The sequence below is a fragment of the Pan troglodytes genome, chromosome 9 (genome assembly GCF_028858775.2).
Source record: "Pan troglodytes isolate AG18354 chromosome 9, NHGRI_mPanTro3-v2.0_pri, whole genome shotgun sequence".
In the NCBI taxonomy this organism is placed as follows: Eukaryota; Metazoa; Chordata; class Mammalia; order Primates; family Hominidae; genus Pan; species Pan troglodytes.
Window position 1 is genome coordinate 8,620,828 of NC_072407.2, and position 144,179 is coordinate 8,765,006.

The 144,179-nt window shown below is 41.7% G+C and overlaps 6 protein-coding genes, 1 long non-coding RNA gene and 1 pseudogene across 8 annotated transcripts; 6 read left to right on the forward strand and 2 right to left on the reverse strand.

The window, feature by feature from the left end:
- Positions 1-13,994: 13,994 nt before the first annotated feature.
- Positions 13,995-17,187, forward strand: OR52K2 (olfactory receptor family 52 subfamily K member 2). The gene has a single exon (XM_016920242.4). It carries the CDS (start codon positions 15,094-15,096, stop codon positions 16,036-16,038), a length of 945 nt encoding a protein of 314 aa, XP_016775731.4. The 5' UTR covers positions 13,995-15,093; the 3' UTR covers positions 16,039-17,187.
- Positions 17,188-40,364: 23,177 nt separating this feature from the next.
- On the forward strand, positions 40,365-41,528 carry LOC134807229 (olfactory receptor 52K2-like; annotated as a pseudogene).
- Positions 41,529-54,455: 12,927 nt separating this feature from the next.
- On the forward strand, positions 54,456-59,105 carry LOC466336 (olfactory receptor 52K1). The gene is given in 1 exon segment (XM_054661953.2): positions 54,456-59,105. A coding segment is annotated over 1 exon segment (945 nt). The 5' UTR covers positions 54,456-54,524; the 3' UTR covers positions 55,470-59,105.
- Positions 59,106-75,760: 16,655 nt separating this feature from the next.
- On the forward strand, positions 75,761-77,016 carry OR52M1 (olfactory receptor family 52 subfamily M member 1). The gene has a single exon (XM_016920243.4). The coding sequence runs from the start codon at positions 75,915-75,917 to the stop codon at positions 76,866-76,868; it is 954 nt and encodes a 317-aa protein (XP_016775732.2). The 5' UTR covers positions 75,761-75,914; the 3' UTR covers positions 76,869-77,016.
- Positions 77,017-101,953: 24,937 nt separating this feature from the next.
- Positions 101,954-108,410, reverse strand: C11H11orf40 (chromosome 11 C11orf40 homolog). The gene is made up of 4 exons (XR_008537884.2): positions 108,191-108,410; positions 103,841-104,004; positions 102,684-102,822; positions 101,954-102,161 (listed from the first exon to the last, which is right to left on the reverse strand). It is a non-coding gene; the product is annotated as a chromosome 11 C11orf40 homolog (long non-coding RNA).
- An 8,874-nt stretch (positions 108,411-117,284) lies between these two features.
- OR52I2 (olfactory receptor family 52 subfamily I member 2) lies at positions 117,285-123,859 on the forward strand. Its single transcript, XM_054661950.2, has one exon. The coding sequence runs from the start codon at positions 117,328-117,330 to the stop codon at positions 118,378-118,380; it is 1,053 nt and encodes a 350-aa protein (XP_054517925.2). The 5' UTR covers positions 117,285-117,327; the 3' UTR covers positions 118,381-123,859.
- Positions 123,860-124,488: 629 nt separating this feature from the next.
- OR52I1 (olfactory receptor family 52 subfamily I member 1) lies at positions 124,489-125,532 on the forward strand. The gene has a single exon (XM_054661951.2). It carries the CDS (start codon positions 124,558-124,560, stop codon positions 125,530-125,532), a length of 975 nt encoding a protein of 324 aa, XP_054517926.1. The 5' UTR covers positions 124,489-124,557.
- Positions 125,533-129,191: 3,659 nt separating this feature from the next.
- On the reverse strand, positions 129,192-138,812 carry TRIM68 (tripartite motif containing 68). 2 transcript variants are annotated; one of them, XM_521739.7, is made up of 7 exons: positions 138,531-138,812; positions 135,600-136,082; positions 133,770-133,865; positions 132,676-132,936; positions 132,186-132,208; positions 131,549-131,649; positions 129,192-131,348 (listed from the first exon to the last, which is right to left on the reverse strand). In XM_521739.7, the coding sequence occupies exons 2-7, from the start codon at positions 136,023-136,025 to the stop codon at positions 130,798-130,800; spliced, it is 1,458 nt and encodes a 485-aa protein (XP_521739.2). In that variant the 5' UTR covers positions 136,026-136,082; positions 138,531-138,812; the 3' UTR covers positions 129,192-130,797. The 2 variants fall into 2 exon arrangements, with proteins under 2 accessions (XP_521739.2, XP_016775733.1); XM_016920244.4 differs by lacking the exon at positions 133,770-133,865 and having other exon boundaries at positions 138,531-138,706.
- Positions 138,813-144,179: the final 5,367 nt, after the last annotated feature.

Here is a 144,179-nt window from a genome sequence, read left to right on the forward strand (position 1 = left end):
GCTGAATAATCCAGTCATGAATGAGACAGCCCTACTTTCTTTCCCTCCCTTCTTTTCTTCTTCCATCTCAGTCTTTTAATAATTGAATCAGATTTTCTCAGGCCTTAAACTGCTACTCAAAAAACTTTTGCTCCACCCTTGATCTGGAACTACACAGCATAATGATCACAATTTCCCCTTGTCTCACCCACTTTGCACAGATGGGGAAAATGAAGTTGGAAGAGCATATGTTGAGTATAATATTCCTGAATTTTAGGAAAGAGGTCAAGGTTGAGGTGAGAGCCTTGGAGGTCTTCACTTTTTGACTCTCCTACTAATATTTGAGGTTAGACCTCATGAAAAACACTCAGGATGAGATTTTTGGGCACTGGGAAAGTATGCAAGGCAGAAGATGGGTTATCATCACCATGTTCAAAGGAACCTTTGCCACTTTAGTCTGATTCAGTGATGTATAGGCTTGGAGGAGGTGGCATGGCTGCAGAGCCCTCTCCATGGTGAATGTCTAGAGACTCTTAAAGCTTTCTACTCTCTGCCCATGAACCCTTTTATGCCTATACTCTAGTGTTATTTTCCTCTGATTCATCTGCCTACTGAGATCAGGCAAGGAAGACTCCCTGCCTCCTCCAGATAGCTCTCCAGAATAATAGCTCTCCTTCATGCCCCTCATTCCCCTGCTTTGTTCTTATTTATTTTAGCACTTGGTATAAGAAAGGCCTTACCTAAAATATATAAGAATAGGAGTTCAAATGCCAGGAACAAGGCTGTCTCACGAGGAAAGGAGCAAGTTCTTTATCCTGTAGGTGCTCATGAGCATCTGGAAGTGACCAACCTAGAATTTAGCACTCACTCATGCATGTCCAAGGGCAGCCAGATTCAAATCCCAGCTTTACAACTCACCAGCTGTGTGATCTCAGTCAAGCCACCTAAACTCTCCCAAACTGTTTCCCTATCCGTGTAACCTGGAGAGGTTGATTCCTACTTCATAGGCTACTATGGCGATTACTAGGGGAGACATTTATCTGAAGAGCCAATTAAAGTACATGGCCACAAAACAGTGGTCAAAAGTGTGATTCATTTTTAAGTCCTTTTAATCTGAAGTAGAGACAACCTCAGTGAAAAAAATTACCTTAGTGGCAGTCATATCTTTGTTCAACCGTATAATAGGCACACTGAGAAGACCAAACAGACAGAGAGACAAACTTACCAGGTCTGAGGCAGGTTGTGATAGTGGAATCTGGTCCTACAGGGGTTAGAGTGTGGGAAGCAAAAGAGCTGGGGTATTTGTCCTCTTATTAGCATCCTACATGAGGGTAGCAATTCTCTGGAGGATAAAGATGCTAAAAAGACCCCTGGGATGCTGGAAAGAGGCAGCAAATTGAAAGCTGGAAATACAGGCCCTGATGGGAGAGGGAAGGATAGGATAGCAGAGAAGATCTATCCTGTGAGTTCCATGTGGGTAGGTGGGGTAGTTGGAAAGGTCCTTGAGCATAAATAGTCTTAAAGGTTTTTTTTTGGCATAGAAACATATTTTTAGAATGTTTTACCAATTTTGTTTTTTTCTCCTGGCCCCCTCCCTCCATCTAAAACCAGCTTGTCCAACCTGCAGACCAACACGAATTTGTAAGCTTTCTTAAAACATTATGAAATTTTTTTGTGACTTTTTTTTTAGTTCATCAGCTATCATTAGTGTTAGTGTATTTTATGTGTGGCCTAAGACAACTTCCAGTGTGGCCAGCCAAAATATTGGACACTGCTGATAAAATATTTGCTGCTTGGTGTTTATTTAGGAAAAACAATTTTTTTTGAGCACTAATTCTTCATATATAAGGTAGGGAAACAGTGAAGATTAAATTAGATTATACATACAAAACATTTATCATTTTGCCTGGTATCTGCTAAGCCCTCAATAAAAAGTGTTTATCTTATTTTATCAAATGTAACGATCACTTACTGAGCATCTATTATATGTGAAGGATTATGCTAGATTTTAAGGCATAGGGTTGAAGGATCATGCCCCTGTTCTCAAGGAGGTCACAGTCTGGATTGGAGGATGGACAGACATTAAAATCAATTAAAATTCAATGGGACATATGCAGACTTTAAAAAACAGACAGAGGCTCTTTTGGCAGGGGAGGGATTCACTATTAAGAATTAGTCAAGGATTTAGGGTTTAGAAAGATAAAGTGGGTCTGAAGGGAGGAATACACCAGGAAGAGGACACAGCACGTGTAAAACCTGGAAGGCAAGGGACATTGGGCATTTTCTGGGGACCACTGAAGCCTAATTCAAAGCCAATGTTTTCATGATTCTTTTCTGACACCCTGTGTGTGTCCTTTCTCTCTATTGCCCGTGCAGCATCTCATCAAATGCCATTCATGGGATAGAGTTCACTCTAAATACTGTTGGCATGACCTTAGGTAAGTTAAGTAACAACTCTCAGCCTCTTGTTTCCCATTTTCAAAAATGGGGAAGATTGAAATGAGATAGCACATATACAATTTTTAGTAAAGTGCCTAGAACCTGGTAAATCATCAATAGATTCCTACATGCTAGACTTTGTGAAGGCAGAGACCAGGATGAATCTCTCTCTCTGTCGGCATTTAAAAGAAGATTGTGATGATGTTAGGTACTGCGGGAAGGCTGTCAAAAGAACAGATTGGATTCTAATCAAATGTAGTCTGGGCAGATATGAAACTTGATTTCGGACAATAAGTCAACAAACACACATTGACGGCTTATGTTTCTGCTATTGTCCTGGAGATATAAAGGTTTGGAAATATTCCTGCTTTTAAGAAGCTTTAAATGCAGATGGTGAAGGGAAGACCTAGTGGGGAATGACTTGGCCCAGATGATGAAGAGGAAGGTGCAGGCTTTATTCTCCAAACATATAGGTTCCCTGGGAGCTCACAGAGAAATGACACTTCAAATATAAAAAGTTTTGGGGATCCCAAGTTTTGGTAATTCTCCCATTTGGTTCTTCAGGGACTCAACTGATTCTAAAGTGGCAAAACAGATACATGAAATGATTTAAATTTTCTGCCAGCTCCACAATGATCAGAGCCAAGCCTCAGCTCTCCATTATTTTTATGGGTCTCAGGGACAGTCATAGATGTTTAGCATTAACTTAGGATACTAAGGGGGCACATTTTATTCAGCCAACAACAACTATTCTGTACAATATTATTGAGCACCCACTATGTGTCAGTATTTCTCTAAGTACTACTAGGAATGCCATATTGAACAAGGAAGACAAAGTTCTTGTTTCATGGAACGTCTATGCTAATAGGAGACATTTGCATTAAAAAATCAATACATGACAAATAGATATTGAAAAGTTCCATGAAATTAGAATGGCTATTATCAACATGATGAAAGATAAGTGTTGGAGAGAATATGAAGAAAAGAGAATCCTTGCACATGGTTGGTAGGAATGTAAAGCAGTACAGCCTTTATGGGAAATAGTATAAAGGTTCCTCAAAAAGTTAAAAATAGAACTACCTGTATGATCCAGCAACTCCAGAACTGGGTGTCTGGATGTCTAAAACAATGTTAAAGAGATATCCACACTGATGTTCACTACAGCATTAAAGTGCTGTGAAGTTAGAATGGCTATTATTAAAATGTTGTAAGACAACAAGCATTGGAGATGGTATAGAGAAATTGCACATGGTTGGCAGGAATGTAAATTAGTATAGCCATTATGTCACATGGTATGAAGTTTCCTCAAAAAATTAAAAATAGAACTACCAAAACTTAAAAATAGAACTATCATATGATCTAGCAATCCCAGTACTGGATATATATCTGAAGGAATATGTTGAAGAGATATCTATACTCCAATGTTCACTGCAGCAGTACTCGTAATAGCCAAGATATGGAATCAGTCTAAGTGTCCATCGATGGATGAATGGATAAAGAAAATGTGGTGCGCGCACACACACACACACACACAGTGGAATACTATTCTGCATTAAAAAAGGAGGAAATTCTGTCATTTGAGAACACATATAAATCTGGAGTTCATTATGTGAAGTGAAATAAGTCAGGCAGAAAAAGCCAAATATTGCATGATCTTACTTAGATGTGGAATCTAAAAAAGTTGAACACAGAAGTAGAGAAAGTAGAATGGTAGTTCCCAGGGTGTGGGGGTGTCAGGATTGAGGAAATGTTGGTTGGAGGAGACAAAATTTCAGTTAAAAGAAATAAATTTAAGAGACCTATTGTATAAGATGGGAACTACAGTTAATAACAATGTATTATATTCTTGAAACTTATGAAGAGAGTAGATTTTAACTGTTCTCACCACAAAGATGGAAAAGTATGTGAGGTAATATGTTAATTCGCTTGATTTAGCCATTCCACAATGTATACACATTTAAAAACTCCATGTTGTACATGATAAATATATACAATTTGTTAATGAAAAATAAATTTTTTAAGTGCCATGGGTAAAAACAGGATAATAAGACAGAAAAGTGACATGGGACACAATTTTAGATAGGGTGGTCATGATAGGTCTTTCTGAGAAGGTGACATTTGGTAGAAATCTTGATGAAACAAGTGAACAAGGCATGCAGCTGTATGGAAGACAGTGCTCCAGGCAAAAGGGACAGACATACAGGCCTTGATTTCTGGAATGTGTTTGGTGAATTTGAGGGACAGTATAAGGCCACCAGTTGCTGGACTGGAGTGACTAGGAGGAGATGGTAGGAGAGGTAGCAAAGGTCCAGAGACCAAAAAGGTATTTGTAAACCATGGTGAAGACTGAATTTTGTTTGATCTGTGGTGGAAAGCTATTAGAAGCTTTTGAACAGGGTTCTGTTATACTGTGACTTAAACTTTAAAATACCTGCACTGGGTTCGATGTAAGGGACAAGGATAAAAGAGTCGTTATTGTTACAAAAGTTATTGTTATAGCCAACACAGGAAATGATTTCGCCTTAGACCAGAGTGGCAGCAGGGAGGCAATGAGAAGTGATTACACTTGGGATATACTTTGAAGGTCCAGTTGATAGAATTTGTTGGTAGATTGATTCAATGTGGGGTTATGAGAATATGATGGGCCTCAAGGAAGGCTTCAATCTGAGAAGTTGAGTAAAGGGAAGGGCTTCAATGCACAGGAAACACGAAGAGAAAAGTAGGTTTACAGAGGTGGAGGGAGAGAGGAACCAGAGTTCTGTTTTGGTCCTGTAAAGTTGGACATGTATATTAGATAAGAGTAGATGTTAGAAAAGAAAATAATTGCCATTGCTTTTGGTGTTTTAGTCATGAAGTCCTTGCCCCTGCCTATGTCCTGAATGGTATTGCCTAAGTTTTCTTCTAGGGTTTTTATGGTTTTAGGTCTAATATTTAAGTCTTTAATCCATCTTGAATTAATTTTTGTATAAGGTGTAAGGAAGGGATCCAGTTTTGGCTTTTTACATATGGCTAGCCAGTTTTCCCAGCACCATTTATTAAATAGGGATTCCTTTCCCCATTTATTGTTTTTGTCAGGTTTGTCAAAGATCAGATGGTTGTAGATGTGTGGTATTATTTCTGAGGGCTCTGTTCTGTTCCATTGGTCTATATGTCTGTTTTGGTACCAGTACCATGCTGTTTTGTTTACTGTAGCCTTGTAGTATAGTTTGAAGTTAGGTAAGCATGATGCCTCCAGCTTTGTTCTTTTGGCTTAGGATTGTCTGGCAATGTGGGCTCTTTTTTGGTTCCATATGAACTTTAAAGTAGTTTTTTCCAATTCTGTGAAGAAAGTCTTTGGTAGCTTGATAGGGATGGCATTGAATCTATAAATTACCTTGGGCAGTATGGCCATTTTCACGATATTGATTCTTCCTATCCATGAGCATGGAATGTTCTTCCATTTGTTTGTGTCCTCTTATTTCTTTGAGCAGTAGTTTGTAGTTCTCCTTGAAGAGGTCCTTCACATCCCTTGTAAGTTGGATTCCTAGGTATTTTATTCTCTTTGAAGCAATTGTGAATGGGAGTTCACTCATGATTTGGCTGTTATTGGTGTATAGGAATGCTTGTGATTTTTGCACATTGATTTTTGTATCCTGAGACTTTGCTGAGGTTGCTGATCAGCTTGAGATTTTGGGCTGAGATGATGGGGTTTTCTAAATACACAGTCATGTCATCTGCAAACAGGGGCATCTAATTAAACTAAAGAGCTTCTGCACAGCAAAAGAAACTACCATCAGAGTGAACAGGCAACCTACAGAATGGGAGAAAATTTTTACAATCTACCCATCTGACAAAAGGCTAATATCCAGAATCTACAAAGAACTTCAACAAATTTACAAGAAAATATCAAACAACCCCATCAAACAGTGGGCAAAGGATATCAACAGACACTTCTCAAAAGAAGACATTTATGCAGCCAACAGACACATGGAAAAATGCTCATCATCACTGGCCAGCAGAGAAATGCAAATCAAAACCACAATGAGATACCATCTCACACCAGTTAGAATGGTGATCATTAAAAGGCCAGGAAACAACAGGTGCTGGAGAGGATGTGGAGAAATAGAAACACTTTTACACTGTTGGTGAGACTGTAAACTAGTTCAACCATTGTGGAAGACAGTGTGGTGATTCCTCAAGGATCTAGAACTAGAAATACCATTTGACCCAGCCATCCCATTACTGGGTATATCCCCAAAGGATTATAAATCATGCTACTATAAAGACACATGCACACGTATGTTTATTGTGGCACTATTCACAATAGCAAAGACTTGGAACCAACCCAAATGTCCATCAATGATAGACTGGATTAAGAAAATGTGGCACACACACACCATGGAATACTATGCAGCCATAAAAAATGATGAGTTCATGTCCTTTGTGGGGACATGGATGAAGCTGGAAACCATTCTGAGCAAACTATCGCAAGGACAGAAAACCAAACACTGCATGTTCTCACTCATAGGTGGGAATTGAACAATGAGGACACTTGGACACAGGGTGGGGAACATCACACACCGGGGCCTGTTGTGGGGTGGGGGGATGGAAGAGGGATAGTGTTAGGAGATATACCTAATGTAAATGACGAGTTAATGGGTGCAGCACACCAACATGGCACATGTATACATATGTAGCAAACCTGCATGTTGTTCACATGTACCCTAGAACTTAAAGTATAATAATAAAAAGTCTGGAGTGGGCCTGAGAGCCTGTGAATTTTTCCCAGGTAATGCTGCTGATACAGGACCACACTACTTTCAGTGTTTTAAAGAAAAAATTAAATAAAACAGGCATGCCATTCAAAACAAAATAAAAAAGAAAAGAATTTACCAATTTGAAGTTCAAGGGAGATATCTGAGTTGAAGATATAGAGTTGTGAGTTATCAAAGAGTAGATAGTTAAAACCATGAAAAATGATGAAAATGCCTACAAGTTAGTGTACAAAGAGAAGAGATTCAAAGGAGAGGAAAAAAAGAACTAGCCAGCAGAAGACAACACTAATGAGGAAGAAGGAAAACCTGCAAGATAATGTGGTTCAGGAAACCAAGAATTGGGAAATGCTCAACTGCCAAATGCTATTGGGTAAAATGGGGTTGAGTAAAATGAGGATGCAAAGCCATAAGCATGATACAATGGACTTTGGGGACTTAGGGGTAAGAGTGGGAGGGGGCAAGGGATAAAAGACAACAAATATGGTGCAATGTATACTGCTAGGGTGATGGGTGCACCCGGTTCTCACAAATCTCCACTAAAGAACTTACTTATGTAACCAAATACCACCTGTACCCCAATAACTTGTGGAAAAAACAAAAAGAATTCATTATTTGTGTTTTCAAACAAATGGTGCTGGGAAAACTGGATAGCCACATGCAAAAGACTGAAGTTGGACCTTTACCATATAAAAAATTAAATCAAATGGATCAAAGATGGAATATAAGATCTAAAATCATAAAACCCATACAAGAAAACATAAGTGAAAAGCTTCAGGACTTTGGATTTAGCAATGTTTTCTTGGTTATGACACCACAAGTATAGGCCTCAAAAGAAAAATAAATTGGACTTCATCAAAACTAAAAGTTCTGTTCATGGAAGGACTATCAAGAAATTAGAAAGGCAACCTACAGAATAGGAGAGTGTTTGCAAAGCATAAGTCTAATAAGGTATTACTATCCAGAATATATAAAGAACTCCTACAACAATACCACCCCCCCAAATAATCCAATTCAAAAATGGGCAAAGGACTTGAATAAACATTTTTCTGAAGATATACAAGTGGCCAATAAGAAAAGAGGCCTAACATCAGTAATCATTAGGGAAACACAAATGGAAACACATTGAGATACTATTTTCACAGCCAGTAGGATGGCTATGATCAAAATCCAGAAAATAGTGTTAATGAGGAAGTAGTAAGGTTGGAACCATGTATACTGGTGGTAGGAATGCAAAATAGTGTAGCCACTATGGAAAATGGCATATGGTGGTTTCTCAAAATAATTAAATATATAATTACTTCAATCTTTCCCTAACACAGCCTGGTATCTTCCACAATGACGTTCCTAATATAAGCTTGTGAACTTCAAGTCTGGATCACCATCTCTATGTAGCCTGTGTCTGCTAAACTTAATTCAGATTTTCACAATGCAAGCCCTGTGTAGAAGTCCACCTCAACCCAATATGTTCTGGAGACTCCAGGTGTGAGAGGCAAGTCCTTGTCTCTGAGGGACAGGAGTTAGGATAACTGATGGAAGATTTGTGTGTCTCTGTGGGAAGAAAGGGAATGTGACCAGAATACAGTCTCAGTAGGAGCTACTGGGCTCCCATGTAGAGTTATTTCAGGTTAAAGGACTTAGAGGCTACTGCAAAAACCAACTTCCTTTCTCAGGACCACGGCAGAAGAATAGCAAGCTCTAAGACCAGTGATAAGAGGACTTATTGATATGTTGGTATTATTAATGGTTAATAATTGAGCAATAATAACATTGAGAGTTATTCCTCAATGATCCCATTGGATCACCCCACCCAGTGAGGTGGGAAGGACTGGGATTTTTGTCCCCACAACAAGAAACAATCCAAAGAACAGAGAGGTTAAGTGCCTTGTCAAGGTCACAAGCTGAGACAAACCTAGATCTGTCAACTATTACCTTAACTCACAGCTCTGTCTGCAAACAAAAACATCCAAACTCCAAATAAAACAAAGAATAGATAATCTTGACCAAGTTATGCCTGAACTCCACTTTTCTGAGTCACAACTGGAAAGCATACCCATAAGACAGCTGCTTGTGTATTCTTAGGAGGCTCTATTTTGCAGTTTGCACCGCAGGGAAGGAAGGGGAGGGGAGGGTGGAGAAGGAAGGGAAGGGTGGAGAAGGAAGGGGAGGGTGGAGAAGGGTGCACTGATTACTGAAATCATACTCCTTCCTGCCTCGAGGGAGAGGCATGATCGAATACCACAGAATGGTGAGGGAGTAGGGCCTGTAGGAAGCCAGACGCAGGAATCCCAGAAGACTGGAGCCTGAAGCAGAGAAGGCTCCTAGAGTTGGCCACAGAGAAGAGACTAGGCTCATCATGGGGCCCTTTCAGGGTATTCCTCAGAGACAGGGCCTGTTTCCTTTTTCTTTTGGGAAAAGAGTAGCTGATTATGAGGATATAGCCAGACCCTCCCTTTCCAACTCTCTTTCCCAACCCTTCTCTAAGAGAGAAAAACTGCACCAGTTTTCCCTAAAGTGCATGCCAAATGAATTGAGCTTCCTGCTGAGGGGTGAGCACAAATTGGGGCAATGGTGGAAGGGGAAGACCAGGCAGATGGAGGGCACAGTGAGACAGCTAACACAGCTGGGACCAGGGACAAGACGACTAGGGAGGGGTGCCTATGCTGGAATCAACTGGCTCCTGGGGCTGGAGCAAGTCAAGGGCATATGAGCTGGGGGAGCAGTGAAAACAGGAACAACCAGGATAATGGCAGAAATCAGACTGAAAATAATAATCACTAGAGGGAAAATCCAAAGGCAGAGCAGAGACCTGATGGGAGAAGAATGTTTAATATTTGAGGGGAATAGGCTAGGTCAGGAAGCTGAGCCATGGAGTGCACAGAGCAGGATCCAGCTCTTGCAGATCTCTTATGCTCAGACAACCTAACCTATCTTCATCTCAGGCATTACCTTATCTCCCGATTCTCTTCTCTCATTCTCATCCCTGTATATGTCTAACAGGAGAGCTCTCAATCCTGCTCAAAATACTTGCTTCTGCAAGCTCCAGATCCTCCATGTCATCATTATCAGAGGAACAACTTTCCTGCCTCTCAGGCATGCACCCCTTTTTGTGTTGTGCATTAGGGACCTCCTCCAGAAAACCTTAGCATTCAGCTAAGGCCCAGACCATGTTAGCCACTTCCCTCGTACTGCACATTCTGGCCCAACCTAAGTCGTAGCTGCTATAATAGTCCAGGATAAAAAGGAGGAGGCTGAAATAAGGAGGTAGAAAGGACAGGTCAGGTACACTTACTTATTAAAGTTTTCAGCAATAACTAGTTGTATCTTTGCAGCATGGTCTTATAGTAGTCCTATAGACCATGGGTCCCCAACCCCTGTGCCACAGACTGGTACTGGTCCATGGCCTGTTAGGAACTGGGATGCACAGCAGGAGGTGAGCGGTAGGTGAGAGAGCATTACTGCCTGAGCTCTGCCTTCTGTCAGATCAGCCAGGGCATTAGATTCTCACAGGAGCAAAAACCCTGCTGTGAACTACACATGCAAGGGATCTAGGCTGTGCACTCCTTATGAGAATCTAATGCATGGAGTAGGGGTGAGGAGATGTGAAATTTAGTACTAGATATGCTGCTTATTTCCTCCATGACCATTTGGGGACTCAGTTTCCCAAACCCATCATTCTAAGGTCCTCTCAGGATACACGTGTGGCCTGCCACATAGATAACGGCACTGAGTGAATACTCTGTAGGTATGGAGTCCCCATGCACTTTTGGGGGAGACAAAGTCTTCCTTTTGTTGTTTGCTGACATCTTGGCTGTGAAGGCAGGAAACAAACATAAGACGACGACATGTAAGGACCGGACAAAGCACTCATGCCAAACAGGTTCAAGGGTGTTGGGCAGAAGACCAGATAAGCAGAGTCAGATGGTGAATGGAATTAGAGGTACATTTGAATGGACACTGGAAAGAGGGAAAGTTGATGGATTCTCAGGTATTTTAAAACAGAATAGGCAAGCTGTGGGATTGAGTACAAATAAATGGGAGGGCCAGGTGTGGGCAGCAGGAGCACACTGGGAGTAAGGGAGATGAGGCCACTCAGGGAGCGGGGAGCCCTGTTTGGAACTGAAGCATATCCACTTAGGATAAGGGTGACAACATGTATAAGAGGACATTCTTTTGTGTATTCAAGAAATAGTTAGCAAGTGCCTATATGGGATATAGTTGTGGTAAAGACACAAAAGAGTCCTTTCATCATGGAGCTTCCATGCGTCCATCCCAAAGCTAAGTCCTGGAGAAAATGCACAGATATAAGTTAGACTTTGAGGCAGAGTTTCTAACAAGAGGCTTTTAGTCTGACCTAGGTAACAGAAAGTGATGGGAAATTTCATAGGATTTTGCATCTGTGGAGGTAAGTCTCAGTTTGGATCAGAGGGTGGTATATTATGCAGTGGGAAGGAAGGAGTAAGTTTCTCCAGGAAGGGAATCATTCATGCATTCATTTAAAATAGCACTTTTCTTTTCCTAGTGCTGTTCTTTATGGACACAAAAGGGGGAACAACAGACACTGGGGCCTATCTGAAGGTGGAGAGTGGGAGGAGGGAGAGGAGCAGAAAAAATAACTATTGGGTATTAGGTTTAGTACCTGAGTGATGGAATAATCTGTACAACAAACCCCCATGGCACACATTTACCTATATCACAAACATACATATGTACCCTTGAACCTAAAAGTTTAAAAAGGTTAAAAATAAAAAGGCACTTATTGAGTATCAACCATGTTCAGTAAAGTCTGAATATAGAAGTGAATAAAGTCACAGGCTTTGTACTCAAAGAATTCATGGCCTGATGAATTATTAGATACATGCAGAGGTAACACAGATGGTACCCTCATTGTGCTATTTGATTCAATGCGTTAGTGAATCTTCATTGAAATGACTGAGAACATCTTCCTGAAAGAGTCTGAAAAGACTTCACCAAGAAGGTGGCAGGATCTTGATTAGGTATGAAAGGGAACAGAGGAAAGAATTCCAGATAAACAGTATGAGCTACAAACATTACCCTTTTAGGAAATGGCAAATAACCCAGTGCGGTTGAACCTAGGGTGAATATTTAGGGGACTAAAAGGAGTAAGGCCAACAATTTAGGCAGGAATAGGTTTTCAGAAATGTTTAGTGATTTTTATTTTTCTTGTAGCAATGAGATCCTATAAGTGGTTTTCAGCACGGAAGTGTTAGGTTGGTGCAAAAGCAATTGCGGTTTTTGCATAAAAAGTAATGGCAAAAACCACAATTAATTTTGCACCAAACTAATAAAATATGTGGTCTGTCGCACTGTAGTGGATGAGGTGAGCAGGGGTAGAAAACTAAGGAGGTTTTTGTACTGACAGAGGAAAGAGATGATGATATGTCAATTATGGAAGGCACAGGGCATGGAGAGAAGAAGAACAGCATGAGACAATTCAGGGGCAGAATCAAGGGCCACCATCACTGACTGAGAAAGAACTCCATGAGCTCCAGTACCTGTGGAAGGCCATATGCCTGGAGAATAATGAAAGAAGTGGAAGAGATGAGGCTGAAAAGTGAGTAGTGACCAGACCAAGCAGGATCTTGTAAGCCAGAGTTAGAATGTGCATTCCATCCTAAGTACAATGGTAGCCCATGAAGGCTTTAGTGAAGGCCTTGCCTGATAGAACTTGCTTTCTTAAATGGCCTTTTTGGCTGCAGTACAGAGAATGAATTATTATAGAGGGTACAAGATTCCATACCACTGAGAAGAGTTAGAAGACTTTTGTAGTCCAGATGAAAGATGATGGTGACTTAAATAAGAGTGCTTGGCAAGGCACACAAAAAGAGTAGGGACTGGAACACATAGGTCGATCACACTTGCCTTTTGAAATTGGATATAAAGGATGAGGAAGGGGACTGAATCAAGGATTACCCCCTGGGTTTCTGACCTAGCTATAGGATGGATGGTAATAATACATACTGAGATGGGCGAGTCATGGAGAGGAAAGAGTTTGTGGAGACAGATTTCTGTTTTGGCCCTATTTTGTTTGAGACTTCTAAGTGGAGCTATCCAGTGGGAAGTAGGATATGCTAGTTGGGAACTCAGAGTAGAAGCTAGACAGTTGAGCATTCCCTGAATATTGATTTCTCTTGGCATTTTTACCACCTAAGAGAGCACCTAGAGAAGTATGAGAATAAAAGGGGAACAAAAAGAGGAGAGAAAAGAAGAGAGAGAGAGGGGAATACACAAGCAATGATAAGATCATATAAGGGGAATAGAGGAGATGGGAGCTAGATTGGAAGGAATTAAAAATTAAGAGATGAGGAATTAGAGAATGAATTACTCAACTTTTTCAACAAATGTTGTTGTGAAGGAAAACAGTTGCGGGTGTTAGATGGAGGGAGATATAAGGCCAAGGAATGCGGGATTGGGCTGATGTCAAGAAAAACATTTTAAAAAAGGGGGCAGATTTGTGTGGGAGGGGGAATATTGTAATGACAAATAACAGTTTTACAATGCTTTACAGTTTACAGGGACTCTTCTCATGATTTTATCTTTCCTCATCATGATGCAGTAAAATTGTCATGGAAGATATGGTTATGCCTTCATCTATAGGTGAGGAACCTAAATCTTTAAAAATTTCAGTGATTAATACTAGTTTCTATTGGTAGGCTGATGGCTCAATCATTACTTAAACCCAAGTCTTTAGATTCTAATTTTTTTTCCTATATGATGATAATGAGTTTGAGTTATATTTCTGTTAACTTGAATATGCTGGATTTATACCTATCTTAGGAAGGAATGAGGTAGAAGCAGAAGAATGTAGTGATTTAAGACATTGGATTGGGAGGCAGCAAACCAGAGTTCTCAAAGCTCAAGTTTCACCTTTGACGTTTTCCAACTGTTCTGATTGTTAGTGACTTAGTCTTTGGTTTTCTCAATTGCTAAGTGTCCACGTTTACTGAGCACTGTTTCAGATTTGTGCTAAGTGTTTTAAAAGATCTCAAAATCCTCAAAAGAAAGTTTTTAGGCAGGAGCTGAAAAAAAAGGTGGCACAGGTCAAAAATATTGCAAGGAAATGTTTAAACGTTTTCAAGGGAAATGACAACAGAAGGTGGAAAAAGATAGAATGATAAGGATCCCAGATGGAAAAATAGTGTGAAGTGAATAGGTCAGTCTTGCAAAAAGGTAAGTGTGGGGCATCTCTTCTTCTGAATGTCGTGAAGTCCAGGAAGGAAGAAGCATGTAGAGATGAAGGTTAAACTACAGTTAGGCAAAAGAGAACAACAAAAGGGCTTCTCATGTTCTCAAGTTACCTGGAGGTAGGGCTTTAGTTGGAGGGATTTCTGAGTGTCAAACAAGGACCTACGAAACCCCTGCTAGAAAAAAAATCTGAAGAACTTGTAGGGAAGTGAATTATTAGAAAGTGCTAACTACATTTATTTTTCATATGACCAAGATTGACATTTCAGGGCAGAAACTCTTTCATAATTGGGAGTGTAGTTTGAATTGGAAGGCAATAGGAAGACAGTGACGGTAAATGTTTGTTGGTATGATTTGAATTAAGCAGCAATCTATATTATTTACAAAGTTGCTTTTGGCCACATGCAGGCCACAAAAGGCTCTTCCTCCACTTGATTTCTCAATAAGGCTGCTTTGTAATACTAGCTTTATTGGAGTTAAATGTCCTGAGCACCCAGTGTTTTTATAAACACCTTAAGGGCAAGGATCATGCATCATATTTCATGATACATATGATTATTTTCTAATTTCTTTTCATGTCTAAAAATGGGTCTAAGAACTAATCTTTTCACAAGAATGATCAGAGTTTGAATGTGAGCATTTTAATTCTGCTGATATTGAATATTCTCTGGAGGAGCCCTGTGGAAGCAGATAAGGAGGAAGAGAATTCCCAGGAGCCATGTCAGCCTCCAATATCACCTTAACACATCCAACTGCCTTCTTGTTGGTGGGGATTCCAGGCCTGGAACACCTGCACATCTGGATCTCCATCCCTTTCTGCTTAGCATATACACTGGCCCTGCTTGGAAACTGCACCCTCCTTCTCATCATCCAGGCTGATGCAGCCCTCCATGAACCCATGTACCTCTTTCTGGCCATGTTGGCAGCCATCGACCTGGTCCTTTCCTCCTCAGCACTGCCCAAAATGCTTGCCATATTCTGGTTCAGGGATCAGGAGATCAACTTCTTTGCCTGTCTGGCCCAGATGTTCTTTCTTCACTCCTTCTCCATCATGGAGTCAGCAGTGCTGCTGGCCATGGCCTTTGACCGCTATGTGGCCATCTGCAAGCCACTGCACTACACCAAGGTCCTGACTGGGTCCCTCATCACCAAGATTGGCATGGCTGCTGTGGCCCGGGCTGTGACACTAATGACTCCACTCCCCTTCCTGCTGAGATGTTTCCACTACTGCCGAGGCCCAGTGATCGCTCACTGCTACTGTGAACACATGGCTGTGGTGAGGCTGGCGTGTGGGGACACTAGCTTCAACAATATCTATGGCATTGCTGTGGCCATGTTTATTGTGGTGCTGGACCTGCTGTTTGTTATCCTGTCTTATGTCTTCATCCTTCAGGCAGTTCTCCAGCTTGCCTCTCAGGAGGCCCGCTACAAGGCATTTGGGACATGTATCTCTCATATAGGTGCCATCTTAGCCTTCTACACACCTGTGGTCATCTCTTCAGTCATGCACCGTGTAGCCCGCCATGCTGCCCCTCATGTCCACATCCTCCTTGCCAATTTCTATCTGCTCTTCCCACCCATGGTCAATCCCATAATCTATGGTGTCAAGACCAAGCAAATCCGTGAGAGCATCTTGGGAGTATTCCTAAGAAAGGATATGTAGAGGGTGAGGTGGAGAAAGAATGGGTTGGCTTGTCTGCTGGATTTGGAGACAGGCTATGGTAGGATGTGCACGGCTGCCAGGATCTTCATGTTCAGTTTTTTCTCGGAAAAAAAAAAATGATGTCCTGAAACTCAGAGCCACCAGTCTGTTCAGGACTCATGGGTCTGTGTCCTCTGGTAGCCTGTGGATTGAATGTGCTGACTGTGCTGTCTTCTCACAGTGCCCTCACCCCTATCAGTAACTTGACAGAGTCTTGACCCATGGGTCTCCAGGTGACTTCACCGAAAGACACAAAGATGCTTCCAACTTCCTTTGCTGAAGAGAAGACTTTGAAAATCTGAGTTTCTTTTCTTAGTCATTGGGAATTTGGTAAACTATCTACTCAGGACCTGGGTGAGGGCCAACAGCATACCTGACATAGGAATCCTTCATTCATTCTGACTGGTGGTGTCCAGCTTCTGATGAAACACTGTTAGGAAGTTTGAAACATTCCAGGGCTGCAGGTTCTGATTAAGACACCTATGCTTGCTAGAAAATCATTTTTTCACCTAAGCCAGTATGTGTATTCTTTTGCTTATATTTACCAATCCATCCTTATGTCCAATTCCTTTTATTAAGTACTTTGAATAAGACATGTCCTCTGGCTTTATGTTTCATGCAACTCTTTCTTTGCACATAGATGTATCTTATGATTTCAAGAATGAGAATGGCTCATTTATTTACTAATTCCACCAAATCTGTGATAGGGGATGGGGACACATATACTAAATTAGGGGTGTCAGACTTGTGTATTTGTCCTAAGACAGAGAAGGAAATAATTATGATAGATTCTGTTCTCTGAAATTTCCATCCCAAGGCCCAGCATAATAAAAGAAGAGCAAGACCAAGCAGATAGGAGGCAAGAATATTATGTTTCTCTTCTCCTGTCTCATGTGAACTTACCTACTATATAATTCTCTATTAATCCTGACAACACAGCTAAGCTTTTCACACAAGCCCTGTATAAATACATTGTTCTGCTGTTATCTTCTGACCCACTTGTTTCCTCAGATATTATTGCTTAGAAATTATATATCTCTTTTGCTATCACTGTATCTTTCTCTATTTATCTATCTATATTATTTAGCCTTGAAAGATAATTTCCAAGCCTATTTCAGGTGGGGTGTAGAAGGTTGGAAGCTGTCCAGGAGGGAAGAGTATAGCAAGAACCTAGAGTTTTACTTCCCCTTATATTCCACCTCTGCTCTTATAATTCCCTTTGACACAAAAACAAATACCCCAGAGAAATAATGTATTACATAAAAAATTGCTACATGCTAGATGTATATATTTTTGGAGTATATGTGATATTCTGATATATTCATATAACAGATAATGATCAAATCAGGATAATTGGAATATCCATGACCTTAAATGTTTCTTTTATGCTAGGAACATTAAAATTATTCTCTTCTAGCTATTTTGAAATATACAGTAGATTGTTTTCTATAGTCCCTACTGATTTCTTGAACACTACACATCTTGTTATTTTTTATATCTAGCTGTATTTTTATACTCAATTAATCTCTTATCCTCCCTGTTTCCCTTCCCAGCCCCCAATAACCACCAATCTGCTCTCTATTTTCATGAGCTGTACTTTCTTAGCATCCGCATGAGTGAGAAATACAATAATTGTCTTTCTGTACCTGGCTTGTTTCACTTAATGACCTACAGTTTCATCCACGTTGCTGCAAGTGACAGGATTTCATTCTTTCTTATGACTGAATAATATTCCATGTGTATCATATTTTCTTTATCCATTCAGATATTAATAGCACTTACATTGATTCCATGTTTTGGCTATTGTGTCTAGTACTAAATATAGGAATACAGATATCTTTTTGGCATATTGATTCCTTTCTTTTGAATAAATACCTAGTAGTGGGATTACTAAATCTCATGGTAGTTATATTTTTAGTATTTTGAGGAACTTCCATACTGTTTTTCAGAGTGGCTGTATTAATTTGCATTCCCTCCAGAATTGTTGAGGACTAGATATGCTAACGGCAGCACAAGGAAGACTTTGTTTAGCCTTAGATGAAAAGTATTGCTTTTGGGTAAACCAACTGTGAAAAGTACAGGACAACATCACACGACTTCCAAATCAAGCCTCCATTTATTATGGGAACTTGCCTCTCAGGGTTGGTTAGATAGGGAAGGAGCCTGGAAATGGTTCTCCTGGGTTCTTTCCTTTTTAGGACCACTTGTTATTCTCCTAGTTTTGCACCTTTTTGGTTCAGGTCTTCTAAATTCTAAACCCAATTTGTCTCCACTCACCCCCAGGCCATCAAGCTCCAGATGGTCCTCCGTGAGGTATACTGTCCTCTCAATGTTCAAGAGGTACCCTTCTACAGGGAACCGCTAGACTGCTCATCAGTGGACAGAAAGTAGGCAAAATTCTGCCCCTGGACCTGGCTGGATACCACTTTTGCTAACCCACTGAGTCACCCTCCTGCCCTGACAGCAAGAGGCCAAGACCCACAGAACCACCACCACCACCACCACCCCTCTGTCAGCAGAAAGCAGTTACAAAAGACTGACCTTCATCCATTTTCCTCCAAAGATTTGGGGTCTTGGGCTCTTGAGTGGGGGGAAACATTACAGGTAGTTAGACAGGCATGAGTGGGGCAGGAGGGGGCCCTACCACCTACCCACCAGGAATGTTTGACTGTAGTCAAGTGATGGTTGGGCAGTTACCACACTGCCCCTCTAAAAATGATAATTTGGCCATCAGTGCCAGGGAGAGACAATCTCCCGATGGTCCAAGCTGCCCCACTAAAGTGTTAATTGAATTCAGGTACCTAAGAGAGGCAACTTCCCAAACAGATGAAAATACTTGAGATTGGTAATCAGTTTCCAGTAAAATCACAGGAAATGAGCAAGTGAGCCTGGGCATGTTCATTAAAAAACAAAGTGGTGGAGTATGACCTTCCAGAGGCATTCTGTCAGAAAACTGAAGAAAGCCTCAGATGGGCATGTGTACAACTTCTTAAACACACTGCGCATGCTCACTTCCTAAGGGTAAGGAGGGCACTGTGCATTCAGGCAGCCCACCCTAAGGGAAGAATCATGGGAAAGGGGTGCAAGACCCTGGAAGTGGGCCATCTTATAAAGTCCCAGGATCAAGATTAAGTGGGGCACTTGTACTTCAAGTCGCCTGCTTGGGTCTCTTCCAAGTGTACTTTCCTTTCTTTCCTGCTCTAAGGCTTTTTTTTTTTTTTTTTTTTTTTTTTGAGATGGAGTCTCTGTAACCCAGGCTGGAGTGCAATGGCATGACCTCGCTCATTGTAACCACCGCTTCCTGGTTTCAAGCTATTCTTCAGTCGCAGCCTCCCAAGTAGCTGGGACTACAGGTGCCTACCACCATGCCCAGCTAATTTTTCTATTTTTAGTAGAGACGGGGTTTCACTTTGTTGGTCAGGCTCATCTCGAACTTCTGACCTCAGCTGATCCACCCACCTCAGCCTCCCAAAATGCTGGGATTACAGGTGTGAGCCACTGTACCTGGTGCCTGCTCTAAAGCTTTTTAATAAACTTCCACTCCTGTTCTGAGACTTGCCTTGGTCTCTTTTTCTGCCTTATGACCCTCAAATTCTTTTTTCTGAGGAGGCAAGAATTGAGGTTGCTGCAAACCTGTACAGATTCACTGCTGATAACTTGGATACCTTATATACCCATAAGAGAAGCAGATATGGGACTAGATATTGGTGTTAGAACAACTAAGTTCCTCTTCAAAACTTAACTTTCTTGTTATAAGTTGTAAGATTGTAAATTAGCCCTTCTCCCTGCTTTGGCCTTCAAAGTTCTCATCTTACTACCTTATTTGGAAAAAGTTTCAAACTTCCTTTTTCTCTCTGTTCTGTGACCAACCCTTCCCTCCTTGCTGCACCCAGATATGCCTAGACATGCCTTCCCTCCTGCCTAGTTAATAACAGTCTCTCCCTCCCCTCTTCCCTTTGCAAATTGTGCATTTACTCCATTTGGAAAAGTTTAAGTCTTTTACCCTATTTGGAGAAGTTTAAGTCTTAGCCAATCTGGATAGCTTAGATTGTGAGGTCCAACTGCAGCCAATGGGGAAAGGACACAGAAACAGGAATTAGGGATAAAAACCCTTTTTCTCCTTTGTTTGGTGTGCTCTTGCAATCGTGGCTGATGCAGGTAGCACTGTTCTGCAGAAGTAGATTGCCATTCTGAGACACCTTTTTGCCTGAGTGCTGGTTCTTCTTTGTGGTATCAAGCATTTGTTTCTAACAATTTGGGGGCTCATCAGGGATCCCATTCTCCTCTGGGGAAGGGTCTGCAACCCCCTGTCATGAGGAGATGCATCCCGCTGCCTTATTGCAGTGGCCTCAGGAATAAGGAATTGAGCCCCACCCAGTGTGATGAATAAAACCAGGACTCTCAGCAACATGGGAGGAAAAGGCCTACAAATACTGCAGTGACCAGGTAACTGTGCACAGACTATGGTAAGAAAAACCACAGGGGCAGTGAAGTATTTCTTGGTGGTCAGGGCATCCTGGAGGTTGAAAAGGTGTGGGTGAGCTGCACAATTGAGTGCGAAGCCAGCGTGGTCCTGAACTGCAGTTCTGTGGTCACCTCATATGGCTTATGCTGGATTCCTGTCGTGGGGTTTACATCAACATGCCAATGCTAAGAGGGACCTAAATTCACTGTGGAAGCAGCCAGAGGTGGATGAAGCAAACGCAAAGGAGTGCAAGAAACCTCCAGTAAGGGGGTTGAGCCTCTAGAGTAGAGGGTACAAGAAATCTCTAGTAAGAGATGTTGACCCCCCACTTAGGGGTCACACTCAGGAAACACCTAAAACTTCTAGGATGGGAAATAGCCCAAGCAAGACAGGATAAAAAGGAAAAGATGGGCAATAAAATACACTCAGATAGCCCTCTAGGTCTCATGTTAAAATATTGGAAGGATAATGAAAGAACTAAACATAAGAAAAAGCAGCAAATGATAAAATATTGATTTTTTATTTGGACCAAAAAACTTATCCTCAAACCTTCAAGTCTTCTAGCCAAAGTTTGGGTCTAGTGAGGAATGGATTGGTCAACTTTTAATAAGTACGTCAATAACAAAAGTCCTATCTCCCTGGAGGAAATAGACTATGCCCTGTGTTGGTGGCAGAGGCCTGTCATCCTCTAGTCCGTAAAACTACAGGACACAAGCCAGAAACTACTTCCTCTCAAGAAATTAATATCCCTCACCCCAAAAGTCTAACACGTGGGCTGCCTTAGACCAACTTCCCCCACCAAACTTCCTTCCCCCTCCTATAGACCAACTTCCTCCTCCAAACATTACTAACTTCCCTCCCCCTCCAGCAGTTGCAACTGCCTCAAACTCTTCCCCAACTCACATTGTGATTTCCCTCCCTTATAACCCTGACTCTTGGGGCTGTCCCCAGCCCTCCCTTAGGAAGGCTTCAACATGAGATAGAACAATGTAAGAAGGATATCCAAACTTCCCTTTCCCCACTACCTCTAGAGGATTGGCTGCAAACCTTTTTCCCTTAAGGGAAGTTCCTCTAGGAGGAGGGGGCATTGGCTTTGTGAATGTCCCCTTACCCAGTTCAGAAGTCCAAAGCCTAAAAAGGGAACTAAAACCACTCTTAGATGATCCCTATGGAGTAGCAGATCAAATTGATCAATTCTTAGGCCCCCACTTGTATACTTGGGCCGAGTTAATGTACATCCTAGGCATCCTCTTTTCGGAAGAGGAAAGAAGCATTATCTGTAGGGCTGCTATGACCTTTTGGGAGCGTGAGAACCACCCCCGCCCCAGTCAAAACATCCCTGCAGCTGAACAGAAATTCCCTCCTCAAGATCCCCAGTGGAATAACAATATAGCCTATTGAAGAAATATGAGAGACCTAAGGGAAATAATTAAAGGAATTAGAGAATTGGTGCCCTGCACCCAGAATATTACTAAAGCCTTTAATACACAACAGGGAAAAGATGAAGGGCCCATGGAATTCCTTAACAGACTTAAGGAACAGATGAAGAAATATGCAGGTTTAGATGTGGAGGACCCACCTGGACAAGGGATGTTAAAGCTCCACGTTGTCACCAATAGCTGGCCAGGCATCACAAAGGAATTACAGAAGATAGAAAATTGGAAAGACCATTCCATAGAGGAACTTTTAAGAGAGGCCCAAAAGGTATGTGTACGGAGGGATGAAGAAAAGCAAAAGCAAAACGCAAAAATTATGTTGTCCACCTTACAACTCCCTAACAGGCAGCCCAGGGAAATAGAACTTACAAATCTTCTAAGTCCCTGGCTGTCAGACCCTACACAGAAGGAAAAGGGATCAAGCCAGAAAGCCATGAAATAGAGAAAAGAAGCAAAATAAATGTTTCAAATGTGGAAAAATAGATCATATTAAAAGAGAATGCCCTGAATGGGAAAAAGAAAAGGAAGTTATCCCCCTTATGGCTTTTGAGGAAGATTAGGAGGGTCAGGGGCTCTGTCTTTTCTATATTGAGTTCCACCAAGAGCCCTTGATAAATTTAGAGGTGGGACCCAAATTCAAGCTTATTACCTTTTTAATTGACTCAGGGGCAGCTTACTCCTCTGTTTATCATTCCCCATCTGGTGTAATTTGTTCACAAGAAGAACTCCTTATTTCAGGAGTGAAGAGAGAAGGATTTAAAGCAAAAACTTTAGAGGAAACAAAAGTCATATATAAAAATAGATCAGCTAATATAAAATTTTTGTTAATACCAGAGGAAGGAACTAACCTAATAGGAAGAGATTTAATGCTAGAATTAGGCTTAGGCCTCTATGTTAACCAGGGAAAATTTCCCACCTCTCTAAACTTACTCACTACTATAGATGAAGAGTATATCCATCCTAATATCTGGTCAAAAGAAGGAAATCAAGGAAAATTATGAGTTTCCTCAATAAAGGTCAAATTAAAAACTCTTGGGGAAGTAGTAAGAAAACAACACCCTATTCCTTTAAAAGCTAGGATAGGTTTAAAACCTATAATTGAAAGCCTTGTTCATGATAGACATCTTGAACCCTGTATACCCCCTTATAATACACCAATATTACCTGTAAAGAAGCCAGATGGGTCGTACTGGCTAGTGTAAGACCTCTGGGCTATTAATCAAGTAGTTCAAACTACATACCCTGCTGCTCCCAATCCTTACACCATTAACAGCAAAATCCCACCTAACTATGAATGGTTCACTGTAAAACCTGAAAGGTGCCTTCTGGACTTGCCCTTTAGTGGAGGACAGCTGGGACTTCTTTGCCTTTGAGTGGGAAGACCCCCGATCTGGTTTAAAACAACAGTACCCATGGACAGTTTTACCCCAAGTGTTTACAGACTCTCCAAATCCTTTTGGTCAAAATTTAAAACAAGTCATAGAAAAATTTTCCTTGCCCTCATGCATATGCCTACTCCAGTACATGGATGGCCTGCTTATTTCAGGGGAAAACAAAGAATGGGTAACAGCATTTTCAATCAACTTCCTTAATTTTCTAAAAGTAGAAGAATTAAGAGTCTCAAAAAGTAAACTTCAGTTTGTAGAGCCTGAAGTAAAGTACTTAGGAATTTTAATCAGCAAAGGCAAATGGAGGATTGGGTTTGAACGAATTGAAGGTATTATATCCCTACTTCTGCCAGAAACAAAAGAGGAACTTAGAACGTTCTTAGGCTTAGTTGGATACTGTTGCCTATGGGTTGACTCTTATGCCCTAGAAAGAAAACTGCTATACCAAAAACTCAATTCAGAGGGAGTCGCCCCCACTTATCTGGACCCAACCAGAAATGCGACAGATAGAAAAATTAAAACATTTACTAGTAACTGCCCCTGTTCTCATTCTACCCTCCCTAGAGCAGCCATTTCATCTTTTCATCAGTGTAAACAAGGGAGTGGCTTTAGGGGTACTCACCCAAGATCATGGGGGCCACCAGCAGCCCATAGCCTTTTTGTCAAAAATTCTAGACCCAGTAACCCATGGGTGGCCTGCATGTGTCCAATCTGTAGCAGCAACTGCCTTGCTAACAGAAGAAAGCGGAAAATTAACCTTTGGGGGAAACCTCATTGTTAGCACACCTCACCAAGTCAGAACTATTCTCAACCAAAAGGCAGGAAGATGGCTTACTCAAGAATTTTAAAATATGAAGCTATCCCACCATTAGAAAGGATGACCTAGCACTAACCACTAAGAATTCCCTAAATCCCATTGCTTTCCTAATAGGAAATCCAAACCCAGAAGTAACAGGGAACTCACACCCAAAGAAACCATAGCATAAATGTTTAGACCTAATTAGTTGCCAAACCAAAGTTAGACAAGACCTATGTGAAACTCCTTTTCAAACAGGGAAACATCTTTTCATAGATGATTCCTTCCAGGTAATTGAGGGGAAAAGGCATAATGGATACTTCATAGTTGATGAAGATACCCTCACAAAAATAGAATCAGGAAGATTACCAAATGACTGGTCCACACAAAGGTGTGAGCTATTTGCCCTAAATCAAGCCTTAAAATTTGTACAAAATCAGGAGGGAACAATTTATACTGACTCTAAATATGCTTTTGGAGTAGTACATAGTTTTGGAAAAATCTGGACTGAACAAGGCCTTATCAACAGTAGAGGTCAAAACCTAGCCCACAAAGAGTTAATAATACAAGCATTAGATAATCTCCAGCTGCCTAAGGAAATATGTTGTTCATGTCCCAGGACACCAAAAGAACCTCTCCTTTGAAAGTGGGGGAAATAATCTAGCCGATCAAATGGCCAAGCAAGCTGCCTCTTCCCAAGCTGCACCCATTTTTCTTTTAACCCCTCACCTTCCCCCTACAACTGCACTCCCCATCTTCTCCCATGCAGACTAGGAAAACCTAAAAAAATCAGGAGCTAAAGAAAACCCAGAAGGAAAGTGGGTATTACCAGATGGAAGGGAAATGTTATCTAAGCCTCTTATGAGGGAAATATTGTCACAACTTCATCAAGGATCTTATTGGGGTCCTCAAGCTATGTGTGATACAGTCCTTAGAGTCTATGGGTGCATAGGAATATACACCCTCACCAGACAAATAGTGGAGGGTTGCATCGTGTGCAGAAAAACTAATTAAAGGGGGCCAGCCCCTCCACACCTGTGGGTATTTCTCATCAAGTGGGAGGAGAGACTGAGAAAAGAAATAAGACACAGATGAAGTACAGAGAAAGAACACTCGGCCCAGGGGACTGGCGCTCAGCATACAGAGGAACTGCGCCGGCACCGGTCTCTGAGTTCCCTCAGTATTTATTGATTACTATTTTCACTACCTCAGCAAGAGGAAGTGACCCAGACAGGATGCTGCAAGGCGAGTCTGAATTGCTCCTTCACTGTAGTGAACTGCAGGTTGGGCAATAATGGGTGCTGCTGGCCAAGTCGCAGTGAGCCTAGTTTCAGGCTCCCTCCTCCAGCACTCACTTGGCTGAGGAGGAGGTGGCCATCATGGTTTTAGCCCTGATGGCCCTGAAGTTTCTGGACCTTTTCCTTTTAATTTTAATGTTTCAGGATATATTACCTCCTGTAATTGCTTGTAGTCAACATTTTGTGTTGACCGAGCCATTACAGACTTACATTTTTACAATGTGAACTTTCCATTCCTTTCTTGAACTCTGTCTCTGCCTCTTCTTTACAATCTATTACACAGCTTTCAGGGGCATGAGAAACTGAAACACTATCTTCTTCTATTTGAAACGGTTTTAAAGTTGCTTTAATAATGGCCCAATTATTCCATACTATAAGTGGGATGATTTTACCTTCCCTACTTGCTTGTTTTAATTCTTTGCCAATTTTTTTTCCAATCTTTTAGATCTAAAGTTCTCTCTTCTGGAAACCATGGGCAGAATTATTCTATTGTTTGAAGTAGCATAATTAGATTTTCTGTAGAAGCTTTAAGGCCCCCTCTTCTTAAAAGAATTTTAATGAAGCTGAGATAAGAGACATTTTTACTTTCAGTTTTTCCCATTGTTACCCTGGGTTCCTCCCAGCACACAAGCTTCCTGCAAGGCTGACCATGGATGTACTTGGGAATCTGTCATCGACTGTCCTCAATGCTCATGTTCTTAATGTATCTTCACCCTAGAGAAAGGCATCTATGCTGGGCGGCAGATGAAGGAGGCCAGCCCCTCCACACCTGTGGGTATTTCTCGTCAGGTGGGATGAGATACTGAGGAAAGAAATAAGAGACAGAGATGAAGTATAGAGAAAGAACAGTAGGACCTAGACCGGCACTGGTCTCTGAGTCCCCTCAGTATTTATTGATTACTATTTTTACTATCTCAGCAAGAGGAATGTGGCAGGAGAGCAGGGTGATAGTGGGGAGAAGGTCAGCAAGGAAACATGTGAGCAAAGGAATCTGTGTCACAAATCAGTTCAAGGGAAGGTACTATGCCTGGATGTGCACGTAGGCCAGATTTATGTTTACTCCACTGAGATGTTTGGGTGGAGAGAAACAATAATAAAGCAGCGTTGCTGCCAACATGTCTCGCCTCCCACCACAGGGCAGTTTCTCTCCTAACTCAGAATTGAACAAATGTACAATGGGGTTTTATACGGAGACATTCAGTTCCCAGGGGCAGGCAGGAGACAGTGGTCTTCCTCTATCTCAACTGCAAGAGGCTTTCTTCTTTTACTAATCCTCCTCAGCACAGACCCTTCACGGGTGCTGGGCTGGGGGACAGTCAGGTCTTTCCCATCCCATGAGGCCATATTTCAGACTATCACCTGGGGAGAAACCTTGGACAATACCCAGCTTTCCAGGGCAGAGGTCCCTGCAGCTTTCCGCAGTGCATTGTGTCCCTAGTTTATCAAGACTGGAGAATGGCGATGATTTTACCAAGCATACTGCTTGTAAACATTTTGTTAACAAGGCACATCCTGTAAAGCCCTAGATCCCTTAAACCTTGATACCATACAACACATGTTTTTGTGAGCTCAAGGTTGGGGCAAAGAAGTTGGGGCAAAGTTACAGATTAACAGCATCTCAGGGCAAAGCAATTGTTCAGGGTACAGGTCAACATGGAGTTTCTTATATCTTCCCTTTCTACATAGATAGAGTAACCGTCTGATCTTCATTTCTTTTTCCTGAAACTAAATAAGCAAACCTCAAAAAGGCAACCTCCCAGGGACGAAATCCAGGGTTAAGGCCATTCCAAAGTGTCCAAGTTGACTATACTGAAATGCCCCCAATAGGCTGCCTCAAGTATTTACTAGTTAATAGTAGACCATCTCACCCACTGAGTAGAAGCCATTCCCTTCACAAGCACAACAGCCAGTAATATAGTCAAAGCTCTGTTGGAATGTATCACACCCAGGTTTGGACTAATAGAAAACATTGATTTGGATAATGGGACCCACTTCACTGCTTACATCATTAAGGGGCTAGCCCAAGTATTAGGGATAAAATGGGAATATCATACTCCCTGGCACCTGCCCTCATCAGGGAGGTTAGAGAGAATGAATCAAACTCTAAAAAACATCATTTAACCAAACTAATCTTTGAAACTCAGTTACCATGGACAAAATGTCTTCCCATTGCCTTACTAAGAATCTGAACTGCCCCTAGGAAAGATCTTGGCCTGTCCGCTTATGAAATGCTCTACGGGCTGCCCTACCTAAATTCTACTACTGACCTTCCTAAATTTGAAACAAAAGATCAGTCCTTGAAAACTATACATTTGGTCTGTCTTCTACCCTTTCCTCCCTCAGGACTCAAGGCCTCCTAGTGCAGACTCCACCCCTCAAATTCCCAGTTCACCAACACCAACCCAGAGATCACGTCCTTGTCAAAAGCTGGAAAGAGGGAAAGCTTGAGCCCACCTGGAAAGGACCTTACCTGATGCTCCTCACAACTGAGACAGCAGTCTGAACTGCTGAAAATGGGTGGACCCATCATAGCCGAGTCACGGTGTCACCCTCTCCAAAGCCATGGACCATCATTCCAGGGCCAACTCCCACCATAGTAACATTAAAATGAAAAGTCTAATCTGTCCCTATTTCCTCTTCTTTTTCCTTTAGTTGCCAAGGACACCTTATCATCAATGTAACCCGATCACTTTTCCCCCAAACAATTACATTTGATGCTTGCCTTGCCATATCTTGTGTGGACCTAAAAAGTCAAAGACAGCTCAGTTCTTCAGAAAAGTATCTTTGTCCATCCGGGAGGACAGTATGGGCCCTCACTTGTTATATTTGGGGAGAGGTTATATGGACCACCAAGTATCAGGGCTGGACTGCAAATTCTGCCCTAAAGCCCTACCTCCACCTCACCAAAGGAAAGACCTTCCCCACCCCAATTGCCAAACACATCAGTGCAACCCATTACTTATCTCCATTACTACCCCTACCCTCCAGTAATTCTAACCCCACCTTAGAGCACTTCTACGGTTTAGGAGCAGATATAACTGGAAAGGACCCTGTGGGTTTCTTTGAAATGTGCTTTGTTTCTCCTCCTCCACCCTCTCACCAAACCCACAAAATCAAACTATTTCTCGCTTCATATCAAATGACAAAACTAAGGTAGCTATAGTAGAAGTCAATGACCTAAAGCAAACTTTAGCTATTGAAACAGGGTATCAAGATGCAAATACCTGGCTAGAATGGATTAAATATTCCATCTGTACACTAAATAAAAGTGATTGTTACGCTTGTGCAACAGGCAGACCAGAAACCCAGATTGTCCCCTTTCTACTTGGATGGTCCTCCAACCACCCAGGCATGGACTGTATGGTAGCTCTCTTCCAAAACCCCACAGCCTGGGGCAATAAGCCATGTCAAACCCTCTCACTGCTATTCCCAGAAGCTAAACGTCCTGCAGGTCAGCCCCCGAGGGCCATCCATCCAACCTCCAGCTATAAATGCCAATTTCACCTCCTGTCTCTCACAGCAGGGGGGAAATTTGGCATTCCTTGGAAGCTTAACTGGATCCAGTGAGTCTAAACCTTTCCAAGAACTAACCCATCAGTCTGCCCTTGTTCATCCCTGAGCAGATGTATGGTGGTATTGTGGTAGACAACTATTGGGTACTCTGCCAAGTAACTGGAGCAGCACTTGTGTTCTAATACAATTGGCCATCCCTTTTACCCTGGCATTTCATCAACCCAGCAAAAAGAACCACCACTGCAGTAAAAGAAGTGTCCCTCATGGGTCTTTTGATCCTCATGTTTATATAGATGTTATTGGAGTGCCCCAGGGGGTACCAGATGAGTTTAAAGCCTGAAATCAAATAGCCACAGGATTTGAATCTGTATTATTCTGGTGGTCAACTATAAACAAAAACATAGATTGGGTAAATTACATTTACTATAACCAACAACATTTTGTCAATTACAAAAGAGATGCCATTAGAGAAATATTTGAACAACTAGGTGCCACCAGCCAGATGGCTGGGGAAAACAGAATAGCTCTTGATATAGCAGCTGAAAAAGGTGGAGCCTGTGTCACGATTGGAGTTCAATGTTGTATTTTTATTCCTAATAACACGGCCCTTGATGGAACAATTACAAAACCATTCCAAGGCCTTATCAATTTAGAAAACGAATTAGCTAAAAATTCTGGAATAAATAACCCTTTTACAAGTCTCATGGGAAATGGTTTGGGAAGTGGAAAGGACTCTTGACTTCAATATTTACTTCTTTTGCAATTGTTATAGGTGTACTCATTCTTGTAAGTTGCTGTATCATACCCTGTATTCGTGGGTTAATGCAAAGGCTTCTAGAACCACTCTCACAAAAGCCTTCCTCCACTCTCCCCTACCCTATTCAGATAAATTCCTACTTCTAAACTACCAAGAGGAACAACCAAGCCGAATTATGTTAAGACATTTTGAAGAGAAAGAATTATAAAATGAAAAAGGGAAAATTTGTTAGAACAATTTCCTCTTCAAAACTTAACTCTCTTGTTATAAGTTGTAAGACTGTAAATTAGCCCTTCTCCCTGCTTCAGTCTTCAAAGTCCTCATCCCACTACCTTATTTGGAAAAAGTTTCAAATTTCCTTGTTGTCTCTGTTCTGTGACCAACCCTTCCTGCCTTGCCACACCCAGACATGCCCAGACATACCTAGACATGCCTTCCCCCCTGCCTAGTTAGTAATGGACATCTCTTCCTCCCCTCCTTTCGCAAAGTGCTTGTTTACCCTATCTGGAAAAGTTTAAGTCTTTTTCCCTATTTGGAGAAGTTTAAGTCTCAGCCAACCTGGATAGATTAGATTGTAAGGTCCAACTCCAGCCAATGGGGAAAGGACACAAACAGGAATTGCGTTAGGGATAAAAACCCCTTTTCTCCTTTGTTTGGTGTGCTCTTGCAATTGTGGCTGATGCAGGTTTCACCATTCTACAGAAGTAAATTGCCTTGCTGAGAAAACTTTTTGCCTGAGTGCTGGTTCTTCTTTGCAGTATCAAGCATTTGTTTCTAACATTGGGAAGAGGCTGGACAAATTTGGAGGAGCATCTTAAAAGCCTAGACTCTGATGAGGGCTTAGAGGAAATAAAGATTAGGGAACATTTGAAATTCTTTAGAGATTAAGTGGTTGTGGCCGGAATGCTGGTAAAAATATGAAGCATAAGGGCCATTCTGATAAGGTTTCAGATAGAATTGAGGGACAAATTATTGAAAACAGGAGTAAAGATCATCGCTGTCATAAATTGGCCAAGAACTTAGCTAAACTGTGTTCATGCCCAAGGGCTTCGTGAAGGGCCAGACTTGACAGTGATAAACTAGGGTACTTGGCTGAAGAAGTTTCTAAGCAAAATATAGAAGGTGATTCATGGGGGTTAATTTTGGCCCCTTACACTGAGATTCAGGAGCAAAGGCATAATTTAAAAACAGGATTTATGATTAAAAGGAAAGTAAAGTGGAAAGATTTGGAAAACTCTCAGCCTCTTGATGTAAAGAATGAAAAAGTGTGCTCAGGAGAGGAAACCAAGAGTGTAGCCCAGACGTGGTTTGCTACGGAGATTAACATGGATTGAAAAGAACCAGGTCCTCAAGACAATGGAAGTATAATTTGAGAGACCAAAATAGATGCCCCTTTATCAACTGATATGGACCCTAAGATTAAGGAAACAAAAGTTACCTACTGGTTGAGGATTCACGCTTGACTGGCATGGCAACTTCCTAAATTCCTTATGGCTACAAGAAGAACCACACTCTTGCTAATCTCCCTAACAACAGGAGCTATTAGGTAGATTGTCAAACCTTTCCTAAGTGATTTACAACCCAGGCCACTACAATTCTGATTAGACAGAGGACTTGCCTTACATTCTTTCCTGATAAACAATTGCAGACCTCAAGCCAGTTTCAGCACGCTCATAACTGTCTTTGTGTCCTATGGTTTGTCTTTTGATAAAAGGCAAAAATAAAGAGCCAAGTTCTGCCTCATTTTAATGCTAAAACCTCACTCCAAAATGAACATGAGATGTATATTACATATATCTTTACCCATTATGCATATGCTCAACTCCCCTCATAAATATGTATTAGCTTTTTCTCCAAACCTGCTGAGTATGTATGACTATCATGTAATACACACCTTGTGAAGCATAAAAACCAGTCTGCCCTTTCCCTCTTCAGAGAGAGAACCTTTGGTACAAGTTAGAGACTATCTTTTCCTGGTTTGCAACTAATATTGCCAATAAAATTCCTCTATTATTTAGCCATTGTGGTGGTCTTTTGCATGACAGAAGAAAGACCCTGAAGGCATTATCAAAGATAGTTGAGGCTGTCACTCCTATCATAGATCCAGAAGCCTAGAAGGAAAAAATAGTTTCCAGAGAGAGGCCCGAGGCACCCTCCAAAGGTTTGCTACCCAGGGCTGTCTTGGGATTCTGCTCCCTAATTTACTCTGGCTCAGTGCTTCTCAGCTGATCCAGCTATGGCCCAAGCAGCCCCAGGTGCAGGTCGACTTGCCCTTTAAGAGGATACAAGCCCTAAGCCTTGGCAGTGTCCATGTGGTGCTAATCCTGCAGGCTTGCAGAAAGCAAGAGCTGTGAAGACTTGGCAGTCTCCATGCAGATTTCACAGGAAGTTGATTACAACGTGGGAGCTGGGGCAGAGACTTGTGGGGCAGAGCCACTGCACCCCTGCTAAGAGCCCCCACTAGAGCTGTGCTGAGTAAAAATGTGGGGTTGGAGCTGCTGCAGAGAGTTCTTACCAGGATGATGCCTAGTGTCATGAAAGCAGGACCCCAGAACTGTAGCGTTACCAGCAGCAGGCAATGCCTACCTGGGAAACCCTCAGAAACCTATAGAGGCAGTGTTGTGTGGAGTACACAGCAAAGCCATAGGGTGGGGCTGCCTGGGGCTGCCAGGAGGCTTTACATAAAATGAAAAGCAATTATTGTCTAGCTTTAAGATGTAATGTCTGCCCTGCTGGGTTTTGGCCTTGCCTGTGGCACGTTATTCCTTTCTTTGCCTACTTCTCCCTTTTGGAATAAGAATGTTTTATGTCTGTAGCATCAATGTATCTTGGAAGTAGGTAACCTGTTCTGATTTCACAGACTCATAGATGAGAGTCTGCACTTTGGACTTTTGAGTTGGTGCTGGAATGAGTTAAAACATTGGGGCTATAGAGATAGCATGAACGTATTTGTATGTCAGAACATGAGTTTTAGGGGGTGGGGCAGGGCAGAATACTATGGTTTGAATATTTGTCCCTGCCATACAAATCTCCAATGTGGCAGTACTGAGAACTGGGGCCTTTAAAAGCAGTGACTGGGTCACATGGGCTCTGCCCTCATGTATGGACTAATCTATTCATGAATAGATTAATGGATTAACAAACCAGCTTGTTAACATTGTGGTGGGAATGGTGGCTTTACGAGAAGAGGAAGAGAGACCTGAGGTAGCACATTAGCATGTTCAGCTCCTTGCTGTGGGATGTCCTGTGGCCCCTTGAGACTGTAGGGAGGCCCCACCAGCAAGAATGACCTAGGCCCCATGATCTTGGGCTTCTCAGCCTCCATGACTGCAGGAAATCAATTCCTTTCCTTTATAAGTCACCCAATTTAATGGTATTGTGTTATAAGCAAAAGAAAATAGACTAAGACAGGAACCCTGGTAAAAAGCAGCTTTCTTCTCAGGTCTTTGAAAAATAGACATTCAAGTCAGTTGTAGGCAGAAAGGTCACCCTTTATCATTTATAGAGGAATGGTCATTATTCATACACATTCACATTTATACTGTCATCTCAATTATGTACATAAATTTCCCATCCATTCTGTAAGTTATGAAAAATTGTGAATATTATCTCTACTTTAGAGATGAGAAAGCAGATTAAGCATCAGAAAATGCCAAACCAAGGTCACAAGTGGGATATTAATGTAGCGTTCAGGTTAATATAGAATATGCATGCAAAATAGAACACCTAATGGATGACCTTGGCCTGGTCAGACTGGAATCATTACCCTTTCACGTCACATTGGGATAGGAGTTGCCTGCAGTGTACACATTCTAGTGAGTTGGTCTTTCTTTTGAGATACTGCAAGTATGATAGTAAAGGTAAGGAGAGGCACAGCAAAGTCCAAGGTGCAAGCCAGCTCCACTGAAAATGCTCACAGCTTCTGGGAAGTAGGGCATGATCCCTGGGAGGCATGACTCAGTGCTATTAAATGGGGCAGGAAACCTTCAGGGTTTGAGTCCTGGGTCAGGGGAGTCCCCTTATAAAGGCCCTGAGAGATGAGGCCAGAGCCGTCTGTGATCCCTGAGGATTCTCCTCAAGTGCAGCAGTTTCTGCTTCCACAGCCTTATGGGAGGAGGGCAGAGGTTGGTGAGGATAAAGCCAGCTGCTATTTGCCCAGGTTCTTCCTTCCCAAACTCTTTAGACTAGAAAAGGAAGGTGGCACTGGGGCTGCATGAAGCTAAGGGAAAGAGCCCAGAATTTTAAGTCAGACTGAGAAGTGTGAACAGAGCTGCAACTGGGGAGAAAGAGGAAAGAGGTAACATAGTTGGGGTGAGCAGGAAGGTGGGTGGGGGCACTCTCAGTTACTTCCCGCACCTTACCCTCTGCCCAAATCCCATATTTCCTCATCTTTGCCCTCCAATAGAGGGAAGAGAAGTCTTGATAGTCCCACCTAACTGGTTTGTGTATAAACCCCAGACACTTGCCCCACGACAGAGGATGCCTGCTTCCTTTCTGTGCCAAACACTGTGGGCCATCTCCAAGAGCTCTTAGCTGATTATTCCAGTTTGGATCCAGTCACTGCTTTTCCTAAATCCCACCAGTGTCCCCATCCCAGTTAAAGGGCTTCTGCATTAGTCAAGAGGAAGAAAATGGGGCCTGAACTAGACAAATGTCAGAGAAAGGTAAATACATGTTTTTGAGGTTCTTCTACCAGAAGCAGTCTTGAAGCACCTTGTATATGTGACTATCCTTCCTTGTCTGGTTCTTAATTTTTCAAATCTGTCATTCTGATATCCTTTTAAGATAAAGCTGTAGGCAACCAAATAGATATCAGTATTAACTGAGTCCATTCAGCATATGGAGGCCTCTTTTAAGGAGTTTTGGGAGACATAAACAGACAAGTCCTTTGAGCATGGATATCTTAGTTCTGAAAACAATGAACAGTCTGGACAAAATTTTCACTACAGAGCAGGTCTTAGATTCTGGATATTAGGGGAAGACGACTGGCTCCATTCACGCTCCTACTCTGAGTCCTTCATTCTGAGAGGAGTTGATTTTAGGTGACTTTCAAAGGAAATAAGATTTATGGACTTGGACATCTTGTCTTTTCCAGAAAAATTTAAGAGATGCCATCAATTTTCTATGTGTGAGGATGGGTGAGCAGGTCTCAAGATGATCAGTGATGTTCAGAAGTTGCACAGAGGAATTCAAGGGGGATATGAAGACAAAGTAAAACATGCTTGGATTGAGGAAAATGCATGTTTACAAGGGGAGATGTACAATAGCTGTGTTTTTTTTTATCCCACAGGTTTGTTATGTACCAGCCAATGTTCGTGGTACTGAAGATATACCAGTTGAAGAGAAAGAATGTTCTTATTGTCATAGTACCTATTTGCCACGAGGTCAAATCTAGTTCCTGGAAGAAATGTACAAATATTAATACTTAAAACAGTATTTTCCATTAAGAAGAGAATTTTATTCTGATGTAGGTAACAGAGGTTATTGTTGGGATTCTTAGAACTTCCATCCCAGATGCATTTTAAATTACAAGATAATCAAACATTCTGAGCTTGCATCATATGAGGGGAGGGGAGTAGTAATCTGAAAACGTCAGAGAGATGTCTTTCAGCAGTCTAGAAGTCATGCTTCATTTGGTGAAATGTTCCACGCTTACCATGTATGTTAGAGCCTGAGTTTACAGAAGGGAATAGGCACAGTCCTTTAACTTCAGTCCCTTCACTTTGTGATTTGGTGAATATTTATGAAAGGACAGATATTAGAGAATAAAAGAGGAACTTTGTATACTTGTTAAGATTCTTTTGCAGCAGTAGTTGGTGATAGATGCTGGTGGTTTGCACAAGGGTGATGATGATGGAAATATAACAGACAACTTGGAGATTTAGTCCGTAGGATGATCCAGTGGTACCTGCTGATGGTTAAATATGGTGCAGGAAGAATAGGGAAGAATCCAGGATGACTTGATTCTAGGTTGAGCAACTGCTTGGACAGGATGTTGCATTCTGAGATATGGGTGGCACAAGCAGAGAAGTGGTTATAATTTCTGCCTCAGGCATGACAGGTTTGACATATCTGTGAAGCTGATATGTGGGGATAGTCTAGTCTGGAGTTTACAGGGAAGGTAAAGTATTTAAATTATATTTGACATTTCAGGATATGTTTACGTCTCAATGGTCAACCAGAAGAAAGATGCAGTGTTCAAGTTCTTTTCAGGAACAGTATTCCCTTTTTTAATTTTCAAGTTTTCTCCTACTACTGGATAATTTTTCAACAGAAAAAACATGTTATTTCTCCCTTCTTAAAAACAAATTTACATATAAACACACAGACATGCAAACACACAAACTCTTGACTCTACTGTTCACTTTTAGCCAGCGTTCTATTTACTTACTGGCCTTTACATCCAAACTCTTCAAAGGAGTGAACCATGTTAAAAGACTTCAATTCCTCTTTCAGCTATTCTAAGTCAAGTAACACTTTGCCTTCCTCTATTCTAGCAAAATAGTTTTTATCAAGGCATTTGATCCTCTGTGATTCCAAAAGCAGGCTAATTTGGTTTTCAAATTCTTTGACTCATCAATAGCATTTAGTATAATCTTACTAAATCAGTGATAATGTCCTCATTAACAAATTATATTCAATAGACTATTAATATAGCACATCACCTTAAAAACCTTTCTATATTAATACTTGTCCACTATCAGAGTTCCTTTCCAACTTCTCCATGGGCCCCAACTCCTCTCCTACCCCATTCTTAACATTGAGATTCAGTCCTAGGTTCTTTTCTCTCTGTGAAAACTTATTATCTGGGTGCTGTTTATCTCTTTTCCACATATATTTCACCATCTTCACTTGAATTTCTGATAGATATCTCAAACTTACTCTGTTCAAAATTGAAGTCTTGACCTCCACCCTCCATACCTTCCCCATCACAGTTGGGAGCAACTCCTTTCTATTAGATGTTTATGCGAAAAATTGGGTCTCATCTTTGACTCTCTGTTGTCTCACATCCTATATCCAACCTGTCAAGAATATCACTGACATTATTTTTGAAATATATCCCCAATCCCATTACTTCCCACTACATACACTGCTACCTTGATCCTGAGCCAATGTTCTCTCCCTTCCCTGGATTCCTGCAACAGTCTCCAGGCACTTTTCCCCGGTTCTACCCTTCCCTATTTGTGCTATTATCCATCATGGATGCCACAGAAAACTTTAAAAGTGTAAGTCTCCTCCCTCTCTGCTGAAAACAATGTCTTTGATTCTGAGAGAAATGAGGAACCTTTGCAAAGTTCCACAAAGGCCTATGAGGTCCTGTGTGATCTGGCCCCAGCACCCTAACTTGATTCTCCTGCTCATTCACTTCATCCTAGCAGACTGCCTGCTGATCTTCGAATACCAGGTGTTTTTATGTCTTAGGGCATTTTCTCTGGCTGTTCCATTTTCTTAGACTGTTCCTCTCCTGTGGGAGACTCCTACATCCTACATTATCTTATGGCTGTCTCACGTCCTATCATCTCCCCTTTTTGTTGTAGCCATTGCTGTGGGAACCATTTGAGTGCTGGTGTAGGTTGACAGCACCTTGCTCAGCTGCATCCCACTCCAGAGTTTCTCTCCTTTTTTGCATGGCACCTCAGGGATCTCATTCAGTTATTCTGGTGCATGTATAGACCTAAAAGTGCAAGGAAATTCACCCTCCTTGGGTTGTCCCAAGGATGTGTGTGGAAGCCAGGGTGTGGAAGCCAGTGGATAAGAGTTCCCCTCTTCTGTGTCTAGAGTGGACAATTATTTGGTTCCTTGTTAATGGTTCTTCATGTGGAACTGGATACAGTGATGACTGCATTATCCAGCTCAATAATGCACCTTTGGATCCATATTCTCTTTCCTGTTCCACTCCTTCATCCTACTCTTGTTCATTGTATAATTTTTCTATATATACCACTTGTCTGGAATTACAGGTTTGGCTTTTTAAAGAAACAAAGCTAGTATTTCCTCACCTCATTTAATATTTGCTAGAATTCCCTTTGCAATGAGGCCTGCAATGATCTCTTTATTTCAGATTTCAACCTCCCCTGCTCCCTGCCATGGAATTCCTATCCTCAATATCCTTGATCCTTTTTTTGGTTTGTTTTTTAAAATCACGACAGTGAACCTTTGTATATTATGATGTAATTTACTTACTATGTCCTTTTGTGATCCTTCTCCAACCTTTAGCAAAATTACTCCAAGGGATCTGTTTTGTTCATGAATTTTTTCTTAATCGAATCAGCAAAAATATTTACATTTTTATTGTACTAAATTTGCCAAATATATTTACTGAATTTTATGTGGACATAGCATTGAACAGAATTAAAGCTTGAGACATGCAATAATTCAATATTTTGAGGTAGGGCTGAAGCAGGAGACTGAAAGAAGCAGCTCCTTTGATGGGTAATGTAAGTATTAAGGGGAGCCAAGAGGAGAAAAGGAGTTTCAGAAGAGTGGTCAATTCAGAAAAAAGCTGCTGAAAGATCAACATGAATGAAGGCAAGTATGTGACCATGGCATCATATGGAGGTCATTTCTGGCCCAAATGAGCGCTTTTTCAGGTAGATTAGAATGTGCTAATACTACAGGAAATTTGTGGGAGTTGAATCTGAATATGTAGACATTCCTAGGTATTTTTATGCAAAGAAGAGCTAAACTTTGAAAAAATAGAGAGGATATAAGATCATGGAAGAGAAGATTATAAAGTGTTAATCGACATAGAAACCTTTTTTTTTTTCTTTTCAAGCATAAGTTTTCTGTGGAGGGAGAGACAGATGACAAATAAGGCTCTAAATAATAAACGTTAGGCTGGGCGCGGTGACTCACGCCTGTAGTCCCAGCACTTTGGGAGGCCGAGGCGGGCAGATCACGAGGTCAGGAGATGGAGACCATCCGGGCTAACACGGTGAAACCCCGTATCTACTAAAAATACAAAAAATTAGCCGGGCGTGGTAGCGGGCACCTGTGGTCCCAGCTGCTCGGGAGGCTGAGGCAGGACAGTCACGTGAGCCAGGGAGGCAGAGCTTACAGTGAGCCGAGATAGCGCCACTGCACTCCGGCCTGGGCGAAGGAGCGAGACTCCGCCTCAAAAAATAATAATAAACACTAAATAATTATACAAAAAGACATTTTGTGTGTAATTCTAGTATTCTCCCTACAACCCTGAGATAAAGGTAGGGCAGTTTTATTACCCATTTCCAGAGAAGAAACAGGGGCTTAGAAATAAGCTATTTGCCACATCTTCTAGCTACGTGACCTTGGACAATCATGATTTTGGCTGAGGCTTCAGATTCTAAACTTTTCCCATACTTTATGGAAAAAAAGAAACTTGTTTTAAATTTGGATATACAAAACATGAGTTGCCTTTGGGCATTTAGGTAGAAGCAAAAGGAGATGATTATTTAGAACATTAAATTTGGAAAACGCTAGAACTCAAACTTGGCTGACACTATTAACTATGGTGTCTTAGAGATATTATTTTCCCAACACTCAATTTTCTCATATTGAAAAAAGACCAATAACTAAGCAGTTACTTTGCTTACTGACTGTGCTGTCTCGATGCATTATCTCATTTAATTGTCAAAAGAACTTCATTAAATAAATTCTAAGAAGAAGAATGCCCGGGTAAAAACTGGGCAACTTCAGTGTTTAAGGCTTTTGACAGAAGAAAGAAAACTGAGCAAGAGAGGAGAGAAATATTAAAAATTGTTAAGCATAAAGTTTGTGTGTAGGGGAGCCAGATGTTAGTCTTTCTAAAGATGGAAGAGTTCTGTGATGAAAATTAAGGAAATGGAAGATGGACGGAGGGAGACCCACATGAACAGCAAAGTTAATGTGAGTTTAGATGAAGGAAAACCAAAAGAGAAGGCTCTTCATCTTCTCGTAAGCTGGAGGCATAGCTGTATTTTTAAAGTTTTTGTTAAAAGAACCTGGAAGATGTATTATAAAGCAGTGCCCTTTAATGGAGCTTTCTGCAAGGATAGAAATAGTCTTGACCTAAATTGTCCAGTATAGTAGCCACTAGTCACATGGGGTTATTGAGCACTTAAATTTAGATGCTACTGAACACTTAATTTTTTCTGATTGAGGTATGAATTTTTAATTTTATTTTTGATGACTAGAAATAGCCACATTTGGGCAAGTGGCAATGCCATTAGATAGTATACTTCCAGATAAGTTAAACAGATTGTATGATTAATTGAGGCACTGGAATTGCAGGGTTCATTTGACTTATATAGGCACTTAAGCCAGAAAGTTCAACAGAAAATTTACTCATATGATTGGGAGTTTTGTTTGATTGGTAGGTTGAATGGTAACAATGTATGACCTAAATGAATTGATTTAAACATATTTTACTTGTTTGATCAAGATAATCCTGTCACCAAGAACACAAAACAATACCACTTCTGCATTCCTTTATGAGAACTGTTTAGTGGTATCAGGTCTATTGATATCTAAATATTTAGATGTCAGTAAAAATGAGAGTTTCTTGTGGGCAGGAACCATAGATTATGCTTCTCCATGTCTATGAGAACTTCTAGTGGATTTTGTTTAAGGAGTAGGAATGGTAACAAGGGCTCATCATAGAAGGTGATTGAACTCTCTAATCCTATGTACTCTGGATACTCTTCCTAGAAGGTGAAGGAGCCTGTGAAGATCAACAAGGAGAATTTCCAAGAGTCATGTCAGCCTCCAATATCACCTCAACACATCCAACTTCCTTCTTGTTGATGGGGATTCCAGGCCTGGAGCACCTGCACATCTGGATCTCCATCCCCTTCTCAGCATATACACTGGCCCTGCTTGGAAACTGCACCCTCCTTCTCATCACCCAGGCTGATGCAGCCCTCCATGAGCCCACATACCTCTTTCTGGCCATGTTGGCAGCCATCGACCTGGTCCTTTCCTCCTCAGCATTGCCCAAAATGCTTGCCATATTCTGGTTCAGGGATCGGGAGATCAACTTTTTTGCCTGTCTGGTCCAGATGTTCTTCCTTCACTCCTTCTCCATCATGGAGTCAGCAGTGCTGCTGGCCATGGCCTTTGACCACTATGTGGCCATCTGCAAGCCACTGCACTACACCACGGTCCTGACTGGGTCCCTCATCACCAAGATTGGCATGGCTGCTGTGGCCCGGGCTGTGACACTAATGACTCCACTCCCCTTCCTGCTGAGATGTTTCCACTACTGCCGAGGCCCAGTGATTGCCCACTGCTACTGTGAACACATGGCTGTGGTCAGGCTGGCTGTGGGAACACTAGCTTCAACAATATCTATGGCATTGCTGTGGCCATGTTTATTGGAGTGTTGGATCTATTCTTTATCATCCTATCTTATATCTTTATCCTTCAGGCAGTTCTAGAACTCTCCTCTCAGAAGGCCCGCTACAAAGCATTTGGGACATGTGTCTCTCACATAGGTGCCATCTTAGCCTTCTACACACCTTCAGTCATCTCTTCAGTCATGCACCGTGTGGCCCGCTGTGCTGCCCCACACGTCCACATTCTCCTCGCCAATTTCTATTTGCTCTTCCCACCCATGGTCAATCCCATCATCTATGGCGTTAAGACCAAGCAGATCCGTGACAGTCTTGGGAGTATTCCTGAGAAAGGATGTGTGAATAGAGAGTGAGGAATAAGTGGAAAAAGAGTGGGGCACAATGAATGCTGTAGTGGGCCAGGGCTGTGCTGAGAGTAGATGGGTGCTAGACTCCATGTTTAGTTCTTTTCTTGTATTATGAAAAGAATAAATGATGTCCTGAAGCTCAGTGCCAAGAGTCTGTTTAGAATTTGTGGGTCTTTGCCGTCTGGTAGCCTCTGGATTGAACCTGGTGACTGTGCTGTCTCCTCACAGAGCCCTGACTCCTGTCAGTAAACTTGACAGTGTCTTGACCCTCCGGCCTCATGGTGACTTTGCTGAAGGACACAAAGATGCTTCCAAGTTCATTTGCCTAAGAGAAGACTGTGAAAATCTGAATTTCCATCTCTGACTTGTTGGAAATTTGGTGAATTATCCACTCAGATTCCCGAGTTAGGACCCCTACTCCATCCAGTGCAGGAGTTCTGCTATATTCTAACAGTTGATCCCTAGACTCTACCTAAACACTGTCAGTGCTGGTGCACATGCATCCTTTAGGCCTATTTATTCCAAGTGAGACAGCTCTGCTTGTTAGAAGGTTATTTCTTCAACTAAGCCAGTCTGTATTCTTTGATTTCTTTTTACCTCCTCATCCTCATGGCTATTCCATCTCATTAAATACTTTGAAGAAAAACCATATCCTCTGACATTTTATTATATATCACATAACTCTTTCTTTGTGCATAGATGTATCTTATGTTTTCAACAAGAATGTGAATTGTTTATTTATTTAATAATCTAGCCAAGTCTATGCTATCGGCTAGGGATACAGACTGTTAAGAAAGGGATGCCGGACTTATGTTTATGTCCTCAGACAGAGGATGGAATAATTCCAATGGTTTGTGTTCTCTAAACTCACCATTCCAAGGCCCAGCATAGAAGAAATATGAGAAGTCAAAGAAGATGAGATGTGGGCATATTGACTTAGGTTTTGTTCTATTTCATTCAAACTTAGGTACTCAAGAATTCCCTCAATATTAATCCTGAGAACTGCACCTCTGATGCTCCCTCATACCGTGTCTTATGAGTTGAATTTTGTTCCCCTTTCCAATTTATATGTTAAAATCCTAACACCCAGCACTTCAGAATGTGACTGTATTTGGGGATAAAGTCTTTAAAGTAATACTTAAGTTAAAATGAGGTGATTAGGATGGGCCTTAATCCAATATGACAGGTGTCTATATAAGAAGAGAAAATTTGTACACAGACACAGGCAGAGTGAAGACCACGTAAAGATACAGAAAGATGGCCATGTACAAGCAAAGAAGAGTGGCCTCGGTAGCAACCAATTCTGCTTGGATCTTGGACTTCTATCTTCTAGAATTGTGAAGAAATAAATTTCTGTTTATTAGGCCACCCAGTTTGTATTACCTTTTATAGAAGCCCTAGAAAACTACTTTTGGCACCAGAAAGTAAGGTGCTACTGTAACTAATACCTAAAAATGTGGAAGTTGCTTGGAAACTGAGTAATGGGTTGAAGCTGAAAAAGTTTTGAGGTGCGTGTTAAAAAAGGCTAAGATTTCTTCGAAGAGATTGTAGGTAGAAATATGAATATTAAAGATGCTTTTAGTGAGGTCTCAGGAAGGAGGAACTGGAAGAAAGATGATCTATGTTATCAAAGGAAAAATAACTTGGACAAATTGTGTTCTAGTACTTTGTGGAAAGTAGAACTTGTAAGTAATGAACTTGGATATTTAGCTGAGGAGATTTCTAAGCAAAGTGCTGAAGTTGTGACCCGGTTTGTTCTTGTTGCTTATGAGTGAGGAGAGAGATAAGTTGGAGAAGAATTTAAGCAAAAAGGAATCGGGAATTAAAGACTGAAAAATTCTCAGCATATCCATATTACAATAAATAAGTGTAATTTGGAAAGAACATCAAGGGTGTGGCTGGACAACCATTTTCTAAAAAGATTAGGTATATTAAATGAAATAAACCAGCACAGAATGACAAATACTTCATGGTCCCACTCATATTTGGGAGGTAAAGAAAGTCGGTGTTACAGAAGTGGAGACTAGAATAGTCGTTACCAGAGGCTTGGAAGAGTAGGGGGGAAGAGGGTATAGGGAGGAGTTGGTTAATGGGTAGAAAATTGCCCTTTAGGTAGAAGGAATAAGTTTTAGTATTCCATAGCACACTAGAATGACAATAGTTAATAATTTAGTATAGATTTCAAAACAGCCAGAGGAGTGGATTTTGAATGTTCAACACAATGAAATGATGAATATTTGAGGTGATAGATTATCTCAAATTGATTACCCTGATTTGATCATTACCAGTTGTATACATGTATGGAAATATTGCGTGCACCCTCTAAATATGTACAATTAATATGTGCCAATTTTTAAAAAAAGGATTAGGCATGTGTTTATGAATACAATCAGCCATCTCAGCAGAAGCCAGGAATAGAGATGGGGCTATGCAGGAAAGACTCACAGGAATCCCTTTTAGCTGAGAGTTTGGACCCCATGAATTGCATCAGAGACCAACATGCTTTTTGAGAATTTTATTAGCATCAGAAATGAACAGAGTTAGGATGACATGAAAGAAGGTAGTTGGACTTCCGGGATTCCAGAGGATGGCCCAATACAGCTATTTAGCTGCAAACATGCATTATCCTTAAAGAAAAGGGAAAACATACCCTAAGGTTGTTCAGAGGTTGGCAGGGATACCACTGCCACCACAAGCCCAAAAGACACAGATCCAGGAGGTTAGGCTGCCTCTTCCTTGGTTCCAGAGGGCAGAGCCAGCCCATTGGTTTCAGAAGGCCAGGGTGCCGCTAACCCAGGACTGAGGGGTTAGGGGCTGCTGTCCATTGAGTCAAAAAGGATTATTCTGAGCCTTAAATCAAGTGTAATTTGCCCTGCTAGGTTTTAGACTTATTTGTGACTCATAACACTTTTATTCTGATTTCTCCCTTTTTGAGTGGGAATGCCTACCCTGTGCCTGTTCTACCATTATATTTTGGTCACAGGTAGCTTGTCTGGTTTCACAGGTTTACAGCTGGAGGGAAATTTTGCCTCAGGATGGATTCATGCCGGAGTGTCACATAAGTGATTTAGATATTACATTTAGATGAGATTTTGTATTTACAGTTAACTCCTGGAATTGGGGATGCTTGTATTTTGCATGTGGGAAGGACTAGACTTTAGGGAGCCGGAAGGCAGGGTGTTATGAGCTGAATTGTGTCCCCCTTCAGTAAACTCATATGTTGAAGTCCTAAACCCTAGTATCTCAGAGTAATATGACCGTATTTGGAGATAAGGTCTTCAAAGAGGTTAATTAAGTTAAAATGAAGTTATTAGGATGGCACTCAATCTAATACAACAGGTGTCCATATAAGAAAAGACACAAGGAGAAGACAATGTCCAAGCCAAGGAGAGAGGCCTCAAAAGGAATCAACCATGCCACACCTTAACTTGAACATCTAGCTTCCAGAATTGAGAAAATAGGTTTCTGTATTGAAACCATCCAGTCTGTGGTATTTTGTTATTACAGCCTAGAAAATGAGTATATTTTCATACAGGATCTTCCACAAATGCATTCTTGTACTTCATTTTTTGTGACCCCTTTCATTGTTTCCTCAGAGACTACTGTTTAGGAAGTATCTCTATCTCTCTCTATATTAGTTATCTTTGAAACAATCTCCAAGCATTTGTCAGGTGTGGTGTAGAAGGTTGGAAGCTGTGCAGGAGACAAGAGTATTGCAAGAACCTACACTCTTGCTTCTCCTTATATTCCATCACTGCTCCCATGAATCCCTCAGACACAAAGACAAATGCCTCATGTAGTCAACACCTCTTGATTATTTTGTCTGAGAATAGTTGGGGCAGGTGGGCAGCTAAAAAATAAATACTAAGTTGTAACCACATATAAACAAACATAGAAAAGAGCATGAATTTTAAAAGCTATTTCCAACAAGAGAAATCTTATTTTCCCATTGACTTATACGGGGAATAACATCATCCTTAAGGTCATATCTATCCCCAGTGAAGAAATAATTTTGTTCCCAGAACAAGTCCAGTAGTACAAGGATCCCATAGACAGGTAATGTATCAACATAACATTAGCACAGCCAGGATTAGTCACAAATAGTAAAAGGAAAATTACCTTCTCTATGAGCTCATTTGAGTTTAGCACACAATCAAAACATGAATAAGATATATGAGTAGCCTACAGGCACATATAATTTTATACCCATATAGATGGGTATATAGATTAGGATAAAGGAAACTTGATGCAGTTATCTAGGCCTAGATGCAATACTTCTAATCACTCAAAAACTAGGTCATCCCAACATTCCAAGCTAGGACACAGAGGTGCACATCATCCTTAAAGTAGGATCAATGCTTGAGTATAGGATCCTGTTCTGCCTAGCAACCCTCACAACACCTTCCCACCTACGTGTTCCTCAAGCAAGGAGTCTTGGTGTTATCTTTGATTTCTTTTTCTCTCACAGCCTAGAGCTAATTTTTCAGGAATTCTCACTGGCACTTAAAAAATAGATATAAAATCTGATATATCTGATTTCGCTCCATATATATGATTAACACATTGAACTGGAAACACCATCTTCTCTCTGGATGCCTACAATAGCATCTGTAATCCTTTCTCTGCTTTCATCCTCATCATCTTGTGCTGTTCCCATTAAGTCAGAAGCAATATCTAAAAAACATATGTCAAATAATGTCAATTCACTGCTCAACCTTGGCTTTTATTCTGAGAGAAATTATGAACCTTTGCAAAGTGAAATCCTTACATGGCTGATATGGTTTGGCTCTGTGTCCACACCCAAATCTCCTCTCGAATTGTAATCCCCACATGTCAGAAGAGGGGACCTGGTGAGAGGTGATAGGATCATGGGGGCAGATTTCCCCCTTGATGTTCTGTTTAAAAGCGTATGGCCCCGCTCCCATTCCCTTTTTCCTGCTCCGCTGTGGTAAGACCTGCTTGCTTCCCCTTCATCTTCTGCCATGACTAAGTTTCCTGAGGCCTCCCAGCCATGCTTCTGTACAGCCTGCAGGAACTGTGAGTCAATCAAACCTCTTTTCTCCATAAAAGTACCCAGTCTCAGGTAGTTCTTCATAGCAGTGTGAGAACAGACTGATACAAAGGCCTACAATGTTCTGTGTGATCACAGCTAACTGGAAAAAAAAAGAAGGCAGCACCCAGGTATGGGTAGGGCACATTATATTCACAGGATCAACAATAAGACTGATATTAATAGATACTTGACTTCAAAAAAAGCAAGTGAAGGCAGAATACAATTAATATACTAAAGTGGATGAAAGAAGAATTGCCCATTTAAAAACCTATTCAAATTGAAATAGAATTTTAGACAGAGGCCCAGGAGGTGAGTCATCTTTCACAAACAAAGATGACTAAGATAATTTTACAAATGAGCAAAAGCTGATGGAATGTGTCACTATATGGCCTGTAATAAAAGCAAAAATAAAAGTAGTTTTTCATGCAGAAAAAAAATGATCCAGATGGAAACATGAAAAAACTGGAGGGAATGAAGAACACCAAAACAAAGATGCATATGAATGTAAAAGAATCTAGATTTTACAAAAGAAAAGATAGGGTGGGGAGGATGTCAATGAATTAAACAGTCGAAGTGTTCCAATATTCCAGCAGTTATCTCCAGCATGGTTTGAGCCAATGGCCCCACTGCCCACTCCCCCACTCCATGTGCTTCTTATCCTGCTCCTATGATGTCAGGATTACCCATTCAGAATGGAGTTGGGGGCAAATTAAGGTGCTTTGTTCACAAAAACCCTGTCTATTCTATCTGGCTCTTGTCTGGCTTTTATCTGGCTTTTGCCATATTAGGTTTTGGTGAGGTGCTTTTCATACAGGCTGTATCCCCTTGGCCTAGCTGTACATTGTTAATTTAGGCTGCAACTTTAAATGTACTATGTAGGAATTCCACTTTATCCCAGCATCCCAAAAGATCAGACTTATCATGGAGGAGGGCTGAGTCCACACCCTTGAGGGCCAACTATTACAGAAGGGGAAGTTAGTTGCAGGGTACCTGTGTGGGAAGGGAGTGAGTATGACTGAGTTACAGCGTTCTGAGATTGCTTTTAAAAATTATGGGCAATTAGGGTAGACAAAATCCAAGGAGAACTCTAGTGAAAAGCATCTTCTCAGGTCCTTGAAAAACAGCACACATTAAGTCAGCTGTAGGTAGAAAGATCACCCTTTATCATTTATAGATGATTGGTAATTTCCTAATTATTCATAAGGAATCCCATTCATAGTGGCCTCTTGTTTATCTACTTAGATCCTCCTATCCTTGTGAGTTAGAAAATATTGTAAAAGTTATCTCTACCTTAGAGATAAGGAAAATAGATCAGGGATCAGACAGGTGCCAGATCAAGGTCACAAGCTGGTTATTAATGCATATCTCAGGCCAATATGAAATATGAATGCAAAATAAAATGCCTAATGGATGACGTTGGCCTGGTCAGGCTGGACTCCCTGCCCTTTCAAGTCACTTCTGACAGGAGTTGCTTGCAGTGTATATTTTCTGAAGGGGCTGGCTTTCTTTGAAGACACTGTGAGGATAAAGAGTAAGGAGAGGCACAGCAAACACCAAGACACAAGCCAGCTCCACCTGAAAGTCTCACAGCCTCTGGCAAGTAGGGCATGACCCCTGGTAGGCACAACTCAGTGCCACTAGCTGGGGAGGAGGCATGGGTTGTAGGAAACAAGGATACAGTCCTTGGGTCAGGGGAAGTCCCCTTGCATCAACCCAGAGAGAGGAGGCCAGAGATGTCTCTGAGGACTCTGCTCAAGTGCAGCAGTTTCTGCTTCCACAGCCTTCTGGGAGAAGGGCAGAGGTTGGTGAGGATTAAAGCCAGCTACTCGCTTCCCAGCTTCCTCCTTCTAAGACTCCTTAGACTGAAAGAGGAAGGCGGCACCGGTGCTGCATGAAGCTAATGAAAAGGGCCCAGGATTGTAAGTCAGACTGAGGACTGTGGATAGAGCTGCAACTTAGGGAAACAGAAAACAAGTGATGTTATTGGGGTGAGCAGGAAGGTAGGAGTGAGCAGGAAGGTGGGAGTGAGCTGGAAGGTGGGGGCACTGTCAATTTCTTCCCATAGCCAGTCCTGATCTTAGGCATCAGCTCTCCAACCCTGTTATTGCTTCTACTCTGGTCCTTCAATAGAGGGAACAGAAGTCTCGATAGTCCCACCCAACTGTTTGGTACACAAACTCCAGATGCTCTCCCCACCACAGAGGATGCCTGCTTCCGTCCTATGCCAAACACTGTGGGCCATCTCCAAGAAGTCTTAGTTGATTATTCCAGTTTGGATCTGTCACTTCTCACCTCCTGTCATTGCTTTTTCTAACCCCTCGCAAATGCCCCCATCCCAGTTAAAGGTCATCTGCATTAGTCAAGAGGAAGAAAATGAGGCCTGAACTAGAAAGATGGCAGGGAAAGGTAAGAAATACGTTATCTTTGAGGTTCTTCTACCAGAAGCAGTCTTGAAGTATCTTGATTATGTGATTATCCTTCCTTGTCTGGTTCTAAGTTTTTCAGATATGTCATTCTGATATCCTTTTAAGATAAAGGTATAGGCAACCAAATAGATTCAGTATTAATTGAGTCCATTCTGGGTACAGAGGCCTTTTTTAAGGAGAAATAGAAGATAAATCCTTTGAGCATGGACATCTTAGTTCTGAAAACAATGAACAGTCTGGACAAAACTTGCACTCCAGAGGAGGTCTTAGTTTCTGGATATTAGGGGAAGAAGACTGGCTCCATTCACACTCCTACTCACAGCACTTCATTCTGAGGAGCTGATTTTAGATGAACTTCAAAGGAAGTAAGATTTATGAACTGTTAGACACCCTGTCTTCTGATAGAAGAGATGCCTTTTTTTTCTTGTATGAAGATGGGTAGATAGCTCACAGGGTGGTTAGTGATGTTTAAAAGTTGAATGGAGGAATCTAGGGGGACATGGAGACTCAAAGTAAAACATGTGGGTTTTGTGGAAAATACATATTGAGATAAGGTAAAGGTGCAGCAGGTTTGTGGGATTATTTCATAGTATTTTAGAAGAGTTTCTTAGATGCCAGGCGTGTTTCTAGGTACTGATATGGTACTTGAAAATAAAAATGTCTGTTGTCATAAGGGCTTGTTCCTGACAAAAATGCACAAACATTATGAATATTTAAAATAGTATTTTCCATTAAGAAGAGAATTTTATTCTGATGCAGGTAACAAAGTATTGTAATTGGGATGCTTACAACCTCCATTCTGGATGCATTTTAAATGAGAAGATAACCCAAATTCTGAGCTTAAATCACATGAGGGGAGTAGTATTCTGAGAAATATGTCTTCCAGTAATCTAGTAGTCTGTTTTATTTAGTGAAATGTTCCACACCTATGTATGTTAGAGGCTGGGTTTACAGAAGGAAAATAGGTAGAGTTTCTTAACTCCAGTCCCTTCACTTCATGATATGGTGGGTAATTGTTGAAGGATAAATATTGGAGAACAAAGTGCAACTTTGTGTACTTGTTAGGATTCTTTTGTAGCAGTAGTTGCTGGGAGATGCTGTGGCTTGAACAAGGGTGATGGTGTTGGAAGGGTGGAAGTGTTGGAAACGCAATGGGCAACGTGGAGATTTACTATGTAGGATGATCCAGTGTGCTTGCTGATGGTTAAATATGATGCAGGAAGAAAAGAGAAGAATCCAGGATGACTTGATTCTAGGTTGAGCAACTGGTTGGGCAGGATGTTACGTTCTGAGATATGGGCAGCACAAGAAGAGAAGTAGTCATGATTTCTGCCTCAGGCATGGCAGGTTTGACATATCTGTGAGGAAGATATGTGGGGATATCGAGTATGGAGTTGGATATCCTAGTCTGGAGCTTACAAGGAATGTAAGGTATGTAAATTTGTGTTTGTTTCAGGATATGTTTATATTCTCAATGGTCAACAAGCAGACCACCTAGAAAGATGCAATATTCAAGGTCTTTTCAGGAGCAGTATTCTCTTTCTTCGTCTAAGTTTCAAGTTTTCCCCTACTACTGGATAATTTGCTTCAGCTAAAGACATGATACTTCTGTTCTAAAACACACACACACACACACACACACACACACACAGTTGACTTCGCTTTCCATTTTAGCCAGTGCCCTATTTACTTGCTGTCCTTTGCTTCCAAATTCCTCAAAAAAGTTAGCCATGTTAACAAACTTCAATTCCCCTCTTATCTATTCTAACTCAGTCAAGTCAGGCTTTGCCTGTCTCTATTCTAGCAAAATTGCTTTTATCAAGGTATCCAATCCTCTTGTGCAATTCTATACACAAGGCCAATTGTGTTTTCAAGTTCTTTGACTCATCAGTAGCATTTTACATGGTAATAATCCACTTGTTAGTAAACTATATTCTATATACTAAGATAGTACATTATTTGGGAATGTTTCTGTCTTAATAGTTTCCACTGTCAGTTTCCCTTGCGAATATCTCAGTGTGCTCCAACTCCTCTCCCATCCATTCTTAACGTTGGGATTCAGTTCTGGGTTCTCTAGTTCTCTTTTCTGTGAACATTTACTATCTGGGTGATCTCAAACAGTTTCGTGGCTTTAAATATGATTTATTTTCTATACGTATTACCATATTCACTTGAATTTCTGATATCTCAAACTCACCATGTTCAAAAATTGAAGTCTTGAGCTCCTCCTTTCATGCTTTCCCCGTCTCAGTTGGGAGCAGCTCCTATCAGTGGTTTATGCCAAAAATCAGGGCGTCATCTTCGGCTCCCTGTTGTCTCACTTCCTATATCTAACCTGTCAAAAATGTCACTGACACATTTTAAAAATATATCCCCAATCCTATTACTTCCCACTACATACACTGCTACCTTGGTTCTGAGCCAATGTTCTCCCTTCCTTGGATTCCTGCAATAGTCTCCAGGTACTTTCCCCCAATTCTACCCTTCCCTCTTTGTGCTATTCTCCATCATAAATGCCAGGGAAAACTTTAAAAGTATAAGTCAGATACATCTCCTCTCTGCTGAAAACAATGTCCTTGATTCTGAGAGAAATGGGGAACTTTTGCAAAGTCCACAAAGGCCTATGGGGCCCTGTGTGATTTGGCCCCACTGTTCTGACCTGATTCTCCTGCTCATTTGCTTCATCCTACCTGTGCTGGCTGCCTGCTGATATTTGAATAACAGGTGTTTTTATGTCTTGGGGCATTTTCTCTGGCTGTTCCATTTTCTTAGACTGTTCCTTTCCCCTGGGTGACTCCTATATTCCAAATCTATTATGGTCTTCTCATGTCCTGTCATCTCCCCTTTTTGTTGTAGGAACCATTCGAGTGCAGGTGTAGGTTGATAGCACCTTACTCAGCTGTATCCCACCCCCACAGTTTCTCTGCTTTATTGCATGGGCACCTCAGGGATCTCATTGTGTTATTCTGGTACATGTATGGACCTGAAAATGCAAGGAAATCTACACTCCTTGGGTCATCCTTGACCTATGGGGTGTGGAAGCCAGTGGATAAAAGTTCCCCTCTTCTGTGTCTAGAGTGGACAATTCTTTGGTTCCTTCTCTATGGTTCTTCATGTGGAATTGGATTATCCATCTCAGTAAGGCAACTTTGGATCCATATTCTCTTTCCTGTTCCACTCCTTCATCCTATTCTTGTTCACTGTGTAATTGTTCTGTATATACCACTGGCATGAAACTTTAGTTTGGCATTTAAGGAAGTGAAGCTAAGTATTTCCTCACCTCATTCAATTTTTCTCAAATTTTCTAATAAGGTGTATAATGAGCTTTTTATTTCAAATTTCAACTTCTCCTGCTCCCTATCATGAAATGCCTATCATAACTGCCCTAATTCCTTGGTTTTTAAATCACAACAATGAAACTTTATATAATATGTAATTTAATCATGATGTCCTTTTATTATCCTTTTCCAACCTTTAGCAAACTTATTCTACTAAGGGATCCATCTGTTTTGTTCATAAATTTTTCCTTAACCTCTTCAGTAAAAATGTTTAAATAGTTGTCATTAAATTTAGTTAATATGTTTTCTGAATGACATGGATATAAAATTTGAAAAGATGCTTGAGAACTGTAGAAATGTAATACTTACAGTTAGGGCAGAAGCAGGAGAAGGAAGTGAGACACTCTGGAGCTGGGAAACGGGAATATGGTGGTACACGAGAAAAGTGAGTTTTAAGCAGGAGAGTGGTCAATTCAGATAAAAGTTGCTCAGAGGTCCAGTTGCATGAAGCCAGGTAAGTGATAAGGGCACCATCATCATGGAGGTCATTGATTGTCACAGTAAAAGGAATTTTTGGTTTGTGATGGGAATAAAATCCAGATTGATATGTTTCAAAACCAATTATCCTTGAGAGAGTTGAGATTGTAGACCTTTCTACATGTTTCGCTGTAAAGAAAAGCAGAGGTTTGAATAAAGGGAGGAGGATTTAATGTCATGGTAGATTAATCAACAAATAATTTTTAAAAAAGTAACAGTTCTACAGAAGAGAAATATAAATGACAAAGCTCTGCACACTAAGGAATTATACAAAATGATTTTATACATAATCACACTTAACCTCCCTATACCCCTCAGATAAAGGTAGTTCAGTGCTATTTCCCATTAACAGAGAAGGAAACAAACTAGTACATAAGTGATTTGTGCAAGGTCTACCACTAGAATATGTGGCAGTCATGATTTCAGCCAATAACTTTAGATTCTAAACATTTTCCAAATCTTATGGAAGGAAGTTAGTTTTCAGTTTGGTTATGCTGGATGCAGGTTGCATATAGGGCATCTAGATGGAAACAATAAGCCTAGTTACTTAGGACATGGGAATCGGTAGAAAGAAGGACTCAGATATGGCTGTCTGACACTATTAGCTATAATATCTTAGAGCAATTATTATATTTCCCAACAGTTTCTTTTTGAAAAAGAGACCCAGTTTTTGTTTTCAATATTTACTTTGTTCTGTGACTATTAAGTGTTTGAAGTACATTATCTCATTTAATCCTCAAAAGAATCTCATTAAGTGGATCCTATATTTTATATTTTGTATAAATATATGTTTTATACAAACATATATTTTATAATTTTATAACAGTCTTGGTAAAAACTGGGTAACTCTAGTGTTTAAGGATCTGAAAAAACAACAATGACCAGAACAAGATAAAAAGGTGAAAAATTGTTAACAAGAAGGATATTTGGAAGTCATAAGTCAGTCTTGCTAAAGATGAGAGCAAATTCTCCTGTGACAAAAAGAAGGAACTGGAAGACAGGTGGAGGGAGAGTCACATGCACAGGGAGTTTAACATGAGTTTCAGTGGAGAACCAAAAAAGGACCTTTCATTTTCTCAGTATGCTTGCAGCATGGCTGTATTTACAGAGACCTGTGAATACTGAGAAGATGTGAAGAGCAGTGGTCTTAAACAGAAATTTCTGCAATGATGGAAATATTCTTGGTAGTCACTAGTCACATGTGGCTATTGAGCACGTGAAAAGTATTTTGTATAAATGTGAAATTTATTAAGTATAAATTTAGGTTTACATAGTGACATGGCTAGTAGCAACCATATCAGATAAAGTAGTTTTAGGGAAAATATGCAGATTGTGTGATTAATTTGGGCATTAGAAACCAATGGGTTTGACTTATACATGGACTCAACTCAGATTTCAGGAGAGAAAATTGGCTCTTGCAATTGGGAATTTAGCTTAACTGAAAGGTAGAATGGTACCAATGTATGTGCTAAAGAAATGAATTGATTTAAACATATTTTCACTTCTTTTTTCAAGGCATTCATGACATCACCAACAACACAGAAAACACTACATATACTCCATTCCTTTATGAAAGTTGTCTTGGGATATCAATTCTATGGATATTTAATATTCTATCTACTCAATGAGATTCAAATTTCTTTGAGGGTAGAAAATATGGATTATGCTTCTCCATGTCTATGAAGGCTGCTAGGTTATTTTGTTTAATGTCTAGCAATGGAAACAAGAGATAATCTTTGCAGGTGGGATAGCACAGGTTGAACTCTAATCATATATACTGTAGAAGGTATATATAGAAGGTGAAGAAGCCCTGTAAAAATTGACAAGGAGATTTTCCAGGAGCCATGCTTCCCTCTAATATCACCTCAACACATCCAGCTGTCTTTTTGTAGGTAGGAATTCCTGGTTTGGAACACCTGCATGCCTGGATCTCCATCCCCTTCTGCTTTGCTTATACTCTGGCCCTGCTAGGCAACTGTACCCTTCTCTTCATTATCCGGGCTGATGCAGCCCTCCATGAACCCATGCACCTCTTTCTGGCCATGTTGGCAACCATTGACTTGGTTCTTTCTTCTACAACGCTGCCCAAAATGCTTGCCATATTCTGGTTCAGGGATCAGGAGATCAACTTCTTTGCCTGTCTGGTCCAGATGTTCTTCCTTCACTGCTTCTCCATCATGGAGTCAGCAGTGCTGCTGGCCATGGCCTTTGACCGCTATGTGGCCATCTGCAAGCCATTGCACTACACCACGGTCCTGACTGGGTCCCTCATCACCAAGATTGGCATGGCTGCTGTGGCCCGGGCTGTGACATTAATGACTCCACTCCCCTTCCTGCTGAGATGCTTCCACTACTGCCGAGGCCCAGTGATTGCCCATTGCTACTGTGAACACATGGCTGTGGTGAGGCTGGCGTGTGGGGACACTAGCTTCAACAATATCTATGGCATTGCTGTGGCCATGTTTATTGTTGTGTTGGACCTGCTCTTTGTTATCCTGTCTTATGTCTTCATCCTTCAGGCAGTTCTCCAGCTTGCCTCTCAGGAGGCCCGCTACAAGGCATTTGGGACATGTGTGTCTCACATAGGTGCCATCCTGTCCACCTACACTCCAGTAGTCATCTCTTCAGTCATGCACCGTGTAGCCCGCCGTGCTGCCCCTCATGTTCACATACTCCTTGCTATTTTCTATCTCCTTTTCCCACCCATGGTCAATCCTATCGTATATGGAGTCAAGACCAAGCAGATTCGTGATTATGTGCTCAGTCTATTCCAGAGAAAGAACATGTAGATGGATAGTTCTCTTTTTTTATCCCACTTGCCAAGTAATGAGAATGCTGGATTGGGGTTGAGAGGAAAAATCTAAATAGGAAAATTGCAGAGTGTCTTTGGCAATTCTCTAGTGTGACAAGGAAAATGAGGTTTCATTCCTCACAGATCTACGAGTCAGGTCAAACCAGGAGTGCACCTATAGTCTGGTCTGATAGTAGAGGTTTGACCTTCCCATTGTCATAGACTCATCACATGGCTAAGGAAGACAAACCTCTCAAAGTGGCATTGTAATCTAGGTGAAAGACAGTAGGAATATTGGCTGAGATTGGCCCAAACAGCTGAGTCACCCAAACAGGTGACTTCTTTATCCAGGTATGAGTGAGGAAATGTACCACAAATTTTGTGACCCCAAAACCATTATTCCTTTTAGTACTGAAATTACCCCCATGTCTTTTCTGACAAGTACCCTCCACCCTTTGCCACTCTTTATAGGCTACTATCTCCCAATTTTATTTCTACAGTTAGACAGCTCCATTTATAAGTAGATCTATTTCTTCCATTAAGTCAATTCCTCTTTTACTTTCTTCCTGATAGACATGGCCAATTCCTTTAGTGAACATTTATCAAAAGAGTCCTCCGATGTTCCTTTTTATCAATTTATATCATGTATCTATTTTTTCACTACATGTCTTTTGCCTCCAAAATACTTAGTAATATTTATTAAATGAACAGATAGAAGAGCTGAATACCATCTTTGAACTATGAACCATGAAAACAGAAATAACACCCTTCCCTCTTGAAGCTGAGATTTCTGAAAATAAGAAAATACAATACTGTCACACACTGCATAATGAAGTTTTGGTCAGTGATGGATCACCTATATGATGGTGATTGCGTAACATTATAGTACCATATATTTACTGTATGTTTTTTAACTTTTAAGTTACATGTACAGGTTTGTTATCTAGGTAAAGCCATGTTATGGGGGTTTTGTTGTACAGATTATTTCATCACCCAAGTATTAAGCCTAGTATTCATTAGCTACTTTTCTGTTTAAATACACAAATACTTATTGTGTTACAATAGCCTACAATATTGGGTTTGTAGCCTAGGAGCAACAGGCTATACCATATAGCTTAGGTGTATAGCAAGCGATACCATCTAGGTTTGTGTAAATACACTCTATGATGTTCGCAGGTTGATAAAATCACCTGAGGACACATTTCTCAGAATGTATCCCCATCATTAAGCAATGCATGACTAGTTAGACATGATTGTAGTTGTGGTAGACTGTATTACTGTCCACCAATATTTAGTCTCCTGTCCTTCTATCATGGGTAGGGTATTTCCTTCACTCCACGAATTTTAAACTTTGCTGTATGACTTGATTTGGCCAATGAAATTTGAGTAGCCCTGAAATGTACTTCGAGAATCAGAAAGTTTATTAAAAAAAAAAAACAGATGCTAGTGAGGAGAAAAGGAAACACTTATATACTGCTGGTAGGAGTGTAAATTATTTCACCCATTATGGAAAGCAGTGGGTGATTCCTCAAAGACCTAAAAACAGAAATACCATTTGACTGAGTGATCCTTTAGCGGGTATGTACCCAAAGGAACCTAAGTTGTTCTACCATAAAGATAACATGTATGTGTACATTCACTGCAGCACTATTCACAATAGCAAAGACACGGAATCAACCTAAATGCCTATCAACAGTTGACTGGATAAAGAAAATGTGATACATATGCACCATGGAATACTATGCAGCCATCAAAAAGAATAAGATCATGTCCTTTGCAGGAACATGGATGGAGCTAGAGGCCATTATTCTTTGCAAACTAAAAGGGGAATAGAAAAATAAAATACCACATGTTCTCACTTATAAGTGGGAACTAAACAATGAGAACACATGGACACGAAGAGGAGCAAGAGACACTGGGGCCTATTTAAGGTAGCAGGGAGACAATCAGGAAAAATAACTATCAGGTACTATGCCTAGTACCTAGGTGATTAAAGAACTTGTACAACAAACTCCCGTGACAAGTTTATTTATATAACACACCTGCACATGTATCTCTAACCTAAAATAAAAGTTAAAAAGGACACTATGATATTGGTGCAAAGATCGAATGGAAAGGAACAGAAAGACAAGAAGTTGCCTGGTCCATATAGACACATGTTATTGCAGAGGTGTGTGATACATAGGCACCATGGAATACTATACAGCCATCAAAAAGAATAAGATCATGTCCTTTGTGGGAACATGGATGGAGCTAGAGGCCATTATTCTTTGGAAATTAAAGTGTGCATTAACTTTCCTCCTTTCTTTCCCCTCTGCTGCAAAACCCAGCAAAGTTCCAGTTAGAGGTTGTGACAAAGCCAAAGTCCACCCACAATGAGTAAGAAGTGTAAATGCGCAATTGTGTTTGAGCTGCTAAAAAAATATTAAACTTTAAAATATGGCTGGAAGGCTTATCTTTCATTCTTTCCCTCTACCAGAAGAATAAGCATATCACAGCCTAGACTCATGATGAAGATCCATGGAGCAGATGTGAATCTGACTCAGTGCCTGTAGCATAGTCATAACTGACCCACAGTGTTCATATAACATGAACAAGGATGATTTTGTTGTTTTTGTAGTGAACCACTGAAATTTGGGAGTTGTTTGTTTCACAGCCTTACCCAAGGAGCACCAATTGCTGGAGTTGTGAGTTCTATCTTGCATTTCAACTCATGACAGCTCAAGACTGAATATTTAAAGAAAATACAGTCTTCTTACAGCATATCATAAAATTATTTCACTTATCTCTGCTTTTGTCTTTCAAACTCTCATAATGAACACTTCTTCAGTCAGTTCTACAAAAAGAAGCTCCCATACATACTTTTACATGATCTACTTATACTGTAGGGACCAGCCCTACAGGGTCTGTGAGTTTTTCTCCTTGTGTGCAGAGATGAGAGATCATAGAAATAAAGACAAAAGATAAAGAGAAGAAGACAGCTGGGCCTGGGGGACCACTACCACCAAGATGCAGAGAACGGTAGTGGCCCCGAATGCCTGGCTACACTGTAATTTATTGGATACAAGGCAAAAGGGGCAGGGTAAAGAGTGTGAGTCATCTCCAATGGTTGATAAGGTCACATAAGTCACGTGTCCACCGGACAGGGGGCCCTTCCCTGTTTGGCAGCCAAGGAGGAGAGAGAGAGAGGACAGCTTACACCATTATTTCTTCTATGCATTTCAAAGACTTTTAGTACTTTCAATTATTCTGCTACTGCTATCTAGAAGGCAGAGCCAGGTGTACAGGGTGGAACGTGAAAGTGAAACAGGAGCGTGACTGCTGAAGCACAGCATCACAGGGATGCTGGATGCTGTGGCCTCCAGATGGCTGTGGGCGGGCCTGACTAATGTCAGGCCTTCCACAAGAGGTGGTGAAACAGTCTTCTCTAACTCCCCCAGGGAAAGGGAGACTCCCTTTCCGGGTCTGTTAGTAACGGGTGTCTTCCCTAGGAACTGACTACTACTAGACCACAGTCCACTAGGTAATGTGTGCCTTCCCAGGCACTGGCATTACCGCTAGACCAAGGAGCCCTCTAGTGGCCCTGTCCGGGCATGACAGAGGGCTCACCCTTGTCTTCTGGTCACTTCTCACCATGCCCCTTTAGCTCTTATCTCTGTATGGCCTGGTTTTTCCTAGGTTATAATTGTAGAGCAAGGATTATTATAATATTGGAATAGAGAGTAATGCTACAAGCTGATGATTAATATTCATATATCATCATACCTATAATCTATTTCTAGTATAACTATTCTTATTTTATATGTTTTCTTTATTACACTGGAACAACTTGTGCCCTCAGTCTCTTGTCTTGGCACCTGGGTGGCTTGCCACCCACATCTCCCCCCTTTTTATTAACTAGGATCACCATCACCATCATTGCTTGTCATTGACTTCGGACTTTCCTTCAGACTCTTTGGAGGCATCTGCAGGCTAAAAGTAGACAACACAAGCATGCCAATATTAATAATGCCAGGGACAACAATGATCCTCCAAGGGGTTTGATCCGTTTAAAGGGATTAAGATCAGATAATCCTTTAGTTATTGTTTCAAAAATGTCTGAGCCAGGAACAGTGGTTAAATGAGCCTGTGAGGCCTCAAAAATTTGTTCCTAAGTTTTGAAATATCTAAGGTTAAGTTATCATCCCAGGCTTTTAAATGTCTTGAGACCTTTTCCCAGCTATGTTGATCTTTATTATAAGCATAAGGCGTTATGCAGTAATCAGAAGTATTCTAATCATGCTGTAATTGCATACAGCATTCCAAATTCATAACTATCTCCCAGCCATATTACACTTTGGCAGAGATCATTAATTTGATTAGCTAATTTCTGATCAACTTGAGTCAGAATCCTAGAGTCTGGAGGAGTTTTCCTGCCATGCTTCAACATATTGAGCGGTTTGAACAGAATTGTGGGTCGCAACTCCAGTGGTTGCCGCTGTTGCAGTAACCAAAATTAGACCTGCAATGACTGCAATAAGAGTAAAAATGAATCTCTTAGTTCTTTTGAGGATACCTTTAAGAACTTCATTGACTATGTGTATAGAGGGGGAAGACTCCCATGGATGATGTAAAGAAACTGGTATCCATATCCCCTCCCTCCTCAGCCCTTACCAAGAGAATACTTGTTCTGGGATTAAAAGTAGCATCAATGCACGTGAACAGCTTACAGTTATCACATTCTATAGTTTGTGTATTGGGAATGATAATTGTATTTCCAACCAACAGCATATGAGGGGGTTTGACACATCTCATGATAGGTATCACCCGTTTAGACATCAAGGTGATGTTGAATATGGGTGTCTTGGTATTAGTAGGAAAGAGTTGATAGGTAGTGTTCCATATCCTTATTCCTGTCATGGCTGCAGCTAATTTCCATAATTCAGGATGTTCTGGGGTAACAATTGGATGAATCATTTTTGGTCTAGGAGGAATGATGCCTGTGTACATCAATTTAAATGGGTAAGGAGCTACCCATTCCCTCAACCTGTAGGACTGCCATCCGTCCTCTACATATTCTAACAAATAAACTCTGAGCATGTCATATTTTGGCTGGAGCAATTCCGCCAATAATAAATACCCTCTTGGAGCCCAGTCAATAACAACCGTAGGTAGAGTTTGGAACACTACGGGCTTTGAAGCATTACAATCATTCCATACAATTGAATTTACTAAGAAAGGTCCCTTTGTAGGTTTATTGGAGCAGTCTGGCAGTCCTTTTGTTATTTTTTGTAGTAACAGGAACCCTCCATTCCTCATGTGGATTAAGTTTAACAATCGTAAGTTGAAAAGAGTTGGTACTGAACACATTATGTACCTGAGAAGAATCATTACTGAAGGATGGTATGGTCCACATCCAATTCTGATGAGAATAAGCTAAACAGCCAGGTGACATTCCAAGGCACAGTGGTGGATATTTATAGCCAATTGACAAATTAAAGTGCATATCTCCTTCTGGTTGAGCTGGAAAGCTGTCATCATTAGGGACTGGCACGAAGGCACTATTATTAGTGTAAACTTCTACTGAGGAGTCCATCCAGGAGACAGACTGAATTAGAGGGGGAAAAGGAACATATGTCCAACAAACATAATTTTGAGTTGCCCCAACTGCTGGTATACTCACCACTACACTGACTACCATAAAGGCAGCCAGAATTATATTACCTGTTGTTTTTGGAATTCCTTTTTCTTGCAGTAATTTTTCCGTTTGATGTGATAAGACCTTTATTTGACCCCATGTTGGTGGAGTAGAATGACTGGTATTGTAGGTCACACGGTGAGATTGTGTCATAATGTCGAGGTCATGGAATTTATGTGTCAGGCGGCAAAGCTTGCCTTTCAATTTCTGACGGTTCTTCGCCTTTTGTTTCTGAGAGCTTTTTATCTTTGAAGTTATAGTGCAATTTCAGTTGCCGGGAGGGAATCCACACGGGTTGTTGTCCTTCTTTTGGGCAAACACAGCAAAACCCCTACCCCATGTTACCACAGTGCCTAATTCCTATTTGTCAGTTTTGCATCTTTCCACCATACCCGCTTTCCTTTTTGTGGATCAAATTTATTTCCAGTGATATGTTCTGCTGCTGTAAAAGGTTGATTTCTTACTAAATTTAAGAAATTTAGTGTAAAAAAGCAGCACTAGTGTAGCCAGGACCGTCACTAGTTTTTAGTTTCTCGGGACAGCCCATAACTGAGAAAGATGAAAGCATGTGTCGTTTAACATGAACCATATACTTTCCCTTGTTTGGCAAGTGGCCCAGATAAAATGAGAAAAGGTGTCAATAGTTACATGTATAAAAGAGAGTTTGCCGAAAGCAGGATAATGAGTCACATCCATTTGCCAGACAGCATTTTGTGAAAGCCCTCCAGGATTAACTCTTGAAGAAAGTGGCTGTAACATTAACACTTGACAAGTAGGACAGTGATGTACAATGGTTTTAGCTTGTTTCCCTGTAAAGGGGAACTTTTTCCAGAGTCCTGCAGTATTGACATGAGTTAAAGCATGAAAATTTTCTGCATCTGTAAAAACGGGAGCAACTAATGTATCAGCTTTGGCATTTGCTGCCGAGAGGGGTCCGTGAGGGGTGTGTGAGCCCGAATGAGTAATGTAGAAAGAAGACCTTGCTGTGAGTACGGATTGAAACTTTTGGAAAAGAAAAATTAGGTTATCATCAGGCAGAAATTTGATTAAGGCAGTTTCAATGTTGCGAGCAACATGTACTACATAGGCCGAATCAGAAACAATGTTAACTGGTTCAGGGAAATCTTCAAGAACAGCCATGACAGCGATCAGCTCAGCTCATTGTGCTGAAATAGCTCCTGCGTTAAGAACACATTCTCTTGGCCCGGTACATGCTGCTTGGCCATTATTACAGGAAGCATCAGTAAAAACAGTGACAGCTTCAGCTAATGGTGTGTTTCTAGTAATGTTAAGGTAAGATCCAAGAAGTGAGTTTAAGGAACCGGAATAGTTTTACATTAGGATAATGATAATCAGTTATACCCGGGAAACCTGCCAAATGTACTTGCCAAGAAATGCAGGTTGCAAAAGCCTGTTGGACTTGTAATCAGGTGAGGGGAACAATGATTTTTTGGGGCTTAATAACCTTGTCTTCTAGCTGCATTCCTAAATAGTGATAAGGAGAAGTCTGGATTTTTTCTGGGGCAATAACCAAACTGGCTGTTGCAACTGCAGTTGTGCTGCAGAAAAACAAGATATTAACACGGAGCGTGAAGGTGCCGCAAGATCAGCCGCCTGCTGAGCAAGATCAGTGGGTTGTGGCTGATTTTTTGCCACAGGGAAGGCAGGTATTGGAGGTTGTAAAATTAGAGGAAATTGCCAGGCTTCGGGATCCCCATATTCTCTTGCCTGTGCTATAGCCCTCATAAGAGGAGTGTCATTTTTAGGAATGTATGTGACTTGTCACAGTAGCGACCGGACCAGAAGCAGAAAAAAGTTGGAATTTTGAATGGAGGAAGAGTTGAGATCCTGTAAACCAGGAAGAGACGAGATTACCTGCCGAGCAGATCTTTCATGGGCCTGAAATCCAGGCTGCCCCGGTAATTGCAGACCAGGCTACAAGGGAGCCTGAGGTTTCTTAAAGGGAACCCGATTTTCCAAGAGAGATCCGGGCTTCAAGGGAACCTGATTTTCCAAGAGAGACCCAGGCTTCAGGGGAACCTGATTTTCCGAGAGAGACCCAGGCTTCAGGGGAACCTGATTTTCCGAGAGAGACCCAGGCTTCAGGGGAACCTGATTTTCCGAGAGAGACCCAGGCTTCAAGGGAACCTGATTTTCCAAGAGAGACCCAGGCTTCAAGGGAGCCTGAGGCTTCAAGAGAGCCTGATTTGTGGAAAGAGAATCAGGCTTCAGAAATGGAAAACTAAAGCTAAAGCTAAAACTAAAACTAAAGCTAAAGGAGGATGTTCAAACCCATCGCAAGGAAGCTAAGACCTTGAAAAAAGATTAGACGAATGGCTAACTAGAATAAACAGTGTAGAGAAGACCTTAAATGACCTGATGGAGCTGAAAACCATGGCAAGAGAACTACGTGATACAGTCACAATTTCAGTAGCCAATTTGATCAAGTAGAAGAAAGGGTATCAGTGATTGAAGATCAAATGAATGAAATGATGCAAGAGAAGTTTAGAGAGAAAAAAGAGTAAAAAGAAAGGAACAAAGCCTCCAAGAAATATGGGACTATGTGAAAAGACCAAATCTACGTTTGATTGGTGTACCTGAAAGTGATGGGGAGAATGGAACCAAGCTGGAAAACACTCTTCAGGATATTATCCAGGAGAACTTCCCCAACCTGGCAAGGCAGGCCAACATTCAAATTCAGGAAATACAGAGACCACCACAAAAGATACTCCTCGAGAAGAACAGCCCCCAAGACACATAATTGTCAGATTCACCAAGGTTGAAATGAAGGAAAAAATGCTAGAGGCAGCCAGAAAGAAAGGTCAGGTTACTCACAAAGGGGAACCCATCAGACTAACAGCTGATCTCTCAGCAGAAACCCTAGAAGCCAGAAGAGAGTGGGGGCCAATATTCAACATTCTTAAAATAATTTTCAACCCAGAATTTCATATCCAGCCAAACTAAGCTTCATAAGTGAAGGAGAAATACAATCCTTTACAAACAAGCAAATGCTGAGGGATTTTGACACCACCAGGCCTGCCTTACAAGAGCTCCTGAAGGAAGCAATGAACATGGAAAGGAACAACCGGTACCAGCCACTGCAAAAACATGACAAATTGTAAAGATCATCGACGCTAGGAAGATACTGAGTCAAATAACAGGCAAAATAAACAGCTAACATCATAATGACAGGATCAGATTCACACATAACAGTATTAACCTTAAATGTAAACAGGCTAAATGCCCCAATTAAAACACAGAGTGGCAAATTGGATAAAGAGTCAAGACCCATCAGTGTACTGTATTCAGGAGACCCATCTTATGTGCAAAGACACACAAAGACTCAAAATAAAGGGATAGAGGAAGATCTACCAAGCAAATGGAAAACAAAAAAAAAGCAGGGGTTGCAATCCTAGTCTCTGATACAGCTGACTTTAAACCAACAAAGATCAAAAGAGACAAAGAAGGCCATTACATAATGGTAAAGGGATCAATTCAACAAGAGCTAACTATCCTAAATATATATGCACCCAATACAGAAGCACCCATATTCATAAAGCAAGTCCTGAGAGACCTACAAAGACACTTAGACTCCCACACAATAATAATGGGAGACTTTAACACCCCACTGTCAATATTAGACAGATCAATGAGACAGAAGTTTAACAAGGATACCCAGGAATTGAACTCAGCTCTGCACCAAGCAGACCTCATAGACATCTACAGAACTCTCCACCCCAAATCAACAGACTATACATTCTTCTCAGCACCATACCGCACTTATTCCAAAATTGACCACATAGTTGGAAGTAAAGCACTCCTCAGCAAATGTAAAAACAGAAATCACAACAAACTGGCTCTCAGACCACAGTGCAATCAAATTAGAACTCAGCATTAAAAAACTCACTCAAAACTGCTCAACTACATGGAAACTGAACAACCTGCTCCTGAATGACTACTGGGTACATAACAAAATGAAGGCAGAAATAAAGATGTTCTTTGAAACCAATGAGAACGAAGACACAATGAACCAGAATCTCTGGGATACATTTAAAGCCATGTGTAGAGGGTAATTTATAGCACTAAATGCCCACAAGAGAAAGCAAGAAAGATCTAAAATCGACACCCTAACATCACAATTAAAAACTAGAGAAGAAAGAGCAAACAAATTCAAAAGCTAGCAGAAGACGAGAAATAGCTAAGATCAGAGCAGAACTGAAGGAGATAGAGACACAAAAAACCCTTAAAAAAAAAAGTCAATGAATCCAGGAGCTGTTTTTTCTTTAAAAGATCAACAAAATTGATAGACCGCTAGCAAGACTAATAAAGAAAAATAAAAAGAGGCTGGGCGCGGTAGCTCAGGCTTGTAATCCCAGCACTTTGGGAGGCTGAGGCGGGCGGATCACCAGGTCAGGAGATCAAGACCATCCTGGCTAACAGTGAAACCATGTCTCTATCAAAAATATGAAAAAATTAGGCAGGCATGGTGGCGGGCGCCTGTAGTCCCAGTTACTTGGGAGGCTGAGGCAGGAAAATGGCATGAACCTGGGAGGTGAAGGTTGCAGTGAGCCAAGATAGTGCCACTGCACTCCAGCCTGGGCGACAGAGCGAGACTCTCAAAAAAAAAAAAAAAAAAAAAACCAGAAGAATCAAATAGACACAATAAAAAATGGTAAAGGACATATCACCACCAATCCCACAGAAATATAAACTACCATCACAGAATACTATAAATGCCTCTATGCAAATAAACTAGAAAATCTAGAAGAAATGAATAAATTCCAGGACACATACTCCCTCCCAAGACTAAACCAGGAAGAAGTTGAATCCCTGAATAGAACAGTAATGGGCTCTGAAATTGAGGCAATAATTAATAGCCTACCAACCAAAAGAAGTCCAGGACTAGATGGATTCACAGCCAAATTCTACCAGAGGTACATAGAGGAGCTGGTTCCATTCCTTCTGAAACTATTCCAATCGATAGAAAAAGAGGGAATACTCATTTTATGAGGCTAGCATCATCCTGATACCAAAGACTGGCAGAGACACAACAAAAGAAAGAATTTTAGACCAATATCCCTGATGAACATCGATGTGAAAATCCTCAATAAAATACTGGCAAACCGAATCCAGCAGCACATCAAAAAGCTTATCCACCATAATCAGGTGGGCTTCATCCCTGGGATGCAAGGTTGGTTCAACACATGCAAATCAATAAATGTAATCCATCACATAAACGGAACCAAAGACAAAAACCACATGATTATCTCAATAGATGAATTTTGTCAAAGGCCTTTTCTGCAACAGTTCTTCATGCTAAAAACTCTCAATAAACTAGGTATTGATGGAATGTGTCTCAAAATAAGCTGTTTATGACAAACCCACAGCCAGTATCATACTGAGTGGGCAAAAACTGGAAGCATTCCCTTTGAAAACTGGCACAAGACAGGGATACCTTCTCTCACCACTCCTATTTCAACATAGTGTTGGAAGTTCTGGCCAGGGCAATCAGGCAGGAGAAGGAAATAAAGGGTATTCAAGTAGGAAAAGAGGAAGTCAAATTGTCCCAGTTTGCAGATGACATGATTGTATATTGAGAAAACCCCATCATCTCAGCCCAAAATCTCCTTAAGCTTATAGGCAACTTCAGCAAAGTCTCAGGATACAAAATCAATGTGCAAAAACGCAAGCATTCCTATTCACCAATATGAGACAAACAGAGCCAAATCACGAGTGAACTCCCATTCACAATTGCTTCAAAGAGAATAAAATACCTGGGAATCCAACTTACAAGGGATGTGAAGGACCTCTTCAAGGAGAACTACAACCTACTGCTCAATGAAATAAAAGAGGACAGAAACAAATGGAAGAACATTCCATGCTCCTAGGTAGGAAGAATATCGTGAAAGTGGCCATACTGCCCAAGGTAATTTATAGATTCAATGCCATCCCCATCAAGCTACCACTGACTTTCTTTGCAGAATTGGAAAAAACTACTTTAAAAGTTCATATGGAACCAAAAAATAGCCTGCATTGCCAAGAAAATCCTAAGCAAAAATAAAGTTGGAGGCATCAGGCTACCTGACTTCAAGCTATACTACAAGGCTACAGTAACCAAAACAGCATGCTACTGGTACCAAAACAGAGATCTAGACTAATGGAACAGAACAGAGCCCTCAGAAATAACACCACATATCTACAACCATCTGATCTTTGACAAACCTGACACAAACAAGCAATGGGGAAAGGATTCCCTATTTAATAAATGGTGCCAGGAAAATGGGCTAGCCATTTGTAGAAAGCTGAAACTGGATCCTTTCCTTACAACTTACACAACAATTCAAGATGGATTAAAGACTTAAATGTTAGACCTAAGACCATAAAAACCCCTAGAAGAAAACCTAGGCAATACCATTCAGGACATAGGCGTGGGCAAAGACTTCATAACTAAAACACCAAAAGCAATGGCAACAAAAGCCAAAATGGACAAATGGGATCTAATTAAACTAAAGTGCTTCTGCACAGCAAAAGAAACTACCATCTGAGTGAACAGGCAACCTACAGAATGGGAGGAAACTTTTGCCATCTACCCATCTGACAAAGGGCTAATATCCAGAATCTACAAACAATTTAAATTTACAAGAAAAAAATCAAACAACCTCATCAAAAAGTGGGCAAAGGATATGAACAGACTTCTCAAAAGACAACATATATGTAGCCGACACATGAAAACAATTGGTCATCAGATAAATGCAAATCAAAATCACAGTGAGATATCATCTCACACCAGTTACAATGGTGATCATTAAAAAGTTAGGAAACAACAGGTGATAGAGAGGATGTGGAGAAATAGGAACACTTTTACACTGTCGGTGGGAGTGTAAACTAGTTCAGCCATTATGGAAGACAGTGTGGTGATTCCTCAGGGATCTAAAACTAGAAATATCATCTGACCCAGCAATCCCATGACTGGGTATATGCCCAAAGGATTATAAATCATGCTACTATAAAGACACATGCACATGTATGTTTATTGTGGCACTATTCACAATAGCGAAGACTTGGAACCAACCTAGATGTCCATCAATGATAGACTGGATTAAGAAAATGTGGCATATATACACCATGGAATACTATGCAGTCATAAAAAAGGATGAGTTCATGTCCTTTGTAGGGACATGGATAAAGCTGGAAACCATCATTCTGAGCAAACTATTGCAAGGACAGAAAATCAAACACTGCATGTTCTCACTCATGGGTGGGAATTGAACAATGAGAACACTTGGACACAGTGTGGGGAACATCACACACCAGGGCCTGTTGGGTGGGGGGATGGGGGAGGGATAGCATTAGGAGAAATACCTAATGTAAATGACGAGTTAACGGGTGCAGCAAACGAACACAGCACATGTATACATATGTAACAAACCTACATGTTGTGCACATGTACCCTAGAACTTAAAGTATAATTTAAAAAAACGAAAGTGGGACTGAGGAGGTTCGGAAGTCAGTTATGGAGTTGAACGGTTTGTCTGCAGAGTCTAAGTCTTCTCCATGGATACCAGAAACTGGGATGAAGTAGAAAGCTTATCCAGGTAGAAAAATCCTCAATGATGTTCTTCCGTAAGTTTCAACATGTCTTTAAGTAAGGAGGAACAATAAAAGGGTGACATTTGCAGCTAATGCCATATGGTCATGAGCTTTTGACAAAAGATGGAAGAACTCTGGAAACAGTAATAAGTAACCCCAAACTTATCTGTTTTGTATTGAGGTGCATGAGACAGAGATTGACCACCACTGAGGGCTAAGGGTAAGTACTGTTCTTGATTAAAAAGCTCCCCCTTCCCCCACTGTTGTAGTTTTGGAATGTTTGACATTTTAGAAGTATTTATGGAAGAGTTCCAGAAAGTTGAGAACACAGTACACTCAATGTAAGGAAGATGTAGAATTTGAACCTAGGGCACACAAACCCAAAACTTTTGCTTTTAACCACTGTGGAAATCTTAGGCAAATTGCTTAGATTGTACTTCACATCTCTGATCTGAGAAGTGGAGATTAAAGAAGTTCACATCTCATTAAAAATTAGCTGGGTGTGGTGGCATGTTCCTTTGGTCCCAGCTGCTTAGGAGGATCGGCTTCAGCCCAGGAGGTTGGGGCTGTGGTGAGCTATGTTCGTGCTGCTGCACTCCAGCCTGGGCAGCAAAGTGAGGCCCTGTTTCAAAAAAGGTTGTTCCTGCAGAAGGTAAACTCACAAAAGAAATCAGACAACATTACATAAAGAAGACATTTGTATATACGTTTATAGCAGCCCAATTCACAATTGCAAAAATGTGGGACCAGCCTACACGTCCATCAGCCAACAAGTAGAGAAAATTGGTGCGTATACATACATAATATGGGATACAACTCAGCCAGAAAAAGGAGTGAAATAATGGCATTTGCAGCAACCTGAATAAAGTTGGAGACCCTTGTTCTCAGTGAAAGTAATTCAGGAATGAAAAACCAAATATTGTATGTCCTCACTTATAAGTGGGAGCTAAGCTATGAGGATGCAAAGGCATAAGGATGATATAATGGACTTTGGGGACTCCGTGAGGAAGGATGGGAGGGGGTGAGGAATAAAAGGCTACACACTGAGTCCAGCATTTACTGCTTGGGTGACAGGTGCACCAAGTCTCAGAAATCACCACTAACCCATGTAACCAAAACCCCCCGTTTTCCAAAAATTATTGAAATAAAAGAAATGAGACTTAGGAATGGAGATCGGGGTGAAAAAGGAAGTCTAAAGATTTAGGCATAACTTGGTCAAAGACAAATCTTGTAAGTGTCAGAACTGGCACTGGGGCTGTGGTCTATACTCAACCATGGCAGTATACCACTTCTGTCATGGGCAAGAATGAGCTCAAGTTTGATCTCAGAGCCCGAATCCTGGATGTACTTCTTGTGAGGTTGGGAAGGTGGCTTTAAGAAAAATGCTTTCCCTATTATAGCATCAGTATTCCCATTTGAGGGAAATTCTCAGGCTTCAGAGATGTATGTAAGTCCCTCAGTTGGTATTTATATCTCCATGTACTCCAATTAAGCATCTGGGCTAACAAGTTTAGAATTTTATTCTAGAATTGAACATGAACAATGTTTATTTCAGAGAAATTATAACACTGAACTGATAAAGTTATAGACTGAGAGTCCAATATTCAACTTGTTGTTGGTATTGTGTTGGTCTGACTTTTCATCTTTGATTGACCTACATATGGGAGACCTAGCTATAAAATAGGATTGAATGGGAAAATCTGAGTAGTTGCATTCAAATGAAGGTTTAAGATATTTAACGACACCAAGCTCTATGTTTGTGTTGCAGAGCCCCGTCAGCCAGTGGCATAATCTCATTTGGGGGCCAGGGCGCCCTCTCCTGGACAGTGTTAGAATGGGGACAGTGTTAGAATGTCAATGTTTGCTTCTGATTCAGATCTGTTTCCAAGACTGAATATGTATCTCTTCTGTTTATTTTCCTATAGTGAAAGGTAACACTTTTTCCTGCACATCTGAGGCATATCTCCCTTAAGTTGGAACAATGAGGTTTTGAAAGTTTGTGCATCAAATTAAGGGATGAGGACTTACTGTAACCTTAAGGATAATTCAACAAGTACGTTGGTTTATTGGATACTTTTAGTTTTCAAATGTTGTACAAGGCATCCAGATACAGAATAGACTGAAATACTAAGTTTGTCAAAGCAGAGTTTATCCACTGGAGGTGGTAAATGCTGGATATGAATCTGGATATGAATTTCAAAATCTAGATATGAATCTGTATAGACTGACAGCCAAATAAAAAAGTAGGACTAAGGGTACAGCATACATGCAGGATAGAAGGATCCTGTATATTTTGGCCACTACCAGCAATTTCACACAGAATGTAAAATGTAAGCTTGGGGAGCAGGTTGCAAGCTTCTGGAAGTTCCCAGCTTCTCCCGAGGTTCTATAGAGTTAGAATCCTCTGAAAGGGGAGTAGAAGTGAAAATGAGATCCTTCCCATAATGATTCTACTGCATTAGCCCCTTCCCTGACTATATTAGCTCCTAGCCTGAAAGAGAAGGTCAGGTTGTATCTCCCAGGCTTAGAGCTAGCCCTTCCTGAAGACACAGGGACAGCAGTAATGTTGATAATGCTGTTTAAGCATTTGTTATGTTTGTCTTACTAGGCCCTTCATATGCAGTATCCAAGTTATAACTACTATCGAAAGAGATTATTCAATTTATGCTTAAAGAACTGGAAATGATGTAACTTGCTTGAGGTCACATAGTGAGTATGTAACTGGGCTGGCTTTGCAAACTCAAGCCTTTGAGGCTTCAGAGGCCATGCCTTGTCACACATCCTGAAGTGTGACGCTCCAACACATGAACATCCTATTGGAACACTTGAAGAAAAAAACTGCTTCTTCAGTTTTTCACTGAGAAAAGGGATGTTAGAGAAGGTTTCATTCAAAAAGATGTGAAGGAGATCTACCATTCCACCCACAAGGAGAGTCCTTTCCACAATATAAACTGGAGTGGGGGAAAAATCTCTTCAGTATCTAATTTTGAAGAGTTGCTATTCAGTTGTCTTAAATAATTTAGGACCCTACCATCACCCCCTAATACTGTGAAGAGATTAGACTTTAGACAGATAGGGGACTGGAGTTCAGCCTGAGTCCCAGGAAACTCATCCCCACCCTGGGAAAGTCTTTGATTTCTACTTGGTGTCCCTAGAATAGCTGCCGATACTAGGAAGGCCAGATGCAAGAAACAAGGGGACTTGGATGCAAGGGATTATGACTCAGTTAATGGGTCTGTTCCTTCCTTCTGGACCAACCCTGGCATGCCAGGAACAGCTGTATCTTAAGTTTAGATTCTGTGCTCATCCTTCTAGGACAAAGCCTGCTATTAACTTTCTATATTGAGGAAAGTGGGGAGGGCTCAGATCCCAGATGGAATTCCCTAGACACCTGAGCAGAATGCTTATAAGTGCAAGGTCTCTGAGGCATATGTAGAGCCCCAGGCTCTTACTGACATGACCCAGCCCAGGTAAGAACATCTTACAAAGAATGATATAGAAAAAGAATAGCGGTCATAGGGAGGAGTTCCCAGCTTAAGGATGAATAGACCTTGGGCAATCAACTTAGCTCATACTCCTGTAAGTCTAAGGCAAGACTCAGGAAAGGCATTCTCTGGGAAGGGGATTTAGAATGGGTAGAGTTCCCACAGAGCCACAGACAAGGAGATTGATGAAGCCTCTAGTTCACTAATGACAATACAAGACCTTTTAAATACATCACCATGTTCTTTAAATAAACACAATATTTTATTCTTATTCAACAGAGCCAGGTACTGTGCTAGCACATGACTTCTAGTAAGACAGGCAAGATCACCACTCTTTTAGAACTTATTCTGTTTGGGGAAAGATACATCAGAAGACAATTCAGAGAACTATTCAGACAGTACAGAAATAGGGCTTGGAACTAAGAATCAAGGCAAGGTTCATTAAAGTGGATATCTAAGCTATGGCAAAGTGAACATGTAAGGATTCACTAGGCGAGGGAGGAAGGAAGAACGTCATTTCAGTATCAGGAAAGAACATGTATTCTTCTCAAGCAAAAGGACATGTTGCAGTTGGGAAACAAATGCAGTCTCATTGGAAGGTAGTAAGCAGGATGAGGAATGGTAAAAGCCATGGCAGGTTATGGTGGATGTGTTTGGATGGATCACTCAGATGAGAGGTTGCTTTGCAGAATGCTTATGCTCATACCATCCCTGCACAGAAGCTGCAGTAGACTACTGTATTTAAGGTATGAGAACTGCTCCTGACAAATGAGGTATGAATTAAAGAGCTACTCTCAGTGTTAGGATCTTAGGGGAAAAGACGGGGGTCAAAAACTTATCCCAAGAGTCGGTCCTCCCCATGTAGCAGCTGAAGTGCATCTCTCTAGTCAAGGATATGCTCTTCAGTTTCACAACATGTTCCCAGAAATGAATAGGAAGAGATGAAATGGAGGTATCCATCAAGAAACAGCCCTGTATGTTGTCAGGTATGAGGAAGGAAAGCGAGAGAAGATAAATTCTACCTTCTCCAGAGTTTCAGGTCAGTCCAGAGGGGACATCTGACATGGCTGGAACAAGGTCTGTGATACCAGAGACCTATTGGATTTCATGAAAAGTCACTTCCTCTTGTGTCCACAATTCACCAAGCAATTCAGATCACAGATGAGACCAGTTCACACTTGGTCTCATCTGTCATTTGTGCCTGTAAGTTCCTCTTATAACATGATCTCTGCACAAGTCTAGAAGGGAGCCATTTGCCAGGGAAAAAGTGAAGGGATTCAAATTGCATTAGAAGGAAAGATGGACCCTGAAACAGCTTTCTCACTAATATAGGAGGGGTAATAGCTGTACTTAGGAATCATGGCAACAGAAAAATCCACTTGGTTGAGTCCTGTTAATTTTTACATTCAAGAACTCTACATTTCTGGAGTAGAACAAAACTTTTCCACATTACAGCTTTGTTTAGTAGGACATATTCAAGCTATAAAAGCCATTTGATTAGACATACGAGTAAAATAGAAAAGTCTCCCTTTATTGTAAATCTAAATATCAGAGGAAAGATTATCTAGCCCCTGATTGTCATGAATTTATAGCTCTTTTGCCTTTAGGATTAGTTCTGTGACTTGTCAACTTTCAGATTCTGTGTCCTACTGAGGAAGCAATCTTCTTGTCAAGAGATAATACTGGGTAAAGATTATATACTGTTGGGATCTGGTCTGATATATTCATGAAATAACAAGTGGCATAGTCAAAGGGGCAGTTGAAGGGATTATCTGCAGAGGCTTGAGAAGAGTTAAGGAACTTGACAAGGGATGGGGAGGCACTGGGACTAACAGTAAGCAGCACAACTTAGCCTAGAACTGACCGGGTAAAGCAGGGCATGGTTACCAGAAAACACAAAGGGTCACTTCAGGAGCTGGGGCCTTTGGTAGAAGACCAAGACACTGCCAAACATAGCTGGTAGGAAGGGAACTAGAGAGTAGGTCTCTAATCTCTGGTTTTACCCTTATCTCTCCTGTTAGTGCCTCACATTGACTGAGCCTACCTGGAAAATAGAGGACAAGGGAATCTGGGTGATACAGCCCATGAGTAAAATATAGCATCTGAGACATAGAACAGGGATCTATGCAAACGGAGAGTGCAAATGAAGAATAACCAGAATATCGGTTAAGGAAGCCAAGCCACCTCCTTCCAACTAAATCCATCACTCCATTCTACCTGATGACTTCACAGGCCAGTTCCTGTGTACTCCTTTCCTTCCCAGCCCCAATGACTCAGCCTTTTTATTTTCCCTATTTTGCAGTTATTGCCAACATTATGTCTACTTGTCATAATCTTTGAGAATCTGAAGGTGAGCCCAGCTTATGGAGAGGTTTTATGGGATAATGTCAGACTTACAGCAGTCACCCTCCCAAGCACCACAGCTTCCTGGAGATAGACATTCCAGAGTCTTTTGAAGTTTGAACATTTTTGGCTTTGCATGTTAGTCTCAACAGAATAAAGAACTAATGCTTAGTGTTACTGCCAGACCCTGTATTTTCATTTAATCATGACAACTTCTCTAGGCCATAGCTTTAAGTTTGTTGCAAAGTGTGGTTAGTTGTATTTCACTAATGGGATAAAGCAGTTTGCCTAAGCTTTCACTGCCAAGATCTGAAGACAGATCTAGAAAAGTCCTAAGCCCAGATTGCTGACTATTCTGTAGTCAACCTAACTAGGCTTAAGATGTAGAGCATGAAACTTCTTACACACTCCTCACCTTCTTTCACATTCCTCTGATATATAAGGAACACATTCTGGTATAATCTTTTAGACAAAGATTAAAAAAAAATCAGACAACACATTGTTTTCATGTATTTGCTTTAAATTGACATCTTTTTAGTGAGTTGCTCTGGACTTCAAGTAAGGGTGTTTCATGGCCAAACATTTGTCTTAGGCTTCATGCCACTCTGCACTGAATGTCTTCTTCCTCCCTGCTGATAACCCTCTGTTTCTGGAGCCTTCTCTTCATATTCAGTCTTCATGAAGGGAGGAGGCCCTTGCCAGGCTTTGCCTTTGGGTATCAAATACGCATAAACTGAGCTTTGGTCAGCTTTCATCTTTCAGAAATCACTTTGTTTCTACTCTCTGGAAGGTCTCATCTTTACCACCCCAAGTCTCTGCCTTGTGACTTTGGCCTGCAAATTAGACATTTCAGCTCATCCAGTAGTCAATTCTGGTCCCAGGCTTAAGCTTTGGTTTACCATAGAGCCTAGATAGTCCCAGGTGTCTCTGACCCTCTGACACTTCAGTGCATGTCCTTTTCTTTCAAGTAGCTGTACACTCTAAAACCTTCCAACATAATCTCAAGCACCACCTCATAGCCTACCTGCAGTGGTAAATGACCAGATAGTTATTTGCTTTAGGTCAGTTCATTCACTGATGCAAGAATATCACTCCTCGAAGGTCATACTACAAAAAGATACATTTCATTCAAATGAGTGTTTTGGCTTGTGCTTTGTAAGATTTTGCGAACATTTTAGTGTAATATGACACTGACATTCTAGAAGTTCTTCTAAAGATGACTTATCTAACATCTAGTCAGTGACCCTATTATTATAGGAACTTAGAGTAAAATATTGTCTTTTATTTCCAGGAAAAACATCCTGCTGCGTTTAGTGGTACAAGTGAGAAGGTTCACATATAAATAGCCATGCTCACTTTTCATAATGTCTGCTCAGTACCCAGCTCCTTCTGGCTCACTGGCATCCCAGGGCTGGAGTCCCTACACGTCTGGCTCTCCATCCCCTTTGGCTCCATGTACCTGATGGCTGTCGTGGGGAATGTGACCATCCTGGCTGTGGTAAAGATAGAACGCAGCCTGCACCAGCCCATGTACTTTTTCTTGTGCATGTTGGCTACCATTGACCTGGTTCTGTCTACTTCCACTATACCCAAACTTCTGGGAATCTTCTGGTTTGGTGCTGGTGACATTGACCTGGATGCCTGCTTGGGCCAAATGTTCCTTATCCACTGCTTTGCCACTGTTGAGTCAGGCATCTTCCTTGCCATGGCTTTTGATCGCTACGTGGCCATCTGCAACCCACTACGTCATAGCATGGTGCTCACTCATACAGTGGTGGGTCGTTTGGGGCTTGTTTCTCTCCTCCGGGGTGTTCTCTACATTGGACCTCTGCCTCTGATGATCCGCCTGCGGCTGCCCCTTTATAAAACCCATGTTATCTCCCACTCCTACTGTGAGCACATGGCTGTAGTTGCCTTGACATGTGGTGACAGCAGGGTCAATAATGTCTATGGGCTGAGCATCGGCTTTCTGGTGTTGATCCTGGACTCAGTGGCTATTGCTGCATCCTATGTGATGATTTTCAGGGCCGTGATGGGGTTAGCCACTCGTGAGGCTAGGCTTAAAACCCTGGGGACATGCGCTTCTCACATCTGTGCCATCCTGATCTTTTATGTTCCCATTGCTGTTTCTTCCCTGATTCACCGATTTGGTCAGTGTGTGCCTCCTCCAGTCCACACTCTGCTGGCCAACTTCTATCTCCTCATTCCTCCAATCCTCAATCCCATTGTCTATGCTGTTCGCACCAAGCAGATCCGAGAGAGGCTTCTCCAAATCCCAAGGATAGAAATGAAGATTAGATGATTACTATTTTCTTCTCTCTCAAATAAGCTCATGGAGAAGGTGTTTAAATATGGTAGGCTGCTTCCCATTAGGAACTTTACAAGCAGTTTGAGGTATTAGGCACTGTGCTCTCCAACTTTTGTAGTTCCAAAGGAATTCTAAGAAAGTATACAACTCTAAGTCCTAAAAGGTGGAAAATACAAAACTTACAACTAAAGGATATTTGAGCTGCAAAGAAGGTAAACCAACCATGATAACGACAAGCTGCTAATATTTAGCATTGTTCATGTAATTCTTGAAAATATCCTGACATGAGGTATTATTTATATTATATGAGGAAATAGGACAGAACACCCTTGCTTTATGAACTACATACAGTTACTTAAGCTGCCTAGCTCCACGTTTGGTTGGAATTTGTAATACATTGTAAAGTTATGTATTAATACTTTCTATTCTTTGTTTTCTGTATATCCTTTAAAAGGTAAATTAAAAAAACTAAGTCATTTAATTGAAGTTTCCTTAGCTGCAAGGTGACACCTTCCTGAGTTAAGCCTCTCTTAATTGAGATGCTGTTCAAACTGCCTGTAAAAATGTGTTCTAGAAGACTCACTTTTATGTGCCCAGAAGACTTGGGGATACTTATGAAAGGGAATGTGGCCTGAAAAAAAATTGTCAGGTCAATGAAGGAAAATGAGACAAGGTTACCATGTCTCAACATTGCCTTTGTTGTATTCTCTGCAGGCTTGACGCATATGAGGACTCTGTGGAAATAAGTCTTCCCTTTCCCACAGAAACACTCCCCAAACCCTAATCCATCTGTAGGATTCCTGCCGATAGTGTGCTACATCCTTAAAATGAATCAGCATCAAGTTGCGAGTTATATAGTTTATAGAGACACTGACTTTGTCCTCCAGATTAAATGTTAGCTCAGTGACTAGAACATAGTTAATATGGATAAAGCATTTAGTTACTATTGACAGGATTACTGACATAGTCCTCCCAACCACACTAAGCTAAGAATTACTCTATTTTGCAAATGAAGAAATTGAGGTTCCCAGAAGTGATAGAATTGCCCAAGGTCACTCAGAGAGCAATAGTAAAACCAGGAATTCAGCCAAGTTTGTTTTTAAAGCTCAAAGGCTTCCAAGCCTCTCTGTTCCACATTTTCCTTAACTGAGGAAGGGTGCTGAAAGGCCTTTCCTGGAGGTCTGAGTTGTCATGCACTTAGACATTAGCTACACCCATTATTTCTAAAGTCAGAAGTGTACAGATCAAAAAGCAGTTTCTTTTACAGTGCTGTTTCCAGAGGAAGGACAAAACGTAAATCTAGGTCTGCTCACTAATTCTACAACTCCATAAAGTCAGGAAAATGTTGAATACACTAGGCTTTAGGTAGAAACCAAACTGACCAAAGGAGTAGTCAAGTGCAAAGGAAAGAGCACCGCATGAAACCAGAGAAACTTTTCTAGTTTCTCTTTGGCTAGTCCAGAGAATGGAAACCACTCCGCTAATGGGACATCTGGAATGTGTGATCATTTAGGGATCCAATTACATGCATCTCTAACTTCCATCCTATCACACCGTAATGAGTAGCTTTCCCTAAACTTTCATCCGAGTTTAGAGAAATTGAGTGTTCTTCCTATGAATGGAAAAGCAATCATAAGATAAGTCTTCTGCTTTACCTATCCCACCATGGTTGGGAACCAGAGGAAGATTTTTGGAATCAGTGCAAAGTTGTGCTCACCAGCTCTCTATGGAGCAGGGGTGAAAGGGCAAATCACAATGACCCAGAATTACCTCTGGTGTGATTTTAAAATGTCATCTAATAAGGTTAACCTCAGGAGAGGTACAGAAACCTTGCTGAAAGTATACTAGAAGAAATTAGATATGAGTTGGGACCCAATTTATGGAATTTCTTGGAATTCAGCCTATCATGTGAATGAATCTTGTCTTCATTTTCCTAAAGTTGTGCAGTCTGTGTCAGATTATAGAATAGCATGTTCGTATAATTCTAGCTTTCATTTATTGTAATATTGAAGTTGTGAAATCTAAATGTAGCCAAGGGACATTAAGTTGGCCACCTAAGCATAAAAAGGTGAAACAACTTATGAAACATACAAGAAGCCATGAAAATTATTGTGGCAACCTTTAAGTGTACCTTCCAGATCTTCTAACAGTGAATGCAGTTGACTGACAGCATTAACTGCTGCCATCTACTATCCCCATGCTCCCACCGAGGCCACATTTCCCAGAAGCTGTTCCCAGTGATCCAGCATAATAGGGACATAGAATAGGCCCATTTGGAACTGCACACTTCTGACAGGGAACTATGACTCCAGGACTCTCACATGGAACTTTCTAAAAGTTTCAGCAAGGCCAAAGTTTATAGATCTTTCCTTAGCATCCTCTCTCAATCCTTTACAGATGTCAGGCTGGCATTTTCCATTAGTTCTCTCAACTTCCTCCAGCTCCCTCCCGCATTCTCCTTCACAAGCATATCCTTCAGTAAGATACTAAGATGGGATTGGACCTAAGATAGTAGAGGATTTTTTTATTATTATACTTCAACTTTTAGGGTACATGTGCACAACGTGCAGGTTAGTTACATATGTATACATGTGCCATGTTGGTGTGCTGCACCCATCAACGCGTCATTTAACATTAGGTATATCTCCTAAAGCTATCCCTCAAAGGACATGAACTCATCATTTTTTATGGCTGCATAGTATTCCATGGTGTATATGTGCCACATTTTCTTAATCCAGTCTATCACTGTTGGACATTTGGCTTGGTTCCAAGTCTTTGCTATCGTGGATAGTGCCGCAATAAACATACGTGTGCATGTGTCTTCATAGCAGTATGATTTATAATCCTTTGGGTATATACCCAGCAATGGGATTGCTGGGTCCAATGGTATTTCTAGTTCTAGATCCCTGAGGAATCGCCACACTGTCTTCCACAATGGTTGAACTAGTTTACAGTCCCACCAACAGTGTAAAAGTGTTCCTATTTCTCCACATCCTCTCCAGCACCTGTTGTTTCCTGACTTTTTAATGATTGCCATTCTAACTGGTGTGAGATGGTATCTCATTGTGGTTTTGATTTGCATTCCTCTGATGGCCAGTGATGATGAGCATTTTTTCATATGTGTATTTTGGCTGCATAATTGTCTTCTTTTGAGAAGACGCTTCTTTTGAGAAGTGTCTATTCATATCCTTCGCCCACTTTTTGATGGGACTGTTTTTCTTGTAGATTTGTTTAAGTTCATTGTAGATTCTGGATATTAGCCCTTTGTCAGATGAGTAGATTGCAAAAATTTTCTCCCATTCTGTAGGTTACCTGTTCACTCTGATGGTAGTTTCTTTAGCTGTGCAGAATCTCTTTAGTTTCATTAGATCCCGTTTGTCAATTTTGGCTTTTGTTGCCATTGCTTTTGGTGGTTTAGACATGAAGTCCTTGTCCATGCCTATGTCCTGGGTGGTATTGCCTAGGTTTTCTTCTAGGGTTTTTATGGTTTTAGGTCTAACGTGTAAGTCTTTAATCCATCTTGAATTTTTGTGTAAGGAAGGGATCCAGTTTCAGCTTTCTACATATGGCTAGCCAGTTTTCCCAGCACCATTAAATAGGGAATCCTTTCCCCATTTCTTGTTTTTGTCAGGTTTGTCAAAGATCAGATGGTTGTAGATATGTGGCATTATTTCTGAGGGCTCTGTTCTGTTCCATTGGTCTATATCTCTTCTAAGTTACATTGATGCCCCTGCAGAATAATGCAATTGAGGGCTATTAAACAGCTAATGGCTAGGCGTGAGAACTTAAGGGTCTCTTTGTAAGCAACCAGAGAAAGCCCCCTGCAATGATACACAGTTGAGAAGCCGACTAAAGACAACTGTTACAAGTACAGAGCTCCAGAAATGTTTGAGAGCTCAGCAAAGAGTGTTATTCTAAAGTCAGGGCCATATTTAGGAAAACATGAGATACTGAAACATGGCATGGGAAGGGATGTCCTTGAGGATGTTGAAGCTGCAAATACCCTGAATGCTTTGGGCTTTCAGAGGTGACCCACTTTTCTGCAGTAAAAGGTAACACTTTGGTGCAGCAACAGGTATTCCCCTCAGGAGCTGCTCTCACCTCTTCTGGCTGCCAGGATGGTATGTGGGGTAAAGACAGCATGTTTCTTGCTGAGAATAGGCAGGGCCTGATAGAGGAGGAAGTAAGTATACAACAGAATGGTTTTTAGAGTTAACTAACATATGTTCCCTGGCAAAGGCCCCATCCTCAAAGCCTGGAAACCCACAGCCCTAAATGGGAACACACATTCCTATTTTTGTACCCAAAAGTTGCCTTTTGGCCTGCCATACCTCCCCCTATCCTGTACCCTTATAATCCCCAGACCCCACAATCAGATGAGGAGATGAACAGAAGAATGGCAGAACAGCAGAGAGGAGAGAAGCAGCATCTGAACGCTGAAAGCAGTTTGGCTGGGGGTGGTCAGAGAGGAGATTGACCACTGAATGGTCAAACTCCAGGAGAAGATCATCTTCCCATTCCATCCCCTTTCCAGCTCCCCACCCATCCCACTGAGCACACCATAACACATGCTTACTTGGGGTTCAGGAGTCACAGGCTCCCATCTCAGACACTGCTGTAGGGCTGGAGCCCACAGTGCTTGCCCTGGCTCCTACACCTGCCCGTCTGTGTGTTCTCCTTCTCATAAGGGGTTTAAGCACACACAGCCAAACAGATGAGCCACACCCTTGTCACATGTCCTGCGATGGGGATCAGGTAACTCATCTGGGGGCTTGTCTGGGATACAAAAAAAGCAAGTTAAAATGCAGAACTGTCAGATCTGTCTCTTTTCCAAGACTCTGCCAACTGTTTCCTGGAGGTAAAGGGAATATTGGCTCTATTTCCCTTCATAGAGGTCTAGCCATCACATGAGACTGGAGTAAAGCCCTGAGGCAACTGAAGGCATCTTTTGCTGGAAGATTCCAACACTGAACTCCATTGGCCAAGACCCCCAGACTTTGTTATGGTGTCTCTTCTTCCACGGTTTGAAATGGCTCCTATCTCTTTTATAATGTTAACGGTTTTGCTACAGACTGTGGCAATGACATTAAATGATGGCATTTGGCTTAGCCATCAAAAGGTGCAGCTCAGAACCATGTGGTCTGTTCATAGAGGTGCCATCCCCACCCCTACCCCAACAGCCGCAGGTACAGGTACACGTGGTGCATGGCGCCTTCCCTTCCAGCTCAGGTGCCTCGGTGCGTCTGCAGTACACACAAGCCATGCCTAATGCCGACAAAGGGCGGGAGAAAACTGCAGCTGCCGCTGGGGCCCTGCATGGAGGTTCTTCCCCCAGGACCTCCCCCCCTTTTGTCCCTTAAGCTGTGGCTTTTTTCCTTTCCCCATTTTTTTTTTCGCCCTTCTCTAAGTGAGAGGGTGCCTTTTCCCAGCACTCTGCTTATGATAGAAAAAATGAAGGAGTGACCCCTGCTGGCTAATAGCTGCAAATCTGGCAGGGCCCATTTGAGACTTAGATACATGCAGCCCCTGAAATATTTTGTCCCAGACTCAATTCCAGGCTTCAGGACCTAGAAAGGAAAACCAGATCTGAGGAATCCAAAGCTAGGTGACAGGCACAATGTAAATAGACAGAACATTCCTGCTGACTAAACCCCTGCTTCATGGAAGGAGGCCATGCTCTATGGCATAGATAAGACTCAGGAAACTCAAAGGTTGCTGACAGGGAAAATAAAGGCATAGGCAATGGTGGATAATCCCTATTCTCTAAGTGCCCCCCGCTTCACAGGTGCAGGTCACAATGGCACCCATGGGTGGCATCTGTCTAGGGTCACTGGGACTTGGGGACAAAAAAATAAAAAGGGAATGTCTGTCTTCCTCACACCCCAAGTTTTTGCTGAAATAAGGGAAATGAATGCCTCTATTTCCCTTTCTTTCATAATGGGCAACCAGCTCTCTTTACCACCCCCAGCTTATACTCCTCTGGAGTGTATCCTGAACCATTGGGACTGCTTTAATCCTCAATTTCTGGAGGAAAAATGCCTCATAGCCCTCTGCACAAAGGTTTGGCCAAATTATAAAGGCCTGCCTTGGCCTCAGGAAGGAGTCATTTATTTCAATACCATTGGGAAGTTGGACCTTTTACATAGGCGTGAAGACACATGGTCTGAGGCCCTGTATGTACAGGTTTTCTATTCCTTACAGGGCAACCCAGAGCTTTGCCAGTAGTGTAGGATTAATCCAGCCTTCTTGTTTGCCATCTCAGGAAAGGCTGTAAGGGGTAATCCCAGGGAACTAAAAAAATAAATTCCAGAGGCACCCCCAGCAGAAAAGCCAACTCCCTCCAGCCCCGCTCCTCCAGTTCCACGTCAACCTCCTTTTCCAGCATCATTCTCTCCTGCCCCCTCCTAGAAATTCTCAACTTAGACAAGCCCCAGTCTCACTCTTGCCCTTTCAACAGATGCCTGGTGAATTTGGCCCTATTAAGGTCCAGGTCCTCTTCTCTCTACAGAACTCAAAGCAAATTAAGGGGATCTTGGTAAGTTTTCAGATAACCCTGATATAAATCATATACATTATATATATATCTCCTATCTCTCATATCTTCTCTTATATATGATACATATATCTCATATATGATATATATATGTATAATATATATATGGAGGCTTTTTAGAATTTAACCCAAGTATTTAGGCTCTTCTGAAAAAAAATGTTACTTTGAAATCAAACCTTGATGAACACTGAGAAGCAAGCTGCTCTGCAAGTGGCAGAAAAATTTGGGGATAAGCTTTGTATCACATATAGCATCAGGGAGGGAGGAAAACTCTATCCAACTGGAAGAAAGGCAGTATCAGCAAATGACCCTGGATGGGATTCCAATGACAAGATGGGAGTCTGGAAGAGGAGACACTTTCAGGTGCATATAATGAGGAGCTTATGTAGAATTAGGACCAAACCTCAATTATAGGAAGCTATCCATGATAGACCAGGGATTTAATAGAAGTCTCAACTGCCTTCTTGGAAAGGCTAAGAGGGCCCTTGGTAAAGCACACCTCTCTATCTCCTCATCCTGTCAAGGAACAACTAGTTATGAAGGATAAGTTTATTACTCAGGCAGCCCCTGATATGAGGAGGACATTGCAGAAATGGGCCCTGGGACCAGACGGTACTTTAGAGAACCTCTGGAAAGCGGCTACCTCAGTCTTTTACAATAAAGATGGGGAGACACAAAAGCAGAAGCAGCTTCTGTGGCCACCAAGCAAGCCCACAAACCCCAGAATTCCCAAGGTGCACCTATTAACTGCTACAGATGTGGCAACAACAGTTACTTCTTCTAAAGTTTAGCCACTCCTGTATGAGGTTTAATTTCTTTCACCAGGGTGAAACAGCTCAGGGCACAATGTTAGTATATTTCACTTTTTATTTCCATAATCTTTGGCACTAGATTCTTTCCTTGTATAATACACATTTAACCTATGCATACTTAACCTTATACACACTTCTCTTGCCTGGTGGCCAAATTCCAAATGGTCAGGCAACTGGAGCCTCAGACGATGGCTTCCTTTTGCTGAGGACCCTTAAATAAAACTCTGGGAGAAATCTGAGTGCTGTTTTGCCTTAACCACCACCCTGTCAGCAGGAAGTAGTTAAGATTGGTCGTCATCCATATTCTAATAGCAGTTAGATGTGCCTCTTCAGAGGGGGAAATGATACCGACAAGTGACAGGGAAATACTGGGTGGAAGAGGGCAGATCCTCAGCAAAGGCCCCACTCTCAAGCCTGGAAAGCTGTGGCCCTAAATGGGAACAGGCATTCCCATTTCCATGCCCCAAAGTTGCCTTTCGGCCTGCCACGCCCCCCTATCCTGTACCCATATAAGCCCCAGACCCCAGGCTCCAGAAACAGATGAGCAGACAAGGAAATGAACAGAAGAGCAGAAGAACAGAACAGCATGGCAAGGAGAAAAGGAACATATGAACTCAGTTTGGCTGGGGGTGGTCAGAGAGGAGATTGGCCACTGGATGGCCAAACCCCAGGGGAAGATTATCTTCCCACTCCATCCCCTTTCCAGCTCCCCACCCACCTGGCTGAGAGCCACATCCACCATTCAAAACCCCCACATTTGTCCTTCAAGTTCACGTGTAACCTGATTTTTCCTGGACCCCAGACAAGAGCTCAGGATACAGAAAGCTGTCACACTGGCCCTCTGCCCTTGCAAAAAGGCAGAGGGTCCACTGAGCTGTTTAATGCTTCAGCCATCTGCAGATGGCAAGGATAAAATAACATACTGTTACACATCCACTTGAGCTTCAGGAGTCACAGGTTCCTGCCCCTGCATGCTGCTGTGGGGCTGGAGCACCAGGTCCTGCACCTGCCCAACTGCATGCTCCCCCTCCTGTAAGGTGTTAAGTGGGCATGACTGTCGAACAGATGAGCCACGCCCCTGTCACATGTTCTGCAATGGGGGCCGGGGAACTCTTTCTCTAGGGTGGCTCTTGTAAGCCTGAGAAGTAGTGACGACCAGGGCTCAGCAAAGCAAAAATACTTAGATTGCCCTGGAAGAAGGTAGAGGAAGAAGAGGGATGGGAATACATTATAATAGATATATAAGGGCAGAAGATCCAGGGGATTATATCCAATGAGACAATCCAGAGGACAATATTCACCAAGGCCATCGTAAATGATCTGATGACAAGGACACCAACACTATTTAGTGCAGTGATGGCTTTCTTCAGGCCAGAACACATGGGAACAGAGGTAGTCAGACATAGCCTTATCAATACCTACGGGGATAAGGGGGCTATAGTGAGGCCAGGTAGTAACATCTAACCCTGAGAAGTCAGAAGGCTGCAGTTCTACAAGAGCTGGCAAGGTCAGAGGAGACACTAAGCGGGCTTGACCCAGAGAGTTGGAGATTGCTAAGCATTGCCCCCCAAGGACCAAATTAGATATGCAACCAGCAAGGCTCTGCTCACCACTTATGAACAAGGCAAAAGTGGAGGATCAGATGGTCACTAATGAAGTCACAATTTCTTGCCTAGTTCCCAAACTTGTGTCAGTTTCTAGATCTAGAACTCATTGAAGAGGTACCTGAATCCTTGTAGAAAAGTCCTGATTATATACCATGATTATCATAGTTCCTTCTCAAAGTTACCTGTGATAATTTACTCAGGCAATTGTACTTTGGGGAAAGAACTAGACATTAAGGATTACTGAACAGTTTGAGTCGACATTGATATCTAGAAATTGGAAGTATAGTCATTGTTCCTTTATTTACTGCATAGACTAATACCTAGAATAGAGTCCCTACTTTAAACAGTCTCCATGTATCCTGGTTCCACAGACCCAACTCACTGGTTATTTTTCTAGTCACTTAAAGTTAAATTACTATGCCAGGTTTTTTGAATAACTACCATATAGATTTTGTTCTGAAAATGCCCTCCCCACCAAAATAGAAGACTTTTTAAATGCATGATAGAAAACTTGGCAGTTGTATTGTTTTCTATTCCAGTTATAAAAGGATCAGAAAGTTCATATTCATATGGGATAGAAAATAGGACTCATACAGTTTGCCTCAGGGGCACATTAACTCTACTGTCATGTGTCATAATATAGTCCTAAAAGACAGGGACTGCCTGAACATCCCAGAGAACATCACAGTGATCCAATGGTATCACGTTGATTGTGCCAAACACACACGAGGTGCTTTGTACAGTAAAGGCCTTAGTAAGACACATGCTCCAGAAGGTGGAGATAAATCCAAAGAGTTTTTAGGACCCATGATGTCAATAGTATTTCATTAGGTCCAATGATCAGAGTTACATTGAATGTCTCCAGAGTAAAGAAGCAGACTTCATCTTGCATTCTCTATCCCAAAGAGGAGGGCACAATGAATGGTAGGCCTCTTTGGATTCTGGAGATAACAGTTGTCACCTAGGAATCCTGCCCTGGCCCATACATAAAAAGTCATGAAAAGCTTCCAACTTTAAGAGGGCCCAAAGCAGGAATGAGTGCTACAGCAGGTCCAGGCTTTGGTGAAAGCATCACTGCCACTTAAGCCTTAGGAACTGAGACTAGTGTTGGAGGTACCAGTGCTATGAAGAGATGCAGGATGAAGCTTATGGAATTATCACTATAAAGATCCCTGGTATTTTGAAATTAGTCTTATCTAGAGCAAAACAACTGTAGATCTTTTGAGAAATAGCTCCTGGTATTTTACCGGGCTGTGGTCATGGGGTACCAAATGATCATGTATTCAAAACAGCCTCTTGCGAACTGGGTTTGTCTGACCTGCTATACCACAGACTTCCACTATACCTGTCCAGGTCTATGAGATGGAAGTGGTTCATCTGGGACCAAGCCTGACAGAACCAGAGAGCATTAGTAAGTTGCATGAGCAGGCAGCCCAGACTCAAGGTACCCACAATATTTGCACTAGTCCTCCTTCCTCACATCCCATCTGTGGCCCTATGGAGTAGTGCCATATGACCAACTAAAGGAAAAAAGCTAGAGTCTGTTTACAAATGAGTTGGCAAGCCACGGTCTAAGATGCATGGCACGTGCATTACAGGCATATCCAGGGGCAGTTTCAAGAGAGTGGAGAAGTAGTCTTCAATTAGTGAAACTTGTTATACCTGGTTATCCACTTCCTGTGGAAGAAAAATTGGCCCAAGATGAGAATTTCTCTAAATCCCTGGGCAGTGGTCAATGGCCTTCTGTCTGGTCAGGGGCTTAGGGACCAGATGATTAGAAGCAAGAAGGACTGGGAGAGGGGCATAAATATAAGTATATGGGAGTTAGGCCCAAATTGTGAAGATTCTTGTATCTGTAAAAGACATCTACCAGAAGAGACACTAATCAAGTGGATGAACTGATTCTGCCAGTTGAAATCATCTACCTTTCATTGTTCAGTTTAGAACTGGAATTATGGGTTACAGAAGTGGCATCAGTGGCAGCAGAAGATCCTATGTATGGTTCCAACCATGCAGGCTCCCATTGGCCAACTTTGACTAGCTGCTGCCACCACCTCTGGATATTCAATCTGTCATATCAACACTGAAGCCCAGATGTATTGCTCCTCAAGGAGGCCACTCAGTGGCAGTTCAGAACTACATTGAGCCTCTTTATTCTGGAAGGGCCAGTGGTTTCTACTTCCAGTTATGTTTGTTTTGGACATGGGTTTTTGCCTTTCTTGTCCAGAGCCTTGGCTATTAGTACTACTTTGAAGGCTTCCAAAATCCCTTGTCTATAGGCAAGGGACCCCACATGGCACAAGATCAAAGGAGTAGACATGTTTCACAGCAAAGGATATGCAGAATAGAATAGGGCTGCTGACGATGGGATTTTATTAGTATGACATTATCTCGACTACCAGAAGCAGCTGGCCTCAGAATATTGAGGCTACCTTCTAAGAACCCAACTAAAGCAGCATCTCAGAAAACACTTCATGGAAGCAGAATGTTAGCCTTCAGAATACATTATGTGTGTTTAATTAGATCAATATGGTGCTGAGTCTCCAATAGGAGAAGTACCATATACCAGAAGCCAAGGGGGTAAAAACAGGAATATCCTTATGTAGTCATTTCTAATAGTCCACTAGAGGAGACTTACTTCCCATCTCTGGAAGTCTTGGCTCTGCAGGGTTGGAGATTCTGATTCCCAAAACGGGTTCACTATGGGCAAGGTCCCATTAAGCTACAACTTACAGCTGCCATCAGGATACCTTGGACTACTATGACCTGGGACCAACAGGTGAGGATAAGTTGCCATACTGGCAAAAGTAATTCATCTTGATGAGCGGGAAGAGAGGGTTGCCTTTATACAATGTATGAAGGAAGAGATATGTAAAATATGTGAAGCCAGGTGATCCATTTGGACATTTTCTGGTGCTTCCTTGACCCATTGTGACTATGGGCATACATGTGGATCATTCCCCAGATAAGGGTATGATTAACACATCAGTCCCCTCAAGAATAAAGGATTGGGGTCACCCTACTAGGTAAGCCACCAAGATTTGCAATGGCAATAGTGGAAAGTGAGAAGAATTGAGCAGCGAAGGAATGGCAGGGAAGAGTAGTGGCCTAAAACTTCAGAGACAAGGGCTGTAGTTTGTTCTACTAATCTTCTAAGTTTCCCCTTCAGCAAGGGAGGCCCACTGGAGCTATGAAGATGCTCCCCACATCTGTTTGAAGGAGATCCATGCAGTACAAGAACAGACTGTGGTGGCCATGAAAACATGCCTTTCAGATTTGAATGCAGAGAGCATATTTGATGGCCTCAGTCACTGTGCTCTAGAAATACATGGCATTGTCTAGACTTCACTTCCCTTTGGTTGTTTCTGACCAATGAATGAGCACAGAGCTATTAAGACAGTTCTAATCCTGTGAGATGCTAGACTCCTTATAGGTGCCTTTGGTTCAAGGTCTCCATTAACCTTGCCAAGACTTAGAGATGCACAGAAACCTAAGACCCTCCTTATTTTCCTTCCGTCCTCCCAAAGATGATACTTGGATTGTGACCTCATGGCTCTTCTAAGCCTCTTGAGATCCCTCTCTCCATCTTCCTTTATGGCCATTTTCCCCTCCAGCCTCCTTCAATAAACCTCTGAGATACCTAATTCTATCTTTTTTTGGAAAGATCCATTGTAACACAATTATGGCAAGTCCCACAGGAAAGTCTTCAACTTTATGCCCACAGCAGTCTGTTGTTGGGAAGAATACCTGTTATGAGTAGAGTCCCTTGAAATCTCTTTTCAAAGACTTCTTTCAAAGCCATTTAGGAAGGAATGAAGGAGGGAGGGGCCAAGATGGCCAAATAGGAACAGCTCTGGTCTGCAGCTCCCAGCAAGACCAATGCAGAAGGCAAGTGATTTCTGCATTTCCAACTGAGTTACCCAGTTTATCTCGTTGAGACTGGTTTGATAGTGGGTACAACCCACTGAGAGTGGGAAGCAGCAGCATGAGGCATTGCTTCACCTGGGAAGTGCAAGGAGTTGGGGGACCTCCCTCCCCCAGCCAAGGGAAGCTATGAGGGACTGTGCTACCTGGCCTGGGTACTACATTTTTTCCACTTTTTGCAATGCACAGATCAGGAGATTCCCTTGTGTGCCTATACCACCAGGGCCCTGGGTTTTAAGCACAAAACTGGGTGACTGTTTGGACAGATGTCGAGCTAGCTCTGCAGGAGTTTTTTTTCGAACCCCAGTGGTGTCTGGAACCCCAGTGAGACAATCGTTCATTCTCCTGGAAAGGGGGCTGAAGCCAGGGAGCCAAGCGGTCTCGTTTAGCAGGTCCCAACTCCCATGTAGCCCAGCAAGCTAAGAACCACTGGCTTGAAATTCTCACTGCCAGCACAGCAGTGTGGAGTCAGCCTGGGATGATAGAGCTTGGTAGGGGGAGGGGCATCCGCTATTACTGAGGCCTTAGTAGGCAGTTTTCCCCTGAGTGCTAAGGAGACTGGGAGGTTTGGGTTGGGCAGAATTCATCACAGCATGGCAAAGCTGCTGTGGCCAGAATGCTTCTCTAGATTCCCCCTCAATGGGCAGGGCATCTCTGAAGGAAAACAGCCCCAGTCAGGGGCTTATACACAAAACTCTCATCTCCCTGGGACAGCACCTGGAGGGAGGGGCGGCTGTGGGTGCAGATCAGTGGACCTAATCTTTCCTGCCTGCCAGCTCTGAAGAGAGCAGCCGAATCTGACAAGGGATTGTCCCAGCACAGCGCACCAGATCTGTTAAGGGACAGACTGCCTTCTCAAGTGGGTCCCTGACCCCCATGCCTCCTGACTAGGAGAGGCCTCCCAACAAGGGTTGACAGACACCTCATACAGTAGAGCTCTGACTGGCATTAGGCCAGTGCCCCTCTGGGATGAAGCTTCCAGAGAAAGGAGCAGACAGCAATGTTTGCTGTTCTGTAGACTCTACTGGTAATACCCAGGCAAACAGGGTCTGGAGTGGACCTCCAGCAAACTGCAGCAGACCTGCAGAAGAAGGGCCTGTTAGAAGAAAAACTAACAGAAAGCAATAACGTCATCAAGAAAGACCCCCATGCAAAAACCCCATCCAAGTCATCAGCCTCAAAGATCAAAGGTAGATAAATTCATGAAGGTGAGGAAAAGTCAGCACAAAAGTGTTGAAAATTCCAAAAACCAGAGTGCTTCTTCTCCAAATGATCACAACTCCTCTCCAGCAAGGGCACAAAACTGGACTGAGAATGAGTGACAAATTGACAGAAGCAGGCTTCAGAAGGTGGGTAATAAACTCTTCTGAGCTAAAGGAGCATGTTTTAACCCAGTGCAATGAGGCCAAGAATCTTGATAAAAGGTTACAGGAATTGCTAACTAGAAGAACCAGTTTAGGGAAGAACATAAATGACCTGGGGGAGCTGAAAAAACAGCATGAGAACTTTGTGAAGCATACACAAACATCAGTAGCCAAATCAAATTAAGCCGAAGAAAGGATGAGACTGAAGATCACCTTACTGAAATAAGGTGTGAAGACAAGATTAGGGAAAAAAGAATGAAAAGGAATGAACAAAGCCTCCAAGAAATATGGGACTATGTGACAAGACCAAACCTATGTTTGATTGGGGTACATGAAAGTGACAGGGAGAATGGAACCAAGTTGGGAAACACACTTCAGGATATTATCCAGGAGAATTTACCCAACCTAGCAAGACAGGCCAACATTGAAATTCAGAAAATACAGAGGCCACCACTAAAATACTCGAGAAGAACAACCTCAAGATACATAAGCATCAGATTCTCCAAGGTTAAAATGAAGGAAAAACTATTAAGGGCAGCCAGAGAGAAAGGTCAGGTTACCTACAAAGGGAAGCCGATCAGACTAACAGCAGATCTCTCTGCAGAAACTCTGCAAGCTGGAAGAGTGGGGCCCAATATTCAACACTCTTAAAAGAATTTGACCCAGAATTTCATATCCAGCCAAACTAAGCTTCATAAGCTGAGAAATAAAATCATTTACAGACAAGCAAATGCTGAAGGATTTTGTCACCACCAGGCCTGCCTTACAAGAGCTCCTGAAGGAAGCACTAAATATGGAAAAGAAAAACCAGCATCAGCCACTGCAAAAGTACACCAAAATATAAAGACCAATGACACTATGAAGAAACTGCAACTAACATGCAAAATAACCAGCTAGCATTATGATAACACAATCAAATTCACACAGAACAATATTAACCTTAAATTTAAATGGGCTAAATGCCCCAATTAAAAGATACAGACTGGCAAATTGGATAGTCAAGACCTATCGGTGTGCTGTATTCAGGAGACCTAGGTCATATGCAAAGACACACATTCGTTCAAGAGAAAGGGATGGAGGAATATTTACCAAGCAAATGGAAAACAAAAAAGCAGGGGTTGCAATCCTAGTCTCTGATAAAACAGACTTTAAACCAACAAAGATCAAAAGAGATAAGGGCATTACATAAAGTTTACCTTTATATCATCAGTCCAACAAGACCAGCTAACTCTCCTAAATATATATGCACCCAATTCAAGAGCACCTAGATTCATAAAACAAGTTCTTAGAGACCTACCAAAGAGACTTAGACTCCCACACAATAATGGGAGACTTCAATACCCCACTGTCAATATTAGACTGATCAACCAAACAGAAAATGAAGATATTCAGGACCTGAACTCAGCTTTGGACCAAGTGGACCTAACAGACATCTACAGAATCCTCTGCCACAAATCAACAATATACATTATTCTCAGCAACACACAGCACTTATTCTAACATCGACCACATAATTGGAAGTAAAGCACTCCTCAGCAAATGCAAAAGAATGGAAATCATAAGTCTCTCAGACCACAGTGGAATCAAAGTAGAACTCAGGATTAAAAAACTCACTCAAAACCACACAACTGCATGGAAATTGAACAACCTGTTCCTGAATGACTACTGGGTAAATAACGAAATTAAGGCAGAAATAAAGTTTTTTGAAACCAATGAGAACAAAGACAACATACCAGGATCTGTGGGACACAGCTAAAGCAGTGTTAAGAGGGACATTTATAGCACTAAATACCCACATCAGAAAGCTGGAAAGATCTGAAATTGAGATCCTAACATCAAAATTAAAAGAACTTCAGAAGCAAGAACAAACAAACTCAAATGCTAGCAGACGAGAAATAACTAAGGTCAGAGCAGAACTGAAGTAGAGACACTAAAAACACTTCAAAAAAACCAAAAAACAAAAAAAACAAACCAGCTCCTGATTTACTAAAGAGATTAACAAAATAGAACACTAGCTAGACTTTAATAAAGAAAAAATCAAATAGACAATACACGATAAAGGGAATATCACCACTGATCCCACAGGAATACAAACTACCATCAGAGAATACTATAAACACCTCTATGCAAACTAGAAAATCTAGAGAAGTGGATAAATTCCTGGACACTTACACCCTCCCAAGACTAAAACAGCAAGAAGTCAAATCCCTGAGTAGACCAATTAACAAGTTCTGAAATTGAGACATTAATTAGTAGTCTACCAACCAATAAAAGCCCAGGACCAGATGGATTCACAGCCGAATTCTTCCAGAGGTACAAAGAGAAGCTGGTACCATTCCTTCTGAAACTACTCCAAGTAGAAAAAAAAGGACTCCTCCCTAACTCATTTTATGAGGCCAGCATCATCCTGATGCCAAAACCTGGCAGAAACATAACAAAAAGAAAATTTCGGGCCAGTATCCCTGATGAAACATTGATGCAAAAATCCTCAATAAAATATTGGCAAACTGAATCCAGCAGCACATCAAAAAAGCTTATCCACCACGATCAAGTTGGCTTCATCCCTGGGATGCAAGGCTGATTCAACATATGCAAATCAATAAATATAATTCATCAAATAAACAGAACCAATGACAAAAACCAGATGATTATCTCAATAGATGTGGAAAAGGCCCTTGATAAAATTCAACATCCTTCATGCTAAAATCTCTCGAACTAGGTATTGATGAAACATATCTCAAAATAAGAGCTATGACAACCCATAGCCAATATAATACTGAATGAGCAAAAGCTGGAAGCATCCCCCTTTGAAAACTGGCACAAAACAAGGATGCTGTCTCTCATCACTCCTATTCAACATAGTATTGGAAGTTCTGGCTAGGGCAATCAGGCAAGAGGAAGAAAAACGGTATTCAAATAGAAAAGTCAAATTGTCTGTTTGCAGATGACATGATTGTGTATTTAGAAAACCCCATCGTCTCAGCCTCAAAACTCCTTAAGCTGGTAAGCAACTTCAGCAAAGTCTCAATACAAAATCAACGTGCAAAAATCACAAGCATTCCTATACACCAATAATAGACAAACAGAGAGCCAAATCATGAGTGAACTCCCATTCACAATTGCTACAAAGAGAATAAAATACCTAGGAATACAACTTATAAGGGATGTGAAGGACCTCTTCAAGGAGATCTACAAACCAATGCTCAATGAAATGAGAGGGTACAAATAAATGGAAAAACATTCCATGCTCATGGATAAGAAGAATCAATATCACAAAAATGGCTATACTGCCCAAAGTAATTTATAGATTCAATGCTATTCCCATCAAGCTACCATTGACTTTCTTCACAGGATTAGAGAAAACTTTAAATTTCATATGGAACCAAAAAAGAGCCCATATCGCCATGACAATCCTAAGAAACACCCAACACAGCTGGAGGCATGCTACCTGACTTCAAACTATACTGCAAAGCTACAATAACCAAAACAGCATGGTACTGGTACCGAAACAGATGTATAGGCCAATGGAACAGAACAGAGGACTCAAATACCACCACACATCTACAACCATCTGACCTTCAAACAAACCTGACAAAAACAAGCAATGGGGAAAGGATTCCCTATTTAATAAGTGGTGCTGGGAAAACTGGCTAGCCATATACAGAAAACTGAAACTGTACCCCCTTCCTTACACCTTATACAAAAATTAACTCAAGATGGATTAAAAACTTAAATGCAAAACCCCAAATCATAAGAACTCTAGAAGAAAACCTAGGCAATACCATTCAGGACATAAGCATAGGCAAAGACTTCATGACAAAAACACCAAAAGCAATGGCAACAAAAGCCAAAATTGACAAATGGGATTAAACTAGAAGGGCTTCTGCACAGCAAAAGAAACTATCAGAGTGAACAGGCAAACTACAGAATGGGAGAAAATTTTTGCAATCTACCATCTGACAAAGGACTAATATCCAGAATCTACAGGGAACTTAAATTTACAAGAAAAAAACCCAACCCCATGAAGAAGTGGGCAAAGGATATAAACAGATACTTCTGAGAAGACATTTATGAGGCCAAACATGAAAAATAGCTCATTACTGGTCATTAGAGAAATGCAAATCAAAACCACAATGAGATACAATCGCACACCAGTTAGACTGGCGATTTTTAAAAAGTCAGGAAACAACAGATGCTGGAGAGGATGTGGAGAAGTAGGAACGCTTTTACACTGTGAGAGTGTAGATTAGTTCAACCATCATGGAAGACAGTGTGGCAATTCCTCAAGCATCTAGAACCAGAAATACCATTTGACCCAGCAATCCCATTACTGGGTGTATACCCAAAGGATGATAAATCTTTCTACTAGAAAGACACATGCATATGTATGTTTATTGCGGACCTGTTCACAATAGCAAAGACTTGGAAACCACCCAAATGCCCATCAATGATGGACTGGATAAAGAAAATTTGGCACATGTACACCATGGAATACTATGCAGCCATAAAAAATGAGTTCATGTCCTTTGCAGGGACATGGATGAAGCTGGAAGCCATAATTCTCAGCAAACTAACAGGAACAGAAAACCAAACACCTCATGTTTTCATGCATGGGAGTTGAACAATGAGAACACATGGACACAGGGAGAGGAATATCACATACTGGGGCCTGTCGAGGGGTGGGGGGCAAGGGGAGGGAGAGCATTAGGATGAATACCCAACGCATGGAAGGCATAAAACCTAGATGGGTTGATAGGTGCAGCAAGCCACCATGGCATATGTATACCTACATAACATTCTGTACATGTATCCCAGAATTAAAAAAAGAAAAAAAAAGAAAGAGGCCATGCAACCATCACAACACTCAATATGCAATTTCTCAATGCTTTCCCTTTTTCACTCTAGGGAGGTCAGCTCTTGTGCAGATATAAATCTGAATGACTTGGTGTTAGTCATCTCCTATAGCATTTTGAGTTCAAGGTACAGCCTAAATGCAGAGCAGGTCCCTTGAAGTTTATAGGCATTACATGCAGTTAATACACTTAAAGGGCATGAAAGCACAGCTATAGGAATAAGCTGTTAACTTCTCTGGACTAGATTGACAATTACAATCCAGCTTGATTTTCTCCATTAGGAGCTTATTTTTATGTTAATCTTAGTTATGGATACAGAACTCAATACTTCTGGCTTTAAGGCTTTTGTTCGGAACTGCTCCTTTCTCCCCTTCCCAATTCCTGGACTCAGAACAAGTGGGAGGATTTAAGAAATGTGACTAAGTGCTTGACCTTTGCTGGGACAAAACTGGATAGTTCTGGGTTCTTTGAGAAATACTCAAGTTTTCACATTTATCTTAACTCAGGAAATTCAGTCTTTCGGTCACACTCAGCTGAATTTCTAGTTGTGTGGATACTTTCTATGTGGAGGCCCCACTGTGTTCCCTAAGGCTACTCTACCCTCTACTCCACAGCCACTCTTGGCAGATGTTATTTTATGGCTCTTACCTAAAAGGAAAATGTCAGCCCAAAACTAAAGCTTTGAGATTAGGACAGTTATAGCTAACGGTCTTTTCCCATCCTTAGTGACAGTGCTGAACTTTTAATTCATACATGAGATTGAAGGAAACCAGAATATGTTACCCCAAAATATGCCTCAACATAGAAGTTTGAACTAAAGCAATTAAGCAGCAAACAGGAGAGCGCTTTCCTCCCCACTTCCTGCCTAAAAATAGGCTATCAGTCTACAAACCTTACTCCATTATAGTTTCTTCTCAGGTATTTACCATTCCAGTTTCCTGCCTTTGGAAGCCTAAATGTCACTTTGTTTCGTTGTTTCTGTACAAGTTTTATTTTTTTGCGGTGGGGGGCGGGGGAGGGGGGAGTAGGGGGGGCGTGCTGGAGATGGTACATAAGCCTAAAGGTCTAAGCCTAGGGTTATCTTTTCAAGTTTTGGCCTTGTGATATGCACGACAGGACACATTAATAAACTTGTTTTCTTGATAAATCTGTTCACTGTTACAGGAGTCTGTCCCATCCACGACCCTTACCAGGGTTGAGAAATTAAGTTTCTTCTCCAGTGAAACATAGCTTCCTACTCAGACTGCAACCTCTATGGCTTGAATGCTATTGAATAACTTTGGCTAGAAGCTTAGGGTTTTACAAGTAGATTCATTTACCTCAAAAAAAAAAAAAAAGAAAAAAGTCAGTATTCTTCTGTAATACAGAATCCATTACACAAATGCCACAGACATGGACGAATCTTAGAAGGGCCTATTAGAATCACAAAGTTGAACATACAGGGTTAAGAGCAGCTTTTAAAGACTGAGTTCTAAGCATCCCCAAAACTTTCTAGGTGTGAGGTTTGTGGCAAACTAGCATAACTGCTAGCTCCTTTTTACCAAGGTCAGTCTGAGAAGTACCACATGTACAAAAACACAAATTAGACTTCGAAGAAGGCTGGGCTGAAGAGTAATGGTAAGTTTTTGAGGTGTAGAGCCTTGGCCAGAGACAGGAGATATTCAAGCACAGCTATGGGAAGATGCAATAGAAAGCAAACAGTTTGGGCCTTGTTAGTCGCCTGCATTGCCTTGGAACAAACAGTGCCTAGTTAACACTTGCATGAACTCAGAGCCCTGGTTCATATGTCCCCAGAAATACATTCAGGGCAGCAGGGAAGCCCTGTGCTCATGAAAGCCATGAAAAGCAGGTAGAGAGTGACTTTAGGCAACAGTGCTCCCACCATTTTTTCATATTCTCAGCACTGGTTGCTTCTCCCTAGGGGCCATAGGTTTCATTTTGTGGGGAGGGAAGGTTTGCTATTCATTTTTATTTTATTTTTTTAAAGACAGTTTTGCTCTTGTTGCCTAGGCTGGAGTGCAATGGCACAATCTCAGCTCACTGCAGCCTCTGCCTCCTAGACTCAAGTGATTCTCCCGCTTCAGCCTCCTGAGTAGCTGGGATTACAGGCATGTGCCACAATACCCAGCTAATTTTGTATTTTTAATAGAGATGGGGTTTCTCTATGTTGGTTAGGGTGGTCTCGAACTCTCGACCTCCTAAAGTGCTGGGATTACAGGCGTGAGCCACCGTGCCCGGCCAGGTTTGCTATTCATTTTTGGTGTCTTGGTCTTTTCATCGTAGCACTCATTTTACCCTCTTCGTTGGTGCTGGGAAGTCTGTGGTGCCCGTGCATTACCTGATACCACCTGACTATGTGTTCTATCCTAAATGCAACGGGACAAAACAGACATTTGAGAAACAAGTACTTCAGAAGCAGCTGAATTAGGTCCATCAGAAAAATCATTAGAACAGCTAAGCCATAATCAGCAGTGTTCACAAGTTTGAATTAGTATGTCCATAAGACTCAGTAAGGCCTTAACCTGGCATGAAGTTTACTCAGTTTTATAGAGAGGACAGGAAGTTGAGCAGTCCACTATCCTCGATCTCAATGAGAAGCCCCACAACTGTCTGTTGAGAAGAGTCAAACTCTAAAAGATATTTATTCTGAGCCAAAAAATGAGTGACGGTGGCCCATGACACATCCCTCAGGAGGTCCTGAGAACATGTTCCAAGGTGGTTAGGGCACAGCCTGATTTTATACATTTGTGAGACATGAGACATCAAATACATTTAAGAAGTACATGGGGTGGGGGGGGCTTCCAAGCTGTAGGTAAACTTACATTTTCCTGTTGACGAAAAATTTTCTGGTTTATCTAAAAGACCTGGAATCAATAAAGGAAATGTTCAGGTTAAAAGATTGTGGAGACCAAGGTTATTTTGAAGTCTCATAGTGGCTGCCCTTAGACAATAGATGACAAGTGTTTCTTATTCAGACCTTTATTAAAAGGTGCTAGACTCAGTTAATCTCTTCAGGATTGGGAGGGCCTGGAAGAAAAAGGATCTAGCTTTATTAGATTCTTTACAGATGCAGATTTACCTCCCCAGATGTTGGCTTTGCAAGGCCATTTCAAAGTATGCCAAAGTAACTTTTTGGGGTGAAGTATTTTGATTTTCTTTGTCATGTAACGTTATGCCAGAGAGACAGATTGGAAAACCACAATATGTAACAGTTAAGTAAAACCCATCTGATGAGAATTTATGGTTTATAGAGCATGAGTCCCCAGACCCCTTAGATAGGAACTTTGGCAAGATTAAACAAAGTCAGTTTACTCCTCAGATCCTTCACCCCTGCAGGGATGTGAATGGTTGACAAGGATGAGACAAAAATGTGTATGTTACACCTTGACGAAGATCACTGCAATGGTATTCCAGTTTATTTCAGTTATATAGGTCCAATATGTGTGTCATAGGCTCCTGAGTCCAGATATGATCGATCTCAGACCAGTTTTGATACGGACAAGAGACAGGGAAATACTGGGTAGAAGAGGGCAGTTCCCTGGCAAAGCCCCACCACCCTCAAGCCTGGAAACCCACAGCCCTAAAAGGGAACAGGCAATTCCTGTTTTTGTGCCCAAAAGTTGCCATTTGGTCCACCATACCTAACTATCCTGTACTCTTGTAAACCCTAAACCGAGGGCGGTGGGAAGAGGGCAGGACTCTGTACCCTTGTAAACCCCAAACCAAGGGCGGCAGGAGGACGGCAGGACCCTGTACCCTTGTAAACCCTAAACTGAGAGCGACGGGAGGAGGGCAGGACGCTGTACCCTAGTAAACCCTAAACCCAAGGCGGGGAGGGTGGCGGCGGAAGGAGGGCAGGACCCTGTACCCTTGTAAACCCTAAACCGAGGGCGGCAGGAGGAGGGCAGGACCCCATACCCTTGTAAACCCTAAACCGAGGGCGGCGGGAGGAGGGTAGGACCCTGTACCCTTGTAAACCCTAAACCGAGAGCGTCGGGAGGGCAGCAACGTCTAAGAGGAGTTCAACTGGGGACAGTTTGGAGAGGATGGCCAAACTCCAGGGAAAGATCATCTTCCCACTCTATGTACTTCGCAGCTCCCCATCCATCCCACTGAGAGCCACCCTCCACCACTCAGTAAAACCCCTGAGTTCGTCCTTTGAGTGCGTGTGACCCGATTTTTCCTGGATACCAGACAAGAGCTTGGAATACAGAAAGCTGTCACATGGGCCTGTGAAAAGGCAGAGGGTCAACTGAGCTGTTTAACACTTAAGCTGTCTGGGGATGGCAAAGCTAAAAGAGCACACTAACACATGCCCACTTGGGCTTTGGGAGTCACAGGCACCCACACCCCTGGATGCTACCATGGGGCTAGAGCCCAGGGGCACTCACACTGGCTCCTGCATCTGCCCATCTGCATGCTTCCCCTCCTGTAAGGGTCTTAGTGTGCACATCCCTCAGTGTGTAAGGGGTCTCAGCCAAACATTAGCCACACCCCTGTCAGACATCCTGTGAGAGGGGGCTTCGGGAACTCTCCCATTTGTTTCAAGTAAGTCAGCCAGCTCCTTTGTACATTTCGTGTGTGTCTTAACTTAGTAATGTGAGTTATTGGAGGGCCTTAACTCAATAGTCTAGTTGGAAAACATCTATAAGCATGTTATAAGGGTGTTGGGGGAGGTACGTAACATGGAGGCTTGGAGTTCATACAGACTTTCGTTATGTTAGGAATTAATTTGGTTTCTCTCTTATTGCATCATCAACTGCTAACCTTGGTTGTCAGGTAAAATTGTTTCCTTATGAGCAGTAAACTTAATCTTACTAGAAAATGTAGAAACAGATCACATGGCTGAAAAGTACTTAGGCTTTGAAAGAAAGCATTTGCTAGTAGACTTTGAAAATAGTAATCCTAGGTCAGGCAGTTCCAATGATGCAATTCTCAAACATCTTATTAAATACAAAGATGCTTAGATAGCAGCACTTCTCTGGTAGGAATACAGACCTTTGAAATTCTCAGGCATTGAGCTTTTTGGATTTCTAGGGGTGGTGGGGGGGAGTTGGATATATAAGGGGAATATTAACCACTAGATTCCTGGGCTTTCTAGACTTTGTGGAAGGTAACTACTGACAAACTTAAGACCTGAGTATAAAAAAAAAAAAAGCTAGGCCATGACCATTTTATAGTCTATTACATTACGATATTTATAACCCTTTCCCTTGTGTTTAGGCTTAGGACACATTGATTGCACGTGTCTTCCTTTGAGGAAGGTGTCAACAGCTTGCTACGAGTTTGACAGTGATTCCTCTACTCCTTCCCCTAGGGGGATCTATGGCTATTCGTTCAGGTAGTTTTACACTGGAAAAAAGAATAACCAACCATTTGGAGAATGTTTGACATAAGCTTTAGAGAACACTGATACCCAGCTACCCAAAATTCATTATGACTCCCTAGTCAGTGGGGGAATAGGAGGCCAGGTAATAGATTTTAGTTCACAGTGGAGTATAATGAGTAGTCAGCTCATAGCTGATCCCGATTCTGGAATGCACCTGGTGATCGTTTTCCCCAAATGTATGCTCAGAACAGGTATGTCTACTTATAACTTTGGCCTATGAGGCAAGTGGTATCAGTGGGAAAAGCTAGATAGAAGCCTTTGAAACTACCCTTTCTCTGGACAAGACAGTAAACAGTGTTATGTAACAAAAGGGATACAGAAAGTGACACTTAAAATGATTTCAAGGTTGCAGTTAATGACTCTCATGCCTCTCATATCCCCATATAGTTCACCAGTATAGCACTCAAAACACAAAGATCCTAGAGAAAGAGTACCTCAAATTCAACCAAATGTTAGCCCCAAATTAAGCTGCTCTGCCAGATATGGTATCTCTGCCACAGCACAGTAACACCTGAATCAGCATCTGATTTAATAATCACCATACTGCACTCATTGATTTGGCAAATGTTTTTCTACATCAGGACAGGGACTTCAAGTAGTTCACATCTACATGAAGTAGAACATGATCCATATACAGTTTTTCCCTACAAAGACCTGGAGCAGTGCTAGGATGGAATATTCTGATGGAAGTGTTTTGTAATCAGTGTGGTCCAATTCAATGGCCAGTCACTTGTGGCTATTGAACACTTGCAGTGTTGCATGTTGGTAGCTTTAAGGCTCATACACTACAGAGCATGAAGAATAAACACTAAGAAAATGACAGTTTCACAGATGGATCAGAGTACGAGCAAAAAAAAAAAAAGGATGGCTGCTACATACATATACAATGGTCAGTGGCAAACTGCTTTACTTCTGGTCAATGGCAGGAAAGGAGAAAATAACTGAAGGCCTGTAACAAGTTGGAATGCAATAGAGGCATATGGATTGGAGTAGTGCATGAGCGCATCTATAGAAGAGAAGCACCAAAATCGAGTAGATACTGTAAAGATCCCAGAAATTTAGAAATTTTGAAGTAGCCACTTCATTTCACACCACAAGAGACCAAAAAATCAATGTGGCCAGAAGGGGAAAGATAATTACTGTTACCAAAGTAGCTCTAAAGCCATTCATATTCCATGGTATTGTTATGCTCATTAGTGGCTGGGGCACCAAAAAGTCTCTAGGAGATCCAGCTAGGAACCACAGGGTAAGACATTCCCCATAGATATGAAAAAGACATGACCTAATAGTTATGTCTCAACACAAACCTGACCTGCTAACCAGAAAGAAAGCGTGATAAGATCCATTAAGTCACATAGAAGCTGGTGTTTCATTGCTCCCACAGGTAGAGGGGCTGAGATCCAGGAAATACAGATTCCACTGGAAACACGTTCCAGATAGCAAGGTCTTTGAAGGGCAAGTGAAGCTATGATGAAATGAAAGAGCTCTAGAAGGCGGCACATAAAGGAAGATAACTATGTGCTACAGAAATTCAATTTACCATTCACCAAAAACATCTTGGCTTCTTCCATTTCTGCCCATCCTGGCAGTTTTGAAGTTTTCAGGACACCTAACCCCGATATGTTTTTGGATTAAGACTTGCTTTATGGCTGAGCATGTGGTTGATCTTAGATTATGTTCTCCCTTTGCTGATGAGATGAATGTATGTTTTGTGGTTGATGAGTGGAGTATTCTGTAAATGTCTATTAGGTCAAATTGGTTAAGTGTCAAATATAAGTCCAGGATTTGTTAGTTTTCTGACTTGATCTGTCTAACACTGCCAGTGGGGTGTTAAAGTCCCTCACTATTGGGTGGCAAAGTTTTCCCATAGGTCTGGAAGTACTCGTTTTATGGATCTGGGTGCTGCAATGTTGGGTGCATATGTACTTATGATAGTTAAGTCTTGTGGAATGGAACCCTTTATCATTATGTAATTCCCTGGATTGTTGGTTTAGTGTCTGCTTTATCTGATTTAATAGTGACTCCTTTCCCCCACTCGTATTTTTTTTCCAACTTTTTGAGTTTATAGACGTCATTATGTGTGAGTCTTGTTTAATCCAACTTGGAACTTTGATTTTTAAGTGGGGTGAAAAAACAGACATTAACAATTCTTGTGATTTATTAGGTAGTGTTTGTTAAGCTTATGCTTTTTATATACTGCTATGGTTTGAATGTGTGTATACCCTCAAAATTCCTAAGTTGAGACCAGGTAAGTGTTAGGTGAGGCCTTCAGGAGGTAATTGGTAGAATTCTTGTAAATGGAATTACTGCCTTTATAAAAGGGTACCAGAGAGACCCCTGGTCGCTCTTATACTTGGACAGCAGCTGCTGAAAGTGCATATTAAGGTTGGGTAGTACTTCCTTACTCCCAAGGGCACTGCTGCATTCTTTGAAGGTCATCCTTGAAGCCAAACACTTACAGTACCCCCTAAAGCAAGGTCTTTTGTCATCTTCTGCCAAGGTGTGGCCGTTATCACCCATCACCACACTAGACAGCACTGTTAGTGGGTGGTTGGCCTGGTGTATGAACACATCCTTATCTAAGTTAAAGGCTCTGTAGAAGTTTATAAGGATATTTTTGGATGTTTCCTATCAATGAGCCATCATAATCTGAAGCACAGGAGTCTTTATTTTGCCCTGAATCAAGATAAGCTCTTCAAAACAAAGGCAGCCACAGGTGAGGGTGGCTAGCTTTGCTGGTTTGACAGTCTCAGTATGTGATGAAAGGCATCTGTGAGCTCCTGAATTAAAGGCGTAACTCTGCCCTCAGTCAGGCAGAAGTAGCTAATTCATGAAACCCCTAGGAAAATGCTTTGAAAGCCCTTTAAGCAATAGGCAACTAGGAGTCCTTACAGGAAGGGCACTTAGATTTTTTTTGTATATGTTTAAGGGTTATACAGTTTTGTTACATGGATAGTGGTGAGGTCTGGGCCTTTAGTGGTCATCACCTGAATGACGTACATTGTTCCCATTAATTTCTCATCCATCCTATCCCCACCCTTCTGAGTCTCTAGGTGTCTGTCATTCTACCCTATATAGTTGTGTACACTTAGGTTTTACCTATCAACAAGGGTCTCAGGGTACTTCATGACTTCTGCCTCTATCAGGGTTCTTCCATTCTGAGGGCAGAAATGTCTTGGAGGATGAGGGAAGGAAGATAACTTCTAGGGTCAGTATCACAATCCCATTTACTGGTCCAATTCCATCCCCTAACCATGTACATTTCAGAGGTATTGTTGCTCAGAGCAGAGAACATTGAAGTTAAGTGGAGACCCCTCAACTGTAGGCTGAGGAACATCAGAGATCCCTATTAGAAAACGAGGTCGAGAAATCCGTAGGTTCTACATTAAGTATGGAAAAGAACTTGTGGATCTATGGTCACATGAGAAAAGCAAAATAACAATGTGAGGATCAATTCTTGTCTAGAATTGAGGTCATAAGGGATCCTGAACAAACTACTAAGAGTAATCTCAAGAACTAGAACATCTAGGAACCCAAGAAAACACCTAGAAACTTAAAGTATGTAGTAAGAGGGACCATGTATACCTTTAAGGACAAAAGAATCGAGTTGTAAGCTTTGTTTTGAGATGGAGTTTTGCTCTTGTCACCCAAGCTGGAGCGCAACGGCACCATCTCAGCTCACTGCAACCTCTGCCTTCTAGATTCAAGTGATTTTCCTTCCTCAGCATTCTGAGTAGCTGGGATAACAAGCGCCCACTACACCTGGCTTTTTTTTTTTTTTTTTAAGACAGTATTGCTCTGTTGCCAGACTGGAGTGCAGTAGTCTAATCTTGGCTTGGTGCAACCTCTGCCTCCCAGGTTCAAGGGATTCTCCTGCCTCAGCCTCCCGAGTAGCTGGGACTACAAGGCATGCACCACCATGCCCAGCTAGTTCATGTTTTTAGTAGAGACGGGGTTTCACCATGTTGGCCAGGATGGTCTCGATCTCTTGACCTTGTGATCCACCCACCTGGGCCTCCCAAAGTGCTGGGACTACAGGTGTGAGCCACCATGCCTGGCCTGGATTTGTAAGCTTGAACAGCAAAGGAAGAGGAAGCAATGCACAGTGGCTATGAACACACTAGTGATATGTCCGTTTCCCAGTAAAAGTCACTCCCTAGTCTTGTGGTCTCCCAATTTCCATCAAGACAAGTAGAATCAGAACCTAAATGAACACTAAAAGGTCTTCCAAGGCTTAAGCCACCAAAAAGGTCAATTGAGAAAGAAAGGAGAGAAGAAAACTTAAGTCAGAATAATGGAACTCTGATGTTCTGAAAAAAGACTTTGTTAGGGGAAAAAAAGCCTCAGCCAAGGCAAGCATCCTAGAAAGTGAAGTAACATTGAGTCCTTCCTGAGAGAATGTTTGGATGGCTTCAGAAAAGAAAGCTATAAAGTAAAGGCATCAAGAGAATGGGGTATGTATGTATAAGCAGCTTCCCTCTGATGGGGAATATTTTGAGTTGGCAGGAAAGTAGCCCACAACCTTCCTTATCAATAATGGTAAGACCAGTTCTTAAGAGGAGACTGTACCCGACTTATAAGTTGAAGCTTGCGCCAACCAGAGGGTTTCCCCTCCCCCCCCCCAAGAAAAAGACAACAAAAAAACCACACACAAAGAAAAAAAAAAGACGGAGTTTCACCCTTGTTGCCCAGGCTGGAGGGCAACGGCACAATCTCTGCTCACCGCAGCCTCCTCCCCCAAGGTTCAGGTGATTTTCCTGCCTCAGCCTCCCAAGTAGCTGGGATTACAAGGCATGCACCACCGTGCTCGACTAACTTTGTATTTTTAGCCGAGATGGGTTTTCTCCATGTTGGATCAGGCTGGCACTCGAGCTCCCAACCTCAGGTGACCTGCTTGCCTTAGGCCTCTCATAGTGCTGGGATTACAGGCATGAGCCACCGCGTCCGGCCAAGAGGTCCTTTTTCTAAGCCTTCTACTGTAAGGGACTGTAAGCCCACGAATTAGAAACAGCCTTCCTAGTGAAAGCAGGGTTAATGCTCCCATCCCAGCCTCTTAGGGAGGCCCTTCTTTAGGAACTGTTCCTAGTCTGGGGTTATTTCAATGGCCCCACAATAACCACAGAAAGAAAGTGGTGAGAGAAAAGATGAGCTTTACCGGAACTAAGAAGTATTTTCTAGTATTCCACTAGCCCAAAGCATCTCAGTTCAGTGCTGATTTTCACTGTTTCATTAGTGAAAGCGAGGAATGTTGAGCTTGCTGTTCGAGTCTTCACTTCCTGGGCAAGTCGTGAGATTATGAGAAAGACGGAAGGAAACACAACTAAACCTAGGTGCCTTATTTTGTTTTTTCTCACAGCAAATCAGTAGGAAATTTCTTATCTCTTAAAGTAAGCAGAAACAGAAAAAGCTGAGAGAAAGACACATAGAGAAAAGAGAAACTAACTTCGAAGTCTCCCAGTTTCCACCCAAACTACCCAGACCCCACCCACCTCATTTCGGTCAGGGGCTTATAAAGCCTAAGAGGAGCTGAAGTTTAACTTAAATAGAAGGTGAGAGAACGCCATTGGTCAGAATTCTTGAAGCCTGGATTGGCTGGAGCCACGGAGGCTCCTGAACCCACTAAACCAGAAGCAAAGTGGCAGCTGAGAGCTGGTGCTGATTTTTTAAATTGGGAGACTCCTGAGTGTGTTCACCTGTGACTACAGTATCATAATTCACCTTCCAAAATTTAACATCAGGATTCACAAGAAAAAAAAAGTTGCAATTGCCAGACATGGGCTAGAATCTTAAACGTGACAGTAAAGAAAATGAACTCTACATTGTGAAATATACATCACTCCCTAGATTCTATGATCAGATCTAGAACCAACTCAGAATAAAGTCACATAACCAATATTAGTTAACTTTCAGTGAATTTTTCCTATCAAAAAGTATCTTTTAAACTAGCAAAAGAAGAAGAAAAAGGAAGCATATGGTTTAGCATGGTAAGGATTCTCTTGTCCTAATTGTGTTCAGGACAACTTAGAAAACAGTTTTCTGGGTCCTCATTTCCAGCCTGCCAGCTTATAATCACACTTGAGAGTCTACTTTCTGGGGCCATTCCTGCTATCAACTGTCTTAAGTTGGGTTCCTTAGAAACTGACTTTGAGACCTTTCCATGCTGAAAGTTTATCAGAAAGTAAGCTCAGAAACAATGTCTCAACAGGTGCAAAGGAAGCAGAATTTTGCAGAGGGAGAAGGTGAATTACAACGGAGTTTCATCAGACTTCCCAGCTGATTTACGAGAAACTCTGGAGTAGAGATGGCCCTACACACTTGTCCTGAGTTAGGCAAGGGAGTCAGTCCTTTAAACTCACCATCAACTAGTCATTAAATACAATCATTGCAAACGGAGGGTGGCTAATTTAGGGTAATAGAGTTCCCTTTGGCTGAAGGTAATTCCTGAAAGAAATGTAGGTGTGAACTATCAGCAGCTGATAGCTCCCAGCTTATGAGGTAATGAGTGCTTCACGGGGGATCTGTGTGGAGCTACACAGTTTACAGCTGGGGAAAGTTTATATCTGATTAGTCTTCTGAGAGGACTTGAGATGGGTGTCAGATCCTAGGGTTCAGGTCCAGCCCATGCTGAAGTCTGAGGGGACTGGGTGGATGAACAGAAAGAACACTCGGGGGTCCATAGGCAGGTGAAAGATGACTTCATTCAGCAGCAGTTCTTATTAACAACTTTCTCACACTGTCCACATTTATCTCAACTGTCTGCTCTGGCTCTGTGGCTCCTGCCGCCCCCATGCCTGCAGCTGCATAGCCGGCTCACCCTTGGCTTCAGGGTCAGCAGCTTAACTCTTTCTCTCTCTGGGCACCAGTGTGAGCTGTGTTGTGGGTCCCCTCTGTCCATCTGCAAAATGGACAGCTTTGGCTCTCTTTCTCTGGGCACCAGCGCCTGCACTAGAGCCATGTCGAGTTGAGCCAAGCCCCAAAAGTCCCTGTATAGTGTTAGCAGGGCAATTATACCTTTTACAGACAATAGTGGCTCAGAGCCAAGTATGAACTTACACAAACGATCTATATAACAAGTAGAAGTGTGCACCTGTGCAACAAACTTGCTGAATCATGCAGGCCTGGATATCTGCCTTGGCTTATTCCTTGACCAAAACACATCCATATACGTTACAATGGGTGAAGGGAATAAATGGTCAGACTTTTCCTGATGATAGAATGGACTCTCCCATTGTTGCTCCCATGCTTCTTATCATAGTTCCTGTTTGTTAAGACATTATGAAACAGGTAGAATAAAATTAAACATAATTTTAAAATGAGGACCAAAAATAAATAAAAGTCTGTAAGAAGCAATATAAACAGACAAAAAATATATTCACCTTCTCAATTTTGGTTTTTAAAAGATTCAGGCGTAACAGAAACAAAACTATTAGAACGAAAATATCAGAGACAAATTTGGAAAATACATTTAAAGCTCACTTAAAATGTGCTTGTATTTATTGGTTAACTTTTTAGCAATGGAAATTGTAGAGAAGGACACACATAGAGAGCTGGAAGTGACAAATTCTCCTGGCAGGAGGCCAAAGACCTTAAGTAATTGATGTGTCTTGACCTGAACCTCAATCTCAAGAGACTCATTAAGCTGATCCATCTCTAAGGATATTCTGCTGTTTGAACAATTCTGTTGCATTCTCTGTAATAAAAAAAGAGATACTTTTGTGAAGAAATAACTAGAATCTTGTAGATTTTTTCATTAGGTGGTATTATGGCTGGCTCTTGATGGCCCAAAATGAATTTATTCCCTTGGAAAATATGGCAGGGTTCTTCCTAGTGAAAATTAGCTTGAGCAAAAAGGACTGTGTGATTGACATGGGACTTGTGTATCAATACTTGCACGCATGCGTATATGCACACACAAACACACATACACACACAAGCCTGACATTTGCCTTTATGCTGAGGTGGCAAATAGGAACAAAGCTTTGGCCTAATGAATTTCAGACTTAATCCCTAGTTCCCCTCAACGTAACTTCTGAGGTTATAACGTCTGCAGGCAAAGATTTCCACTATACCCTAAAATCTAGCCACTTGTCGACTATATCATCTCTTCCTTTTATGGTATACTTTCTTCAGCTGCCTAATGTGTGTCCTAGTCCATTTTAAGTGCAAATTTCCATTATAAAAAAGACTACAAAATGGATCCAAATAGGTTGGAGTCATTAGAGTTACCGAATATAGACCTATATGTCACTTTATCAGCTAGAACTTCAGCATCTAAATTCTCTTTCTTGGCTTCAGTCTGGAGCTTAACATACCCCTGATGCCTACAACACTGATGTAAAAAGTGTACATATTAACATTTGAGAAGTCCCTATTCTAAACCACTCCAATATTTGCTAATATTTTATTTAGTATTTTTGGGTCAGTTCTTATAAGAAGATTAGTCTTTTTTCTTTTTTGCACACTCTTTGCCAAGTTCAGCCATCGACATTAATCATCAATACTGTGTTACCTTTTAAAGGGTGAGAAAGACAGTAAGACAGGGTAAGATGGAAAGCACTGTGTGTTTATAACTAATTTGGACAGTGAAATCTCATCGCTTTTGCAGAATTCTATTCAGTAGAAGTGAACCATTAGGTCCAGCACCACTCAGGAATAGGGGCTTACACTGGGGCACGAATGCTAGAAATGGAACACGGGGTTTCATTTGTGATAACTACTACAGGTACCTCCTGGGGAATCTTAGTAATATTTGGGGCGGGGGACTTTCAGGACCTCAAGATTCTGCATCAACTAATGTAAATAGCCAACTCAACAGACTGAGATGACATGTGTGTTCCTGAGGATAGATCTTTATGTATTTCTAAATGCCTCTTTTGTGTTGGAGTACAGTGTGGAGATTTGAAAAGGGAGAGATGAAGGAATTGAACTGTTTTCTGAAGTTTGAAGACCTTGTCAATATTTCTTGGGTTTCTTTAGCCATATTATCTTGAACACAAGAAGGCAATTTTAGCTGGACACAAAATCAAACATTTCTGCTCAATTTTTGAGATATACAACTCTTACCTATTTTTCTCTGCTTTTTCTGTTCTCTTACAGGCTATGGCAGCTTTGTTCAATGATTGGTTTTATGTCATCCTAGGCATTCTTCTATATGATGCAGGTTGTAAAGGTTGAATGGCAAGGACTATGAGCAAATAATGACAAAGGAGGGACAATCAAAGATGTTGAAAGCTCTTGCTTCCACATAGAATACCTTCTCTTGTATCATTATTCTGTTACCTTAGGTCTTTGTCCTTTTTGGAGTATTTCTATTTGGAAGTCTTCTGCCATGGGACTGGGAATGAAAAAGTGAGTTTAAGGCCACCATCTGTTTGTGAGGATCCACTACTGCTCTGAATGCTTCAGTAGGAACAGGTTGAATCTTAGCAGAGAGTATCACAGTTTAGCTGACTCATCTCATGCTGGGGCTACTTAAATCATATCTTAATTGTCTTCTGCATTTGATTGTTCACTTATCAATGTTCAATATGCTAGTTGATGTTTATGTTATGGCCTGCTCTCTGAATGACCCTACAGGAAACAGGATGCACAGGTTTTGGAGTTCAAAATACTAAGGTGTTGGTAGGACTAGTCATTTTGCAGGCTTGAAGAATGGGTCTTCTATCAGATGTGAAGTTAAACTGAAGTCCACCTGGTCTTTAAGAATGTGCTAGTTTAGGCTGAAGAAGGCACAAAGCCTCTTCCCACTCCTTGCTCATCACCCCTCAAAATAAGACAACAAATGGCCTCTCACCATTATCTTCATAAATACCTATGTCTCCATTGAGGATTGGGGGAACTGGGAATATGCAGCATTGTCTCCCGATTTTTTATATTTCCAAATATTTATATATTCTTTGCCATTAAAAATACAATAAACTTTATATCTTCTGCCTGTTGACTTCTTTCTCTCAACTTTATTTCTTCCCAAAGATGATGCCCAGGCAGAAGTCATGACCTTTAAAACATGGCCCCATACACCCCTCTAGCCTCTTGTATTTTCATTCCTTTTGAAGGCCCCTGACTCTACCACCTCTGGTTTATTATCTATTTGGAGAACATTTCCCTTATCATACCTTTGTGCTCAGGCACATTTCTTATCTCCAATTTGAAAAGCTCATCTTCTTTGCTCTCCCCAACATCCTATTTCCCTTCTCCATTCAATAGGACATTATAGTAGTGTCATGGGAAACATTTAACTAGCAAAGCCTACCTTGAGTCCCCAGGCAGAACGAGGAAGAGTGAACTGGACTTTGAAATATTAAGTACACTGTTAGTGTGAATAGTTCTACAATAAAATAAAGTGACTTATGGTTGTCAGAATTTAGATCTTAAACTCACTTGCTTACTAACTTTGTGACCTTTATGAACCTCGGCTTCATCTATAAGATGTCAATGCAATGATGACAGTTACTTCAGGAGATTCTGAAAACTGACTGAGATAATTTTTGAAAAGCATTTATTAGGATGCCTGGCACATAGTGGCCTTTCACAAATCCTGCCAATATTGGATCTTCTTTTTTCCTTCAGTTTCTACTCTATACTCTTGGTCTAACTTTTAGGTATCCTCTGAGGACTTGAAGAAACAAGGACTCTCCAGCCACTAAGCATCTGCCTCCTCCTGCAATCTGGAAAGCCCCAGGGGCCAGAGCACAAAAAAAAAAAAAAAAAAAGCAGTCTCTGGAGGAGTTGCAGTGTTTGGCTGCTGGGCAGAGGCCAAGGTAAGGTGGGTGTCCAGGGACAAGGCAGGATGATAGAGTATCCAGAGGGAAAAGAGAGCTCCCAGTGGGAATTCTTTGGAAAAGAAAATACTTCTCCCCATGACTATCCATTGTTCATTGATTTTGTGTCATTTTTTCCTGCTCCTCTTGAAGAGTCCTGTACAAATCCCTCTTCTTTTGAGTAAAAGAAATGTAGACTACCGGGCATCAACCCATCAGGGAAAGTTGAATAGAGAAAATTCCAAGGATGTAGGTAACTGACCTGGGAATCAGGTGTTGGGCTGATAGAGATCGAATGTTGGGCTGATGACCTGACATCAAGGCTGGGTCACCCCAGAATGAAAGTTATAAGCCCTCATGCCTCCCATATAGGGCTGTCTAGGTCTGGTGGTATATCTGCTATCAAGACCTTATGGAAATGATGTTTGGATGAGGGAGGTGGAGAGGGAACGGAATTATGGTTACTTTGCTTCAAAGCAGAGAGAGGAAAGGATAAGTCCAATTTTGAGCTGGTGGAGTAACAGTTTTCAGGGACCAAGAGAAGTTATAAGAAAATAATCCAAGCAATAGGGGTGACTGGGAGTATGCTTGGTTGGACCGTGGAGGTACTCAGGAAAAGGCACAGGGTTGTCATAAAGGGAAAGGCTCTACTCAAATGAGTTATGCATTAGTTCTTTTACCTTTAAGACAATTTCAAGTTGAATTATGTACTTCCCACTCTTTTAATAGAAATGAAAAATCCTCACAGGTCTTGTGCTTTGTGAATCATGAGTTATTGACATTAAGAAACTTTTTATTTTTATATTTATTTATTTTTCCTTTTTTTTTTTTTTTTGAGATGGTGTCTCCATTCTGTCGTCCAGGCTGGAGTGCAGTGGCATGATCTTGGCTCACTGCAGCCTCCACCTTCCAGATTCAAGCAATTTTCATGCCTCAGCCTCCTGAGTAGCTGGGACTACAGGTGCTCGCCACCATGCCCAGCTAATTTTTTGTATTTTTAGTAGAGACGGGGTTTTGCCATGTTGTCCAGGCTGAACTCCTGAGCTCAGACAATCCCACCACCTCGGCCTCCCAAAGTGCTAGGATTACAGGCTGAGCCACCATGTCCGGTCGAACTTTTTAAAGCTACTTTTCGGTGATTGGCCCTCCAGATCTTCACGTGAATGTTTCCACAGGATTAAAAACAAAGGCAGGTGCAGTGCTAGAAATATGTCTTAGGAGAGCTTGGACAGAGCATTCTGAAAACAGTATGCCTTACCAGCCTGAGAGCAATAGTATGTATATCTTGATTTGTTCCTACATAGGTGTGTTCATGTGTTCACATTGTAATTATTCATCTAACTGAACATTTGAGATTTGTGCATTTTCCAGCATGTCCATAATGGCTCAAAAACAAAACCAGAAAGTGAAGGAACAGGAAGTTGTGTGAGATGTTTTGGTAAAACAGGAAGAAAAAGAGTCACTGGCAACAGATCCTTGATGGAGATGACATTTGATCTTAGCCAAGAAATTTTCAGTAGCAATACATTGAGTAAAATAAATATTTTAAAAAGAAACAGCCAACAAAATCAAATATCCTGTTCTTTGAAAAGATTACTAACAATTAAATCTCTAGCAGTGCTAATTAAGAAGAAAAGTAAATGAAGAATTAAAAAAAAACACCACTCTCGAAGGCATGAAAGGTATGACCAGTTAGTTTCCAGGGCTGGTGAGAGGAGGGATGAGGCAAACATCAGCTGAGTCTGCCTCCTGAAGAAAGGTGAATTTACACAGGGCAGCCAGGGTAGGAATATTCTGGATCAGAGGTGAGTGGGGAAGAGGCTGTTTGGATCCTCAAGCTTTCTGCAGCCCTTTATGCAATAATGCACAAGCCTAAGTTTGTGGCATTCAGAACACATGCGGCAGTTTCAAGCATATCCTGAATTTTCTTTCACTCTTTACTACCATTCTACTTCAAAAGCTTTCCCTAATCTTCTTGTGATCCATGACTTAAGATGTCTCGCCCAGTGTCCCAGCAGTTTACAGTAAGCTCCTATAAACTGACTGTGAGGTGGAGCTCACTACTCTATTCAATCTGTTCCATGATATAGCATTTCTTAAACTCAGGGATTTTCTTCTTGGTGTAGGTTTATTTCTTTTATACAGACCACAGTTTGTAATCATGTCCCAGAAATTTGGCTTTTTAGAAAACAACTGAGGACTCCTATCACAGCTGTTGTTGGCACCTGGGTGTGGAGTCAATCAGTGCTAGGCTTTCTAGGAGGTTAATTGAAGGGGCAAACATATGTCTTTTGGTTAGGATTAAGAACCTGGTAAATGTTCCTCTAGTGCTTGGCTAACAGAGAAAATGTCTACTGCAGTAGATGGGATTCTGAGCATAGAATTCCATTAATCTGATCTATTTCATCACTCAGGTAGAAGTGATGCCCCGATGAGAACTTAAAAAGGGGAAACTAGAGACAGTGTACAAGGGTAGGGATATGGCAGCTTCTTACTATGGAAACCCTTTATTCAGGAGAGGCACAGGAAGAAATAGATAAAGCAAGCTAGTCTTGAGGCTTGGCAAATAAGTACACATCATTTAAGAGTGCCTGAACACCTAAGACAGTTCTTGGGTTATATATGACTATTGTTATGTCAACACAAATCACACAATTGATGTGGTGAACTACTAGGCTGAGGCCTTGAGAGATACAAATTAGAACCATGAGGGTTTGAGAAAAGAGATCACGTGTCCTTAACATATTCTAGTCCATTCTTGGCATCTGGAGTTCAGGTCTGTGACCAACCTACATGTCCATTTCTCTGGAAGCGAAATGATCTAATGGCAATAGGAAAAAGAGTTGAAGTAGCAATTTAGCCTGAAAAAGAAATATTTGTCATACTTGCCTCCACTCCTTAATCTGAATTCAGTTTGGCAAGAGTTGTTATATGACAGCAGAAGTGGAACCATTCTTAGGCTTTCTTATTAAAGATGGGTTGTAGGCAAAAGTAAGGGAGATGGTTGTCACGGGTATGATAAAGAAACAAAAAAAAATAGCAAGCTAGCAGACAACAAAAATTCTAAACTTGAGAACTGATCTATAATGGGACAGATAGTGGGCTCCTCATCATAGTCCAATTAGAAGAATCTTGCTGCGTATAGCCTGTGGTTGAGACATCTTCAGTGGTAGATTATGGGAGGACAGGAGAAAAGCTCAGGCAATGTGGGTTGAGTGGCTTTTTACTTTTTAATAGTGGTCTTCAAGTCACACACACCCATTTAAGGATGCTACTTGCAGCAATCTAAAAGTATGGGATTTATGCAGGGAAAACAGTTTCATTTTATATTAGCTACATTTTATTGAGCACCTAAGCACCAAGCATCATGCTAAGCATTTTTACAAAGCTTATCACTTAAGTCTCAAAATATCTCTATGATGTATGTACTATTATCTCCTTTTTATGGATGAAGAAACTGGGGCTTGGTGCGTTTACATAGTTTGACTAAGGCAAAGTGGCTAGCAAGTGATAGAGTGGATTTTTAAGTCTATGGGTATGAATCTAGAACCAATACTTTTTGACTCTTTGCTATCCTGCCTCTTGATGATGTAGGAACAGTACCACATTTTGAGTGTGGTACATGAAAGTATGCAGGATTTGTAGGCTGTATTCTGAAGAAAAAAACCTAGGGGTTCCATGAAGAAGATCAGCCAATGTCTCCCAAAGCTGAATGTTACCACCAGAAAAGGCAGTGCCCCTTGCAAGGAGTATTCTCACATGGCTGGGAAAATGTGTCCATGACCAAACATCATATGAAATCATTGAAACCAATCATCCTAAGGAGAAAGTAACTAAAGGGCTACCACGCAGGACTGTAATGGCAGTTTAGGCTGAATACTTCTATTTTGGGTTCTCCAGCCAGATTATTCACATTATATGATATGGTAACACCTGAAAGAGGCAATGGATGGTGAATGCAGCAATAAACAGAGATCAACAAGTGGTAGAGCTCAGCTGCTGGCTGTGCACAGCAGTAGCTATCTTTGTCTCATCAAACCTGGCCAAGTGAAACCCCTAATCTTGTTTTATCCACAGTTGTCTTCTTGACTATCCATTTTGGGCTGGATGGACACCTGGGAGTCATAGCTTAAACCCAAAACTTACCACACACTTACTACATGATCTTGGCTAGAATATTTAATCTCATTTAAGTTATACAAACTGTGTTGTATGGAATGGATGTTTGATCTATTTTACAAATGAAGGAATACACTCAGACTATGAATACTACACTTTTTAACATAGTACTAGCACATACTATGTTCATAATAAAGTGCTTAACTTTCTAAAGGATAAAGCTTCCTTGTTGCCTGGAATGTCTTGGTAGTTTATCATGAAAAAATAGCTGCATTGAAAAATCATAAAAGCTTACTGGGTGAAGTTCATCTATAAGGTAGTCCCAAGGTTTTCTTTGTAGTATTTTAATCTATTAATTGAACCTAAGTAAATAGGATATTCAGGGCAAAGTTTAGAGAAGGTAAGGATTATATTTCCAGGTACTTTATTATCTCCTATGGAAGCTGATTATGTTGTTCTCTAATGATCTTATTTTTCCCAACTCATTCATGTATTTCTTTTACCACAAGGATACTTCTTTCATATTATTTTATAGGCACTGTACCAAGGATAAAAAATACGATATGTTTGACCTCAGGAAGTTTTTGTTCATATAACAATTAGTAACTGAGCATACAGAGATGAAAGACAGATTCATTTCTCTGTTTATCCTTCATTCTGTGGAAACTTAACCATAATAAATATATATTAATAGACTTCTTTTTAATAGACTTGTGACCTCAGTTATGGATTACACCCTTTGTGTAAGATCATAAACAAGAGACATACACCTTAATGCACACAATAAAGTCTAGGGAGAGCATTACAATGATCAATTTAGTCTCTCTGAGGTCACGATGGGAGATTGCATGAAAGCTCAGAGGAAAGGGTATGGAATGGGGAAGGAAGAAAGCAGAAAAGGCTTTCCAAAGGAGGTAAGCCATGAGCTGATCCATGAACAATGAATACAAATTTGGAAGGGAAGAATATTAAGGAGGATAAAAGTGGTACAGGATAATTTTGTCAGATGCCACATTTTTGATCCTGAGATTACCACCAAGCTGAGAATATCCCTAGGTTTTCCCAGCACCATATGTGTCAACAGATCTTACGGGATTGCATTCTTCTCTTACATCATTTGTGCATTAACGGGAAAAAAGTCTCACCTGTGATGCTGGGTCCAGCTTATAACCACACAATGGAAACCCCTGCCTCCTTCCTCCTTGTGGGTATCCCAGGACTGCAATCTTCACATCTTTGGCTGGCTATCTCACTGAGTGCCACGTACATCATAGCCCTGTTAGGAAACACCATCATCGTGACTGCAATCTGGATGGATTCCACTCTGCATGAGCCCATGTATTGCTTTCTGTGTGTTCTTGCTGCTGTGGACATTGTTATGGCCTCCTCGGTGGTACCCAAGATGGTGAGCATCTTCTGCTCAGGAGACAGCTCCATCAGCTTTAGTGCTTGTTTCACTCAGATGTTTTTTGTCCACTTAGCCACAGCTGTGGAGATGGGGCTGCTGCTGATCATGGCTTTTGACCGCTATGTAGCCATCTGCAAGCCTCTACACTACAAGAGAATTCTCACGCCTCAAGTGATGCTGGGAATGAGTATGGCCATCACCATCAGAGCTATCACATTCATGACTCCACTGAGTTGGATGGTGAGTCATCTACCTTTCTGTGGCTCCAATGTGGTTGTCCACTCCTACTGTGAGCACATAGCTTTGGCCAGGTTAGCATGTGCTGACCCCGTGCCCAGCAGTCTCTACAGTCTGATTGGTTCCTCTCTTATGGTGGGCTCTGATGTGGCCTTCATTGCTGCCTCCTATATCTTAATTCTCAGGGCAGTATTTGGTCTCTCCTCAAAGACTGCTCAGTTGAAAGCATTAAGCACATGTGGCTCCCATGTGGGGGTTATGGCTTTGTACTATCTACCTGGGATGGCATCCATCTACGTGGCCTGGTTGGGGCAGGATATAGTGCCCTTGCACACCCAAGTCCTGCTAGCTGACCTGTACGTGATCATCCCAGCCACCTTAAATCCCATCATCTATGGCATGAGGACCAAACAATTGCGGGAGAGAATATGGAGTTATCTGATGCATGTCCTCTTTGACCATTCCAACCTGGGTTCATGAACACAATATCTGTTCAGATCCAGCCAACTTCAAAGATGCCTTAGACATCTGTAGAGCTTAGTTTACCTGGTGCTACAGGAATTCTAAGATGAAGGTGTAAAGGATATCCTTGCATAACTTTTCAATTACTAGCAGGAATGTGAATGAAATGTTTCTGATTTTCTGAGGGCTTTCTCAGTGGATTCAATCAACTTGTATCTGAATTAGAGACAAGTTTTGGTAGAGAATACACATTTGATTGAACTTATGTTTCCCTGCTCTTTAGGAATGTGCTAGGTTAGGCTGAAGAAGGCACAAAGCCTCTTCCTGCTCCTGCCTCACCAACTCTTAAAATGAAAGACAACAAAGATCGCTCACCATTCTCTTCATGAACAGCTATGTGTCCACTTAGGATCTGGGGAACTGAGAGCATGCAACTGTATTTCTTAGTTTTTCATACTTCCAAATAGTTATCTACCCTTTGCCATTAAAAAGAAAAACACTAGAAACTTTATAGCTTGTGCCTGTTGACTCTTTTCTGCCAACTTTATTCCTTTCCACAGATGATGCTCAGGCAGAAGACATGAACTTTAAAACATGGCCCCATGCACCCCTCTAGCCTCTTGTATTTTCAATCCCTTTCAAGTCCCCTGACTCTACTGCCTCTGGTTTATCCTCTATTTGGAGAATATGTCCCTTCTCATACTTTTGTGCTCAGGTGCATGCCCTATCTCCAGTTGAAAAACTCATCTTCCTTGCCCTCCCCTACATCCTCTTTCCCTTCTCCGTTCAACAGGATGTTATAACAGCGTCATGGGAAACATTTAACCAGTGAAACCTGGCCCGAGTCCCCAGGCAGAGCTGAGGAAATGTGAACTCGACTTTGAGATATGAAGTACACTGTCAGTGTGAATAGTTCTACCATAAAGTGAAGTGAAATACGGTTATTAGAATTTAGCTCTTGACTCTCTGGCTTACTTGTTTTCTGACTTTTATAAGCCTCAGCTTTCATCTATAAGATGTTGATGTGATGATGGCAGCTACTTCAGGAGGTTCTGAAAACTGACTGAGATAATCTTTGAAAAGAGCATTTGTTATGATGCCTGGCACATTGTGAACTTTCACAAATCCTACCTATCATGGTTTTTGTTTGTTTGTTTGTTTTCCTTTCAGGATGCACTTTATACTCTTAGTCTAACTTTTAGGTATCTTCTGAAAACTTGAAGAAACAGACTCTTCAGCCCGTAAGCATCTGCCTCCTCCTGCTATCTGGAAATCCCCAGGGGCCAGAGCACAAAGATAAACCAGTCTCTTGAGGAGTAGCAATGTTTGGTTGCTGGGTAGAGGCCAAAGGAAGGTGGGTGTCCAGGGACAAGGCAGGATGATTGAGTATCCAGAGGGAAAAGAGGGCCCCAATGAGAAGTCTTTGGAAAGGACAATATGACTCTCCATTGTTTGTTCGTATTTGATTTTGTTTGCACTTCCTGCTCCTCCGAAGGTATCCTGTATTAACCCCTCCTCTTTTGCATGAAAGAAATGTGGACTATGAGGCATGGACTCATTGGAGAAAGTTAAACAGAGAAAACTCTCAGACTGTGGGTAACTGACTTGGGCATTAGTGTTGGGCTGATGGAGTCTGAAGGCCAGATCACCCCAGAATAGAAAATATAAGCCTTTACTCTTCCTATACAGGGCTGTCTAGGTGTGGTGGGTATTACTGATACCAAGAATGTATGAAAATGATATTTGGATAGGAAAGGTGGGAGAGAGAATGGGACATATAATTAATTGAAAGCAGAGAGGAAGGGGTAGGTATAATATTGGCATGGTGGAGAGACAGTTTTATGGGACTAAGAACAGTTATGAGGAAAAAAACCCAGTAGTAGGGCTGATTGGGTGCATATTTGGCTGAAGAGGGGAAGTATCCAGGTAGGAAGAAAGGGTTATCATAAACAGAAAGGCTTGATTCAAATGCATATGCCTTAGTTCTTTTACCTTTAAGACATTTTCATTTCGAATTATGTATTCCTCACTCTTTTAATAGAAATGAAAAATTCTCCCATATCTTATGATTTGTGAATCATGAGTTGTTGAAATTAAGGGACTTTTCTGTGCTAGTTTTAAGTAATTGGCTCTCCAGGTCTGCATGTGAATATACCCACAGTATTGAAGGCAAAGGCAGGTGCAGGGCTGAAAACAGATCTTAGGATAACTTACCAGAGCTTTCTGAAAACAGTAAACATTAACAACCAGAGGGCACTGGTGTCTGTATCTTAACCTCAGTAGTGCCTATGTAAGTGTGTTCATGTGTTCACATAATAAATATTTATCAGGCTATATATCTGAGATTTGTGCATTTCCCATTATATTCATAGTGTTTAAAAAAGTTAATGAAAAATCAGGGAGCAGGCAGTTGTGTTAAATGTTTTGGAGATGTCAAGTAAAACAAAAGGAAAAAGAGTTACTGGACTGGCAACAGATGCTTGATGGAGATCACTGTTAATCTTAGCCAAACAATGTTCAGTATCAATAGGCTGATTGAAATAAATATTTGTAGAAAGAAACAACTAACCAAACCAAGTGTCCTGTTCTTTGCAAAGACTGACAATGTAAATCTCCAGCAACGCTAATTGAGAAGAAACGTAAATGGAGATTAAAAAGAAAAACACTCTCAAGGGCATGAAAGGTATGCCCAATTAGAGCTTCCAGGGCTGAGGCCTCAGCATCAGCTGAGGCTGCCTCTTGAAGAAAGGTGAATTTAAACAGGGCAGCCAGGGGAGGAACATTCTGGATCAGAGGTGAGTGGGGAAGAGGCTGTTTGGATTCTCAAGCTTTATGCAGCCCTTTATGCAATAATGCACAAGTCTGAGTTTGTTGCATCCAGAACACATGAGGCAGTCTCAAGCATACCCTGAATTTTTCTTTCACTCTTCACTACCGTTCTACTTCAAAAGCTTTCCCTTGTCTTCTCATGATCTATCACTGAAGATGTCTCACCCAGTAGCTACACAGCAAGGTTTTTATAATCTGATTATGATGTGGATATCACTAATTTATTCAATCTGTGCCATGATATAGTCTTTCTTAAGCTCAGGGATTTTCTTTTTGGTTTGTTTCATATAGATCGCAGTCTGTAATCATGTCTCCAAAACTTGATTTTTTAAATAAAACTCCTGAGGACTTTACCACAGCTGCTGGTGGTACCTAACTATGGAGCCCATCAGTGCTAGGCTCTGTAGGAGGTGAACTGAAGGGGCAAATGTATGTCCCAGGATTAGGATTGAGAACCTGACGAATGCTCACCTAATGCTTGGCTAAGAGAGAAAATGTGTACCACAGCAGATGGGATCAAGGCACAGAATTCCATTAATCTGATTTATTCCACTACTCAGAGAGGAGCCAGAACCCTGACAAGAGGTAAAAAGAGGTAGCTTGAGACAGTATCCAAGGGTAAGGATATGGTAACTTCTCACGATGAAAGTCCTTTTTTTCAGGAGAGGCACAGGAAGCGATAGTTAAAGCAGGCTAGTCTTGAGGCTTGGCAAATGAGCACCTTTCATTTAAGATTGCGTGAACACCTAAGAAACAGTTCTTGAGCGATATATGACTACTGTTATGTCAAAACAAATCACACAGTTGCTGTGGTGACTCATTAGGCTGAGCCCTTGAGATACAATACTAGGGTGATGAGGGTTTTAGGAAGGAGATCAATTGTATTTAATATGGTCTGGTCTACACTTGAGATTCTAAGTCCAGGTCTGAGACAAAGGCATATGCCCACGTCCTAAGGAAAGAAAATTATCTGAGAACAATAGAAAAAATATTTGAAGCACTAATTTAGCCTGGAAAAAATATTTTTCATACCCACCTCCACTCTATCCTTAATCTGAATTCAGTTTGGCAAGAGTTGTTTTATGGCAGCAGAAATGTGAGCTATGCTTGGCTTTCTTATTAGGGATGGGTTGTAGGAAAAACTAAGGAAAACTTTTTCACAAGTGTGATGAAGAAAAAAAAATAGCAACAAAGCAAACAAAACAAAAAATCCTAAACTTGAGAATTGACCTATAATGGAACAGATAGTGGGCTCTTATCATAGTCCAATGAGGAGAAACTTGTTGTGCACAGCCACTGGGTGAGACATCTTCAGTGGCAACTCATGGGAGGACAAGAGAAATTCTTCAGGCAATGCAGGATGAGCAGCTTTTTACTTTGTAAATGTGGTCTTCAAATCACATACACCCATTTAAGGATGTTATTTGGAGCAATCTAGAGGTATAGAATTAGGCAGGGAAAACTGTCTTCTGTTTTACTATATTATAGCTATATTTTATTGAACACTTATGTACCAAGCATCACGCTAAGCACTTTTACATAGCTTATCACTTAAATCTCAAAATATCTCTGTGAAGTATTATTAACTCTGATGGGTGAAGAAGTTGAGGCTTGGAGAGTTACATAATTTGACTGATGCAAAATGGCTAGCAAGCGATAGAGTAGGGTTTTCAGTCTAGGAGTATGAATCTAGAACCGATGCTTTTTGCCACTTTGCTATCCTGCCCTTTGATGATGTGGGACCAATAACATATTTTGAGTAGGGTACACAAAAGTATGCAGGATTTGTATGCTCTATTCTGATGAAGTAGAATCTAGGGGTTCCATGAAGAAGATTAACCAATGTCTCCAAAAGCTGGGTGATAACATCAGAGGAAGGAGCCTCCCCTTGTAAGGAGTCTTCTCAGATGGCAGGGAAAATGTGCCTATGACCAAACACCATATGAATATGAAATCATGGAAACCAATCATCCTAAGGAGAGAGTAACTAAACAGCTATCACACAGGAATGGAATGGTAGTTAATGCTGACTTCTTTATATTCAGGTTTCCCCACTTAGATTGTTACATATTATATGATATGGTAACACCTGACTGAGGCAATGGAGGGTGAATACATCAATAAACAGAGATGAACAAGTGGTAGAGCTCAGCTGCTGGCTGTGCACAGCAGTAGCTATCTTTGTCTCATCAAACCTGGCCAAGTGAAACCCCTAACCTTGTTTTATCCATAGTTGTCTTGTTGACTATTTATGTTGGGCTGGATGGACACCTGGGAGTCATAGCTTAAACCCAAAACTTACCACACACTTACTACATGATCTTGGCTAGAATATTTAATCTAAGTTATACAAACTGTGTTGTATGGAATGGATGTTTGTCTTATATTACAAATGGAGAAATACACTCAGATTATGAATACTACACTTTTAACATAGTACTGGCACATACTGTGTTAATAATAAAGTGCTTAACTTTCTAAAGGATAAAGCTTTCTTGTTTGGAACATCTTGGTTATCAGGAAGAGGGAGTTAGTTGTATTAAAGAACCATAACAACTTATTGGGGAGGGGGGGTCATCTATAAGGTAACCCTAAGATTTTCCTTGTAGTAATTTAATCTATTAACTGAACCAAAGTGAATAGGATCCAGGGTAAATTTAGAGAAGGTAAGGATTATATTTATTTATAGATAATTTATAATCACCTGTAAAATGTGATAATGTTATTCTCTAATGGTTTTATTTTACTGAACTTACTAACGTATTTCATGAATCACAAGAATGCTGAATTTATGTTTTGTCTATGCAATATGCTGAGCATATAAAATGTGATGTTTGTTTTCAAGAAGTTCTGGTTTCAACATTTAGTAACAGCACACAGAGATAAGTCATTCTTTCCTCTGTTAATCGTTCTTTCTGTGGAAATTGTTTACTGTAATGAGTATATATATCTTCATTCAAGTGACTTGTGACCACAGCTATGGATCACAATCTTCCTATAAGGCACTTGAGTGCATACCATAAACTCATACAGTACTGGAATTGTCGATTTAGTCCCTACAGGAGATTTCAGGAAACTGCAAAAGAGGTAATTAACTTAACCTGGGCATGGGGTTGGGGGAGGAAGAGAGCAGAACACAAGTCCCTAAGGAAGGAATTCACGAGCTGATCCTTCAGCAATGAATAGAAACTTGTAAGGAGGATGAAAAGTAGCACAGTATTAGAAGTCATTTTTCTGATCCTGCGATACCACCAAGCTGAGAATATCCCTAGGTTTTCCCAGCACCACAAATAGGAACTAATCTTATAGGACTGCACCATTCTCTTACATCATCTATACATTAATAGGCAAGAAGTCTCACCTGTGATGCTGGGTCCAGCTTACAACCACACAATGGAAACCCCTGCCTCCTTCCTCCTTGTGGGTATCCCAGGACTGCAATCTTCACATCTTTGGCTGGCTATCTCACTGAGTGCCACGTACATCATAGCCCTGTTAGGAAACACCATCATCGTGACTGCAATCTGGATGGATTCCACTCTGCATGAGCCCATGTATTGCTTTCTGTGTGTTCTTGCTGCTGTGGACATTGTTATGGCCTCCTCGGTGGTACCCAAGATGGTGAGCATCTTCTGCTCAGGAGACAGCTCCATCAGCTTTAGTGCTTGTTTCACTCAGATGTTTTTTGTCCACTTAGCCACAGCTGTGGAGACGGGGCTGCTGCTGACCATGGCTTTTGACCGCTATGTAGCCATCTGCAAGCCTCTACACTACAAGAGAATTCTCACGCCTCAAGTGATGCTGGGAATGAGTATGGCCATCACCATCAGAGCTATCACATTCATGACTCCACTGAGTTGGATGGTGAGTCATCTACCTTTCTGTGGCTCCAATGTGGTTGTCCACTCCTACTGTGAGCACATAGCTTTGGCCAGGTTAGCATGTGCTGACCCCGTGCCCAGCAGTCTCTACAGTCTGATTGGTTCCTCTCTTATGGTGGGCTCTGATGTGGCCTTCATTGCTGCCTCCTATATCTTAATTCTCAGGGCAGTATTTGATCTCTCCTCAAAGACTGCTCAGTTGAAAGCATTAAGCACATGTGGCTCCCATGTGGGGGTTATGGCTTTGTACTATCTACCTGGGATGGCATCCATCTATGTGGCCTGGTTGGGGCAGGATATAGTGCCCTTGCACACCCAAGTGCTGCTAGCTGACCTGTACGTGATCATCCCAGCCACCTTAAATCCCATCATCTATGGCATGAGGACCAAACAATTGCTGGAGGGAATATGGAGTTATCTGATGCACTTCCTCTTTGACCACTCCAACCTGGGTTCATGAACACAGTATCTGTTCAGATCCAGAGCATTCTAGCCAACTTCAAAGATGCCTCAGAGATCTGTGGAGCTGGATTGGTTTACCTGGTACTATAAGGAATTCTGAGATGAAGCTATAAAGGATATCTTTGTGTAACTTTTAAATTTCTACCAATAATATGAATGAAATGTTTCTAATTTTCTGACATTTTTAATGGGTTAATATGATAGTGTCTGAATCAGAGTAAGTTTGGTATAGAATACAGCTCTGTAATTTTTCCTTCTATAGCTTCTGACCTATATTTCCTACCTAATATCCTACCATCCCCTCTGCTGAAGAAACCAACTGTTTGATATCTTCCCCTTAACCTGACTGATATTCTCAGAACTGTTCTTTCCTCCAAGTGATTACATGGAAGAAGCTATTAATATATGACCCTGCCCTCTGGCCCAATAGTGATCTCACTCCATTTGGGTCCTATGCCCACACCTAGACCAGGGTCCTTCCCAAGCTGTACGGTCTACTGTTCATCTGGGGAGATATAAACTTGGGATCAGAGATGGTGGTAATTCTACAACACATAAACTGGAAGGAGAAAATTGGGATTGGCCCATGCATCAAAAGCCAATCACCAAGAACGGATGAAGAGAATAAGTCTTTGGTTCTCTGATTCCAAATCACTTTGGACACCCAGGTATATTGTTATGTTCTGTAAAATATCACTTAACTTTTAAATGTATCTCCTATTGTTAAGCTAGTTGGAGTTAGTGAACCAATTACCAGCTTTGTGTTTTTAAGCAACAGAAGCTAAGTTAATATAAGTTTGGTTTTGGAAATCTTTCTTGTTGCTTCCTAGTCCCAGTCTGTGTAACTTAACCTTAAGGCATAAAAGAAAGGGATCAAATATACACAGGTCTTTCTTCTTGTGGGCACCTCTCAGGGGGTGTGCTCTGCGATGAAGAGGCTAATAGAGAACAATGTAGATAAAGAAGTTGACAATAGCAAAGACTTGGAACCAACCCAAATGTCCAACAATGATAGACTGGATTAAGAAAATGTGGCACATATACACCATGGAATACTATGTAGCCATAAAAAATGATGAGTTCATGTCCTTTGTAGGGACATGGATGAAGCTGGAAACCATCATTCTCAGCAAACTATCACCAGGACAGAAAACCAAACACCGCATGTTCTTACTCATAGGTGGGAACTGAACAATGAGAACACATGGACACAGGAAGGGGAACATCACACACCGGAGCCTGTTGTGGGGTGGGGGGAAGGGGGAGGGATGGCATTAGGAGATATACCTAATGTTCAATGACGAGTTGATGGGTGCAGCACACCAACATGGCACATGTATACATATGTAACAAACCTGCACGTTGTGCACATGTACCCTAAAACTTAAAGTATAATTAACAAACAAAAAAAAAAGGAAGTTGAAATGTAATCACTCTTCTCCAGGTCACTGGATGCTTCCATGATTTTTGGTTTTGTTTTTCCCCTTCAGAAAATCTTGAACTGAGTAATCAGTATACGTTAAAAGAAAAAGATCTTATATATAAGAGATATGTACATTTGAAAATCTTAATAAAAAGATAATTTCCTACTAGTGTTAAAATTAAAGTGCGAGAAGAAACTGTTGACAGCAAGCTACTATATCTGAGTCTTAACACTTCCTGTCTACTGAAAAACAACATTAATTCAGAGTATTAAAAATTAAATAAAACATGGAAAGCAGATAACACAAACTCTGACATATTGTATGAACTTAAAAATATACCCAATACATTTTTAATTCCATAATTTTAAGGGAGTAATCCTATACTGCCCAGTACTCATATGACAACTCTTTCAAATAGACAAGCTCCTTAGTAACTTAACAGCTATACTTTCTACTAATATTAGACTTGTTTACCTGCCAAGAATGTATTCAATTTTTGAATACCAGCAGAGTAGAAATCAGCCTCTTAAAAATCTGATAATGATGCACAGAGGTCCCAAAGGGCAGGAAAGTGAAACTTTTTTCCCTCACAACCCCCTAACGTAAAAACAAAACAAGATTATGAGGTTATAACATAAAAAAACAAGATTATAAGATTATAAGATTGTTAAACACATTTGATAAGATTTTCATTTTGAAATGTCACATTATTCTTTCTCCATAAGTAACATGAAAAACTGGCTAGGTCCATTAAATGAAAGCATATTAGATGCATTAAAGAATCTGATGTAAAGCAACAAAGGTATAGTCCAGCCTGCACCCCCAACACTAATTTCTTCCCAGCATTTCCATCAGGAAGCTTGCCTTACCAGGTTTGCGTTTCATTCTCATTGGATTTTTCTAAAAGTAGATGGAACCTACTGCTAGTACTCAAGTATTTACTGAACCACATACTTCCCAAAGTGTGCTGATTCCTTTCCATGGCTACCCCGAATGGAAAAACCTGTGCTTCTCACCATACATTCAGATATGGCCCCTGGTCCATCACATGAAGCCATGTGTGCTCTCTTAACTAGTGCCTGGGATGCACAGTAGATCCTTAATGTTTGGATTTTAAGAGATTACAACCAATCCTGATTGAGAAAAATGAAGACTGCCTATCTGTAGGTAGTTTTGAACCCAAGGCTTTGCCCCTATGTCTACCTTTTTTCTTTCTTTGCAGTACCCAGGCATTTTACCCTCTTTGCAGCCTTCTCCCTTAACATTCAGGTATTGCATCCGTCAGTTTCTCTGCAAAACAAGAGTAGGCAAAGCTTGTCCCTGCCTTGCAGTGAAGGCTTGCACCAAACTGGGGATGCCACCCTAGGCATTGCAGGGAGCAGTGCAGGCACTCCACCTCCACATGGCCACCTGCCTTCTGCCCTACTAGACCACATATGAAAGGTACAGTAAAAGAAATTATCCATTAAATTCATATTTGAACAGAAGTATAATTAGGTATCCTCTAGTTTTTACTGCCCCTTTTAGATAAAAGCAGGTTATTTTTGTTTTGATTCTAGTCATATGAATGAAAGTTCCCTCACTTAAATATTTAATACACACACACACACACACACAGAGTACTAGACGAGGGGTACAGTGGTGAACAGACAAATAAGGTCCTTGTTTTCATATGGTTCTCAGAAGGGAAGTGTAAACAACTACTCTGCAGAAAAGGGTTTTCAGGCACTTAGAGCTTCAATCTTCTTGTCTGGTTTTAAAAATCAGACAATCTATAATAATATGGATTGTTTAACCTTACGAGTCTTCTAACAAGTAATCAGAATACCCAAACAGGCTTATAAATGTAAAAAACAATCAAACTAACCAAAAAGAGTACATTACAAATGAGGCCATTTCATTCCTTCCTTCATTCTAAGTTTGAATGAATTTATCACCTAACAATCCTCCGTTTCTAGGAACCTTCCAAGATTTGTCTTAATAGCCAAAGAACAACATTGATTTTCCCTTAACCCTTTTGTGCCAATTGTCCACAGACATAACTGAAGTCCTTCCTAGGGACCTACTTCTCAATTAGCCCCAGTGAATCCCCTGACAAAGATGCTCCTCTAATTGAGGCAGGCTCAACCCTTGGCCAGCACCAGGGTCTGTGACTCACTAGCTCATTCCCCTCCAAGCAGCTGATGGAAACTTCTCCCCTTCTACTACTAATTCTCAAGAAGCAGTCTGGAAGCATGGTGGACAGAATGCGTTTATTTCTCTAGTTTGGCCTATTTTAACTCCTACAGACATGAACAGCCAATACAATTAAAGTAGAAACACAATTTTTAATATTCCTTATCACAGCCATTTGAAGCTCCTTTCTGCCCAAAAGGTCTAGACTGCCAGCAGAGGCCCTGAGACAAAGGCACTGCTATAAGATGCGGACTGTATCATGGCACAGTGGGAAGGTCACCATGTGCAAAATCCACGGCTTGCCTGCCTCTATGCCTCAGACAGGAACAAATCATGGGATGGATCTGGGATCTATACAACAGCTCCATGAGGCAGGACAATCATATGAGGTTTTATGCTGAATTACACCCATTTTCCCAATGAGGACACATAAAACCTCCCAAACATGTGAGAAGTTTCAGACCCAAATATAATAAATGATGTATAGGCATGTGACCTGCGAAGTGAGTTTGTCAACCTTGTTTCATTTGAGTGTGAAAAATGCTTTATAATTTTGATAATCTTATCTTCAGCAGCTTTGTAAGAAATAACTTGCTCCAGGGGCCGGGCGCAGTGGCTCACGACTCTAATCCCAGCACTTTGGGAGGCCGAGGAGGGCGGATCATGAGGTCAGGAGATCGAGACCATCCTAGCTAACATGGTGAAACCCCGTCTCTACTAAAAATACAAAAAAATGAGCCAGGCGTGGTGATGGGCGCCTGTAGTCCCAGCTGCTCGGGAAGCTGAGGCAGGAGAATGGCGTGAACCCAGGAGGCAGAGCCTGCAGTGAGCCGAGATCGTGCCATTGCACTCCAGCCTGGGCAACAGAGCGAGACTCTGTCTCAAAAAAAAAAGAAATAACTTGCTCCCTTAAGGCCATTTCAGTTTCCTCATTCATAAAGTGAAAATACAAACTAAAGCTCACAGGTTTTCTGATCCTGCCACTTAGAGAAAAAAGGCAAGACTAGGACCCTGGTCTCCTGGAGTCCAAGGGACAGTCATTTGCCCAGCTTGTGCTCAGAGAGGGAACGGCAGTGGGGTGGCTTGGGCAGGTCTGTGTCCCCCTGCTGCACTGAATTTCTCTTGCCAGGAGGTCAGAAGGTGAGGGTCACATAAAGGTTGCTTAGTTATAGCAAACCTCAGGGGAAGCATCCTCTGACTGGCCTCAGCACAACAACCAGCTCTGGGTATGCGCAGCATTTTTTTGGCCTGTTGGGAAAGCCCATCTAACGGTGTCCTGAAGATTGTATCTACTTCATCATCCTCACTGACTGAACTGTGACGCCGGACAGGAATCAGGGAAGAGGGTGGTTGGCTACTACATGGACAAAGTCCTGATCCTTACCCCAACGAGTCACCTTAGAACTGCTCTGATCCTCACCATCAGCCCTGTCATGCTTCCCTCATGGGATGCAATGCTCATTTGACTGGGCCTCTGCTTTTTAAAATAAGTGGTTTCATGACAGACTTCAGCCTGGTAGCAAAGACCAAAGGATCAGAGAGAGGAATCCTTGGATACTGGGCTCAGCTCAGTTTCAGGGGACACCTGTCAGTGGCTGCGTCCTCCAAGCCCCATGGGGGCCAGGCCCAATTCCAAGGCCTCTCTGGTTAGGGTGGTAGCTTTCTTATTCCTCCCCATCCAGGGAGCAGATGGCCAGAGGAGCAGTGTTGTTGGTTCCAATGCTGTAGCAAGGACTAAAATAGGGCAGGAGGCGCCCAGGGAAGGGATAGCGGGGGAAAGTGAAGATGTGGGAGCCATAGTCAGTCACATTGTAGAAAGAAATGTCATGGGCCTCATAATCCACGAAGATTCCCACCCGGCGAGGAGGGACCGGCAAGGACAGGAGGGGGTACTCATCGGTGCCTGCTCGGTACTCATTTCCCTTCCTCAGCCTTATCACCCAGAATCCATAGTGGGGGGATAAGTAGACCACCTCCTTCCGGTCTACATTTTGCTTACATACTCCCAGGCCCCACTCAGACCTGTCTCCCACCTCCACCTCCCAGTAGTGCCGGCCTGAGGAGATGCACTGGCTTCCCAGGACGATATTATAGCGGTAAAACCTCTCAGGATTGTCTGGCAGTTTCTGGTTGGTGTCTCCATAGTGCACACGTTTTCTGTCCTCAGACACGATGAGACGGGAGTAAGCAGTATCCGGATCCAAGCGCACATCAGCTAGAAAAAAAGGTCCTGGTTGGTAACAGTGATATAGGGCCAGGGGGCATGGGTGACGGCCCTCTGGTAAATTCAGCCACAGATTTCTCAATGATGAGTGGGTGAGGCTGGATGGAGCACCCAGAGGGCACTGAACCATTTTCTTTCTCTGGGAGGGGTCCCTCCCACTGTCCACTACAGTCTCCCCCAGGATCCATTACCTGCATAGGTCTTCAGGATCTCTCTTAGCCCCAGCACACGGCAATCTGTCTTCAACTCCAGGGAGACTGGTTCTGGCTGCTGCAAGCTCCAAGATTTGCTCCTGGTAGAGGAAGGTGAACCTCAGGGCCAGGAGTCCCGGCTTTGTCACAGGGGCCTTATCTTAGTACAGGGAAGAGGGGCTTGGCCAGGGACATAGTGAACCCCAGCAAAGCAGAGACATGATGGTTACGGTTATTTGGCTGAGCCTCAAGCTGTTTGTGTGCAGAGGTGAGAACACCTGCATGCCCATGCTATGGGAAGGGTTGGATGTATATTTGATTCTGGGAGAGGAAGAAGTGCACACATTTTCTGTCGGACATGAAGGAGTCACGGGCAGTCTTTTATCCTCTTTGAGCAATCTACTTGAAACCATATATTTTACAGCTTCACTTGATATACATTTGATCAAGTACAAAGAAGAAAAAGGAAAGATCAACAAAGATTCCTTAGCCATTACCATGTAAGTGGGACGAGACTGTGGACCAGCACCTGCTTTTCTGTGTGCACCGAGTCTGTGCTCCGTCCCTACTTCTAGCTCTAGTTAGGCCTCACTATCCCCTACAGGGCTGCTTAGAGGCTCCAAGGGTGAGAACATACCTGTTTAACACTTCCTGAATATCCTAGAAGGAGAAAAAAAAATGCAGCATCTGAGTATGTGCTATTCCTCAGAGGGAACAGACATCGAAACTGGCAGGGAGTTTCTCTAGGGGAAGGGAGACAGATACCAAGAATGGAGAGATGCCATGCAGAGGTAAGGAGAAGCCTATGGAAGGATGGAAGAGCAGGCTGAGCTTTGGCTGAACTGGCCAACTTCAGGCTCCATCTCAAGACTCTCGGGCTAGAGGAGAGGGCCTGGAATGACGCCAGAGCTGCCTGAGCACTGCCCCACCTATGATGCTACAACAGACCAGGTCATCCACCAGCCAGGGGATAGGGAAACAGCAGGTATTAGCTGGGGAAACACAGGATCCATGACCAGCTGGCAGAGGGCTGGCAGTCCCTACTGAAGGGTAACTGATGCTCTCTCCTGGAGTCTCAGTCTATCTTCAGCTGTCACTCAGGGTTACCAGGAAAACCTACTACTCACCTGCAACATCCAGCGGACAGGCCTCTGCGACCTCTCTTTCAACTCTGCAATCATCCTCCACAGGACCTGGCTCTGCTGGATGAGCTCGCTATGGTTCAACTCCAGTTTCTGCATGGTCTCCGCTGCCTCCCGCTGTAGGCTGGCCAGAGCTGCTGCTACCTCTGCCCCCAGCTGCCGATGTGGTGGCTGCTTTTTCTCTAGTAATCGCTGGTATTTTTCAAACTCCCATACAATACTCTGTTTTCGGGTTTCCACCTGTATCTGTGGAGCCAAGATGGAAATCAGCACTGATACTTTCAGTCACCCAGTATCGAGCATACTGACATATGCATACACACATACTCTGCAATGGTACCAACCACGTGACAGGCTATGCAGGGGCAAAGATAAAGGATACTATTTTTCCTAGCTTCCTGTTCCCCCAGCTCCACCACATGCTTCTAGGTCTCTATTGTCACTCTTACTGACTCCAGTAGGGTCCAGGATATTATCTTAATACTACATGCTCTAGACTATTTTCCATTTTCAGAATAATGACAAGATGTGTTACATTTAAGTCTCTAAGGCAGTGTAACTTAACTACACTGTTAGGTGGTTCCTTTTCATGTTGATATTATATCTGTTCAACATGCTGTTTTAGATTGGTTCAGTGTTACTTTCTGTTGATCAAAAGTTCTAGTAGTTTGATACTTACTGGCCTCAAATTTATTTCAGAGGTGATTTTACAATATTTTAATAACCAGACTCTTAGCAAATATGCTCTAACTTGGGAAAATGAAAGAGAAACTCTGCTTTACTAAGCATGATATAAGCCATGCCACTGTGAGCTGACACACGTGAGCATGTGCTTTTCCTTTCTCATATATGAGGATACAAGACCACAGGTTGTCCCTACATCCCCATGGAGAAACTGGAATTAAGAGGTGACGTGGCCTACCTAAGGCCTGGGACAGAGAAAGCAGGGATTAGAACCCTAGGCTCTGTGATTTCAAGCCTCACATTCTGCCTCACAGAGATGAGAATGCTACCCTAGGCCAGCTCCAGGACCACACAGGACGACTGACACAAACTCCTTTCCCCACGAGGCAACCTGCCTTCCAGGTGGCAGTTCGTTTCCTTTCACCAACTTCAAGCTTCCAGGCCTCTTCTTGCTCTTTCTTCAGATGTTCGAGGGCCTCATGAAGTTCCCACTGCAAGAGACAAAACCCTCATGAGGCCACCTCCGGCAGCCTAGGCTTCCTAGCATTGGGAGGCTATGGGAGAACCAGAGTCCTTCAGGCAACCGGCCACAGTGAAGGCTGTGGGGAAAGGGAATGCCACAGAGGAAGCAGACTCTGCCCAGATGACATCCGAGGTAGCTCTCTGGGCTGAGAATCATTTCAACTCCCACAGTCTCTAAATGTCTGTAAACTGGAAGAAAAGGTCCATTTCCAACCTCTCCAGAAAAGTACCTTGGACTTTCCTTTCCATGCCAATTTTTATCCTTATCTTATTTATTTTTATCTTACTGTCTGCCAGAACCTTGTTACTCCAAATGTGGTTCAAGTGGATCAGCAGCATCCACATCACCTAGGAGCTTGTTAGAAATGCAGAATCTTGGCCTTACTTTAGACCTACCAAATGAGAATCTCAATTTTAGCTGGATCTCCCAGGTGGTTCATATGCTTATTAAGGGTAAGAAGCACTTTCCTAGAATAGTAATGCAAGGGATTTCTACTGAAAAGCATAAACTGTGCAGAAACACCATTTAATTCTGCTATTTTAACAAAATAGCAACTATTTTGTTAAAATTTATCAAGTGTCAGGTATATTTTAAGCCCTAAATATGCATGTGATACTTACAATCCTCTGAGGCTGGTATTAACCTTATTTTATAGACAAGAAAACTGAGGCTTAGAGGGTGACCTACCCAAAGTCATTCAGGTAATAAATGGTTGGGCTGGGATTTAATCCAGCCCTTTACCCCTATGTTATACTATCTCCCTTTTCTAATAGTCTCAAAAACAGAATGAGTTAGTAAATACTTTGCATGTTTTAGAAATCCCTCCCATATAGGAAAAAAGCTAATTCAGGGAATTTGTCTTACACTCTCACCTTCCTATTTCAACTCCAAAAAAGAGAGTTGAGACCAATGCTGGATCACTGGATCACAGAATCACTGAGATAATGGTTCCGATAAAGATGTCATTATGGGCATCTGATGAAAGAGTAAAGAGAAGCCCAGAAGCTGGAAGTTGATGAGGTTAGCTACAAAAAAGGAGTCCCAGGTTTGTGACAGATGACTTGTCAAACAAACTTGGGAGAGGAGAAAGAGCAAGAAGACTTGAGTCACAGCCTCTGATCTTCCTTTCACTAACTGGACCTGAAGTCAGAAAGGACCTGAGAAGATTATATTAGATGACCTCTCTCAGTCTTGTGACTCACCCATAGTTCTTTCCACCTCTAAAATAAATTGCCATGTTTTCAACTTTCTAAGCCTCACTTTTGTCTATAAAATGAAGGACTGAAGTGATCCATTCAATGCCAAATGACTACTTGCAGCACTGCTAGGAGGAGTTTGCAGGTCAGGTGTAGCCTTGACCATCTATATAAGAGCCTCATGCCTAAACTCATCCAAGGCATCCAGAATCTCAGTTAAAACCCAAACTGTTCTCCTTCGCATTCTCAGTACTGAAATCAGCCTTGGGTTAGGAATTGAGCCCTGTTAGGATGTAGGTGTAGAGGAAGTGGGAGAGCAGGAAATCAAGGAAGGTCATGAATACAAGGAAAGGTATAGCTCTCTGTATCAGATTCCAGGGATCTGTGGGTGTCAGGAACCAAAGGAGTTAGCTCTCAGTCTGTGGTGCTGGTGGTCAAGCCCTTGATCTAGAAACAGCCAACTTGGGGCCGGGGTTAGACTGGAGTGGCCAGCTTCCATCTCTCACCTTGTACTCCCAGGCAACATCCTCCATTGGCACAACACTGTGGGCCTCATGCTCTGGGGACTGGCTGCAGGCCTCACACATTATCAGGACATCCTCTTTGCAGAACATCTTCAGCTTTTCCCCATGGCGCTCACACAGGTCACCCTTCAGCCCCATTCCTGGATGTAGCCTTAGCAGACGGACTTTTTCTACAACATTGGCCAGCTGCCAGTTAGGCCGCAGGTTCCTTGGCTGGACAGGAGCTCGACAGAGGGGACAGGTGTAACCCCAGTTCTGGGATTCTCCTGGGATCTCCCAGAGTCCAGAGAGACAGCTGTGGCAGAAGCTGTGGCCACAGTCAATGCTCATGGGCTCCCTCAGGAAGGTCATACAGATGGGACAGGCCACTTCTTCCACAATGGCTTCCACCAAGGCTGTGGGATCCATGGTTCCTTCTCACACCCTCCTCAGAACATGAATGAAACCAGGGAGAAGTAGTAAAGGCTGAGAAGAAGAAAAGAAAGACAAATAAGAGAAAAAGGTAACAGAGGAACAGAGAGATCAGTAACAGGAATAATTAATTTCTGGGGGAAAACCACCTTCCTTTTGACCCTTTACTGACCTTCTTTAATAAGCATTGGCCTTTCCAACTGAAGGGTGCATGGTCTGAACGGGCCACATTACTCATACCATGAAGGGGATAATGGGGATGCCTAAGTGAGTGAATATTGGGAGTCCTCGGTTTTCATTCACTTGGTCAACTCTGATTTTCCTCTGGGTTTGCTCTACTTGACCATTACCACTCCAATCATGCTCTACAAATCAGCATTATTTCTCTTAAACTTGGGTAAGTTCACATAAAATGTGGTATTTCAGTATCTGAAGTAAGGCCATAAATACCTCCAGCCTCACTCTCTGGTATGTTTATATTTACATTAATATAATTCAAAGTGTCAAAAAGTAGTATGCCAGAAGCCCATTGCCTACAAGCTCAATTTATTTTCTTGTGTTGCACACTAAAATGCAAAAACTGTAAAGGAAACAGCAGTTCTTTTCCTGCCCACTGCTCCAGCACTAACGTACTTATTATTCACCAAGATGTCAAGGTAGTCTTCTGAGCTTTTAGTGATATGTTAGAAGCAGAGATGAAATAACATCCCTTGGAGATTAAAAGAAAGATCATTTGATGATCATCACACCCATATTGATGAAATCACTACACCAGCAAGAAATCTGAGATTTTTGCCAGGGCCACATATGGGCATGGAACTTGGTCAATGGCGGGCTCTTGGCTCAGTTGGCAATATTTATTCATTCACTTTGCTAGTTTGTGTTACCAGCTAGAATCTATACAAGGAAGGGCCATGTTGATCCTAGTTCCTGTTGTATCCTCAGCACCTAAACAGCACCTGCAATGCAGATATTGCTGAGTAAATATTTGTTGAATGAATTAACCAGCTAGACATAGGAAATAGTTCCTAAACCCAAAATCCTTTTAGCATTTGTGAGGTAAATTGAGAGCATACATTAATAATAAAAGCAAGCACTCTTTGAGCAGTTCTATGATGCGCCAGGCACTGTTCTGAGCACTTTACATGAATTAAGTTGGTTTATTTCACAACCCTAGGCAGAGGCCATTATTGTTCTCATTTTACAGATGTTTGGCTTGGGGCTCTGCCATCTATCTTGGGCAAATTTCTTAACCTCTTTAGCTTTAAGGTATAATACAAATTCAAGAGGAGAGAAAAATCACTGTGGTTTAGCGCAGTCCAGTAGCAGGAAGCAGGAAGCAGGGCAGTAAATCTTGCAGGACTCTGATATGCTATTGGCAGGGCATGCCTTCTCACTAGACTCCCTGCCTCCTGCTTTTCTTCCTCCCACTATCACTACCAAACTGTGGGATCCAGTATCCTAAAACCTCATTTTGGTAAATCACTAACTTACTAAATAATCTATCCTGGCTCCCGGTTAACAAGATCTCTCCTTGAAACAGCACCTGTGCCCAGCTAGGCAAAGGAATAAACTTCCACACACTCCCGCAAACCCCTCGTCCATTCGATCTACCTGACTTGGGTGCCTGCTATTCTCCCAGCTGAAAATGACTTCTACATGATCCTGCTTTTGACGTCATTTGTCATGTATTCGTCTATTGCCTTACTTCCCATACTAGAACTTTTTCATGTGGATAGGGTCATTGTCTGTTTTGTTCATTTCTATTTCCCCAGTGCCAAGAACAGTGCCTCAAATACTTGTTGAATACGTGAAAACTAAATGTAAATGTTGAGGTCCAACCGATAGTAGATTGAAAGTGGAGGATGTGTTAATATCCTTAGCTAAGTCAGTAGAGACATTAAGAGACACCATCTAAAGTCAATAAAACAATAAATGGAAGTTGATACCTATTATTTAAAGCTACAAATGGAAGACCTAAAATAGCGATGGAAAATTGACAAGATTGTGGCAGTAAGAAAGTAAGGCAAAGAAATATCAAAATGATAAATCCAGAAATACAGTGGAACGCATATTATTTTGATTCAGGGTGCTAAAAACATCTAAATGGGGACAAACTAAAAGTGGCAGCCTCTGCAAAGATCTGGGGATGGGTAGTTACTGCTCTTCAAAATAAGACCTGCTTTAATGTTTGACTTTTTATTATACATGAATTACTTTGAGAAAATTCAAATAATTAAACGTTCGGTTGCTTTGACTGTGCCTTCCGTAGGGTACAGCGAGAGTCTGAGAAGGGCATTTGAGAAGGGGGCGGGGCCTGGAAGACTTCCAGTTAGGACCCCAGCGGGAAGGGAGTGGAGGGGCGGGCGGTAACCTCCGGAGTCAGGGAGCAGCTCCTGGCCTGGCCACAGGGCGCTGGGCAGGTCCCCAGGACAGCGGGCGGGTGGGGGTAAAGTGAGCGTGCGGGATCTGACTTCAGAAAAGGCAGAGTTATCTACCCACCTCCCTCCTCGGCCCGGACTGGCGCTTCGCGGCGGAAACTCAAAGTGAAGAAGCCTGGTTCCGCAGCGTCCAATGGCCCAGCGTCAGAAGCTGCCGTTCCCGGCAGCTCAGCACTTAGGGCCACAGAGCGGCAGAGGCCCAGAACCCAAAGCCCGGCAGCGCAGGCCCAGTAGCCCGCAGCTCCCAGGATACTACACCCGGCTCTAGGCCCCGCTCGCGGGACGGCAGCCAATGAGCGGCCGGCTGGGCCCAGGTTGGCTTCGCCCAGGGGGCGGTGTGTTTGTGGGGGCAGCCAATCACAGGCAGGGACCCGGGTACCCCTAGCCAATTGGTGATGAGACGGGGGTTTCGGCGCTTCTAGGCATGTCAATGTTTTTTCTCTACTTCCTGGGTTTTTCTGGTCCCTTCACGCACTCAGATTCCCTTAAACTGTAGAGGGTTCTAGGAGTTCGTTCTAGGATAGGTCAAGGGATTGAGGCTCCCAAATGATGCCGCTCAGGCACTGCATTAAAAGAGGCTCAGGTGGCTATTCATTTGCCAGTTTGACTTGTTAAACTCAGAAGCCTGAGATTGGCCAAGTCTGGTTCTGTGACCCATCTTAGCAAAGGGTTGGGCGCACATATGGTGTGGACTCTGCTGTTCCTGGCAAGATTCGCGACCTCTCATGCTTCCAGGCTTTAAATACTGGGTTCTTAAACAAAACAAAACCCTCTCTTTTTTCGTTTTTACTTCAGCAACCAGCTTGTCATCACTATTGCCACAATCCACTTTTAGAGTGAAAAACAGACAACAGAGACTGGGAGTTGATGGAGAAATGGAAACCCTGGTCAAAAATTGTCATTAAAAAAGGAAAAAAAAAAATTAAACAACTGGTATCCCTTCCTCACCCAAACACATAGACACATGCACGCACACACAAAAACTGTTACTTAAGACAGTGATATGGGTTTTTCTTTGTACTCCCAGGGCCTTGTCCTTCTCTTCACACTTAGGTTTTAATAAGCAAGTGAAGGCACCTCCTATCCGCATAGAAAATAACCAGGAAATCTTCCAACTGAAGCTCGGTTCCAAATTATATAATATCTTAATTGTTAGGACAGATACTCCAGAATGCTCATGCCAGTGTCTGAGCCCCAGCCATGGTTAAAATTCTGAAGGGTGAGGCCCAGAAATTTCCTGCAGCAAATAGGTCTATGAGAAAAAACAAAAGTATCTTAGGTCTGAGCTGTACCCTCTGTCTCACCCAGTTTTGGAGAAATGGCTGCTCTAATAGAATACTGAATGGATTAATTGAAATAAGCCATTTTAAACGTTTATTTAACATCAATTTTCTTGACAATATTTTACTGGGTGCTGGGATTACAACTATGGGACATATAGTCTCTGCCTTTAAGGAGCTGAAGGTCAAGTTGGTTGTACTGCTCTGGAATCTCTGTGAAGTTAAAACAGTTAATGGGGAGATCATTTTCATGTGTAAGGTGCAATTTGTAACTATGACGGACTGTCCAGAACCCTGGCAATCAGGGGAGCTGGGGGTGGGGGCTTGTGTTCATGTGGGAAAGGCTGGAGAGAGGGCTTTTGAAGACAGACCAGTTTACTTCCAAGGCATAGAAGCTTTCCTTTACAGATGTCTTCAGAATGTTTTGTTTGTTTGTTTATTTGTTTGCTGTGAGACAGGTGTCTCCAGGCGAGGGTCTGTCGTGGACAAATTCCACAGCCGTAGCTGCAGACCCCAACCCTCTGCCCTGAATCCAGGATAGACCGGGACAACAAGATGAGTGGCTAACTGTAGGATGGTGTCCATCTGTGCTGTAGGGGAGGAGTAGCATCAAAGGAGAAGCAAGAACTGAGAACTGTTTGGGGCACTGAAGAAGTAGGACTAAGGAAGAGTTAGGGGGTTAGTACAAATCTGAGGCCTGGTTTTCCGGAAAGAGACCAGAGACTGACCATATTGCATGTCATACAACATGCTTGCTTAGAGACCCCTAATTTATTTTCTTCTCTTACTCTTTCTGAGGAAGCATGAGCCACACCCTCAATTAGTTTTGTATAATCTTAGGCTTGATGAGAATATAATCTTAGGCTTGAAGGCTTTAAAGGGGAGGAAATAGCTGTCTGTGTTAGTGGTGTGTCAGTCAGCAGGAGAACCTGCTAGGGGTGGAAGGAGGAGGGTAGGAGTATAGCCTAGACCATGAGTAGATACCCCGCTCCACCTTGAAAGTCTCCTACTGGACCTCTTATGATGGAGTTAATACCTCCTGTTTCCTCTATTCCAGATTGTTTTCAGTTTCCAGAAGGCAAAACTGACATCTCCCAGGAGTCCAAGTAGGAGATTAGGGCCTCCCGTCCGTATCTACTCAGTGCTAGCCTTGGCTAAGAGAGAGGAAATTCCTGCCTAGAGGGGAAAATCTGCAGGACTTTGTTACCACTTTCACTTCGGCAGAGGAAGGAGGTCAGGGATGGAAGGGGAAGTGAGTCTAGAAATTAAAACAGAATTCTGTCTACAGGTGATGGAGAGCCTTTCTGAAAGTGCTTCTGGGTTGAGGCTGTCACCTAGATTGTATATTAGAGTTTAAGTGTTCCAAAAAACTGAGAAGCAGGAAGTAGAAAAGAGAGAACAATTTCAGAAGCAGATGAAAGGAACAGTAATAGGAAGAGCTAGCAAGGATGTGGTGGGGCAGTTTCAGTGTGAGATGCCATGGACAGGAAAATGGCAGCATGTGTGTGTGTGTGTGTGTGTGTGTGTGTGTGTGTATGAGACAGAGAGACATAAATAACTAAATAAAAAGGTATATATCAGAATATAGATGTATATTACAATAGCAATTGTTAATAGTGACACACAACTAACAGTAAGACTTTTGTACAGTGGGAAGCAGAACAAGCCAAATACTGTTATTAGTTTTGATATCAGAGTTGCATTAGATTAAAACAAGAAGAAGTAGCTTTATATATCCTTGTATTTGATGTCTAATTCAAGTTCTTTAAATGTCGAATCTGTTTCAGTAAGTTACTATTCTCAAAGTATCAGTGTCTCCATGGTTATGAACAATTACACAAATAATTATTTTTATTTTTATTTGTCATTAATTTGAGTTTTTTTCTTGATTCTAATCCCTGATATTATATATTTACCACTACTGTATGTTTTTTTTCTGAGTGACATATCTTTCTTTCCAAAGATCTGTCTAGTTGATTGTTCCTTTCAAATAACCTGTTAATTTGTTATTTCAATTTTTTTCTGATTTTATCTTTATTATTTTTCTTGATTTATTTTACTTATATTTATTGTCTTATTTTTCTTGCTTCTTGCATTGACTGAGGAGTGTAAAGTTTTCCCTAAATATAAGTCAGGCTATATACCATAAATCATCTTGGTGCTTTCGTTATCATTTGTTATTAAATAAATTATTAAGCACAGTTTCAAATTTGCTTTTCTCTTGAAATTACTTAATTAAATTGAAATTCTATATATATATATAATTTATTTAGGTTTGTTAGCATTTTATAACCACAATGCAATAAGAGTTTAAAAAATGCCATTATAACTTATCATTTGGGAAACTGTTTTGTGGCCAACTATATAATTGCATTATATAATTGTTCAGAAGGTACTGGAAGAGAAGGCATATTCTCTATAGTGGAAAATACTAAATTATATAGTCTTCTTATCAGAGTGTAAAATGTGTTTGTAGGGATTTGGCCTAACTCATTGCCACGTGAATAGCAGACAACTGAGGGAAGAGCCAGTCAATCAAAATGCCTACTAAAAACAAGAGTTGAAAATGCCAGAAACCTATTTTAAACATAAAAAGGACTTACTAAAGAACATTTGGTAGTCCATTGATGATGTATGCAGGAACATCATCAAATTACCCCATAGGTCCACTCTGATGGAACTATCACTACTGGCTCCATTGAGCATAGTCAACTAGGATCTCACTCCTAAACCTGGGTGCAGAGACTGACACTAGAATCTCTGCCTCTGATATCTCTGGAAGATTTACTCTTCTGTCAGTACTCTTCACCAGAATGATTCAATGTGGCATATTGCTTTTATTTTCCTAGCTTCTGAATTGGCTTCCTGGAGGTGTGCATGATTGACAGCACTTAGACAAAATGCCTTCTCCCATGGTGGGTGATTATTCCCATCTATTTTCTCCCTTTTTGTGAGGGGGACATACAATATCATCCATTGCCTCATGACTCACAGTGCTTCCCGATAGCTGGAGAATGCCTTCTAGGACATTATGAGACTTGGCTATGTGACCATCTTGGGTCGTTGAAATAGGAATGGAGGGAAGTGTTTCAGTTCCATAGAGAAGCTCTAAGAGACATTGCATGTTTGTACCACCTTTTGTTGTTTTCTCATTGTCACAATAAAGGCATATCACAAAGAGGGGCTCCTGCTTCAGCTTGAGTCCTGGATGCAAAGACATGTGGACTGGGATCCTAGCAACCTATCTGCAGCCAAGGACATGACGTGTGAGTGAAACCATTTGTTGTATGCCCCTGAGATTTTGGAGTTTCTGTCATGGTATGAAAGCTGATTAATTAGGTAGGAAGGTGATTTCTATGGCTTTTCTTGGGGGAGAAGTAGACGCCCCAAGAAAAGGAAAATTGGTCAAACATAGGAAGAGCACTCAAGTGCCAGCTACAGTGAATGAAAAATACCCACCACAAGCACAAGCTCTACATTCACAAAAACTTGGAAAACACAAGTAAGTCCTCAGAACAAAACGTGGCTACCACATAGTATAATAGCTCATTCCCTAGTCAAAGAGAAATTTAGATCCACATTGCCATCACTGGCCACAGTCCTTAAAGAGAATTATAATGCTCTCTGGGGAGAGACCAGAAAGGAAACACAAGGGGAAAAAACAGGATTGATGGCTCCAGGTTTTCAGAACTGTTTTATTTGTCAGTTGGTGTCTATCGTTTGGTGTCTAGAGCCCGGAAATTAACTCAGGATATACCTAATGTTAAATGACGAGTTAATGGGTGCAGCACACCAACATGGCACATGTATACATATGTAACAAACCTGCACATTGTGCACATGTACCCTAAAACTTAAAGTGTAATAATAATAAAATTAAAAATAAATAAATAAGTACATAAAAAGAAGTTAAGAGTGAAACTATGATTTCCTTACAATGTGAGAAAAAAATCCACCTATTTAAATAATTTTTTATTTGAAGGAAATGGTGTATGAAACACTTCTGTTTTCTGAAATTAAAATTTGCAATATGCCATTCTTCCCTTAAGTATTATGCATATTACAAAACCTCCACACTTCCTTTTCCATCTCCTCTTTGTCCATTTTGATCCAAGCACCCCAGTGCAGCATTGAGAGTATTCTTTAGGGAGAAACAGCTACATTCTTTTGGGCAGTGTCTTGGTCAATTTATGCTGTTATAACAAAATACCTGAGACTGAGTAATTGATAAAGAATAGAAATGTATTTCTCACAGTTCTGGAGACTGGGAAGCCTAAGACCAAGTCACTGGCAGGTTAGGTGTCTGGTGAGGGCCTGGTACCTGCTTCCAAGATGGGACCTTAAACTCTGTGCCCTACAGAGAGGATGAATGCTGTGTCTTCGTCTTCACATGGCAGAAAATGCAGAAGGGCAAGAGGGCTTAATGCATC

Excerpts from the sequence above, each read along its gene's own strand:
- OR52K2 (XM_016920242.4), top strand. The coding sequence starts at position 15,094 with ATGTCAGCCTCCAATATCACCTTAACACATCCAACTGCCTTCTTGTTG.
- OR52M1 (XM_016920243.4), top strand. The coding sequence starts at position 75,915 with ATGCTCACTTTTCATAATGTCTGCTCAGTACCCAGCTCCTTCTGGCTC.
- OR52I2 (XM_054661950.2), top strand. The coding sequence starts at position 117,328 with ATGTGTCAACAGATCTTACGGGATTGCATTCTTCTCTTACATCATTTG.
- OR52I1 (XM_054661951.2), top strand. The coding sequence starts at position 124,558 with ATGCTGGGTCCAGCTTACAACCACACAATGGAAACCCCTGCCTCCTTC.
- TRIM68 (XM_521739.7), bottom strand. The coding sequence starts at position 136,025 with ATGGATCCCACAGCCTTGGTGGAAGCCATTGTGGAAGAAGTGGCCTGT. Across the intron at positions 132,937-133,769 it reads AACGAACTGCCACCTGGAAG|ATACAGGTGGAAACCCGAAA; the intron begins GCAGGTTGCCTC and ends TTGGCTCCACAG. Across the intron at positions 131,650-132,185 it reads ATTCAGGAAGTGTTAAACAG|GAGCAAATCTTGGAGCTTGC; the intron begins GTATGTTCTCAC and ends TTCCTCTACCAG.